At 44.8% G+C, this 144,179-nt stretch overlaps 1 protein-coding gene across 11 annotated transcripts; it reads right to left on the reverse strand.

The window, feature by feature from the left end:
* Positions 1 to 6,548: 6,548 nt before the first annotated feature.
* HPCAL1 (hippocalcin like 1) lies at positions 6,549 to 79,451 on the reverse strand. Of its 11 annotated transcripts, none has more exons than XM_068937193.1 (6): positions 79,080 to 79,399; positions 62,621 to 62,690; positions 62,084 to 62,250; positions 13,023 to 13,425; positions 11,607 to 11,712; positions 6,549 to 7,716 (listed from the first exon to the last, which is right to left on the reverse strand). In XM_068937193.1, exons 4-6 carry the CDS (start codon positions 13,398 to 13,400, stop codon positions 7,619 to 7,621), a joined length of 582 nt encoding a protein of 193 aa, XP_068793294.1. In that variant the 5' UTR covers positions 13,401 to 13,425; positions 62,084 to 62,250; positions 62,621 to 62,690; positions 79,080 to 79,399; the 3' UTR covers positions 6,549 to 7,618. The 11 variants fall into 11 exon arrangements, with proteins under 11 accessions (XP_068793294.1, XP_068793289.1, XP_068793288.1 ...); XM_068937188.1 differs by having other exon boundaries at positions 62,204 to 62,250; positions 79,080 to 79,375; XM_068937187.1 differs by lacking the exon at positions 62,621 to 62,690 and having other exon boundaries at positions 62,204 to 62,250; positions 79,080 to 79,435.
* Between the last annotated feature and the right edge of the window lie 64,728 nt (positions 79,452 to 144,179).

Raw genomic sequence — 144,179 nt, forward strand, 5'->3', positions numbered from 1 at the left:
TCTTGTTTTTTCCCTAGTTCTCAGCAGTAGTGCTGGCAGTTATTGAAGAGCCAAGCAGCCGTAGGGTTGGCAAGCTGTATTGATTAAGCCGTCCCTGCACGTTTTGCTGGTACGGTTGTAGTTGCCTCGATCCTGGAAGAAGCTTGCAGCATCTCCCAAGAGCTGCAGTGTTGTCGAGGCACTTGCATGGGTACGGGGGGAAGGTGAAGAGCTGCAGGCGGAGGGCTTGCCACGGCACATGACATGTATTTCCGCAATACCTGTGCTGTCCCCCGGCCGGAGTAGGGCTGGGGGCAGCTTTGCGCGTGGTTGGGCCTGTGTGGTGGGGAAGGACGCGGTGCTGCTGCCAGCCTAGTGCCGTACCCTGGCGATATGTCATGCTTCAGTCGGCATCAGGGCCAACTGTGTTCACTGTGAGCCTCGCCGGTATTAATAATTCAGAATAAAAGCAACATCATGGCTGTGCAACACTTAAACACCTAAACTAGCTGAGTTTATTTTATTTTCTCCGACGAAAGCACCTGCAGTGTTTGTGCTCATGGTTATTAACGACATATTAATGAACATTCACTGCACTTATCTTTCCCTCAGGAACGAGCTATCAGTGTTGTGCCTGCTACCTATGACATCTCCTGAAAAGCAGGATCAATTATTTATCCTGAAAGGGGCCCAGAAAAGTATTGAAAAAAAGAATACAGAGAAGGAGGCAAACCATAAGGAAAATAACACTGGATACTGAGAGACACTGTCCAGTAGCACTTCTCTGTTTAAAAAAAGTGTAATCCTCCTCCAGAGGCAGCATTGCAGGTGGGAGGTTTCTGCTGTTCCCTTGGGGGTGGCTTTGCCCTTTTTTCCTAATTGTCCTCAAATATTTTTTAGAACACTTGCAAAGAAATTTTGCTGCTGGAGTAGCCACAGAGGAGTGCCAAACCCGGCACTGGGCAGCCAGCCCAGGAGCTGGGATGCAGGGACTGGATATACTGTTCTGTCTTTTTTCCATAGGAGACAATGGGTAAATATTCTAATTATCTGTGCTAGTTGGTAGTATCCTCTGAATTTGAGCACCTAAAAGTATTTCTCCAAAGAACCCCCTTGAATTCTCTTGTTTGATTTTTGCCCTGCTTTATTCCCGCATTAGGTTGAACACCCACCCGCTGCACCATCTCAGTGAGGAGCAATGGAGCATGTCTGCATTGGCTGACCCATCTGCAATTTGCACTGCTACAACAAAGTGGTCATGAGCTGGCCCTGAAGCTACCACCACATTAAAGATGCAAGAGAAAAGTTCTCAGAAGCAACATAGGGTCCTGCAGAGGTGAAAGTAAGCTCACCTTGGAGATACTGAGTGTCGTTTACTTACTTTGGACTTCTCTCTTATATTTAAAAGCCCTCAGTATATTATAGGATACAATCCTAACAGCACTTGGAAAAAAGAGGATGACTCCTCTTGCAGTCACCCACACCTAAGACATCAGCTAGACAAGGAAGTTGTTTGTATTTTTCTCCTAGGTGAACAAGTCAAAGACTGTATTAGAGAGGTGCTTTAACAAATGTGTAAAAGAAACTCATGGTGGTTTTCCCTCATGAAGACTGGTTTGAGCAGAGCTGTGCACAGCCACATGACTGGGCTTTAATGAGAGCAAGCCTGGGCAACCTCTGCTGCCAGATTCAACCAGGATAACATCTGGATTGGGATGTCTAAGCCTTCCCGGACCCTAACCAGCAGCAAGCTCTAGCCCATGGACCTAGGTAGAAATGGAGCTGACTGAATCTGTACCCAAGGGCACAGCTGGTGTCTCAGAAGAGCTGGACTTTATGGATTTCTTTTTTTTTTTAGTTTGAAACCAAAGGGCAACATGCAAACAGTGACTTGGAAGAGGCCTTTGTCCCGTCCCAGGAAAGGCAATAGAAATTTTCTCTGCAGCTATCTTTAACAGGACGGGACAGCCTATGAAGCAACCACAGCCACAGCACCAGTGGGGAAGACACGCTCAGTTGCATTCACCTCAGACGCGGGAGCGTGCGTGGAGGCCAGGAGTGGGCCTCTGTCCTGCCGTCAGGCAAGAGACCTTTCCTGCCTGCTATAACCCAACTGAGGATGAGTTTGGTTGGGGTAAGTTGGTCCTCTCGCAGGGAAACCACTAGCTGCTGTCATAGGATCCCAGAGGGAAAGTCGTCCTTGGAGGGTCTGAGGGGGCTGGTGTTGGGCCTCAGGGGCTATAACCAGGATCCTGCTGGTAAAACGGGCAAAATAGAGCACTTCTCCATGTGTGGCAAGACCCAAAAGTGGAGCTTTGGAAGGGTTAGCTAATGACACCTGTGGGAAAGGGCGGCACTGCTCCCCTGAAAGTGTGACCGTGCCACTGTGCATGGGTATTTCACATACAACTGATCAGTGTCTCCGTTTATTGGAGCAGAAAAAAAAAAAAAGTCATTTCCGAGTATCCTGTGAAGGTAGGAGTTGGAATTAGGTGCAACATTTGGGAAACTCCCTTTGAAACAACACAGAGGCCAGGAGAGCCTGAGGTGAGCGGAGGCAGCGGATGCTCTGCCCCCATCCCTGCACCAAGCCCCGTGCATGCCCTCAGTGCCGGCCCCTCGTGGCCACTGAACTGCCCCGAGACAGGTCCCTGGGCACGTGCCGCCCCAGAGACGGAGCAGCTCCAGCCTCCGTTGGGGACTGAGGAAATTCATTGCACCAGCACAGTCAGCCCTAGGAAAGACCGAGGGATCTGGGTCAGGGAAGGACCATGGAGAAGATGGCACTGGCACCACCCCCTGTACCAGCCTGTTAAAATAACCTATATGTTTTTGGAAGAATACGCAAAACACATCACGTTTGGCTGCAGACACAGTTACCCCAACGTGGGCAGAGCGCCAAAGCTTTTACATAGACATATGTTCTGCTCCTTTTTTTTTTTTCTTTTTCCCAGTGAGACACCTTCCCTTCTCAAAGCGGCAACAGCAGTTACCAGGTTCATCAGGAATATATGTGACTTCATACAGTCTAGGGATCTCAAAATGCCAGTCTACCCACTGGACCATTAAAATGAATATCTGCTCCTAACCTTTAAATATGAATAAAGGGTGCCCTGCGTAATGAATTGAGGACTATTTGATAGAGACCATCTGCCGAAGAGCTCCAGAAATGTTCACGTTGCTCTTCAACAGAGTTCATTACTCAGAGGCTAAGGCCATAAAAACGGTGCAAGGGGCCTTATTGAAAAACAAATGGCTAATGCCAACCTGACAACACAGAAACACAGGACTGACTCCAAGCACCTCTGCCACCCAGGCTGCAGTTACGCTGCAACCAGACAGATACTAAGTTAATTTGAAAGGCAATGACGTAATCCTGAATTAGCTTAATAGGACCTCCAATTCATATAGAAAAGCCCAAATTTATGTAGTAATTACCTAAAGCTTTTAGAGTTTGACATATCTCAGTGGTGAGAAAATAATTACGCAGCTTACAAAAGGTTGGTAAAAATGGACCTGTTGATGACTTTTTTTTTTTTTAACTGAACTCCACTTTTGCTAAGTTCGACTGTTTTTGATTAAACCTACAGTTTGCCAAGACACCTAAGCCACTTAACAAGTTGAAGCTTTCTATTATTCCCTTGGTTGCTATTTCACAAGTGATTTATGCATTTATATTTACCCCCCCCCCCCGCCCCAAACACTCCCTCCCCGAAAGGACCCACCAGCAGACTGCTCAGCAGTAAAGCTCTGCTTCCCTCAAGAGTTTCTCCCTGATTTCTCCAGGCTTCACCCCTGTTTTTGAACTTCACTTAGATCAGTGCGCAAATGAAACATTCTGGAGGACAAGCCTGTAAATTACCCTCTCATTCCTCGTCACCTGTCAGGAAAGCAGATACATTCTCACAGGAGCTTTTCAAAGCGGAGCCAAGATTTTCAAAGTTAGCGAGTGATTGAAGATGCACAACTTCAGCCTCTGAAGCAGGTTTGCTTTCCTTAAAGACAGCTGCTTGGCATACATGGCTGAGCTGCTTTCCAGGACTTCACTGGAAACCTTTAATCAAGAGGTTTCCGTGCCGGCAGCCTCTCTGGGGCAGCCCAGCCTTCCCCAGCACCTGGGGTGCTGCATGCGACTGCCTCTCCCACACATCTTCCTCAATGACGCTCCAGAAGTGGAGCTGGGCTGGAGCCTGACACGTGCACCCAGCGCAGCTTGCTGTGGAAATCGTCCCAGCACTCTCTGCCCTACACACAAATTACAGATTCACAGAACGGTTGAGGTTGGAAGGGACCGCTAGAGATCAGCTAGTCCAACCCCTCTGCTCAAGCATGCTCACCTAGAGCACATTGCCCAGGACCCTGTCCAGACAGCTTTTGAGCATCTCCAAGGAAGGAGACTTCACAACCTCTCTGGGCAACCTGTGCCAGTGCCCAGTCACCCTCACAGGAAAGAAGCTTTTTCTCATGTTCAGGTGGAACTTCCTGTGTTTCAGGTTGTGCCTGTTGCCTCTTGTCCTGTCACTGGGCACCACTGAGAAGAGTCTGGCCACATCCTCTTGACACCTCCCCCCCCCCCCCCCCCCCCTTCAGATACTTATACACAATGATCAGATTTCCCCCTCAGTCTTCTCTGCTCCAGGCTGAACAGGCCCAGCTCTCTCACCCTTTCTTCAGAGGAGAGATGCTCCAGTCCCCTCATCATCTTTGGAGCCCTCCGCTGGACTCGCTTCAGGAGCTCCATGTCTCTCTTGTACTGGGGAGTCCAGAACTGGACACAGTACTCCAGGGGAGGCCTCACCAGGGCTGAACGGAAAAGGAGGATCACCTCCCTCCACCTGCTGGCCGCCTTTGCTAGAAGGGCAAAATTGGTGAACTAGTGGGTGACAGCAGGTCGAAGCTCAGAATATCGAACCCAAGACCAGAAAGTTTGAGGAAGCAGCGAGAAAGGCAGAAAAGAGGAGACGTGCAACTAGGCAGTCAGGACCTAGCCCCAGTCTGAATGTCACTGGCTGGCAGCTTGCCAGCCTGCTGGACTACCTCCATGGAGGACAGTGAGCTTTCTGGCCAGGGAACATTGGCCCACTTCAAAGTAAAAAATCTGAAGTCCAAGAAATGGGAACTTTTGGCCAAGAAAACTCAAATGTTTGTCATTTTGATTTCCCAAAAGAAAGTCAAAATGAGCTTTTTGCAATTAGTTTGCTGTTGTTTTTTTTTAAGAAGGAGAGTTGCCATTCACCAAAGACAGAAGCATGGAAAGCAGTAGAGGAGAAATGTCACGAAAAGGTGAAAAAAGGATGACTCTTATAAAAGCAGACAAACGATGAGGGGAGAATCGATGGCATTTTAGAATGCTAAATGAAAACAATTTTTAGATCCTTGGTACCCAAAAAAAGGATATTGTGCAACGTTTGACTAAAAAAATAACTGACTCATTTTAAGATCCCAGAAACAGGCCATGCGTTTGAACACTGCGGTCACTCTTGGAGGCACTGTCCTTCCTCAAGGTGAGAGACGTTTTTGCACATTCCTCTAAGTACAGACACATGCCCGAGTCCACTGAGGCTGATTTACTGCTGCTGTAAGGACAAGTGACCTCGTGCCTCTAAATAACCAACTACCTAGACCATGCAAAAAGTACCATCAGTGTAAGTGCATCTGCAGCAATTTTAATAGTGCAGCATTTTTCTGCAGACAGGATTACCATAAATAGGCTAGAGACAGACTATAAACAAACAACCATGAAACTTTTTTTGCATTACTTCTGGGTTTTTTGCTTGGCTTGCCCAGGGAAAGCAGATAGATAGATTTCTGATTAACTTCACTTTCAGGGCTTTGCTCCTCAGTGAGGTGTTGCAGCTGAAAGGAATGTTGGTTTAATAGCTCAAATTTGAATTTCTAGGAAAAAAATAATGAAAAAAACTCTTTTGCTTGGCAGCGCTGACATGAGTCTGTATTTTAGCCTGAGTTTGACCTAACAAGGCATCTGTACTTGGACGCTACATCATACATCATCTCTTTTTTTTTTTGAAGCAGTAAAAGTATTGACACTTTTACCTAGCAAAAATCCCTTAATTACCTGCTTAAAATGAAGTTCATGCCTAAGCATTTGTTGATACTTCACTATTCTGCAAAAGGCAGCAGCTACTTGCAGGCTGGATGAACATGGGGAAAACTGCTTTCTGTGCCAGCGGGGTCAAACATTATTCCAAAAACACATGCCTAGGGACGAGAGGTTTATTTATACAGGCAGGAACAAGGTGCGTTTCTCTTTGAATAAAAAGGCCGCGGTACTCAAGGGTTGTTGGGGGAGAGGTGGGAAATGTGGTGTCGAGCCAAAGGAGAGCAAGGAGGACCAAAGGAGGATCAAATCGCTCCAGAGAAGGGCTCCCCAATGCCATGCATCCTAATACCTCTAAATTTTCTGTTTTTAGCACAGCGGGATCCTCAGGAAGAAGTTAAGTTACAAGGAAACATGTCTTGGACAAAATGGGGACATGTGAGCCGTTCTTATCCCTCAGTCAGATATGGGATTATACAGACTTGTTGCATGGCTTAAAACAAGACAGGAATTGACAAGAAAAGTAGTCTTTTATTTCAATTATTATTTCTTGGCATTAGGCAGATATTAAATAACACTGGAATGCACAAGACTATTAACATTTTGACAGCAAAAGGTAGAAGGTGTAGCAAAGTTGAGGACAGCAGTGCGAGTCACGTCACCTCATTTCACTCAAAAGCCATTTAATGCAGCAACCACCAGAAAGTAGGACTCCACTGAGAAATACAAAATTAGGATTACTCCTTTCAGATCTTTTGTTAATATAGTAATGCTGGAACAATCAACAGTAAAAATGAACAAATATTTGCATTCAGTAATTAAACAGAGTGAAATATCCACAAACTGCTAGTCATGCATTTCTTTTTGAACAGCAATTTGCTAATGCATAAATATCACAAAAAACAATCTCCAAGATTTGAATAAATCACAGACAACTAGAAGAAACAAAGCTTGGATTCTATTTTATGCCTTAAATAGATGACCTAAATATTTAAAATTTTACTTCACCATATATATATAATTTATATATATATTAAAAGAAAGTAAAGACCATTAGATAAGTGCAAGCAATTTTCCTCAAAAAGAAAATTGGAACCATGCCCAGGAAAGCTGTTTTTTTTCTTTTTTTTTTTCTTTTTTTTGAACTTTCTACTCCATTCAGTCCACACTTTTTACATAGTCATTTCTGAAGCAAAATAAATTATCGACCATCCGCTATGTTGGATAAAAGTCCTACCTAGCATCTCCTTGGGACCACGAGAACGTCATCTTTCTTACAGACTAAGTGAAGTGGTATCTCATCAGCGATTTGAACTCTTTGTATCTGCATGTAAACATACCGTTCAATTAACGTTACATGTGTAGAGTGAATCATAACATTATGGGGAAGCAGAAATGGAGCTGCCAAAGGAGAGCTGCACTGGTGTTAGTGAGAGGAGCGAGGGCCATTTCACTCAGACACACACAATCTGGCAATGGGATCCTATCCGCTAACTGTTGAGGAATGATTGAGAAGGCATCCATTTGCGAGCAAAGCTTGAACGACAAGCCGGTATTCTCTTTGCAAACTGTCCAGTTTAATCAGAATTGACTTGCGCTGCTCGGATCACATTGTAACAATCGCACAATAGAAGGATCGCTCTTGGCACCTTTAATAAACTCTTCCAGGGACAGTTTACCTTGAAGGGAGGAAAAACAAAAGAGAGAGAAAAAAAAGTCATTTGTGCTGCCAAGCGCTGTAGCTTAAAAAAAACCCTTCCTCACGAAAGATCTAGCAATATATGTATATTTAATCTACTGCAAATGCATCGGAGGGAATTTATAGAGCAATGCACCACAGTCAAATCCCTCTCAAGCCCTTAAGCCCAGATGCATTCTTTTTCCGTAAAACAATCTAGCATAATAGACGCTATTTTTATTTCAAAAGACATTACCAAATAAAAATAACAATTGCTCTAATACAGTTTGTCAGTTTTTGCCTTGAACTAGATTACACAAACTGCAGTAAAACATTAATATGAGGTATGGTACCTGAACATGTGCATACTCTGAAAATGATGTCCATATTATATGACACTTTAGACCTAAATATCACAAATCTCTCTGCTTCGCACCATTATGGCTTGTTGCAGCATTTAAGGTTGAACAGTGGCGGTTTCTCCTACACTTACAAACCACTTGCAGGACCTGCTGGGTGTACAGGAAGGGGACGCTGCCCGGCAGATCGAAAAGCCAACCTTGGACAAGCCACACATTCCCACGCTTCACCCAGGCGTGTTCCTGGTTTATAAATATTTGTTTTCGGCTGGATTCACTGGCTGGGACTGACTGGATAGAAATCCGTGGCTCTGACACGTGAGTCTCTGGAGGAATGAAGGTGAGGAACAACTACTCCCAAGCGCGGCTGCGACGGTCCCGCAAGGCATGGCATGGCAGAAAGGCCCTGGTTGTCTCCTGGACCCACCCCCTTCGGTGGTCCGGCCTCCTGGCAAGTTTTCCACGGAGTGCAGAACCAGTCTCCTGCCCAAAAGCCGCCCAGAGCCCATAGCTGAACTCTGCTTTGACTAACATCACTAATACTCTTCTGTTCAGTACCCTGAACTGAACGGCACCGCTAGCATTTCCCCTCAAGATACACTACACATACACAGAGATAAGCCATAATAACATGCAGGAGAAATGAAACAACTTTCTTGAATGATTTGCAAAGATTTCCCTTGCTGCAGGTACGAAGTGTGGCCTCCCTGGCAGAGGTCAAGGGAAAGGCAAGCTCCCCTGAGGTGAGAAGCTGGCACAAGGCTGCATTCCCACAGCCTCCCGGCTTTGTAACAGCCCTAGGCGATTTTTCCTTGGGGACTTTGCTTAAATCAGTGTGCATGCAATGAGACTATGCAAGCCCAAAGTGTGAGTAAGGCTTTGCAGGGCTGGGAGTAGTTGTTACCAGTGCTTGCTAGCTTCCTAGTCATACCATTTACTCCTAGAAACGCAGGTCCTCACTCCCAAAAATGTTCCTGTGTTTCAGATGAAATGGAGGAGACATGTACTGCTGCCTCTCTGACAGGGCAGTCTGGTGGTCTCCCGTCTGCTCACGCTCCCAGCTTCTTTTGGCCAGGTGCCCTAGGATGCAGGGAGGCACAAATTCATGGCACTGGTTTTTCCTAGCAGGTTTTTAAGGTATCCATACTGAGATGGTCTCAGCCTCCTCCCGCAGGAACAGAGGAAAGGATTGGACTCAGCGTCCAGCACCTAAATTGGGTTGTGTGTGGAAAAATGAGTAAATGTCCATCTTGTTGAAACACAAAGAAGCTTAAAAACAGATGGTACGCTTCTATCCAGTTTCGGGTTTTTCAGCTAATGCTTCCAAGTAAAGTGTTTTCCTAAGTTTTTGTTGGTCTGGAAAGAGTAACTGTAACACTTAGGAAGTCTATTAGTTTTCCTCTTTCCTGGTAATATTTCAAAGAAAAGCACAAATCAAAATTTGCTAGCAATGGCCAACAGTTAAAGAGGGAACAAGAAACATTTCAAGCCATCAAGAGCATGTGTATCCTTCTCCATCTCACCGGACACTGGACCTGCCCAGCTCACGGGGGAGCCTTTCCAAGCCTCAGTCTATCACACATCTCAGCGTGCGCCTTCTGGTACTTAGCAATGCGCGGCCTACAGGGGTGATATTTTACTGGGAACAGGATGACTTTATTTCAGTTATGAAGTGCAACAGATGGAGGGTGCATTTGGCAGGATTTGCAATCACTACTCCGTCGCACATCTGCATGTGCCACTTTCCGCAGAAAAAATTTCTTTCATCACATTACCTTATGGCTCTCCACATATAAAGTCAGGGGACGAAGTGCTGGTTTTGCTGAAGTCAAAGGTAAAACACTCAAGGACATCAGCACAGCTAGGAATTTACCCTCTGACTGTAGTAGCAGATGCCAAAATGCAGCCATAAAATTATCCTAAATAAAAAATAGCCTTTCTATACAAAAGGTCATATTTTTACAAGTCTCCATGTCTCAGCACTAGAACTAAATCCTCACTCTCACTGAAAATATCTCCCTTTTTGGTAGGAAAGAGCTCGAAATTTCTACTCCGGTTGCTCCCCGCATTACTAAACATTCAGGCTGCCAAGCGAAGTCCCCGTGCTGTCACCGGGCCATCAGGGGCACTCCTGCCTTGGGCCATCAAGCGGGGTAATTCCAAGGGAAAAATCTACCTCTCATAGGACATGAGTAAACATCTTGGCAGGCTGATGGCAAGAGGAAATTGCTCAATTTTGCCTGTCTGTTTCAATCCTAAGGAAATGAGCCAGCTCAGGTGGAGGGGTAGCTATGGGTACACTGCCAGACAACATATCAAGTGGCTCCACAACGGGCTCAGGAGCTATTAGCTCCCCGTGAAGCACAGACTGCAAGGGAGTAAACACTGCAAGACCGGATGCAACCGTTGGCCTATGTACGCGCTCTGGGTACATGCACACAAGACTGATGGCAGCCAGCTGGTATTACGGACCCTGAGGATTTGTTTTTGGAGGTCGGCTCTGCGTGAGGCTTCGGCAGACGCCCAGCGCAAGCCGAAGGGCTGCCCTGCCCCTGCATGGCGCTGCCCTGAGCTGCGATCCCAGCCAGGGCAGAGAGGAGCGAGACTTTGCTCATGGTTTGTCGCCCTGCTGGAGAAAACAACCTGAGGAACATTGCACCCGCGGGGATTTCTGAGGAGCCTTTCCAGAAGATGGTTCACCAGCGAAACAGCGGGTGGACGTGAACAGCAGCCGCAGGAAAATCCAGACGTATTGCAGAGGCTGAGGGCTGGGAGAGCACGAGAGGAGCCAGGATGCCTGCTAGCCGCCCCGTGCACCTCCCGAGTGGCTTCGCATGGCCAGCTGCCTCAAGATGACGGCCACACGCCATGTGCTCAACCCGCCAAGGCAAGAGGCGTGCTGTGCCGGCCCAGCAGCCCGTGGGGACAGGGCACAAGGTGCCACCAGCTGCTCAAGGCGCTGTCACGGGGCAGCACAGCCCCCGGCACAAGCCAGGGGCTTTCCTGCGGAGGAACCAGGTGCAGCGTCCTGGGAGCGCAGGGCCACGGCAAGGAGGAGGAGAGGGACAGGAGCATCGTTCCCCTGCTCCTGCCTGGCCGAGTCCCTCCACTCCCTGCTCAATCCCCTTTGAAGCCCGAGGGCCCAAGGTCTGACATGAAGAGCTGCAAGGGGAACGGGTGCCTTCCTCCCAGCACCTCCTCATCCTTGCCTACAACCCTACGCTCATGTGTTTTTTCTTCCTTTCCCCATGGCTTCCTTGCTCCCCTGACAACCTAACTGTGCCTTGGATCTCCCTTCCCCTTGCCACCCTCTTTTTGTCTTTACCACCTAAAAACCTCTCTCAGCCAGTGCCTCTTCACTCTGTTCTGCTATGGCCTGGAGGAGCTCGATGAGAACACATCGAGCCCAGAGATGCTGGCCAGGAAAGCCTGTCCCCTGCCCCAAAATACCCCCAGCAGCTTCTGCTCATGTCAGGCTGGAAAACCTTTATTCCGAAGGCCTACAAAGGGCTTTATGCTAGTGGGGTCATACCATCATTGTTTGTGTCCATCTGTCTGAAGATCTTGTCTGTTCGCTTTTCTGGAGTGGATTCATCTTCTGGCATTTTCATTACCGACGAAACCATTTTGTAGATTGCCTGAGTATTAAAAAAAGAGATAAAGCAAAAACACAATCCAAGCAATAAAGCATCGGGACTCAGAAAAGGAATTTAAGCCTGTAGCAATAAAAAAGGCAGCTGACCCCGGCAGGCAGCTGTAGGACTTTATAAACCAAAACAAACAGGGATTTCAGGCTCCAGCTTTTTTTAGTTTTCTTTTCTATATTCATTTGCACTTCAGAGAAACACTCCCACCACTGGGGCAATTTAATAGAAAGTCAGGGCTTAGATTAATGTACGAGTGGGACTGAGCTGAAATACAGAAGTAAAAGCACCTGCGTGTAAGTCTGTGTTCTGCAAATGGGTTAAGTAACCATCTCTTTGGTAGGCTGTTAACATACGCACAGGTACACATATGTGCGTGGATACATGCACTCCATGCAAATATGAATATATATGAATGAGGGGTTTCTTTGTGGAGGGGTAAAGAAACACATTTCCAGGCTTCCAAGGATATGAACAGAGACAACACCTTTTTACCCACTTGGGAGGACCCACACCTGCAATCCTAACTCTCCCATTAAATTATCGCTGCTCCACTCTGAGGATGGACAACCAGTCCGTTCTCTAGGTGTGCTCTGTTTTTCACAATGTCTACCAAAATGCACTGGAGACACCGAAAGTAGCTGTGCTTCGGCTATACATCAGCTATGGCCAGGATGGCAAGCAGTCCACGCTGGAGGCCAAACCACCAGCAGGTATGTTCAGCAGGGCCAGGACCCCATGCGGCCAATGGCCTGCTTCGGTGGGCCTCCCCCGTTTCTCGACGCAGCTCGAGTGACACGAGCCAAAGGGCTACGTCCCCCCGGCATCTATGAGATGCAGGGACTGTCTTTCACTTTTTGTGTTCTGAGCTGCTGTTGACTCAGATTTGAAATTTTTAAGTTTGTGGTATTAATTTTGAGATTAATCAGGTCAGTAAAATTTGCATGCACATCTTCTTGATACTGTCAAAACCACATGAGAAAAAAAAACCACAGGGAGAGCCGTAAGATTTTGGTTTAGGATCATTTCTACTGAGGTGTGCTTATCTCTTGGACCCTTTGTTCATTTGTGCCTTGCAGGTCAAGTCACCTTTCCGAACCACCCATTTGGGATGGTGCCCTCAGGAGCCACCTGGGGAACCCGTTGCCGGGAGCGTTCCTTCTGCCCGGCAACAGCAGCTGTTCTCCAGCGCCAGCTGTTAGCAGGAGGGACCCAGCTATTCATGGCAGGCGTCTCCAGCTCCAGATGTCTCTAGGGTAAGAGGTCACAGTAACCCGAATTTGAAGATAAAGACCACGCCTCACCTGCACTATTTCTAGCATTTCGCCACGGCTGATGTACCCGTTGCCATCTAGGTCGTACATACTAAAGGCCCACTTCAGCTTCTGCTCCAGCTTGCCCCGGGAGGTGACGCTCAGAGCGATGATAAATTCCCTAAAGTCAATCGTCCCGTCGCCGTTGGTGTCGAACGTGCGGAACACGTGCTCTGCGAACTTCGAGGCGTCGCCGTAGGGGAAAAAATTGGCGTATATTTTTTTGAACTCTTCCACAGTCAAGTGTCCTGTGGGGCAATCTTTGAGGAAGCCCTTGTACCACTCCTGCAGCTCGTGGTCCGTGAACTCGGTGTTCTCCCGCAGGTCCTGCAGCACCTCAGGGCGCAGCTTGCTGTTCTGCTTGCCCATTCTCCTCGGGTTTCAGGTCTCGCTGCTGGGGAGCAAGAGAGCAGGGACATTAGCCCCAGTGCCGAGGTGGAGCACCCGCCAACGGCAAGAGGAGGCCAGCAGCATGCTAGACACCCAGCGCCGCTCCCACCCCCACGAAGAGCGAGCGTGTAAAATATAGACCACCTGGGTACGGGGCAAAGGGCACACCACCAGCAAAAGAAAGGACGCTGCTTTCTGATTAACCTTTCCACTGAAAAAATACCTGATTTCATTTAACCTCTTTTGCTTTCGTCAAGGTCCTCTCAGTTACTGATATGCCTTGGCAGGTGGAGGGAAAAGGGAAGGCTGTTTGGGCAGCACCCATATCTTCTTCATTACTTTATTTCTAGGCCATAGTCCCGTGCTCCTTCTCTACCATACACTTTGCGATGCCCAGCCTTGGATTCCAGTTCACTCGTTCCTCCACCCACCCCATGATGTGCTATTGCCAAGCAGGAGCCAGTACAGACAGCAATGGTGACAAAAAGGGTAGCCCACATGGCAAAGTGAGAGTGACCTTGGGAGAAACCAGAGGCACTACAGGCCGGCAGCTCCCTCATTAACAAGGGTCAGACACTCTTCGAAACCTCATTTCCACCCTCCTCATGTTGCCTCCCTGCACCTCTGGCCCAATCACACCAGCATCCAAAAGACTCCCCCGCACAAGTGCACATTTGAATTCTCTGCCTCCCTAGATAAGCAGAAAAATAAGCTTTTTAAAACAAAATGTTTGGCGAAGCAGCCAGGGAAGCATTGTATAGCCCTCACATGGGCATTTATTAGGAAAACTGAAAACTTCTGTTCAGGCTTATCAGGTTCTGTATTTTCATATAAGCTTATTCAGTAACGGTTTAATATTCCCCATCGTGGTAAAAGACACTTTAACCTCCTGATTTTTTCAGGATTTCAGGAGGGAGCTGGGTACAGTTAACACCCCAGCCCGCTGGAAAGGCCGCTTACAGCTGGGCTGGGTTTGTCCCCTTGCTTGGCAGCGCCCGCAAGTGGAGACGGTCCCGCAGCAGCAAAGCCTTTGGCAAAATGAAAGATGGGCAATGCGTACTTAAAAAAAAAAGTGACGCTTTTTTGGCTGAGTGAGAGGCAGGGGCATGGCTATGTGCCAACGTGCCGATACGCAGAGCAGTGCTGCTGGCTCCTAACCCCAAGTCCAGAGGTTCTTCATGTACAGCTGCATTTTCTTTTCCAAACTGAAGAGGTCTAACAAAACACAAAATTACAATCTGTAAGAACCTTACTAGAAGGTCCTCACAGCTCCAGTACTGCAGTTTGCACAAAGTTAAATCCAAGTTCCCATAGCTGAAAGGACCAAGTCCTTCACAAATAACGTTGCTTTGCGTGGTCTTTTATGGCACTGTTACGCTAGCTTAAAGTCAGTGGAGAAGACATGTTAGACATAGACCAAAGCACACGGGCAGCTATACAGTCCTGTTCCTTAATAGTGGGAAACAGGAAGAGCTGAGCAACAAAATATGCAGATACAAATGTAGGGAAAAGATAATATAACAGGGACTAAACACTTCCCAGACAGTAACAATCCCACTCATGTATCAAAACCTGAAAAATGTTAAAGGTCAGCAAAAAAATTGCTGTACAGCAGAGAGATTAGCAATAGCTGAATTTAACCTCATTTTATTTGTATTCCAGTTATTCTCTCCATTGCTTCAGCAATGCAAAAAATTCACATCCTGTTCTGTGGCTTAATGCTCAGAGAAAAAAAACTGCCAGCCACTCCTTAATACAATGCATCAGACTTAACGGAAAACTGTGTTATCATTAGCACTTCTGCTTTCTACAAAAGCTGCAAATACTTCAACTCAAAGCTTCATTTTTGTCCACTTCATTGCACAGTTCTTCCAGGCCCCTGACATAACCCTGCCTGCTCCCAACCCGCAGGGAAACTAAAGCTCCCAGTTCCTGCCAGCATCAGTCTTCAGGGCAGCCCTGCAGCTAACCACCAGCTCCCACCTGCATCTGCTTCCTTTCCACCTTTGAATCTTCCATGCTCCAGATATTCATCCTTGCTGTGCTGAGAGCAGAAAATGCAATATTCTACTCTGTTGCAGTCAATTTGCAGAAAACAGTGCCTTGGAGCAAATAACTGATCGACCGTGGTTCTGTTTTAAAAGTAAAAATTGTAACATTATGTTTCTGTCCTTTAGGGAAGAGGCTCCTTTAGTTTCTGTCCTCTGGTGAACGGCCTCACTTTAAGATGCTTGAGTGCATCCTAGGAGCTCAGTTCAAAAGCAGCCTGCCTCGCCGGCAGCTTTCTCCCAGGCTTCACGGCGTCATGGTGCGATCCTGGTGCAGGGGCACCAGGACCAGAATGACCGAGAGCAACAGAGCCCCCTTAACGCAGGAGTAGGACTTTCAGCAGAAATAAACTCAGCTTTAATCATGGCGTGCGCCCGGCTGGGGAACGCACAATAAGCCTTAAAACTGGTAGTTAAAAGAGGTCTGAAAACGATTAATATCACTTCTCCCTTTTCCTGCAATATCTTTATCAATCCCACTAAAGATGCTAGACAATGGAAAAAGGTAAAAAAGGTAAAAGGTACAAAAAGGTAAAAGGTAAAACAAGCTAACTTCATTTACTAGATTTCACTACTTCCAATAGCAATAATATACATCCTATTATTAGGATGGATACTCATTCAACATCAGCGTCAAAAGCTTTACATTTGAGTAGACTTTGCATTTAACCAATTTACAGGTCATTTCAACCCTTTCTCCTCTTTTAGCTCGTATTATATCAGAAAAGTAATGTGCAAAGCTCTAAACCCAATCCTTCTTAGCATATGAGCTTCTTAAACGGCTTTGTAATGTGTTCAACCCAAATATAACCCTGCAGTTGTTGTAACCGATTTGTTGAGAATAATTAAATAACCACCATTAGCATTAATTTTTTTAAGTACATCTGAAAAACAGCTCTTAGATGTGAACTGTGCTTCAGGTAGCTCCTACAAAATGAAATACCTAAATATCTCATTAATCATGACAGAAACCCCTGCCGCTGGCCTCCAACTGGCCTCCAATTTCATTCGATTGCTATAAAACGCTTTCATCATATCAGCTTCCAGGGGTTCCCCGCCTGGCTTCACCATGAGGAGCCCAGGGAGCCGGGACAAGGCTGGTAACGGCCATCGCAGGAGGAGGACAGGAGAGCTCAGGGCAGCCTTGCGGGTAGGGCTGTGCTTGCGAGTCGGTGCATGCCAAATCCCGCCCTGGTCTGGCCAGCGATGGTCAGAAAGGTTATTAGACACGAGCTGGGAAAAGTGGGTGACGCGTGCCATGCCTGAGGTCCTTCCCCGACGAGGTGCACTGCCGCTTGCGCGCCTCGGGAAAGGATCCTGCTGGTTTTCCCGTCTGCACCCCTAGTCTTTAGTGCAGCGGGCTATTTGGCCAGCAGAAGAAGAGGTCATGTTTGCACCGCCCGCACAGCCTGAGCACGAAGGTCAGCTGTGAAGGGCAATTCGTCCCCCACAGGAGGTTTCTCTGGGATCAAAACCGACCGCTTGGAAGACAGTCCAAGAGCGAGGGATTCAGGAGGGCACGGACAGCCACAGCCTGCTTCCCACAAAGGGCCTGAGACAAAACCGAAGCCACAGCGAAGCAAGTGCCAGGTGGCTGTAACAGGCCCACGATGCTGTCGAGCGAAGCGCGACATGGGAAAGGCTCAGCGTCTGGTGGAGGTTTAAGTCAGAAGCAAGGGAAAATAAACAGGCAGTTCCCAAAAGGACTTTGCATTTCCCAAAGGAGACTTCCTGAGGGGGCATTTCTCACCCGAGGCGAGAGGGAGACCAGCAAGGGAGGAGGGACGTCCCTACAGCGGATACCTTCCCTGGCAGTCGGCAGATGTGTCCCCAGTGCAGCCCGCCCTCATTCCCCACGCCAGAAGTGAATCGCAGCGACGGGTGACATCCGGGCAAGCAACGCCGCACACTGCACTAAGCCAGCCCCTACCCAGCTCGATGAACAAAAGCTGTCAGAATTTCTGGCGCTATCATCAAGGCTGAGTTCCCCACAGAAGCAAAAAAATAACCACAGAAATGCTCTTGAAGCCATTAGAGAAGAAAAAGCTTGGAAATACCACGGCAGACCAACAGACTTCACAAGTACGTTGCTGCTCATGGAAGTGTTCAGTCATGTAAAGCTCAAACAGGGGAAAAGGTCGATGCACTTTTGCTCCAATTTCATGCCAAAATCTTGATTAAAATTCTGCTGTGCTGCTGCTTGCCTGTGTAACCTACATGAGCAGTCAGAGGTACCAGCATACAGCCAGGTGAGAAACTAAGATGCTAACAGAATTTCCATCCAAACTTTTATATCCTCTGCTCTTCTAGGATCACCAAAAATAAGCAACAATCCAACAGCAAAAGCCTAGCAAGGAGTAAAAAGTCTTTTTACTCACTGATGCAAGTTATGAATCAGGCAGCACAGCAGTGAATAACCACAGCTAACTCCAAAACAGCTAAACTGGCAATTCTGTAATTTCAGCAATAAATAGACTGGTTGCCAGCATCCGGAAACTCAAGTATTTCAAATACTTATGGCAAAGTTTAGTTCATCCTACTTTTTAAATAAACTCTCAGTTGACCACTGCTTATTGCAAGAAGCAGCCTTCTTGCACATACCACAGAACGGCAGGAGACCAAACCTGCTTTTATTTCAAATCTTCTGAAGGCAAAAACTCCTTGAACTGAACTCCTGATGGGATTCTGTGAGCGAATCAGTTAAGGGTGCGAAAGGAGAAATGTCTCCTTAGAGATACACTGCCTTGTGCAAACCTCCTTGGATACTGATTTAGTGTTAATAGAAAGAGGAAAATTTATGAAATGCCTGTCTGTAGCATTGCGGTGCACTTCAGCAGAGAAAGACAGCACACAGAGAAATACCATACATAATCTTTATATAATCTGAGCTCTTTGCTTTGCAGGGGGAAATCTAGCACCATTTCACTTGCAATGCTCAGTTACAAAACACGAAGAGCATGTCCAACATCCGTGATGGTCCTGAAGCTGCAGCATAGCTGCAATCCTGCACCTCCGGGATTGCAAGAGCCCAAAGCAAATGAACTGCATAAGCCAGGCACTCAACATCATTTTAAGACGGTCCGAAATACAAGAGCTGTTTCCATACTGATGGAAAACGTCTTATGAAAACAGCTGGAGTGTCAGTTTAACCACTGATCCCTTCCTCCTTGGGGTGAGGAAAAAGAGATGAAGGGACTTAGCCAGCCATGGCCTTGTGAGCATTACATTAAGAAAGACTTTGCTTGCAAATAGCCTCAAGACTCCTTTTTCTATGGCCAGGTGAAGATGAGAGCCATGGGAAGGTCCTACCTCCCAGAGCAATTCAGCCGCCACCATGTCGCATCTGCTCACAGCAGGGCACCTGCCTGTAGCGGGGCAGCTTCCCCGCGCCCGGGGGGCTTCCCTGCGCTCCTGGCGAGGTCCCATGGACAAGAGGGGAGACGGGAACAGGGATCTCAGGGCTGGAACGCGATTGGGAAAAAAAAAAATCAGCTAGTTCTGACAGTTTTTCGCTTGATCCTTGTATTAAATAATAAAAAAAAGCTATCCCAAATAAAAGCTAAAGATCTGTGCTGTCACACTTGTGGAATATACCCTTGGGACAAACACTTTCTGCACTGCTGTTATTAGAAAGTCAACTTTTAGCAGCTCAGTTAATGCAAAAACTTATTTCAGGTGGTTGAGGCTCCTGTGGATCAAGCCACAAGAGGGAGTCAGGTTCTCATGCTCCGTGCCTGGTGCATCCCTCCGGGTACTCCAGCTAGTCACAAACCCGTAATAGTATAAAAGGCCAAACTCGGTCTTCTTAAGACTGCTCACCAGGACCCACAGCTCATTGCACGTGACTTTATTACATAAACTTAGTTTTTGCTGCAAAAAATATGGGAGAAAGCAGCTCTCGACCTAGCTCCACACTCCCATCCTCCCCTTGGAGGCCCTGCAATATTGCCTGCACGCTGCGGCTTGCGGGGCTGCAGCACCAGGCAAGAGCTCGCAAAGCGGTGGGATTGCCTTGCCGCGTCCTGGGACTGAAAGAAGAGCAACGACCACACCACCAAACACTTTCAATAAATCCCATTCGCTAAGATCACATAGCAAACACGCTGCAAAACGGAATTTTAAAGATATTTTCTAGATCCCTTTTTGTCCAGGGACAGTCAACAAGCCTAATCTAAACACCAAGGGGAAATGTCTGGTTACACGGGCCTGGGACAGATAACGAACTCTCAAGTAAAGGGCAGATTTTGTTATACATTTTAATGCCAGTATCCTAAGCAACAAGGGCTGCAATAGACAGCTACAGGATATACAAATACGTTGCTATAGATATCTGGTGCTTTCTGGTAAATTCATGTGAACCTCTTTCCTGCCCTATGGCAAAAGTAGCACAAATCATTACGTAAAAGCTACTGTGGCACCGGCTTCATATTTACAAGCTACACGTTTGGGGCTAAAAGTAACACCTTTGGATAAAGTTGAAATGCAACAAGAAATGTTTTCACATCTTTAGAAGACAATAATAGAAACAGACAAAAGAAAAATTGCAATACAAAATAACACCAAAAATTCCCCTGCAGACTTCAGAGCACAAATGCTGCAGGGTTAAAAATCTGAGAGATTCGCTTCAGTAAGAGCCAGAGTTACTTCCTCTACTGTCTTTGTTGAAACAGAAAGAAAAACAAAGCTGATCAGAAGGCAAGCAAAGGACGAACAATACTAAAAAAACGGGATTTCCAACTTCTTCATTTTTAACAATCAATCAGATTTTTATTTAAATAAGAAATTTTGCCTACTTGTAACTTACTTTCAAGCTAGATCCTCTTCAAAGGCTTACTAGAAAAAAGTGGCTGAAGGGGAATGACCACCACCTGTATCACCACATTTTCACATTTGGAGAACTCTGCCAAAATTTGGGTATCTCAGTTCAACAACCTGCAGAAAGGCACAGCGAACTGGTCACATACTTAGCGCTATATTCTTCTGAAAGTTTAACCATTAACATGTACACGGGAACTACTCAGCGATCTTGAAAACCTGATCGCATGTCTGGGAGCACAAATGAAAAATGATTATGGGTAACCGGCTATTCCCCCAGCTCTCCCAAGAAAGGTGCGGCTCCAAAGGCGCCAATCCTCCAAGCAGCTGTGGGAGAAGGGTATTTTTAGGATGGTTCACTGATTTCATGGAGTCAGCTGCAACTGCTAGAACAGAAGAAATCCACTTACAACGCTCTGGATTCCTCATGTATATTTAAGTCGCTATACTCAGGATTATATTCCTGATTTACACAGAAAATCTATTACTCCATGACATGAAGCACTGGTGCGTTAACCCGAGAACCATTTTACCTTCATACCACCCGTACACCGTGCGGAGACAAAGCATTTACAGGTTACAGCTGCAGCATTTTCCCAGCTGTTGCAGTTATTACAAGCGCGTGGGGGTAGGTAGCGGCTGCAGGTAGCTGCTGTACACTGGTACTGACATCCCTCACCTGGGGAAGAGGCTGCCATTGAGTGTATGGTAACAAATTCACCACCACACTACAAAGCACTGCAGCGTCAAAGAAACGAACCACAAAACACACCCAGCATTCACGAGTTCTTGCTAATGAAGGAAACCAGGCAGCGGGGAAAAACCGAGACCTACGTTAGGACCAGAACACTGAATGTTCCTCAGGGGGCTCTCTAAAATGTTTTCCAGCTCAGAGAGGACAGCTTATTAGTGTAAAGGGTAAGTATTCCCAAAGCAATAAAAAAAGCACAGAAATGTTTTGAGCAAATTAGGAAAATGGGTCAATTTGGGTGGGAGCAGATTAGGCAGGGATGCAGCTCGTTATTTGAAAAAGGAAAAGAAAATAAAGAGTGGATTTTCCTTGTTTCCTCCCTCCGTTTTTTTTTTTTTTGGTTGTTTTTTTTTTTAATGAAAATGAGGGAGAAGCAGCCGACCTTATTCTGCCTCTGGATGCGGTGCGAAGTTGGCAAGGCTTAAAAAAAAATTAAAGTTTGTTTACACAGTATTACACAGCACGGAAAACATGTCAGCACAATGCCTTAATACACAAGGTCCTTTTCAGAGGAGGTTAGGTTGCATGAGGAAAAATCCACGTCATGTTAATTTAAGATACTATTGTGATATATAATATAAGATAAACCTCTGTGATTGCAGGCCTACAGCATTGGGAAAAGTGCCCAATATGAATCAGGAAACTAGAGAGAATATTCCATCCCCGGAGTCTGCAAAGGTCAAAGGAAAGAAAAGTGAAAAGTCAGTATGGGGCAGGGCTGATAGAATGATAAAATTAAAAACACAGAAATAGCAGGGATGAGCTGTCTTGTCCTTTGATTTTAAAAGTTTTGTATGATGAATTTATTTAATTGACTAATGTAAATTACATTCAGTTTCATATCCTTCACTTGCTGGACATCCCTTGACAGCTTCTTTTAACACTGAGCGCTTTTGTGTACAGTGTCAATGCAATCGGCAACAATACATCAAATACGCTGCCCAGTGACACGAGATACTCATAGAATCCCAGAACAGTGGGAGGTTGGAAGGGTCCTCTGGAGATCATCTAGTCCAACCCCCCTGCTCAACCAGGGTCACCTAGAGCACACTGCCTGGGATGGTGTCCAGACGGCTTTTGAATATCTCCAGGGAAGGAGGCTCCACAACCTCTGTGGGCAACCTGTGCCAGTGCTCAGTCACCCTCACAGGAAAGAAGTGTTTTCTGATGTTCAGGTGGAATTTACGGTATTTCAATTTCTGCCCGTGGCCTCTCGTCCTGTCACTAGGCTCTACTGAGAAGAGTCTGACTCTAACTTCTTTACATCCTCCCTTCAGGTATTCATACACACTGATAAGATCCCCCTGAGCCTTCTCTTCTCCAGGCTGAGCACTCCCAGCTCCCACAGCTCCTCCTCCTATTTGAGATGCTCCAGTCCCTTCATCATTTTGTGCTAGATCTCACGTTGAGTACTCTGATGCACTAAGGAAGAAGCAATATCTTGGTCTCTTTTCCACTTCTGGGGTACAAAACTAGCTTCATAAAGTCCTTAAAGCATTAAAGGATTTTCAATAGCGCAGTGACTTCTTAAAAGTTTTGTTTCCTATGCATTCAGGGATGCATACGTACTGATTTTAGTAACAAATACAGTCATCTTCCCGCTTTTTATGTACCTGTCTTCTCTACAGAATAATCTCAGCCTTGGGAGAAAGGAAGCTGCATTTAAATTTCTTCTTCTGCATCGGAAGAATTAGCCAAAAAATTCCAGTATTGGGAGCCAACCAACTGCATCTGAGCAAACCCTCCAGCATCAGAGCCATGCAGCCACAGAAGACGGACAGTTTGGGACAATGACACTTGCAAAAGATAGTGGCAGATGATAAGCAGCCCTCAGAGCCCTCAGAAGCTGGTTTGCCAGACCAGCATCACTGCTAATGATGCTAAAATGAAAAACAAACAAACAGAGAGAGAGAGAGATCTGACACCCCTCCTTTCCCCAGCTGCAGGTACTGCGCTGAGACGTGAGATTTTGAGGTGCCAAGAGGATTTCAGCATAGCTAATGGGGGTTTTCTTTAAATTAGGGAAGAGGGGGAGAGTTGGGCTTGTTTTCAAGGAGTGGAAAGAAACGTTTTTAAAAATTGAAAATATTATTTAACAGAGGAATGTTTAGTGAAAAAGATGATGAAAACTGACTTTGGAGTTATGCTCACTAACCACCTTTAACAAAAATTCAATAGACATTTACTCAGATGCTTAATTTAAAATACTGAAACATCAGGAAAAAAAATCAAAAGAGAAAGACCATTTGTCACTACCATTTTCATCTACCAAGTACATAGCTATTGCTAACAGTTTTTACTATTACTCTATTTTTTATTCCAAAAGAATTTTTATTCTTCAAGAATTATTTTATTTATCTAGCTTTCTAAACAAACTTGTCTCCAATGCTATGTTTGACACAGGCCACCACTTTAACAATAGGACAACAGCCACTGGTTAACTTGCAGGTAAAAATGCACTGTACTAAACAATCAAACAAAACTCTTTTCGAAACACTGTGCATTCTCCCTCCCCTTCAGTGGCAACCTGTAACGACAGTAATCTAAATGTTTCATATCTTTATTCTCCTGTTTGTTGAACGTAGAAATGCTTAAGTTAAAAATCTAAAAAATAAACTTAGAGGTTTTTTTTTTTTTTCTTGCACAGGTGTAATGACCCTGTAAAATAACTATGTGAGAACAGCATCTCACCAGTAAGGAAAAAACCTGGTTCCACCAGATGCTGCAACTTAGGCAGCAGGAGACCAAATCTACTAGTAGAAATCAGTTCAAGCTCTACAGCAGCCGAGGCTATTGCTCACGTCTTGATGCAGGTGACTGAATCAGCCTTAGAGGTTTTTTTTTTTTTTTTAATCAAGGAGACCAAAAGCCCAGAGACTGCCATGTACCCAGCACACAGCTTGGAGAAAACATCCACATCAGGTATGGCAGTACCGCGCTGTGAGGTTTGTGCTCAGGTTGATATCAGGACAACGCCCAAGCCTCTTTGCCTTGAGAACACAACGTGACACACCTTGTATTGAATTACAGCAAGAGTGACATTGATATAGGGAGAGACAGACACATGACTGAAGCATACTCACCATGTCCTCCCAGAAGCTTGTGGTGTGCTCACTACATGGAGGAAATGCCCAGGTAGACGGCTCTCCATGCAAAAAGTGTGTACGAAGGTGACCAAGGGGGGCTGCCAGCACACTTAGGGCAGTGCCTTGGTGTGAAGCCTGGACCTCGCAGGCACAGGGGATGGGGGTGCTGCTGTTCTCGTTAGGTGGATCCTGACTCCGGAGTGCTATTTGTCGTACCTGTTTCAGACACGGGAAGGACATCTTGGCTTGGCTAGCAGCGATGTGACAGACTCTCTCTCTGGCCATGCACAAGGCATGGTGATATGCACAATAGCCCCTGCCACCTCTCGCTTAAGTTCCCATTACTAAAAATGGGAGAAGTTCTCCAGAAGATAGAAGAGGTGCTGCATTACTTTGTGACTAGTTTCTGCAAAAGCAGTACAAAGATGGGTAGTAATATCCCTTTGCTGACCCGTCAGTAACTGCACTTGTGGGACTCTCTCAGCAGCTGAGTCCTCGGCAGCAGAGGCTGATGCAATAGCATGGCCTGCTCCCACAGGGAGCTGCATCTGCAACCCAGTTGATGCACTAAGCAGTTACAGCAACTTTCAATAATCCTGAACACTCTACAGTATGATTTGCTCCTGAGAGCACTCACTATAAATTATGCAGAAGAGCAGATAGTGTCTATCTAGGAAAGAGGGAGCACTCCATAACAGAGGAGACAGCTAAAGACTGCCTCAGCCAGACACACAATGGCATTCCTAGCGGGACAAAGAACACCCACATGAAAATCTTTTCTCTTCTCTGACATTTCTGTGTAGCATTCAACACTTGAATGCAAATCATCTCGGAAGCAAGTCATGCTATCAGCAATCAAGATATCACTTTTCCCCGTTAACCTTCACCACTGGGCTCCATCCCCAGCCAATATCCCCAGCAAAGCGCTGAATGTGCTTTCCTGAGTGCTGCAGGCAAGGGCTGCCTGGAGCTGATTCTTTGTCAGCAGGCTGGGCAAGGCAGCGGGTGGAAAATCAAGTCAAACTGAATTTTACATTTATATCTAAGTGGTAGCAATAATCACCAAATGGCTGTATTTTCTTTTCCAAACAGGTAAGGTAACAGGAAGATGAAATGGGTTTGAAGCAGGAAGTATCCCACTAGGCATGAAATTAGAAGTGCTAACCTCCACCTGAGACCACACACTCAGCACATCCTGCCCCAGTCTGATTCTTGGTGTCGTATCAGTGAAGATCTCTACTGGAAAAACAGGAAATGAGTGTCTTATCTGAAAATGGATGTTGAGGGTGGACATTCATGGGGGGGGAGGATGAAGAAGGAGGAAAAAAACATTTCTCATACCACCTCAGGGTCTCTCTTTCAGATTGCACTGTCCCCATGGACTTATTTTAGCAAAGGAAAAAATATATGTTGTTCGTAATATTTTAACATCTCAGACCATGAGATAAGCTTTCTTGGGTCCAGCCATGCCAGTGGAAGGGCTACTGCCCTCTGCGGTGCTTCAATTTTGTCATTTATTACTCTGGTCTGTGAAGACACCATAAGCTCTACCTGATATCAACTGTAAGTTAGTTCCAGTTCTAAAAGGGCGAAAGAAAATCCTGCTAAATCCAGTATTTTTATTCAACTTCTGTATCAGTCACAAGCCAAGATCCATGCTAGCCACCAGGGCGATTTTTTTTTAATACCCCCTTTCCCAGGGATGACAAATCTATTTGACTGTACCTTGAAATTTTCAGCAACTTTTCTGCATGGGGAAGGTATCCCGTGTGAGAAGGCATGTCAGCAAAAACCTTCCATAAGTACAACAGTTGCATAACATCAACACCACAATTTATCATGTATTTTTTCCTCTTTAGAGGAACAGGAAAAAATGCTCAAAGGACGTGGTGGTGGTTAAAAGGAGGGGTAAAATCATGAAGGACAGTGTACTAGTTAACAGTTTGTGAAGTGATGCGTTTTTCCATGGTGTACAAATGTGCAAATGTCTTCTTTCAGCGTTCAATATCAAGGCTGCTTCCCTTAGCCTTGAAGTCTGTTAACAGTATTTTGTTTGCAGTACTGATGTTAAAAAGGGAAGGCCAGGGGACATGCAACCTTCAGTGTCAAGGGAGTCAGCTCTGACACTGATGTAAATATTTGGAATTACACTGGCATCAAGGAAGGGGCTGGAAGCTGGGGTTCCTGCAAGAGGAAGGAAACGAAGCTTCATCTGCTCAGTTCAAAGCAGTCAGGCCCATGGAGGGACCAGGTAGATCCTCCAGCAGACGCTCATCCCTGGCTGAAGCCTCCCGTTCAATCTTTGCTCCTCCATCTCTGCCAATACAGCCAGACTCCTGCTGCTGGTCTCTCCTGAGATATATTCAGGATAATAGAAATACTCCCATATTTTCCCTCCATGCTCTGAAGACAATGTGCAGTACCTTAAAAACATTTCAGGTTCTCTTCCTTGTGTTCAAGACACTTTTTGAGCTTCTTGACTCAATACGCCAGATCAAGAGAAGTTTATTTTGAGACCTCCCTGTCCCCCTCAAAGATTCACAAATAAACCTAAAGAAAATGTCAATGGCATTCTCAAAGGAAGGTCAACCTCTGTATTTCCTCTTTTCCAACTCTCCCAACTGCCCAGGCAGCGGCAAGGCAGAGCAGACAATTAGACATTTATTCTGATATCATTTTCCCAGACACTGCTCTTCAGCTGGCATTTTGGTTCAGAAACGCTGTCTGAGAAAAGGAAAGGACACACATATAAGGATGACCCTTTCAAACAATAGCATGCTGCCTCCGGTGTGCTTGATTTTGGAGCAACTCCAAGCAGGGTGGGGATTGCAAGGAAGCAGACAAAAGAGTTGATGGGATGTGGATAGGGATCTACAGCAGGGAGGAAGCACTTCCTACTTCCTAGAGCCCATAGAAAGGATGAAGGCTTTAAATAAACCTTCTCCAGAATGCTACTAAACACCAAAAACGTTGGTGCTGGAAATAAGTCCAATATGGTTGAGCCAGCTGAGCACTGGGGGCTGCACGGGGTCTCCCTGGTGGGCTGCACTTCCTGTGTCGGGGAAGCAGGAAGGCTGCCCACAGTCCTGGTATGAGCAGCCCCTTGCCAACAATGAAACCTCTCTGCCCCTGGGGAAAGACCGGGACAGCCAGCTGAACTCCCAAAGGTGAAGACTTGCGCTTGCCCCTGCAAACATTCTTTTCCAAGGAAGAAGAATCAAAGATTAAGCCAGAAGCTGATAAAAACCCTGCTTTTTCCCTTTGCAATACCACCTGTTCATCGCACCAAACCCACTTCTCAGCCCCATTTACCTTTGAACCCTTTCTCGTAAGACCTTCCCAGCTGCAACAGCCTGTTTATTCCAACCTGCGAAGACACTAACCTTGCTCTATTCATATCTCTCAAAAGCTCCCTTCTTTCCACACGTCCACTCCGTTCTTTTAAATTTTATACTTTAAAAAGTATACTTTTTAATACTTTTAAAGTTTTTTTTACTTTTACTCTTTTTTATACTGCACCTTTTTCCCTTTCAAGCTCCCACACTGATAGCAGTCTCCAGTATTTTTTTTTTTTTTTTTTTTTTTACCTCCTCAGATAGATCTGCAACACCAGAGCAAGGACAACTGGTATGCCGGGCAGCACAGGGCACAATACTGACAAGCGGGCAACAGGGGTTGAGCCAAAAACCGCCCTAATGAATACTGATGGAGCATTTACTTTGCTTGGACATAATGGAATCAGACCCTAAATACAATTATCCATATTTGATGCAGACATCCAGATCTTTTCTCTGTACAGGATTACATCAGCTTTCTTATCTGCCTGAGCCACTTTTAATGCACCTATCATGCAGTTGTTGCACCTTTCACCTGCCCTATTCTCAGTGCCTTAAGAGTAGGCACACGGGAAGGTAGCCTGTTCAGTCATTTTCCAACATACGCTTAGTGTGCTGGAGCACACATTGCCTATTAACCCAATAGAGGAAGACCTGGGCTGTGCCTAAGTTGTTTAAATCTACATCTCAGATGTTTTCAGTAGGCTGGAAGATTTAATAACGGAAAATAAGGGAGAGTAGAAAGGAAATCACAGGTTTGGAAAACATCAGGCTAGCCAAATTAAGAAGTAATGTGGAAAAAATATATATTCTAAATTATATTCTAAAAGCAAAAACAAAGATATAAGCAGATTAGAAAGAACTCAGTTGTGCACACTTTCATGCTATGTTCACTGGTAAGAAAGGGCATTGCTTTGAAATGCTATTGAAAAAAACAAACGCAGCTTCCTGGAGGAAAAAATTAGTTCATAAACGGCTTCGCGTAAAGCAATTGTCCACAGTTTGGAACAGCTGTCTGTGGTTTTGACCTGCAGAGATAGCCATCGAAACTGTACATGTTCCAAAACTGTAAGAGATAAAAGTTTCCAACTCCTTCCCACTTTTACAAGGGAGTAAAAGAGTCAAAACTATTTGTCATAGCAGTTATCAAGCAGGTTCTGGGTTCACTAGCCAACAAAATGCTCTTAGTAAATGCACTATTATTATAAAACTCCTCCGTTATCTCTGCTAATTCATATCATGGTAATACTTTGAGCACTCAATTGAGAAGGTAGCTTCCTTGTGCTGAAATTATACTCGGTGCAGTAAGAAACAGCCCGTGGCAACACCAAATTTTTAACCGTGGGTGCAAGGTGAAGAGCGACCTGCCTGAGGGCCAGCCCAGCGCAGCCGAGGCCGAGCTCGGCACCTTCCCACCGAAGCCCCGCTCCCCGGGATGGTCGGGCGAAGAAGGGATGTCCTACGCGAGCACCATATGCACAGAGCTGAAGACTACCAAATTCACTGAAAAATACCCCTACGAAGAGATTGCGAGGTGACTTTTTTCCATTCACAGCCTTTTGTCAGACAGTCACCCCAAATGCCATGGGTTTCAGGGCTGCCGTTACAACAGTTCGCCTTGGCTTGGTTTATTGGGAAATCAGGGTAGGAAGCAGCCCGATGTGCTGCGGTGCTACATCTCATGCCAGCCTCCCCTGTGCATGTGCCTCGGCCCCCCTGCCTACCAGCCTCAGCACGTGGTCTCCTGCAGTACGGAGCTAGGCAGGGCAGAAAAACCTTCTCAGGCACCTTCTCGCTGGGCAACAAGAGAAATGATGGCTTTGCCTGGTTGTCTGTTGTGAGCTGGCATGCATCAGGGCTGTAGCTTTCACAAACGCAGCCCTAAAACAAAGGGAAAGGGCTCAGAAGCTAACAGATCTAATATTCATGATGTGTGTTCATGGACACAGAGCAGCTAAGTGCTTGCAGTCCCAGGAAATTCATCTGAGAGAACGACTATAGATTATTGCTCTCCTTTTTCTTGTTGGTTTCAAACCGTCTCAGTGTCCTATAAACTCCCTTTACTCCACTCATACGTCAGGGCGAACGTATTTCAATATACTTACACTTTCATGTTACAGTCAACGCCCAGTATTTTCAGTATTCTTGAAGATGAGCTGTTTCTCCCAGAAATACTGTCATGCTGAGGACCTTAAAGGGGCACATAGATGTGGCACCAACATTTAGATAAAAATAAATGTTAGGGGAAGCTCACACCAAGTGAGAAGTTCAGCATGACGTTCTTTCGCCATGTGCTGGGAGAAGAGGCACGGGAAAGCCCTGGCTGTCCCCCTGCCGCATGTGGGACCATAATGCTGCACAGGGGGAGGGCAGGAACAACGAAACCCAACGACAGCCAAGACGGACATGTGCTGCACTGATTTTCCTGCCTCTTGCTGAGACACAACTGCCACTCATGCGTAAACCTGCGCAAGCCTTACCCCCTTCTGGCTTGTCTAGCAAGACCCAACTATTGGTGTCAGTGATTCTTCTTTACTATTGCCCAGGTTCATCTGGTTGCACTAACTCAGCTGCAGCACTCGGGCTGGAAATGCAGTTGTGCCTCCATGCCTGTGCCGTACTTTCCAGCACAGCTGGGAACTCCTCTTGGTGCACTTTGCAGGTGGGACAGTAATAAACAAGAATCGGGATAAAAGAATAACACATTCTGCGTGGAGAGCAAACAGGCGTGGGTTGTTCGCAGTGCAAGCGTTGGGATGCCACAGCGGAAGGGATCCTCCAGCTCACTGGGTTCGTGCCCTGATACGGTGGACATACTGTCATTTCTTGCCTTCTTCTTGAGCTCCATCTTAACAACCAGACAAGCTTTGCTCCCACCACCTCAGTTAGCGCCTCTCACAGGACCTCAAAGGCATCTTTTAACTTCTAGACCAAATTTACTCAGTGCTGGTTACAGCATTTGCTTGGTCCCAAAATAGTCTTTGCTAGAACTTACTGTCTGCTGTATATGTACATATATATGTGTGTGTGTATATATACAGAGAGAGAGAGTAACCACTCCCCCAGCCAGCCTTTGTTGTTAAGCTATGAAGCTTAACCCCTCAGACTCTTCTCACCTGCTCTCAAACACAGCTCTGTTCCCTGTGCCCTCTCAATCCTCCCTGGCACTTAATGCAGCAACCCGCTCTCACAGCGGGCTGGATGAGGTCTCCGCCGTGCCTGCACAGAGGCACTGAGCTTCGTTTCCTGCACGGGAGTGCATGGGTTTGCCTTCTCAGGGCTGCCTCACCTTAGCGACTTGGGCCAGCTCTTCTCCGTGTTTCCAAAAGAGCAGTTTCTCCTCCCTTTATGAGCAGGGATGTTTGATGTTAGCCCCTAGGTGCATCACCTGGATAGCACATCTTTCCCCTGAATTTCTCTCCTTTTCCCTTCCTGGGGTTAACCACCTTTTCAGAACAGTCTCCTGAGCTTCTTTCACGTCAAGGATAAATTGCAATTTTATAGCATCAGATATTTAATCTGTGCATTCCTAAACGTGGAGCTCCTAAAACTGATCTGCTGATAAGGCCTAATGGAAGAGATGGGAAATTCAGTGGAAAAACAATGTAAGAAATAAGTGTTCCAACATGTTTTTGGAACATCTCCACGTGAAAAATCTTATTTTTTCAGTGCAAGTCACACATGGATTTTCCAGTTTCTTCTCCAGCTCTCAGTGCCCTGCGACAGGGGAGGACCACTCCTCTGGTTCATCCAGCGGGAGAGCAGGCAATAAGGGTGGTATTTATTTTATAAACAAAACATGCAGGCTTGTACAAGGAACAAACAAACAAAGTAATCTAACCACAACCTTAACTGTGGGAGACCACAATCACTCTCTATTTGTTATTCAATAAGGTTTGTGTACAAGAAAACATAATCAGCAAGTGCAGCTTCTCACATATCTATATTCGTATTTTATACATAATCCAGCTATTGTGTTTTTTTTTTCTTTGAAAGGGAGCGATTCAGATTTGGCAGTATCAGAGGAACAGCTGTAACAAACAGAAAGGCTATTAGGCAGTTTGCTACAAAAATAAAAATTCCCCTTTACCAGGGCAGTTCAAAAAAAAAAAAAGCAAGCTTACAGAAAATGTCATTGAATGCTGCTTGCAGACCCCTTAGGGTGCGACAGGTCTCAGAATTTGCATTTACTGGCACGGGAAACAGCTCAGCACACAAGCATTTATGCACCCTGACAGACACATAGCACTTGCTGTCAGTAAGCGAGCCGCTGAGAAAAGCCCTTTTTTTTTTTTTTTTTTTCCCGTTGCTGCTCCCAGACCTGCTCTGCTCCGCAAAGGTGACGGCCGCACGGGCACGAGCCCTCGCCAGCTGCGTTTCACCCCTTCCCTGGGAGGCCGCGGAGGCGGAGAAACGCGGGGACGGACCCCGGCAAAACAGACCGGCGTCCTGGGGAAGGTCGCTGCCCAAGCAAACGCATGGAGAGAAACCACACGAACTGCAAAAAAACCCCTCTCGGCTTGATCGCTTGCAAAAAACCCACCACGTACCGCAACAGCTTTACGGAGGTACGTTACCGAGAGCGCAGGGCAAACAGACCTGGGTAAGCCAGACCTCGCTCTGCTGGCTGATCTTTCTGAAAACACACGCCTTGAAGAGCCTTCAAAACTTAACGCGTTTCAGCACGCTGCTTAATAAAACTTCTCTGTGTATACACACCCCAAATCTATCGGTCTCCCTTGCCTAAAACAAGCTCCTTTTCTCCTGACAGAAGCTGCTCTTCTGTCACGGCACATTTCCCCCGGCTGCATGACGAAGCCCCAGGGCCTCCCTGAAGCAGCGCAGGCAAAGATCACAGAGCTCGCCGGCAACACCACAGCCTTTGCTCAGAAATAACCACGCTGAAATATACCCAGTTGCTTCACATCGCCGTTCGGGTCAGTGTTTCCAAGCCTGCACCTTCCCCTAGAAAACCGACGAAGGCCCGCGCACCACACTCCTGCCATCACCTCATCTAAAGTAAGTAGTAGCGCAATAAGCCTGGTTTCGCGCCTCTGCGCGGCTGGAGTTACTGTTCCTCTGCTAAAAGAGCACATCTGAGACGGCGTTACATAAACTTAACAAGCTGCCGAGTTCGCCGTCCCAGCGCCGGGCTGGGAATCGCATCAGCCGGCTGCCGCCGGGGCCCACGAGCGGGACGCCGGGGACGCGCTCCCGCCGCGAGGAAAAAGGTCATCGCCGCAATCCGGCCTCCGCCGTGCCAGCCACCATGCACGGGGCTAAAAAGAGCCTGTTGCCCTGCCAAAAAGCTTATAATTTCAGTAGAAAGACAGCTGAAGGGACTTCCCCGCTTTGCAGGGCGGCGGAGCGGGGCAGCCTTCCCCGGCGCTGGCCGGCGCTTCGCCGCGCGGGGCGAGCGCAGCGGCGGCGCTGAGCCCGGCAGGCGGTCTGCGACCCCCGCCGCCAGCCACGGGAAAGCCCACATCGACGCCTCCTGTTATCACGCAGAACATAGGGAAATACCACCTTTACACCGAGGGGATGGAGGAGCCTTGTAAATCAGGATGGAGGAACCTTGCAAATCAAAACCCGGCAGGTTCAAGGGCGGGAAGGGAGGATAAAGAGGGGATGCCTGATAAATGGCAGCACTTGGCAAGCCTAAATAAAATATGTGCTTCCTCTCATTCTGCAGGTTATGGACCTCTTTCCCACCGCTCCTTCCCAGCCCATAAAACACCATAAAATTCACCCTGACTGTAAATATTGGATGCCTCCTGTCTTAAACTTGAAGAACGTTTTTTCCCCATTAGACACAGGGATTTTGCCAACCTGCACCTAGTAGTAGTGCTGTAAGTTGTTCAAGTACAGTATGAATATCAGCTAAGAAGCTTCACAGACTTTGGCAGTAAGCAACTGCACATTTTGGCACTAGAACTCACAGGAATAAGTTAAAATAATACATGACAACAGTTCGCAAGAGAAAAAACAATCTGTCTGGTACTTTCACTAACAGAGTTTTCACTTGTATGAAAATGAAGAAGGTCGTGAACATAGCTGACAGCTAATCCACACCATTTTGGGGGGGGGCTTTATCAATGTTGTTTTCCATAATAACAAACTAAACCCCTAAATGCCAAATTCAAGGATCAGTCACAAATCTTATTCTAAACAGATTTGCTCCTCAGGTCACTAAAACTCGTGCGAGTTACCTTGCTTCCCTCTGCATATGCTCTAATTTCTACATTTCTCAGTTTGACAAATTAAAAAAAAAAGCCATTCTACTTTCAGTTTCTGATTGGAACAGGAGTTCAAAAGCTACCTTTTTTTGTTTTTTTTTTGTTTAATACATAGAAAATTTTTTTTCCACATAGCTTTGCTATGTGGAAAACCCACTGAGTCGAGGCATCAGGCGGATCTGCAAAAGCGGGTGTGCAACAACATAAACTTACAGTCTCTCTTTCCAAACCCTCACTGAAGCTAACAAGCAGTTTTCCTGCAAAGTTATTAATTGCAACGAAGAGGCCAAATAACGCAGGAGCATTAAAGGCACGCCAAGGAGAGCAGGGCGAGGTAACGCTTAAGCCAGTTATGCAACGAGGGGCGGCGGGGCGAAAGGGCAGGCGGCGCCGGCCGCGGCTCAGGCACCAGCCTGGCAAAGCTCGTAAAGAAGCTTTCGCTGGAACCGGCGGCGTCTTGCAAGACGAAGCGAGCAAGCGAAGCCGGGCCGGCGGGGCGGCCGCCGGCGCGAGGGCTGCGGGAAGGCCGAGCGGCGTCAAAAGGTGAGAGCGCGAAGCTCTCCCCTGCTTGGCACCGCTCACCCGCCGCCCGAGGCGGTTCACATCCGAGCTCTGCGCCGGCTGGCCCCAGCTGCAGGGCTCCCTGGGTACGGGCTCGGACACTTTCTCTGCCATCTATTTCATAATCTCTGCGACCGGTTTTTGAACTGATTTTTTTTTTGTTCCCTCCCCCTCAGTTTGCTGTTGAAGCGCCCACGGACAATGAGACCATTGAGCGTTTATTATAGCGTGAGATTAGTTTGGATTTCGATTTCTGCTGAGCCAGCTCGTTTCCTTCAACGCTCTTACGCTAAAATACAAACCAGCGGGCATAACTGGAAAAGGAAAAAAGAAAGATTCTTCATACAACAGCAGAGTTAAAATTGTTCTTTGGACAGCTTTAGCCAGAGCTACTCAATACCTTGCTTCTCAGTCTAATTATAATACACCAAAGAGACAAAGAGCCATTATTGAGTCATCTTTAAAAACAAAAGACGACCCAACCCTCCCCCGCCCACCCCCAAATAAAACACCCCACCAGCCTCCAACAAAGCTGGCCAAACTGGCCAGATGAAAAAAAGTCTTCAGAGAAGCTAAATTAGAAGATTACTTCAGCCAATTCCAGTCACGCACTGGTTTCATACGCTGAATTTCACCGCTGAAGCAATTAGTCACCAAGTTCAACGCGAGTTAAAACTACTAGATCCATAAAAGAACATTCCTATACCATAGCCAGTTCTTCAGCACACATAGAGAAAACACTAGGGGATTCATAACCTACTTATGTGGAGGTTAAGTGGAGAGCCACGTCTTGGCTGAGACACCATCCTGCCTCTGGAGATGACGGCAGACGCCATTAAATAGCCGTCCCGCCCTGCGCACCCTCCCGTACCCACTAGCCTTAGCACAGAGCGTCTCCGCTAACGCACACATCGCCTGCTTTGGAGGAAAAAAGACAGGAAGAAACCCTGATCATTCGTGAGCAATAAAGGTCCTGTGCAGAGAAGTGGTTTTCAAGCGCACGGTAACATGACTCCGAAGCCTGCAGTCACTGTAAAGCACTTTCTCCTTTCACGTGACTAATAATGAATGCTCTCGCTGACCATGCAGAGCATATGCATTTGACATAGAAATTTTTAAATTTCCAACACTGCAAAAAACAGCTGGCAGTCAGTAAGAGCTGGCCGATTCCTCATGACGACAGCCAGTCAAACAGCGGCCTGAAGAGCGGGGACCTCAAAACTCTGGGGCAAGAAGCTGTCACGACACCTCGCAGTTTCCCTGCCTTGCCGAGTTCCTTCTTACATGGATTAATGAACATATAAGCACAGGGCCAGAACTAAAGGATTGAAAGACCTTATCTATTAACCCCTCGCTATGGTAAAAACAGATTTTCACCAAACACCACCACAGTTCTGCTCCACGAGACTGGCCAAGTTTTCCTTTTCACCTATGATTATCTACTTAAAATTAGTCCCTTGTGCAAAACTGTCTGCAGTCTTTCAGAAATTAAATTATATCTGTCAACTCCTCACTTGGCTGCCACATTCAAAAACACCACAAATACAGAAAGATGCGACTGCTGCTGCGTTCCCCCATACACAAGCTTTCTCAAGTTTTGCTGTTCTGCTTCTCCGCTTGACCCTTCAAGCAGCTTGTCAGGTAATTGTGCAATCTGCAGTCCTTCCGGGTACTTTTCAAAGGACCTTTTAAATGTAGTTAGAACAACCGCTGTCCACCAACACTCTTAAAACAGCGGTTGCTCCTGGTTAGAGACGCCGCTTGTGCTCGCTGCTCGGCCACCTGGTATTTAAGCTACCCCGGCAGTGCTAAGTACCAGCTGGCCAAGGTTGGCAACCCACCACGCTGCAAGTTATTCTGCTGCGTCAGCCTTTCACAACGCGGTAGTCCTCCTGCCCTGCAAGCCCACGGCTGAAACGACAAGCAAAATCTCTTCCGTGCTAGGGAAACAAGTAAATACCCTTGAGAAAACTGAGGTTGCAATGACCAAACTAAGGCACTCATTCACCTCATAGGTACTTTCTTTCACCAGCGTAAATTTTACATAACGAAACGGACTAGTGGGAAACCCCGCAGGAGGTAGCTAACCCTCAAAGAACTAATAATCCGTGAAGTACAAATACGCAACAGAATTATACAGATGATATATAGGCTAGCAGGAATCAGACTATTATGAGAAAACACAGATAAAACTTAGGAGGGTTTTCAAAGAAATCCACCCATATCACTGGCTTCTGGATTTGAGAAAAGCAAGGCAAAGCAATTCCTGAAATAAAACGAATTTAGTTCACGTGGTTAGAGAGAAACGGTCCCCGCTGGCAGCTAAAGGCCAGAACTACATACTGTATGAATCGTTACGAGATATCTGTAACTGACCACAAGTACCTAACGAGCTAGGGAAGTTTCAGCCCTGTATGTATTGAAGAGATGAAACTATGCAACTTCCTATCACATTGGAAGGCTTATTTGCAAACACTTTATTACTGTGAACTTTTTAATGATCTGTGCGCACACTGTGCACCTATGTTTTCTTCAGAAAAATAAGCAACATGTCAGGAAATGCTGTAGTATCATTAATGAAAAAACATCCCAATTCCCCCTTTCTACGAACGCAACGGCCTTAGCCGTCCCCCAGCTGTATTCTGTAGTTGCTTGCTGCCTGCCTTCGATTTCCCTTAGAGTTTCAATTAGGCACCGCATTTTTCGCTTCCTGTCTGAAACAGCCCTGTAGCATCTGTATCACACGGGCAGACTTGCAAAACCACACAAGAGCAGCACCGCTCCCCTGAGAAGCTGCATTACCACAAGAGCACAGTTATTCACGTGCCTGAATGTCTGCAATTTAAAACAACGCCTTTGCCATTCTAGAGCGGCAATTGAATTTTAGTGCCGGTTAAAACACTGTAACGCTGCGCTGCTGCACTTGCATGACGGGCTGCGTATTTAATACGTTTTCGTTTGCTTCACCAGCGCTCTGCCTACTGTCCCCTTTCATCCAGAGTTGCTTCTTCCCCTCCGAATCTCTAAACCACTCGCTGGGTTTTAGAGTTTAACGCCGACCACCTGACTAACGCCTCCTGTCATGCGCGAGTCCGCACACGCGTAGGACCAACGCAAGCAGCGCCCCATGCTATTACAAACACTTCACGCCGCCGAAGCGTGTTCACGGGCGCGCACCCGTTCTACGCAGCCATCACGCGTGCGGCACACGCACGGCGTCCGCGTACCAAGCAATGGAAACACGAGGCCCAGAAAAGAACAGGGAAGTCCAGAAAAGGTGGCGGTGGCAGTCTGCCGAGACCGCGGTCCCCCCGCTGCTGCACGCACGCACGTCCTGCCCCGCGGCCGCCTGGCGCAGACGCGCGCCGTCTTTCACGCGCACGTGAGGGAAGCACCCCGCGCCACGGGGACACCAGCATCCCTCCACCCTAAAGCCCTCGCCGCAGCTGCACGCCGCCACCGGCCGGCCGAGCAAGAAGGAGGCTCTTCCCTAGGCTGATCCTCGCCACGGCGCGGGGGACCCCGCAGCGCGCGAGGGGCCCCTCTCACCTCCGCTGCCCCCGGCTGCAGGCCCGCGGAGTCAGGAGGGAGCTTTTCTGAGCGGGGACAGTCTCATCACGGCTCCAGCTGCTCTGCCCTCTGCTACAGCCCCTGCACTAACCAGGAAGTGGAGGCTACTGAGGAGTTTATTTTTAGATTTTTTTTTTTTAAATACAAAGCAAAAAGACATGCATAAACCACTCATTCACGCTCACTCCGCCCCGTAGTGGGTTTTGCACTTAACGTTCTTCCAATACACAGAAATTCTTGGGAAGACGGTGAAGTGGAGAACAGATGTCATTGTACCACTCTGTGTATTTATATTATATCCCTCAGCATCCTGGTTCCTAGAGCGGCAAAATAAGAGTCTCTCAAGTAAAGAAATGCACAAAGCATTACATGCTGCAGCGCTGTGAAAACTGATCATCTGGCTCCCACCCAGGGGGGAGGAGAAAAAAAAAAAAAGCCAAGTATACCACACTGAAAAAGGAAAAGCAGCTCCTTCCCTTCGGCTGAGCCATTCCCTTTGCTCCAGCAGAAGCAGCACAAAACAAAGCCTGAAGAGTGAGCGTGGCAAGGAACACACCGTGCCGTGCTGGCACGGCACGAAACCAGGTAGGTACCTGTGCTTAAACCATGACGTCGGCTCATCTTTCCCTTCCCTGCCTCCCTGGAAAACGTCCCCAGCCAGCATTCGCTACAACCACCAGCAAAAGGCACTGCTCACATCTCCAAAGCTTCACCTCCCGCGTGCTGCAGGTCGTTTTGCCGCGCGAGTGCCCCGGGGCCGGCAGCCCCTGCGGCCGTGCTTGCAAACGCGCCTGAGACGACCCTGCGGCCCGGCCGCTGGCGCGGCACAAGCCCCGGGGTGGCCGGCTCCCTGCGGCAGGCTGTGGCTCCACGCTGCCGCTGCAACCCAGCCCGGGCACAAGCAGCCTGAAACGCTGCAGGGACAGGAGGGAGGGGCTGGAGAGAGGAAGAGAAAATCCCCCCCGGTGCAGGAGCAGCTCTCGAATGGATATTCTGCTCCCAAGGCGCTCAGAAAAGGGAAGACTGGAGATCCCCTTTAGAGCAGGGCAAAGCACCTGAAGGTGCCAGACGCAGACCTGGAAACCACCTCAGTAACTCCCTAACTTCAGTAACCCCAGGCTCATCCCGGCGCAGGAGCTCCCCTGCGGGCCAGCTCACACGGGAGCAAGCGGCTGCAGCGGCGGCTACGGAGGGAGGCGCTGACCCCAGCCCTCGGGGCTCCTGTCCCCAGCCCCGCTGCGTCCCGGGGATCCAGCCCCACACGCTCCCCAGCAGCCTGTCCAACCCCCTGCAAAGTACAGCAGGGCTCAGACTGGAGATGCTCGGCGGGAGCGCAGCAAAGGTGCGCAGGGTGCCACACGTGAGCCATCATCTGCACGAGGCCCACGCCAGTCAGGCAGTGCCCAGAAAGAGGTGACTGAGGGTAAGAACAGCAAATTATTTGCCCTTCCCACCTATTTAAATATAATTTTGACTCCTAATAGCTAGACCTTAGCTGAGACCATGAAGGCTCTTCTTTTGCAACTTTCCTGACGCTGTTACTTGTAAGTTCTTTGGGTATCTGTGCTAGCAAATACTGGATCTCAGAAGCAGCTGCAGAAAGGCCCCAAACTTTATTTTGAGAGGCACTAGCAGACATAAAGGGCTGAACGTTCTCAGTGACACTGCCACTTTGGCAGTCTACTGCTCTTAAGGCCAGATTTAAGAGCCAGGAGGAGACCATCCAGCTACTCACACATCTACCATGGAAATTTCTGGTATGACATTTAGTTTCCCTCAAAGGTAAAATAAAGGTGAAAAGTTAAACGATCCCTCAGAGTTTTTTTTTTTAAAAAAAAGGGCAATCAGAAATTCACAGATCTTTCTTAAAAAATAAGGGGAGAAGGGTGCACATTAACATGCCTAAAGCAGCAAGACTTCTGCATTAAGGAGAACAGAACCCAGCACCCCCAAGAAGCAAATAAATTTACAGAAATACCTACTTTGTGTCAACAGATTGACGTGGCTACGCATACAGGCTATGGTGGCTAGAGAATTTCTTGTCTGCCGCTTGCTGCACAAGGAAAACAAATTTCTCCGTTTTACAAACTGTTTCCGTTTCAGTTCAAAGAGAACAGCCAAGCCAGAGTAGGGTCACTTAGACATGGACGTTGTTAAAATAGAAATGACTGCTTCAGAAATCTGAAAACCCTAATTAATCATGGTACTGTTTTTATGACTGATTATTAGCAAATGCTATGCCAGTTCTTTAGCAGTCAGCCAAGCAACAGACACGGCCCTGACGGGAACTGTGATGCCTACTTCTAGCCAGGGAACTGCATTCGCTACTCTCCGCATTAACATACTACTTTTTCACAACAGGTGCAAACTGTCATTTGGATGAAAATAAACTTAAAATTTAAAACTGAGCCACTTGAAACTGTAAGAAGGCGTTTGTCTTGTGTTTAGTATCTCACTACTGATTTTTGCTTCCAAGAAAAGAAAAATTCATGTAGGCATGCCATTACACAGTTGCTCAAGAAAGGACTGTACAGCTTCAAATATCACAAGCAGGCTGTCAAACACAGACATTTTGCTTCCAGACTCCTGATAATATTAGGAAGATGAATATAAGAACGGGAAACTAAGGTTGCTGTGCCACTCTAACCAAAGGTCCTCCAAATTAGGATTAAAAGTACATTCATGCAAGCCAATGGAGCCTTCTGGATATCTTAAATAAGTAATTTTGCAAAGGCAAAATAGTTCTATGGGAAATGCTTTATGACATTAGATTACATTAGCTAACAAACACCCTTCGCATTAGTCTAAGCAAACTGTCTTGGCCAGTCTAAACCAGCTGGACTGGGTTTTCTGAACAGGTCAGTGTACTCAGCACCTGGACGGACATGGGGCAGGCTGCATTTTGACATACTGTGTAGTCCTGCTGCAACCTAGATTCACCTTGATCAAGTAGCTGAAAATGTCCTGTCAAAACAGTGGTTAAAAACATACCTTTATCCTGCCCTGGACAGGACTGCAGCCTCTTCTGCAAATGCCAGGATGGGCAATCGAACAGTACAGTCCTGCTGCCCCTCTCCTTCCGTGCTTCGCTGTGCCACACTGACAGCTGAGCATCCTGCAGGCACTACCACAGAGCACAAAGCTTGCCAGAATCTTTGCTTGTCTTATTTCCAAAGGTTTTCCCTAAATTATTAACAATAAATTAAATTTTTAACTGTAATTAAAAGAAAAATGAGGATACTGGCTAGCACAGCCTTGGGCTTTCACTATAGTAGAGACATTTACAAAAATATCACTGTAAGGTTGCAGTTCTCATTAGTCACCTTATCTGTATTTTATCAGCTTTTGTTCAATACCCATTCAACATCCGCTGGAAACGTGCCCGTGGTGCTCAATGCCAGGGTCAGCTGAGAGGCCAAATATCACCTTGCCTTGCCAGCCCCTAAGGCAAGGCCTTGCAGATGCCCCACGCCAAGCACAGGGGAGCACCTGAGGGAAAGCAAAATTTAAGTGTCAAGACCTGTGCTTTCCAACCTCCAAAGAAGCCTACAGGCCGCCTTAGCAGCCTAATGGACTGTGTTTATTGCTGCATCCTTCACTTTACAGGTCAACATATACCAGAGAGCTAGCAATTCTCAGCTAATCAGATTTCCGTGCAGACTGACAAATGGCTCTCAATAAGAATATAAAAAAACCCCATAAAATAAACAATCCTTATAATCAAGTAGCTTGGTGTAATGCAGTAAGTGTGCAGAAAGCTCGTATGTTTTATTAACACATTTGTTTCCAATTTGCAGCAGCATCCCGCGGGGGGCTGGCTGCGCTGGCAAGGACCATCTCGGGCTCTTTCTAGGAAGGAGATCACTCCGCTCAAGCTGTCTCCGCAGTCCTGGCGTTTGACACACATTTTCACTGTTCTTTGCAGTGCTGCGAGTTTGTGCTCCAATAACATTGTGACATTTTTAAATAAAATTTGCGGCAATTCCTTAACACGCCATTAGTGTGGTCACAAAATGCCAAAGCCTGAGCTAAAAACAGACTACGGACACGCGCTCACAAAGAAGGTCCTTGGTCCATGGCTGGATTTCCACAGGCTTGCAACTGCTTATAGGAGAGTCCTTTCTCAGTGCCCAGCATACACCCCAAAACTGGCAACGGCGTCGCCTTTAGCGTCACAGGCTGATTGCAAATCGACGCATAAATCGACCTTCCCATGAAGACACAGCACCTCTCCTTGCTTCAGCTTCTCCTCATTACCCTGCCCCTGCAGGTCTAGCGCATTTGGTCCCTTTGAACCCGTTTCTACACACACTACATTTTTGATGCTTTGCCTCAAAATATTTTGGAAAACTCACTCGTTGCAAAGAATGAAGAGCCTGAGAAGTTGAATGAGATTAGGGAATATCACACCTCTCTTCCTTCTCCCTGGTGTGCTCGGGGTGACCGAAGGGCACATGGCATGCCGAGAGTTACATTACCGAGCCCAGCACGCGACTCCAAGAGAGGAGGAGGTGCTGTAAAAGAGGCAAACAGAAAATCCTGAACCTTTATCCCATGCTGGCCCTCAGATTACTTTAAAAGATACCAAGGATTTCAAGCTAAAACCGCATTAGCATCACAGCGCTTGGAGGTCTGGCACCTGAGCTGCCGAGCAGGTAAAGGGGACTGCAAATCTGCCAAGGTCCTAGATGAGGTGTGAAAGAAAGGCATGTGTATACAATACTCTTAATGTAGCTATAAATAGACTCCTCTGACCACAAGTTTCATGCACTGTATTGACACTCCTGTCTTAATAGGATTTGCTGGGTAGCCCAAACCAGTTGTAGTGGCTGCAGGGGGAAGGGAAGCCTGGCAGCTCTGCTGGCCGTTTTAGTCCCCTCCGAGAAGGGCGGGCTGAGCAGAGCAACTGCGTTTTCACAGCACATGCCCGCTTTAACTTTCTGGGAGCAGGGGCGGGGACACACACACACACTCAATCACAGGTTTTCAGGGTCCTCTTCTAACTAAGGCAAAAGAGGACTGCGAGAAAGTCTCAGCAGGTCTTAGCAAGTTGCATGCACATACACAGCATGACAGGGAGAAAATTTCTAGGTTGACAATTTCAAAGCAACAAGTTTCTCTCATGGCTAAGTTAGAGAAACTTGAGCTCCATGTTCTTTTTCTAAAACAAATGCTATTTCTCTTTTACTTTCATCTTTTTCTATACTTGTAGAGTAAGAAGGAAAATGATGTTCTAATAAAATATGCATTATAGTACCATTTAGATAATTTTAAATAATTTTAAATATTAGATTGTTTTCCTACTCAAATTTATTATGTCATCTCACCTCCTGTAAGGAAACAAAACTAATTCTCCCACTAATGAGTCCGCATGGTATTCAAACAAATAAGTAAGACAAGATTTACACACCTCTTATATTACTTGTATTCCAATAAAGAAATCATGCCCTTAATGTCTGGGTTACCGTCTGTTAACCTGACGCACTGGCCTGAGTACTGTTAACCAAATACTGTTAGCTCTGCCTTCCTGGACATCAGCCTCACGAGTACCTATTTTGCAGTTTAAAAACTGCTACATGACCATAAGTAATAGAGGAACCATGGAGGCCCAGGACTGCAAGTGCTCATCCCCGTGCTAAGTGGCCCAGGTCTCTGCCCGACGCTGCTCAGCGTGGCTTCCCAGGCGCCAGGCACACTCACCTCCCAGGCGCAGGAGCTCGGGTCCAGGCTCTCCGTGCCCAACTCCTGTGTTTTCCGGGGATGAGGTTTGGCTGTTGGGAGCACTGGGAATTCATGATACAGAAGAAACAATAAAGTTGACCTCGAGCTGGCTCAATGCACTCATTCTGAAACTTAAGCAGCAAAAACGTGATGCGTCATTTTTTCCTACCACAATGAAAAAAGGGGCTGGTTTGTGAGCTAACCCTACCTGCCTGCACTGTATCTCCTTGTTCAGTATTTACTGCATGCAACGGAAATTATATGCATACAGTGTTTGCACAGGTATCTAAGAACCCCAGGCAGAAATGATTGTAAAGAAGCATGTAGTTTAAAATTTCATTAAAGAAACAGCTATAATATAATCACTCTCTTCACCGGCGGCTGCATGTTGCTAAGGAAAATTATGAGGCTCCCCTGCAAATATCCTTATCTTCCTGCAACAGAGGAAAAGCCAGTAGTTTAACAACATCATTATTCAGCACAAGCACTAGACCAGAACAAGAAGGCAATCGTTAAGTAGTTTAAAACAAACGATCTAGCAAAATTTATTCAGCCTCGACAAACCAAGTGAAACAGTGCTAAGAGGCCCCATCAGCTTTGCCTTGCACTTAGTCCTTTCTTAGAAAACTTTCTTTAAAAGGTGCAAAGGCCACCTGCTCCTTAAGAGCTTCCAGTGAGGATGAATGAACCACCACCAGACAGGTGGTTCCTTCTGCAAAACTCATTTTCTTTTATTCTGCACAAGGACATAATTCAGCTCAGGGGAAGAAAAAAAAAAAAAGGAAGGAGAAGGAAGGAAAATGCTTGAATGTTAGAATAGGCCAACCACCGAGCTAGAAAATCTAGATTAAGTTAAGTATTCCTGCGAACTTGTAATAGAGAAACGAATAGCTTCCATCTGGAAGCTCAGCAAATTAACTTGGATCCTGCTTAAGAAGACAGCACCAGAGCTCGCCTCCAGAAATGTAAATATCCAGCGTGCATCTGCAATCCAATCACAGGCTAAAAATATAAGACAACTCAGAGTGGAAATCTGATTTTGTGTCTACCCTCTTAATGGGAAATAAAACAATCACTCTCTGTAAACACAGCAATCTGGACTCATTCTTCTTCCTCTGAGAGATACTCTGCAAGATGTTTCTGTACCATGAAAGTCTTTCAGTTGTATTTGCAAGGCCACAGCTCACATGTTGGAGGCCTCACTTTTCTCCCTCGTACTCTGCTTCTCCACCACCTTTTCCATCCCACGCCTCAGTCTTCTCCTCTGTGCTGTTCTCGGCTCCCTGTTTACTTATGCCACTTTATGTGGTCTTTTTTATTATTGTAGTATCCAAGTTCCTCATTCCCTGATAGATTTATCTTTTGCCTTCTGGGTAAGACAGGAAGGGCTACTGCTCTCTATTTGCAGAGGGAGAACTCAACCACATGCATGAATAAGGCCTGTGAATAGGACTAAGTTTAGCCCCAGAGAGGATGCTCTCACTGCCAATGGGGAGAAGTAGCCCAGGAAAGCAATTCAGAGCAGCAGCCTATTTTAGATGCTCCCTGGAGGTGCCTACCTCTCTCTAAGCTATAGAAGAAGCCTTGGGGCACGAGGCCTAGCCTCTGAGCATAATCTCCAAGAGCGTTCTTTTGACCTCCAAAAAAGAAGGAAAACTCATTATAAGGTAATGTCATCCATATGCCTGAAGAACCGATACCGCAAGTGAAGTTTCAGGATGTTCAGCCACTAGAAGGCATTCATGGAAAGAGGACGTTTCTCAGTGGATGAGATATGCCTGCTCAGAGCAGACATGGCTGACAAGAGTTTTAAACAAAAAACAACAACAACAAATCCCCTAGAGACAGAATAATCAGGAAAATTGGCTAATTCCCATATCTGGTTTTAATAAACAGACAGGAGGATGGGTAAATGTGGACAGAAAAAGCACAAAGCATCATCTAAAGTTGGGAGAACAAAGAGTGTATCAGCACTGATAGCAGCAGTCACATAGGATGATATCTAATTAGCTAGAAATTCACAGATGATGAGGAAGAAATAAGATCAAGCGTTAACACATTGCTACTGGGAGCTAGGGCAATACAATGGAAAAGTCAGACATGAAAAAGTCAGGAAAGAGAGGTGGATATGAGAAGGATAAGAAATTTGGGAGCACAGCAGTCGCGGCCGGCCTGTGGGTGCGGACGGGTACGGGATGCTCGGGACATGGGCACGGCGCCAGCAGCCATGCAGCTGCCCTGCAGTGTCACTGCAACAGCCTGTTGTGGATGGCAAGGTCCTCAGATCGATCCCTTTAGCCTTTCTATTCATCTTACTGTAACTCCCCAATATATTAAATGAAGAGCCTAATATTAATTATAAGAGCCCACCGCAGATATTCTTGGAGGCAGCAGACAACAGATTTAATCCTCCAGTTGCCGAACCAGGAAAAGGTAATACTAATTTAGAAGTTGGAAGTAGCAGTCACAGCGTTACCAGTCACAGCGAGTAACTTCGGACGTGATCATCATCACGCAACAATGCGTTATGTAGAAGAACGCTCTGGAATGAAGCGGAGAAGCTAGTATTTCCAACCTCCCATGAGCTTTGAGGAATGAAAGGCACTAGACAGCAAAGTCAACTGGCCTGAAGTGCTCAAGGACAAACGTGCAAGAAGCTTTATGTCAAAGATGCAAACAAAAAAGTTGGAACTTCTAATCCCAAGCAACGTGGGGAGAAGCCTGGGGGAACGATTCCCAATCTAATCGGCTAAACAACCACCTCGAAGGACGAAGCAGAACGCCTACAAGGAAGGGAAAGGCAGGGCTGCTCAGCAAAGACGGTTGTGTCACAGAGGTCAGCAAGCAAAGAGTAAAGTGGAATTGCCAAAGTCAAGTAGAATTAGCTCACGCACATAAAAACAAAGAACAAAGATTAAAATGTTCTTCAGTCATACAAACAAAAAAAAGAAGAGTAAGGAAAGTAGCAGACTAGCAGGACTTGGCTTATTCATCTTAACAAAATTAAGGCACAAGGAGGGAGAGGAGTATTTGCTGTAAATGCATCAGGACAGTGGCACAGTAGAAGGGAGGAAAAGAAAAAAATGCTGACCCAAAAGCAAAATATCCAGCTGCCTGTGAATATGTTAAAACTAAAAGTGGAGCAGTTTCTAATCAGGGAGGGAGGTGAACAGCCTTTCAGCGGGGGCAAACACCCAAGAGGGGATTTGTTTCTTTCTTCGAGTTAGAGGTCGATTAGCCCCTCTCTGCAACAGCAGCAGACTGGACTTGGCAGCTAATGCAGCCTCCTAAAATGTGGTATCCTTAAACATGGTGACCACCATCAGCTCAAAGAGAAACTTAAATGACAGGATGCCGAAAGAGTCTCACGATGCATGGAGAAAACTATCTTAGAAATAAGATTAAATGAAATTAATTGCCCCCTGTCATTTCATTCCTCAGCACCCACGGACAAAATTGCTGTTGGTCCTCTCCTTCAGTACGCTTAAATCCACTTTCCGATCTCCCCAGAACATCACTGCTGTTTTATCTCATTTGATAGGAGCCACAGCACAGGCTCCCACACCTGGAGGTTTGGAGAAGGGAAGGGTGGTTATTTTTAAAGGGGTAATTCAATCCATTTGGAACGGGCACCAAAGCGATACCGAAACGATCCTATCTGCTGCAGGGTGGGAGCTGTCTGCCTCATGTTTCTCTCTTAAAATTTGGTAGCAAACATATTAAGACCAGAAAAAAGCATTGTTCTGCATACCCTTAATGCAGCACAGATGTCTGTCTAGAGTGCATTCCCGAACTTCAGCATCCTGAGTAAAAGCAACCTGCATCATTTATAAGACCTGTCATGACTGCTCCTTCCACCACATGCAATTAAGAAAAGAAGGTGATTCATTCAGCTGAGAGCGCTGCCTTTTGTTAGGATTAAAAAGAAGTGTGTAGTATGAGCCAGCTTTTAAACCTTTTTCTCCACCAAAAGTGTTACTAACAGAGTACAGGGTTGCCTTCAGGGGGAGAGAAAATTTTCTCTACAAACAGACCTCGTTCTTTCATAGACTAACACCAATCTCTATTTAATGAGCCCAACCACCTCAGATAGCATGGGTATGAGTGGGTTTGTCGCTACATCGGGCCACTATTCAACTATACCGGCAGTAATTGGCTTTGCTTCTACAGCTTGTTGAGAGTTAAAGTCTGCACAACAACAGAATTCCCATCACATAAGTCAACACAACAAATCTATTATTGTCCAGCTTACCAATAAAAAGATGGGTGTTGCTGGAATAACTGTAACCGGAATAACGCAAGCGTAATAAGTGACACGAGTTACTCCCTCACTTGTGCCCACTTCCACTGCTACTCATGAGCTGAGAGCCTGCTCAGCCGGGCGTGCAACCTAATGTATCGCTGCTATGCAAAATAACGAAGGCCAGCTTAACCTCTAACCTGAGGAAATACTCTGAGGATGTCTCCTCAAAGAGAAAGACAATTAAAAACAGAACTAGCACATACAAAAATCCACGGCACCAACAGACCCTAGAGGATTTTTCTGAATCAGTTGCGTCAATGCAATGTTGTACGCAGCACTATGACTTGTAGCTGCAAAAATGTTACAAATGTACAAGTTTACAAAATGCATAAGAAACCAAAATGAAGTCTTTTCTGAAGTCTTTCATATCTGTCTTGCTTTTTCTCTCCCAAATCATTGCATCTTAAAGTGTTTAGTCATCTTCCTAAACTCATCTTCAAATCAAAAAGCTGCTTAACTAAGTCCTGGGAAGTTCTCCCTCTTCAGCATGTAGGCAAAACTAGAGGCAGCTTCTGAAAATAGTCAGGGCTTAAGCAGGTATGCCCATTATGAGGACCACCCCAGGCAGTAAAAAGATGATCGATTAATATTTTCAGATGCTCTGCATGATGCTGTCAGCACTTGTGACCTCAGACCAACAAAAGCTCTCAAGCATCTTTATTCATCCAGATTTACCATGTATCTAAATGCATGAACAAATCCAGCTGACCCGATGATAATCTAAGCGCACATCCAAAATGAAACAGAAGACTGAATGTTCTTCTGGCTCAGGGCAGACTTTATGTCCAAGGTCTAAGACTTCCCTTTCATTATATGCCTTTCAATGCAAGGTAGAATCACAACACTGAAGGAAAGGAGTAGACTGAAAGAGGGCTAGGCTACAAATGACAACTTATTTGATTGTCAGTGTCTTATCTTTAAACCACTCTTGCAGGGAAGGAATAGCAGGGAAGAGGCTCAAAAATTATTTCAAAGACACTACTGTATTAGCTGTCTTCTAGCAGATTAATCATTTACTGCCTACTTTGCAATGAATGTAATTGTCTTGAAATATATGCATATTGCAAAATTATGAGAAGAGCATAAAGTGAGTGAGTCAAGTTGAATCTAAGTCTCATTTTACATTTGCTTTGGACATGTTATTTTCACTACAGAAAGAACCAACTTCAATGAAAAAAAAAATGTCACGTAGATCAAAGTTTATTGATTACGCAGACAGCAATTCCAGCCCAGCAACTTGAGATCTCTCCAAGGGAAAGAAAAGAGATGGTATTTACAGAAACTGCTTCTAATGAGAAAACCTTAAGGCAAGGAAGGGAAACCTGAGGGCAATGACTATCAATTTTTATAGATTATAAACAACTGTTTGCTCTTTTTCCTTTTATAATTGCATTTCCTTTCATATCTACAGTCCCTATGCTCCACATTCTTCCATAAAAACCCGCTGCTAGGCTATGTTAGCCAATGTTGTTTCATATTGCAGAAACTATTTGTAAAGCATGCTAGCTTTTCCACAGCCCACTTCAGCAAGGGCAGCCTTAAATTTATCACTTAAAAAAAAAAAAAATCCCTACAGCAACCCATGTCATTGAGGCATTCCTCCTTATTCCCCTGTGATTTCAGAAGGACGAACAGAACAGCTTTGCACAGAGCTCCGCTATGAAGAAGTGTTTAACTTACTATGGAAAGAAACATTCTGCTGAGAGTATAAAACAAAAATCACAGGGCAACACAGAGGTAAAATTTGCTTCAGAGAAGGCAGCCAGCCCAAGGAAATCACTTTTCTTCAAACAAAGTTAAGCCTACCAAGTCCTTCTGGCCAACCACTCTTGCTCAGTATCTGGTGCCAGCAGCGCTTAGGGACTCAACGTGGGTCACTGCTCCTTAATAGAGCCTAGCACGGTTTTCTGCAGATAAAAGAAACTTTCCCCTGCAAATCTAATCCCCGTTATACTCTCTCTGTTATAGCCACGTAATGCCAAGAGCGTGAAAAGCTCAAACTCCTGGGGTAAGCAAGGAAACTTGCCTATGCCGCTGTTCCAGCTCCTCATAGCTACTGGCTTTCTACGTATTGGAGTTGCCTTCCTCAGATATGCAGTGTTTGCAGTTCCTCCATTATGAGAGAAAAGGAGCTTAAAAAAAAGTAGAAAGCAACTATGATTTAAAGAATTCTCTGATCGGAGCTACAGCTAAACTTGCATGCAGACAGATTTGCATTTCATGGAGAAGAAACAGTGATAGGAGAGGAATGAAGTAAACAGCCATTTGCCAAATATATCTTTCTAAAACAGTCTGTCAGAAAATGGCAAGTTTGGCAGAGTGAAGCAATAGGAAAGAACAGACATTCTCACAGCATCAAGTTTTTATTTACAGAAGATGAACAAGACAAAAAATCTTGCAGATGGCCTGTCTCGGAGTGGCTCTGATAAAAGCCTCTTCACTGTCTCTGGGCCAGCTACACTCCATTTCAGCAACTGCACAGTCTGCAGAAGCATTAACAGTAATTAACAAAAGCCAACTGTAGTGATAAACTAGACTACCGTAAAACAGATACGTGCTGCACTAAGACAGATTTCTTTTCTTTCGTTCATTTTCGGATTGACTAATGCGATGCGCGCTGTACACAGCCAGTTTCAGAGCATTTCACAAACATCCCCCCTCCCGACTCATGTCGCCGACTCCCAGAAGGGACCATCAGCATCATTCATCCCAGTGGCTCTCCTGAATGGTGCCAAGGACCTCCTGTGAGGCCACCACGCAGAAACCCGCTCTTCCAAGTCACCAGCCAGCTGGCAAAAGTGCAGCCTTGGGAATTGGCTGTGATCTCACACGCAGACACAAAAAGAGTTAAATTTGAGAATAACCAATCTAGTCTGATAGCTCACAACTCAAAGAACTTCTACAAGAATTTCTGCACCAGTACTCCCATTTGGCCTACCACATATATTTTTAAATGATATGTAACCTTGATTTAAAAGCCTCCAGATGACAGAGAATCTGCCACAGCCTGAAACAATTTGCTCCAAAAAGTACTTTTCCTTTCCCATTAATCAGGCACACACTGTATAGCTTTTTGGGGAAAGGTGGAACAGGGGAATTTGAGTGGTTTGTCATCTCTCTCTTCACACCGTATATAGCTCAGAACCCACTTGTGCAGCTCCCCTGAAGATTAGTTGGCTCATTCAGGCAGACAAGGGTCGACCCTTAAGACGGTTAAGTGATTTGGGGCAAGATGATCATCTGTCTCCTCTCTGTCCACAGTTAACTGTTCCCTGTCCCCTTCCTATGCTGAGGCTGAGCTCTCTCAGAGGATTAAAAGAAACTGAGGATGAGGGTCTTCTGAAAGAGCATAAGGGACTCTGCTTTCTGCAGGAACAGCCTCCTTTCAGCATGACCGGGAGCATCGCCACCGACCTGCTCCCTCAGCTTCCAAGTGTGTTAAGAAAGTTTTCACAAATGGAGTTGATCTCATCAGTGTTCCTGCAACATGCATATGCCGTTTTTTTCGTTTGGAATATTCCACCAAAAGCTCAGGAATTCAAACAGCAGGGAAATTAACCAACAAAGCCTCATGGTAAGCTAATAAATCGTATCATGTGTCTACGTTCAGATGGTTGTAGAGAACGTAACAAACTTAAAAAACCGCCTGCAAATTTCTAAAATGAAATGGTTCTTGGTGTTACAAAGGTCAGCCATCTGTTCAAATGTTCATGTTATATTTAACTTAACCTCTCTTCTTGCATTTCCTCTCTAGACTCAAATGTACTCCCCAGGAATGAGAAAATATTGCGTAAATCACAATAGTTAGACAGCTCCCTTCTTCCACAGAAGATTACCCGCCGGAAACCCATGTTTGGTTATGACAGACTAAGGAAGCAAAGGACAATTTCAAAGTGATGAAACTACCAGTACGTTGTCCAAGTCTCACAAGACAGCCAAAACGTGAAGAGAGCTAGGATTTCAGATGAAATTAGGAAGACAACTCATCAGATTCTGCAATTTGCATTCAGTGCCCCAGATTTCATAGAAGATCCCCAGCACGCTCATTTCCTATCCTTGCCAACTTTTGCTAAGGCTAGGAGCCTTGCTACGCTCCTGCAAAAACGAGAGAGCATTACAACATTCAACTTCAAACTGTCATTTCATGACATGGAGAGCTTCAAAATGAAATACAACTGGTCTTAATGGCATTCACATACATTTCAATGGAATTGTTTGCTTAAAAAAAAAAAAAAAAGTCAATCTGGAATTACTCAGCAAGCAAGGCTAAGGTGAGGAAGCTATAAACCCAGGCTTACAGGAGACCAAGGCTGAATTAAGACAGCAGTTCCTCCATTCCTAAAGGTTTAAATTACTTTCTTCTTCGCACCATCTGACATTATTATTTCCATGGCAAACTCTCATTGGCTCCACTTCCACCTTCTACCATAACAAAGTCCAAGCTCAGTTGGGCATATCTAGACATGATGGCATCAAAAATGGCATTTATGGCAATACCACAAGAACACTGTAGTTCACTTCAGGAGTTTATGGGAGACCTCCTGCCCATTCCCAGTCAGCATTATGGAAGAAGTAATGAATGCAGCAGGACCTGTCCTGAACTGTTTGGTAGCCAGTTGAGATGAGTAGCCCCCTCCCCTTTTTTTTTTTTTTCCCTCTTCTTCTTCTTCTTCCTTTAAGCAGCATCCTGAAGACTGGCTGTACTAGACATACTTTGCTATTTCTGCGAGGCCATCACTTGGTCAATTCAAAGCCAATTTCCACTGAGGTGCTCTGCATCCTTCTCTGATGGGTGATGTCCGGGGGTCTAGAAGGCACCATGTGCCATCATGTGTGTAGGCCTAGGAAGGTAACGTGGCTTCCCACTGTTCCACCTGTTCCCCTCTGGGAAATAAGCACTTTCTTATCTTGCAATATGTGTGCCAAGAATCCCAGCTGAGACGCTGTAATGGCAGGACCAGGATAAAGAGCTACCACCATGCCGAATTTCACTTAGACGCATTGAAAATGAAAACGATCTCTGCTGTTCAGAATCCTTTCACACTTGGGGTTATTCTGCCCGCTCCTCTGTTCCTTGTAACAAAAGGAAAAAATAAAAGGATGAAGTGTTCTCAAAAAACTTTGGGGAGCGGAGAGGGCAGAGAGACAGAGACAAAACACTATTTTCAAGACGAGCCCAAGCCTGGGCAGGTGAGAAAAAACAAGTTAGTGAAAGATGTGAATGTGGGCAGCTGATAAAAGGTTATGTGAACAAACAGCCCTCTGCAACCTGCAAATTGTCTTGAAATGCCTCTTCCAGGAATTGCCCAATGCACTTCAGAGCACGGGTAGCCTGTGCTCATCAGGACTTCTCTGGCACTAAGGAAGAGGCAGTTCATTCATCCTGACACCTCCCATTTTGGGTTGTGAGCGATGGCTTCAAAGGAGACAAGGCAACATGCTGTTTTACTGTGTATCATTTTAAAACAGCAGGAGCTGGAACATCCAAGAGATTCTGATGGAGATCTTTGGGTACGATTCTGTGCAACAGAGACTCGGCACAGAACTCCCAACTGGTTTAAGCACATACAAGTTGGGAAGGAGAAAAGTACGCCCCTGCTGGCTTGAAAATTCGTATAGGAACAAGGAATGAATACTTGATATTGCAGGGGGCTTAATTCAGGGGAATTATGACAAATGAATTATCTACAAATGTTGCCAGCCATCATTGCCTAACACCTCCAACTTAAAGCCTAGCAAAAGCTTAATAGTCTGACCTTTGGAATGAATATAAAAGCATGGCTAGAGCACCAAACTAAAATACTTCCCTGTTTTTAAAAGTCAATAGGACCTGTATAATTTGAAGAACGGTAGCCTAAGGGAATCTGTTTCACTGCAAAACTGTTTAGGCAGCTGCCATTAGTTTAAAAGCCCGTTTTTGTTTAATGACTGCAGCTTCACATTCTTCCAGTGCCATACATCGTAACTGTCATCCCTAAACCTTAGATTTATCAGAGCATCCAGTAGCATCATCGTACTCAAGGGTGGGTTGGCATTTCTATTATTAAATCACTTCTTGCAGGTTTTGACTTGCACGTATCCCACCGTGACATGGAGGGCTTGACCGTTCACAGAGGTGGACATTGCACTGGAGGGCTTGACTGTTTGCAGAGGTGGACATTGCACTGGAGGGCTTGACCGTTCGCAGAGGTGGACATTGCCCTGCTCACGCCATGGTGCAGGGCGCCAGGGACCCCGGGCAGAGCCACCGCAGCCACCAACCGAGGGGGTCATGTTGAAACAGCGAAGAACCTGGCAGCCTAGAAAACTGAACTCTTTTCTTTAGAGACTAAACATATGGTTTTTAAAAGCACACTGATTCAAGAGGACAGTCTGAAGTAACTTCTTAGGCACTTGACAAAATTTAGTATTCAGCAGCTTCCTGCTTTGAAGCACCTTCTGTATTTTCCATCATATCTCAGTCCTTAATTTGGGTGCCATTTTGCAGGTAAATTATCTCCTGACTATAGTGGTAAACAGGGATAATCCAGTCCTCTTACCTGTGAATCCAAGTAAGGAGCAGACCTTGTCAAATCTATCTGGTCAAATTAAGAAAAAAAAAAAAAATCTAAACCCCAAACCCAAGGAAAACAAAAGGAAAAAGCTCTTTTCCTCAAAATCAATATATTTAAAAATATATATGCAAGCCTCAGTGAGGGTACTCACAGTACACTCTGAAATTAATCTGCTCAAAGTTTTGAATCCTGAAGTTCCATATTTTCACACCCACATATTAACATATTAATCTGCTTGCTGCAGAGTCAGAATATTTCCTCATAAATCAGAGAGAAGATTTTTTTGACCTAGAAAAAGACCTAAAAACAAATAAGCTTAATGATTCCAATATAAATAATTAAAACACAATAATTCTATCATTCTGACATGTAGGTAGTAATGGTACATAACAAAAAATGAAACATGATACATACCACTTCATACATGCCTTAATACTGACTTACCATTGATAGATTACTTCATGACAAATCCCCTAAAATGAAAATATCCCCACAAATTATAAAAATTCTCATTTTTCTACATTGTTGATATTTTATTGAAGAAAATGTCAAGTTATTTTCTCCCCACCAATTAGACGAGGATCAAATTCAATTTTTTTGTGAAATGAAAATTCCACGTTTTAATCCACTTCAGATTCACTGCATTTTGTGATAATGCTCCATTTGCTCAGGAAATCAGGATAAAGGCAATTAATTCTCACACTTCAGGGTGCAAGACAGCCACCCAGCAAGTATCCCGAAATGAAAATTTCTCCCACCTCTTCTGTAACAAAGCAGAAACACAGATATTGTCTAGGAACTATATTTTAGTTGTCTTCCAACTCTCTAATCTTGGTGTTTCATCCGAGAGAACAACAAGATCTAGACAAGGAGACGGACAACCATATTTGCTTTCCCAGAAAAGCTAGAGTAGTTCCCTGAAATGGAGGAAGTGTAAGGTATCGACACACTGGTACAGCTACGTCCGCGGTAGGAAGAGTACCAGGGTTGACAGCTAGCTCGGAAAAAGCCAAAGCCAATCCCACGGCTGAAGTAGTTAAAGCCAAGAAAACTTTCAAAAATAGCTGACGATTTTGACTGCTAAGAAACAAGATTGCTTGGTAACCCATCGACAGTGTTTATAAAGCCCAAATGCGTAGGAAAAAGGAAACAAAGCTGTCCAGCTTAACCCACACTTTTATCTCATGCAAAGAAATGCAGTCCGTATAAAGGCACGGCCAACTCGCACCCGATGAACGACGAGCTGGATTTCGGCAGAACCTCCTGCAGGAAAACAGAGATGCTTGGACCCAACTGCAAATGTAGATGAAACGCTTGGTGTTCAGAAAACAAAACAAAAAACAAAGCAAACCGTTTACGAAGCAACCGAGTCCAAGCCCCCGGCTGTAGCAGGAATGCAGCAAGGAGGCTGCAGCAAAACGCTGAGACCTGTAATTCTGTGCACAGTTAGTCGGTTACATGGCTAACTTTGCTACTGAAACATTTAAAAGCAGTTAAAATACACATTAAACGTAAGCACAAAAAAGGGATGCAATTAAGGGGGTTATGTTGCTCTTTTTAAAGACACAAATGCATTAGAAGGGTCAAAATCTCAGAATAGGATAATCTTTTTCAGCCTTTACTTCAAAAAGGCTTTCAATTAATGGTTAGAACTCAGGCAAGTTTTTTTTCTCGCCTTCAAGCCTGCCACTTCCGAAGCCCAGCACGCATCCCAAGTCAAAATCATTCCTGGGTTTTATTACAGCAAAATTGTCAATCTACGTTCCTCTACCCTGAAGTGCGTAAGGAAGATCAGATTTCATCAAATGATTCCTGCATCTGATTTCAACAGCTTGTGGTCAGCAGGGAACAGGACTGAAAGGCTTTAGAAAAAGCCAGCTGCAGCGCTACGCTGGGCGACCTGCAGCATCTTCACAAGCTTCAACTCCTAAACTCACCTGATAGTGGAAGTGCTGCATGGCCCACGCTTAACTTTGGAGTCGTGCAGCCACTAGGCCTGAATTTTTTTTTTTTTTCCTTGTGTAAAGCAGACCACAAAAGGTAAATGAAAAGACAGACACTTCTGTATACCTGGTAATTAAAGGGAAAGCTGTAGTGTTCATTATTAGACGCAAGGAGCTGGAAATGCTTATTTAGATTTTTTTTTTTCAACAGGCTGAGGTCCCGTATACATTTATGTGGTTCTATACTCACAGACGTTGGGATCGGACTAGAGACAGCAGTGGCTGCTTAGAGTAGCGTTTCCTAATTCTTTGCTGCCATCCCGCCCCGTTCAGGAGCACAGCGGCTTTGGGTGCACTCAGGGCTGCAACAAAAGCAGCCTGATTTTCAGCGGTGACTTCTCAGGGGTTCTCCAAACTCCGAGAGCCTTTACAGAGCAGACTAATTTTAATCCACTTCAGCGTGTAAACATTAGCCACATTTCAGGAAAACTTTGCCCGACCTACTGCCTTCTCCTTATAGTAAAAGCTGAGCTTTTTCCCCCCGCTTCTGAAAACGCAGCAGTTCCCGCGTGTTGTGCGCGACGCTGGGGGCACCCAGCAGCCAGGCTCACCAGCAGCTTCCCCCGCCGCGATCCCGCGCAGCGCCCGGCGGACCGATGTGCTATTTGCAGGTAGCTCTTACTGCACTTCTCGGGCTGTCCTCAGCGCCAGGGCACACACCTATTTTTGCTCCATCGGGGCTACAAGCCATTATAGGGTGATCAACAAGAGAGGGGCAAATCCTTACAAAATACTGGCATTTCTCACCAAGAGGAGCAGGGCTGATCTGACAGCCGCAGAGGGCCTGGGAAAAGCTCCAGAGGCCACCGGCACCGATGAGATTCGGGGGAGCTCACGTTTGTTGGAACTAGACGGACCCACGAGCCCGTTAGCGCTCAGACTCATAACCCCACGCTACGCCCGGTGTGGAAAGCCTCGCGAGGGGTTGCCCAGCAAACCCAAAAGGCCAAAAACCCTCGTGCTGTCTCATCCCTGTAGAGCCCCCTCTTCTGCCACCCACCCCTCACCAGCAACGGGCACCTCCTCAGGCAAGAAAAAAACTCATCAAGGCTCTCACTGATTGCTCCTGTAATTAATGCACTGCCGCCTGCGGGAGCTACCCGCAGACCCGCTCTCACGCGAGGTGCCTTCACGCGCAGACGTGACCGGGGTGCAACCAGCAGGAGCTCCCTGCTTAACCTGAAGCATTTCCCACCAAGCAGAAAGTTCCCGACCATAAGCCAAAACACGCTCGTATTTTACTCCAAGCCTGGCCAATGTAATCGAGGTGGCGCAGAAGTTAAAAGTCTGACGACTCACTGTAGAGGAAGAAAGAAAGAAGCGTGGAGCTCACGACTAATATTTACAGCTCTTGATATGGACAGGATTTGTACAGCCATGTTGATTTTTTTTTTTTTTTTATAAAAATAGTAAATCGTATTACCCCCATGCTGCAAGAGCAAAGATTCGCAATGATACCTTAATACAGATTAAATAAAAATAGCACTACCTGAGTCAATCTGAGGATGATAATGCTTTGTAATCCCACACTATTAAAGGATGAACATTTGTATAGCAGTGAATCAACATGAGATACTTGCACTAGCTTACACTTCTTTTATTATGGTGTATAACAACATTTCTACAAGATGTAGAAGACAGGTGGTGTTTGTAGGAGGTACAGTACATAAAGGGGAAAACAACACTGTCTGTTACAGGATAAGCCAAACCCTGGACCCCACTATCCTACAGTTCTGTAATCTTGGCTAATAAGTGATATTTTTTAAGACAAGCCTGCATTTACATTTTCACAAACAAGGTAAAGTACTGACTCTAAAAAGTCTGAAATTTTCAAAGTCCTTGTATACTAGGCAATCACAAAGCCTGTGAGCTTTCAGACAGAAGATTCATTCATAAAAACAAAAACAGATGAACAGCAGTGTTGCTCATCCGTTCTGCTTTTTTCTTAATAGCCTTGAATGAGCAAACAGCATATATGGAAAATAAATCAACACAACATAAAAACACCTCAACAGTGAAAATCCTAATAGAATCTATTTCGAACAGTAATGAAGAAGAAAGGAAAGGATCAAATACGAATTTAATCAGTGCAACGGAGGTCTGATGCGCCGAGAGCAGAGGGGGAAACCTCGCAAGCGTGCGGCAAGCTGTGACGCACAGCCAGCTGCTGAGGCAGCGCAGGGAGGTGCAAACACGGCATCCGACGCCACTGCATGTGCAGAGTATTTCTGAAAACCCCCAAGCATCAACTATAACAGAATTTACTAATTTCTGTTACAAGCCACAGGTAGTCCTGAGGCATCTTTGCAAGTTATACTTCATATGACCTCCTCCTCCTTAAAGCTGTCTTCCCTTGAAAATGAACGTTGAAAAGGTTTCAGCTCAGTTTTCAGCTAAAAAAAAGAAGTCTCTCAAAGTAAGTGTGATAGGACAAGTCTTTCAGGTGTCGGTTGCGTAAACTTTTAATTTTCTATTTCACAATTCAAGGATTCGGTGTTCTAGCTTTACGTTCCACTGCTGAATCAGAAGTCTTCATACAATCCAGAGCGCAAACAGCCCGGTAGCCAGAGCCCCACTTACATGCAAACAATAGGCAGTTTCTGCTATTGCTCATTACATGTTTACAGCCACCTGTCCTTCACCTCTCAGCGCAGATCTGCTTGCTCTCAGCTACGCTATACAGCCACCTCCTCGGACACCTATCCCTGCGTGCACCTTGTGGAAATCTCCAAAGCCACTTTCTTCAGTGTTCCAGAGCTGAATACGAACTCCCAAAACCAACCTCTGCTGATGGGATATGAGACAGGCCTAAGCCATATGCAGGCTTTTCACACTATCGCTAAAAGGTTTTGGTGCCCCTCCTTGTTCCCCATCCATCCCTGTTCCCCATTCACTGTAACATTTTGTGGCAGTGTGTAACTTTTGTTATTGACTCTGTGCCCCTGTGTTGAAAGATACTTGCATAAAGGCTACACCAACATCACTGTGGTAACACCACTGCCCTGAAATCTAAAGCACCACCTATCTTCTGCGCGTGCAGAAGGCTTCAAGGCTAAGGCAGAAAACCCTAGGACCAAAATTACAGTCATGCCCGCTACGCACAAGACATCGCTCCGCAGCCTTCTGACACAAAGCTGCCACTCTAGCTGACACTAGAGTCGAGCTGTGCTCAAGGCAGCAGAAAGAGTCCGGAGACGACGAAAAGAAGATCCCAACGCTGATGCCGATTTGGCCATCCTGTTCACGGAGGCCCCAACTCAGGCGAATATCTGGTCCGTGCCTGGTCCTTCGGCCTCTACTGGTGGGATAAAGACAAGTATGCCTGTGCCCAGAGCAACTTATGTGCTTACAGGCAGAAATATAGCTAAATAGCTTGCTCAGTCAGAGCCTGCGGTACCTTTCGAGAAAAGCCCTTAATATGTCTTCCCACAACCCCCAGGCTGGGACCACTGCCTTTTCCAACTGAGCATACAGCTGAATACGATGATGCACTTCAAGCTTCATAAAGCACACCAGTGTGTGCAGAGCGCCAAGTTACTGCTGTCAGACACCATCAATTCCAAGTATGCTCGATTTGAGTAAAATTCAACATACTTTCAAGCACTTCTATATTTTTTATGGTGCCATACTTTGTTCTGAGGCTACCCCAAGCGCCATCAGCCACACACTGCATTTTGAAAAATGCTCAAGCAACTCAGCCCTGGTCTACTTTCAGGTCCTTCTTTTACAGAATGCCAAATAGAAACCAACACAGCAAGACCACCATAAGCCTCCATATGGAAACCATACGCATTGCACAAGTACCTTCATACTAGTATGGATCATTTAAATTCCCAAATTGGAATAAGCCATCTGTATTTGAAAGACAAGGAGAAATAGAGAGCATTAGAGTAGCAAAAACATGATGTAGAAACACCTCTAAATCCTGTTTGCAAAAGTACCTCAGGAGCCCAAGTCTCACTGAAAGACCATAGGACTTTTGTGGTTTTCCAAACACCACCTGAGGGCACCATGCAAAAGAAAAAAAAAAAAAAAAACCCGGTAATTCTAGCAAGTGCATATATTTTGGAGTATTAATAAGTTTTCCACTTATAGCATATTCAGACATTACCTGAAACAACAAGAAAAGAAAATTCGATCGTATGTACAATTTAAACTGACAGGTTTAAATTGCCTGGCCTTCAAACAAACAACATTACAGTCACCAATCCCATACTCCACTCTGCCCTAAGGAACAGCAAGTTTGATTCATCTTTCAACATGTCAAAAAGATCAACTGATGTTTCAAGTCTCAGTATAGCAATTATCAGTACAAATAGCATTCAGGTTTATTACAAAGATTCGTGGTAGCTGCAGGGGTGGGGAGAGAACAGAGGTTCATAAGCTATTACTCACAGGAACAGTTGCAAAAGGAACAAGGGATTCATAATTTGGCCCTGTAAGATACATGTTGTAGGGATACAGCCCTCAGTCAGAAGGACTGGCTGCCTACATCTATTGCAACTATCAGTGCAAATCCTAGCAGGGTTGATTTAGTTCCCCTTATACAGAAAACAAACAACACAGTTTATCAGGTAAGAGAATTCTGTTGATGAAAAAAAAATGTAATCGATAACAAATATACTTAAGAGGCGTTAAATAAAAGTAACCTTTTTTGACCAAGGTGAACATGTACTTTAAGTGGACACAAGCACAATGCAACATACCAACCCCAAACTTGTTCCCCAAAGAGGAACAAGTAAATGTCGGTACATTTTAGCTGTGCACAGTATGGATATTTTGCATGAACCTGGGATCATTTGTATCAAAAGGCACTCTATGGGAAAGATATTATTTGAAGATGGAAAAGTCCATTAAAGGCTTTGGGCATCCAACTGTAGTTCATTAGTCAGTCTGAACACACAAGAGCTCTAATAGCTTGTATCCTGTGCACTAGGAAAATGCAACTAAAGAATAAACTTCCTGAGCAATTAATGCGTAATGATATAATTCTGTTAATCTCATTGGAAAGAATCTAGAATTGAAAGAGGAAACAGAGTACATATTTATCTAGAAACAGCAAAAACAAACTGCAAAGGGTACCACAGAGCAGATTCCTAGTTGGTACACCCTGGAAGAGGCCAACTCCACCAGAGGAAGAGAAACAATATGGATTCACATCTTTTTAAGAGGTGAGTCTCTGGCTATAACACAGTAACATTAGCATTTTTGTATAAATCTTATTTTTCTGCAACTCTTCACTGATTTAGTGTTTAATCTACTTACAAATAAGAAACTGGTAAAGCACATATATATGAAATAAATGAAAGTTTGGGGCATAGGCAGGAGCCAAATCAGCCGCGCACAGCAGAGATTAGTGTGAGTTATCCAGGTCATGTAAACCTTTATAAGTTCCATTCCATTAGATTAAAACAGAAGGTCAGGTTTTTCCCTAGGAAAGTTGTTCTCTGAAATGGAAAAAGCTTTGCCCCACTGGACGGTGTAGGCTTTCAGTACAAAAGATAGCATAATCTGTACAGATTTTCCCTACCAAAGTCAAATGTTTAAAAATATATATTTAATATTTATTTAACTAATCAAGTCTCAGGAAATTCATTCTGGTGCAAAGGTAAAGCTTAACATTTTGGTGTCAAACCCCTATTCAAAGATCAATCTGCTAGCTCTAAAACTAAAACGTACCAAAAGCTCAGCAAATGGTGAACTTCTACACCAGCGGCAGAACAAACGTCGACGTTTATATTTTCTACTATACCAATTTAAAGAGCACCTTGAATGGAGTAGGATTTGGAAAGAACTCACCACCTATCTTGGAACCTCCTTAGAGAAAGTCCAAAGGGCTCAATTACCTGAAGGAGAAAACACAGAACAAACATGCTTTACAGTACAGTTTTCTTTGAAGTGACTACCTTCCCACTCCTCAGCTTCCCCACTACCCAACAACTTTCCCGCTTGGAAAAGAAATTAGAATTTGTCTCAATATGCAAAAACTCTGGTTCTTACCCTAAGCTAAGCAACAATTGCAACTTTGTTGCCTATTTTTGCATTTTATTATTTTTCCTGAAATAGAAAACAGCTCACCTGTTGAAAAATGCACAGACTGCTCTTGTGTTTGGATACCAAATTCTTATGGCATTCAAAAACCCACCAAAAATCATCCTTCCTGCCTAACATCTCCCTTTAAAACTCATCTCTCAAAATAGGCAAGAACCAACTTACAGGTTACACCAAAATGTCACAGTGGAAAGGTCTGTTTGGCTTACACCTCAAGTTATTAGTATGCCAAGATCTAAAAACAGAAGAAAAGAAAGGAACTGAAATAGGAACAAGCCAGTTTGAAGATTTCTGCAGCTATTAAACACTGCTCTGAAAGAGTAGAAATCACTTCTCTTTCAGACTGAGTACTCTCCTTCAATAAGCAGAGTACAATAATTCATATCCCTTCAGCATCTGCCAGCTACGAATCCTGACGGTTTGTCAGCACTTATGGAATGAGAGACAAGAGCACTAGAAGTAGCTCACCTGCTCCTGCAATTCATAATCTCTGAAAGTCTGTGCCTTAGAAAATAGAAAACAAATGACTCGCTCCTACTCCCACCTCCCGCAGAGCCGCAGAGCAGGCAGAGCTATGTGTAATTTCTCCAACTGCTGCACTACGGCATAGATACAGAAGCCCCAGGAAGCACCAGTCCAGCGCATCCGGCTGCCTCTCGATCTGCTACACCCAAATCCCTCCTGACAACTCTGTCTGATCCAGTAACTCCATAACTGCTACAAACAAAATCCCAGTGGGCCTGTGACCCCAACACACAAGAACCTCTCTAGTCCACCACAGGATGCTACCCCAGACACATGAACCATTTGGTCTGTCCAACATAAAGCCTCAACCACAAACACACCAGATATCACCAAAACCTCCCAGCGATCTCCTCAATGCTTAACCATCCTTAACAAGCAGGAACTTCTTCCTTTTTTGATACCATTCATAGTCCTTGCCCCTTGTCCTAACCCCTACAGACACGGAGAAGAGGTTTTGTATTTTTCCCCTCATTGCCATCTTCCACGTATTTCAAGCCCATTATGCCATCCCTTACTCTTCTTTCTAGACTAAATAACCTCACTCTTTTCCATCTTTCATTTCCAGCTTTTCAGATCCCTGTTCTAGATTGCCTCTAGCTTCTCTGATTTTCTCCATATCTTCCCTCACATGCAGTGCCCCAAAGTGGACTCAGTACTCCAGCAAAGGATTCACAGTGCCAAAGCACAAAGAGACCTAACGTGAGACACATTAAGTCAATGTTCCTGTTTATGGAGGGCAGAAAGTTTTGTTGTTCTCAGGGCCAGATGACACCGACTAAGTAGTGGCAGTGTGCGACCCACCACAATCCCAAAATGTTTTTTTTCAGTGGAACTACTTCCTAGTCTGTACAGCCAACTCGCTCAACAGGGATTTATGAATAGCACTGACACCTGCAGGTGTCAACACCCAGACCTCCAAGTTCATTTTCTGGTTTGCAAAAGTTATTTGAAAAGCTAATCCCTCCTTCCAAGTGCTTAGAACCTCCACTAATTTAGTGCCATCTGTTGAGTCTGAACACATATTTTATCAAAAGCATTAATTATAATGGTGATAGCTTACAGACCCAAGCCATGAGGTCCACTTCTGCAAATCCTCACCAAAAACCTGTTTTGAGTTTGATCACTTACTAGAACCAATCCTGGAGCATGGTTGGCAAACTTACCCTGCACCACACACAAAACAGAGGTTTCGTCAAGATTTCTTTTCTCTAGCTTCCTCCTGAGCAACTAAGATTGGAGTACATCATATCATCTGTTCTTTCACTATCCACAGGAGCTGTTACCCTGCCGCAGAAGGAAATTAGTATGTTTGACATGATTCATTCCAGACTACTACATGCTGACTGTAACTTATAAACACTTAAAAGACACTTACGTGGGAAATAATTTATTAGCTTCCAGGAAAATACTGTAATAAAAAGTCAGAATGACTGTACTATAATTCCATCTCCCTCCCCTTAAAAAAATTCAGCATTATATTATTGTTTTTTCATTCTTATGGAAATTCACAGATTCTTCACAGGTTTTCAAATATAATCATCAATAAGAAAATATCCAAAGTTAAGCAGTGAGCTTAAATTGCGCTTCTTGCATAAATAACATGGAAAAGACAGGTATTGCAGAAGTGAGGTCAGGTCATGCTGCTGCAGTGTGGAACCATCAGTCACTCCTGGAGGTGCCTTCTCCCCAACCACATACGGTGCTAGGCCACTAGTTTTTCCTAAAGACCTAACCCTGCAGCGCACATCCTCCCAAAAGCTGCAGGATAGGTTCAACAAACAGCTCTCTAAGGTCAAGGGAACCTGGGGGCAAAAAGGCTCTTTTCCTATTTTATCCTGATGTCTTTCTCCTTCAGTGCATGTCTTCTGCACACAGGAAGGAAGGGGGAGACTCCGTGAAATTCTCCATTACTCTCACTGGATAGGCATTCACAAATGTTGCAAACTGACAGCAGTACAAGCATTTAAACAAATCATTTTAGGTTTAACATCTTTTTTTTTTTTTTTTTAGGAAGAAAACCTGCTATCTTCATTTTACAAAGAAATGACTGTTAATCTGTCCAAGCTTTCAACACAATGAAACCCAGTGGAAAGGCTCCACAAGAGTTGAATCAGGTCAGCGGCAGAATAGGAAACAACCCAGAAGCTCTTCTGATGCCTCCTCTGTGCTGGGGATTCAGAACTGTTGTGCCTTCCTTGTGCATGCCACATTCAACAAGCCTGCACCAAGATTATTTGGCCACTGTTTTAAAATATACACGCCATTTCTCTGGCTCAGCTAGATTTTGTAGCTCCAAAAGACTTTTGGGGGAAAAAATGTCTATTTAAATTCTTATAATCTTACAAAACCTTTGCTCCAACCCTACGCAGTAGAGGGTAACTGGACAGCAGAAGTTAATCTCTACTAACAGAGCATGAAGAACCTAAATCCAGTGCCAATTAAAAGTAAGGTATAATTGAATTAGCAGAAGCAACCTATGGCATAAATTCAATTACAAGGCAGAACTAAAGGAAGGGATGTCAGTAACTTTTGGAGGCTGGGCAGGAAGAGGTGTGTACATCAATCTACTATTTTCAGGGCTGTCAGCAAAAAGCTTAAGGAGACCGGTCCAAAGAATAGCTTGTAAAGCTCATCCTTGCAAAAAGAGCTTCCTTGACAGACCAGAGAAACCCAAGGGGACAAATGCTTTCATTTTGTGTCCCTTCTTCCTCCCTCCCTTCATGGGTAACTGATACCTTTCAGCCCCAAATCACGGAGACTTCCCTTCCAATGCACAACTGACTTTTTTGCTTAGACCAAAAAGCCCTCTATCTTGTACTCAGAGCCTTTTGCCTCCCTGACAGGTAATGCACATTCAGCTGGGAGCATCTGCCTGCACGCTGGGGTTGGCGCTGCCAGCCCACGGCGTGGCCTGTGCCCGCAGCACCCAGGCGCGGGACCCACCATGCAGGAGCGGTCACGCTCGGCACGGCTAATTGCCCGGTAAAAATCGATCACTTGCTAGCTGCTACCTGCAAACAGAGCCCTGAATGCCAGTGCTGGGATTAAATTCTCACTTCAGACCACAGTTGAATCTATTTGGCAGGTGCAAAAATCCTGCACAACGGTCACAGATGATCCACCACCTCCCTCCACCCCGACGTGCTTTTGCACTGTGCCACATTCACAGTCAGACCAGGTAACGCTCTGTAGTAGGCTTTGGACCTGCATTAGTTTTCACCAAAGCTGCTGCAGGCACCATTTTTTTTTGTTTTGCTCTCCAAAGCGATTTTAACTCTTTTCCTTTGCTTTGTGTTGTAGACATTACTTATTAAGTAGATTTCTTTCTACTTCATGGAGGGGCCTGGAGCGTTGTAGGCACTTTTCTTCCCTTAATGGCCACTATTTTACCCTGTCCTATTCTAGCCTCCATTTGTTTCCTTTGGCTAGTACTATTCTTAATTAGTCTCAGTGCCGACTAACGACAAGGCCCTCCCACACCTCCAAAGTTCAGCTTTCATAACTGCATTAAGACAAATCGATACTGTTATTAGTGCTGCTAACCTTTGTGAACGGTGTGACTTGCCTGCAAGCGGTGTGTGCAGCAGCAACCTTTGTGCTCGTATGGAGATAACCTCCAGCACTATGCAAAATCTATGCTCTCAATTAGCAATGCTCCCTCATCTACAATTTCTTTTTCAGCTGGAACCTGCTGTTTTATAAAAAGTGGCTTTTTTTTCCCCTTTTTCTTTTAAATGTAAACTGGTGAGGGCTTGTCAGACATAATATTCTGCAGTCTCCTTTATATGTGGGTTGCAACAGTCAAGGACAACCAAGAAACAGCTGTGCAACCACTTGCTGGCCTCTTGCACTGGACACCTACAGCTATCGAGTTCATAACCCACCACTGCATCCCACCTTTGACTATCACTCTGCTGTAGGGGTTTGGGGATGCACTGGGACTGCACATGAGGCCATGCCAGAAGATATGCCAGGTGTCAGACTGCTCAAGAGGGGTCCTCCACCCATTCCCTTCTCCCTTGGGCACCTTCCCTTCCCCTTCCCCTCTCATCTACCTTTCTCCCCCCGGCCTTTCAGAACAGGGCACTTGAAAGACAGCGCTCAGAGCCTCCCAGCAGGTCTAGGCGGTCCAACCTAGCTATGCAGCTCAAATCAGAGTGCAAGCAAACTCATATTACTCCTTGCAGACAGAGCACTATATCCTCCTTTACAAGCCAATCTTATGGATGTTCAGAAACCAAACCCGTTACAGGTTTCTTTGTTTTCTTTAACGCCCCCAAATTACAGAAGAGGCGTCAGCCAGTCCACCCTGTCCATCAAAGGATTTTCATTACCCAAGCTTATTTCCAACCTGCTTAAATCCTCGGGATCACTTACACTGTTCAGTGTGGCTCAGGGTGATCCAAGCTAGCCCAAATACTGTTGCAATCCAGTACAGCCTAATTTACTTTGGTTCCTGGGAAGGTTTTACAGCCCACGTTGAGCTCCAGGGTGCCACAACTAAGGATCTAGACATTGGCTAATTTAAAAACTAACTCAAGTATTCTCTGTAATACCCTACAATGACTAAGGTGCAGATATATCTCAGGTTGTACGTCTCCTCAGGGGCTGGGTACTGCTGAGATTTCCTTTCTCGGCTTTGAATACTGCTAGTAGTAGCACAGACCCTTTCCCATTACCATTTCACCTAGGCAACATCCTCGCAGCATCCCCAGAAAGGTATTATAACCCAACTGCTCCAACGGGAAACTGATGTACAGAGAACCTGCAACTTTCCCAGGAATACTACAGGAAGCACATGGTTAAGATGGAGATGGAATTTGGCTCCCTTGCGCCCCAGGCTATCCACAAGTCCATCTGCCTTGGCCCTGTACCTACTCCTAGCTGTCCACATGATTTTCTGACGACCGTAACAGCAATGCACCTCAACTGTACACAAAGTGGGTAAATGTAGCAAGACAAACACGGTCACAGAAACCCAAAAATCCTTGGAGAAAGCTCCTGGCAGTCACCATCATTAAGCACCACCTTTCACAATGAAGAATTTTAGCCAGATGAGCTAAGAAAGGAGCACAAAGGAACCACCAAGTACTGGTCTCATCAGAAACCAGCAGCAGGGAGGTGGTCAAATTGTTCCTCAGCGACTGCGTTTGCCTGTTTGGAGCATCACTTGCACCTACTGACTGAACAGGCTTGGGTTCCCAGGCTACTTTGATTCTCATGCTTTAAAACAGCTTGTGTGTCCAAAAGATGTCCATCTCCTGCCAGCTCTCTGTCTTCAGGCTCTCTGCCTCTGCTGTTTATTTGAAGACGTTTCCAACACAAATTTTTGCAACCTGAAGTGTGTTGCAGCATCACTGGTACCTGGTGATTTTAACCTGTAAGAGTGAAGTGAAATGGCCAAGGTCCACTTCTCAGGCAGACAGGACACAGAAAGGACTGAGTAGTGTATCATTTAAACAACAAAAAAAAAAAAGCGCAGGGCGAGTGGGGCTGCTGGGTTTGGACAGGGGGGTGGTGGGGTATTGTAACCTCCCCCAGCCCCCTAGAAAGGGGTTTTGCTTTGGTTTCCTTCAGCACTCAGGTATATTAAGTAAGTTAGCAAGCCCTGAGACTATGATGAGACCGTTTACCTGGGTGCTTAAATATAAACTCTCCTTCCCTATGGAAGTAAGCATGTTGCATCTCTGATAGGAAGACTAGATTCAGTGTTTGCTCTCCTACACAAGCAGAAACGTCACGCTTTAGCTCTGAAACATCAGAGTTGGGATCACAGTAGTCAGAGAAATCCTTAATGATGATTCAGGCTACCCCCTTAATTTTTACTGGGGAATTTTAAAGAAATACTCCAAGCGACACTGCCACAGTCCATTATGTGTTTGCTGTATGCAGGAGCTCTCTCTTCTCAGCACAGAAAACACAATTTAGCTTGGCCTTAAATTGGTAGAAGATTAGGTCCAGAGTCAGTAACTGTTGTTCCAGCTCCAAAAACCCACACACTCTCAGCATCCCTGAAGGCTTTTTCATTGAATACAGCCATAATGCAGTGGTTAAACCACTGACTGAAGAATGGCCTGAAGTGTGCAGTACGAGAAACTTATCTCTGACTGATGCTGTCATGACACAGTTATCCGTGCCAGACTCAGGAGAACAACGGGGAAACTAATAGAAACAGAAAGAAACTCGTGCAAAGGAAGAAAAACCTGCAAGCCAACAAGGCCTATAATGACATAAATCACAGGCGATACCAGGATAGGTTAACCTCGGTGGAGACAGAGGCAATTCCACTGGCTTCAGAGGAGTTTTGCTCACTTCGACCAAAAGCTGAAGACTGCATTTTCATGTTACGTGACACCTTTGGCTTGAATACTTACTACTAACAGACTCCTAAAGTCTACTAACAGACTTTCTCACGAGTTGGTCGATAACGTTTGGCCCCGGCAGAGCGGTGAGGAAGCTGCGCACATATCTCTTCTGTCCAATTCAACAAATAATCAACACTTGCAATTCTTAGCCCAGATTCACATAAGCAAAACTATTTGGCGCGTTAAACACATCCCAGACTTAGGTTCCACAAAAATAGCTAAAAGGAAATCACAATGGCATAAAGAGTCCTTACAAATTCAAGGTTAAGCAAATTTTGGCGACGAGGGCTTTTTCAGGACAGCAGCAGCGCTAAAATGAGAAGCCAAGTTCGATCAACTTGATGTTATCATGTAACCGATTCCAAAAGTACGCTGCATAAGATCATATACTGCACAAAACTCCTCTGGAACCTGCGAGTTTATCACAGGCAGACAGGAAGGCATGGCAATTCCAATACTCTACTATGACTAAACACATTACATTCTATTAAATCTAATTTAAAGTGTCAGAACAAGATGAATTATTTTTACTTAAACGTTTTTCCCTTACTGATTTGCAGTTTTTTGTGTTTTGTTTTTTCTTAAATAGGCAGTTGACAAATGCCGCCGCATACTGCCTCGTCGGACCCGGACGCAAACGATTAGCCTGCAATTAAAAGAATATAGGCAGTTAGGGATTGAACCGTGCCAGTTATTTACTTCATTTCCCCTTGCAAACTTTTTCCCAATCCGATTAACAAAACCGTGTCATTATGCATTCATTGCTCAGGAAGTTTATCTCTCTCTTCCCTTTTTCAGTTGCGTTTCCCTGATTCACAGGATGCTCTAAACTAAACATTGCATTGAAGTTATATGATAAAACTTTGGGAGGAATGGAGTGAATAATGAAGGTCATGGGAAGGGGGGGGGGGGTATCTGCTAAAATAAGAGCTGCTAAGTAGCTGCATGGGGGACAACAGTGTCCACTGCCTTTTATTAAAAGGGGTTGCAAATTTCTATCAGCTAAGATATTAGGTGGAGGGATATAACGGAGCAGTAGCCTGAAGAGTACAAAAGACTTCCAAGAACTGAAAGAAACTTGAATTTGCTCATAAACTAAATTATAGTCATAAACTGCAGCAGAGATAAGGTGCCTCATATAACCTTAACCCTGTCTGAATATTCAAGCCCTTTTACACTACATAAAAAGCAGATTCTCTGCACTCTCTAGTTATGTGCAGCTGGAAAGAATTTGCAACTAGGTTAATCACAGGACAAACTACAGCTCTAGGATAGATCATTCATTCAAAGAAGTGTATGTTCTTACCTCTATAATTTCAGGCAGGGAAAAAAATCCCTTGAAAATAAAACCAAACAGATGCACTGGGGTCTCGCTGACCCTCCAGAGAGCTGGAAAAGCAACTCTGAGGGCAACTTCCTACACACTTCCATCACTGCTTTGCAGACTGCACAATATCAGCCTCCAGGAACGACTGACATATCAAAAAACATTGCCACCGAGCTCCGCTTTAAACCAAGCCTAATAACACAAAGTAGGAGCCTGCTTAGCTGACTCCATGGCTTGGCTCGGGGAGCCTGGGCATACACCGAGGGGCTGGCAGCCAGGACGCGAGGCGGGTGGGAACTGCAGGGGAAGAGGCGATGCGAGGATCAGCTTGCTCAGCCACCAGCCTCTGACCAACAGCGATGGCAGCAGACGTGCTTGCTCCTCCTCTACCAGCTACAAAAACCAGCTCCTCCAGCTGGTGGAGGAGGAAGGGTGGAAAGCGGTAGAAAACTGTAACTTAGCCCCACAAATCCTGCACTGGGGCAGCCTGGCTGCTGACAGCAAAGCACATACACAAGCAAACTGAGAGGTGTAATGTTATACTGCTTGTAATATTTAAAAGCCACGACTGGTTTGCCTTTTCATACTATTATACCTAGGACTATTATACCAGGATGCATATTTGTTTTAAGCTCCTGAGTAGCGATTAATATTAAATAGTTAGTATTAATATTAAATAGTTAGCCTAGCCTTTCATATGGGTACAGCTTGATCTGCAGGAAAAAAAGAATATTAAGTTTCCCCAAAAATATTTTTTTCAATTTCATGAAACTTTCCTTGAGCAAGCAATATAGAGCACTTCTGTTAGAAACGTGCCTCCCCACCAAGCGTCAGAAGCCAGACGGGCCTTTCATGAGGCATATACGACCCCAGTGCCAGCCAAGGGCACCAACCGACTGCAAACAAAGCCTGGCCGCAAGAAGCAGCCAACTCAGTCTCCCAACACCGACCGACCTCATGTCTGGCTGTGAAACGCCCAGTCTCAGAAAGGTGATGGCTAAGCCACGTGACAAGGAAGAAGATGCTTGAATATGTCCTGCAACAGGCCAGAGTTGTAGAAATGGCAAGCAAGGACATGGTCGCTTCCAAGGCAATCTCTTGAAATTATTCCTCTTGAGTTACACTCATGAAAATCAGCATTCGGCACATTCACTTGTTTCTGGTACTATCAGTTCACATCAGCTTGCCTCATTTAAGGCACAGGACTTGTGGAAAGTTGCAGAATGCACCTTGCTGACAGCTTGCTAACAACACGTATCGGAAGCGATGAGAGAGACAGGCAAACGCCAGGAGATCTGAGAGAGGAGAAATCAGTCAGTGCTGCTGAGAAACTCAGATCCAGCAAAACCTGTGTACGGCATACCATTTTGTCAGAAGAGAGACACCCTCCTGTGACTGGCACAGCGATCTCTTCAGTTCCCTGTTCTTGAGAATCCAGTAGTAACTTGGCAGGCTTGAGTGATGGGCAATTTTCTTCAGCAAAGACTTTTCTTCTCCTCCTGGCTGGGCTCCGAAAAATCATCTGAATCACACAATCCACTCTCTATAACAGACGAAGCGCTCTGCAACGAAAGATTACTTTGCAGAGTCCCTCTACTGCTGTTTTCAATCTGAACGGAATAAAAACGCACCCTTTGCTCTTTTGCAAAGTCCCACTGAGGTCAAGAGGGCTTCACAAGAGCTAGTTGTGCAATTCAGTTTGCAGGTCCAGGACATGCTCAGGGAGACTGGAGGGGAAGACTAGAGGATGAATTTAAAATCAAGAATGGCCTTCCCCCACTTTGTATAGCCTGAAAAAAAATACAGCTCTCAGTAACAGAGCTTTCGGGCCAGATTTAGGAAAGAATGTCGTTTTAAGAAGTATGACATGAGCAGTTGTGACTGGAGTCTAAAAAGCTTGTTCTCATTTGCTCTCAGACCGTTACCACAACTCCAATTACCCTCAGCTGGAATGAAATCCAATTTCCATTAAAAAAAAAAATCTTCTGATACATCTTCTGACAATCACAAAAGCGCTCTTTACTCGCTTAGGCAGAACTGCTGCTTCTGAAATGAGTCTGGCCTGGAAGAACGCAGCGTTCTTCGAGCTTGCGCTGTATTTCTCAGGGGAGCACAGACATGCGTGAAGTGACCAAATTCCTTCCACAACAACTGAAAAGAGTCCACAGCCATTACCGAAGTCACTCAGCAAACTTCCACAAGCTCCACTGCCAAGGAAGTAGCAGCAACAGAGACAACTTAAATTAAAAGGTCTTCCATAACTCCTCAACTGATTTCAGTGGCTTATTCCACATTTAAACCTAAGCCCAGGGGAACTAGGTTCCCTACATTTGCCATGGCATTTTCAGTCCCACCAGTGACAGGCTTGGCCTGTCACCCCTCCTCGCTGTGGTTCGCTACTGGACATCAGCCTCAAAGCTTTACTGCACGAAGGTAAGAGAGGCTTGAAACAGGCACCTACTCATTTTCATTTAAACGGTTCTGGCTTTCAGAAACCGGTCACAAAAAGGTGTCTGTAAAGTATAAGCGCTTCAAACACCTTTTTTTAATCAAAAGAAACACTTAAGCAAAATAATCTTTTACACAAAAGAATATCAGTTTTCTGGAAAGCCCCCCAGAATCCCTCTGAGGCAAAACTGGCATGCATTACCTCAAGCGCAATAAATTCAGCCCAATAAAAACTGAAGTAGTGTCTAATAACTGAGTGCCTTTTGCACTGACTCTGCCTTCTTCTTCCATCGCCTTTACAGAAACCGGGGCTTTGTCTTTTTCAGAACATTAATAGGGCAAAGACCAGTGAGAGGAAAGACAGCGGGGACATAAAAACCCAGGGATATTAGCCATTTAAAAACAAACTCGAATTGGAAACTGGAATATTTCTAACAGTCACAAAAGCAAGGATGTTGATCACACTGCCAACAGCAACAGTGGGAGCAAAAACCCCCAGCCTGATCTGGGATGGTGCTTTGACCAGTTTGCAAGGAAGATTACAAAATCCAATTGCCTGCAATACTCACTGGCCAGGAAGCTCCCTCCAGTTGTACGTTCCTAAGCCAAAGCTTTAAGCTGCTGAGTTCCTCTCACCTCTGGTGAAGAGGATGAAGGGTTTTCCAGTGTCTTCTAATGTATTTAACAGATGTTGCTTCTAGGCCCTTTCCAAAGCGCAGCAAAGTATGCTTGCTTTTTCCCCTGTATTCTTTTGAGCACACATTTAATAATTAAGCTTGGAGCTAATGGTTATGTACACATAGTGTCCTCCCATCTAATCCCCTCACACATGCAGTTCTCATCAATCAACCCCAAATTGTTCCCCATCCTTTAAAGGGCAAGTTGGTTCCACTGTCCCTGGAAAACTTTTGTTCTAAGAAACACCAAGCGATACCTTTTGAGAAACACCATTCACCTACTAAAACAGCTCCAGTAAGGAGAAAAAGCAAATGAGGCCCCACAACCACTAACTCGCTTTGACATTATTTGCGGTAGAACCCAAAGCAGCAACTTCTCTCCCTTTGCGCAACAGGAGAACTGCCCAGAAGAGTGAATCCTGTTCACAATGCCCTTAATTTAATAAAAAAAAAAAAAAAAAAAGAAAGAAAAATTCCTGCTCCCTCAGAGTGGCGAAAAGCATCCGTTCTGTACCGACACATGAGCCTGTGCGGAGTAGAGGTAAATCAAACACGCGGAAAGCCAGCCTCGCACGACACCCACGCGCCACAGCTCCCGGAGGCATTTTTTTCCTCCCGCCTCCCACTGCCGCCACCTCTGCCTATGCTAAAATGACTTTGCAGCAGCCACGTGCCAACTTTCAAGCATCAGCAAGATGTATTTCCTTATCCCATGCCCGAGCTACGCCATCAATCATAGTCAACAGCCATGCGTGCATTTTCAAGAAGTTACAGGAGTTTGGCATTTGCACACCAACTCCTCTGCCCACAGCATTCACGGTGAAACGCTTCCTGTACTTCCACTTGTGGAAAGCAGGGGCCTGCTGCTGGCTCGCTGTGTGGTCAGGGAATCAAAACCAAACACCTTCGCCATGCCAGACCACCTTCGCCATGCCGTCTGGTATGCTGATTAATTCATTACAATAAACCCACTGTCCAAAACAAGAACACACTCTTAACTCCTAAGCAAGCTGCCCAAGTTTACCTGTTGGTCCTGGTAAATATGCCAGGACCTCAGGAGGCCTACTTGTCACCGGGCATCTCTGCAGGTTCAAATCAGGGTTTTGATATTCAGCCTCCCATCCTCAAAGTCTCCAGATGTCCCTGTCACCCACTTCAAGTGTTTCCTAAGGCAACTGGAGATTTAAAGGGAGACCGTCAGCTTACAACACCTCTCTGAAGAGGGTAAGGTTGTAGCTACCGAAATACTAGCAAGCATTCTTTTCTCCCGGTTGTTTAACACAGATTTATCTGGCTGCACCACTTCCCACTTAGTCAGCCTCGTCTCCCATCTACAGAAAGGAGAGCCTTCTAAAAGCACAACCGTAGAAATCACCCCCAAAGTTGGCAGAAGCTCTCAGAAGCTGGTGGTGCGTTAGCTGTGTGTAACTATAGCTACGTATAATAAGTTTTGTTGCTGTTTTTTTTCCCCAGCCACATTTCAAGTGGATTGCCTTGCCTCACGCAGGTAGTTCAATCATCGGAAAAAATGTGGCATGCAAGAAAAGAGAAAAGCTGACTGGTTTGCAGCAGGCATCTTTTGCACAGAACATCGCCAGTGCAGAAGCAGTATCTCAACTAACATAAATCACCAGGCAGAATTCATTAAACAATGTGGTTCTTTCTTTGACTTAAAAAAAAAACACACACATACAGGACAAGAAACACTTGGAATAGTCATGAAGTACCATTTGAGATCTCTTCCACACTGGTTAGCCAAAAGTGCCCATAAACCCACTATGCTGTTTTTAAATTACAAGCAGCATTTCCTAATAATAATGGCATATTTCATGCAGTGCAATCCAGAAGAACGACAGTATTTCTTAGATCATGAGATGGATGATTTGCCCTCCAAACTCATGCCTCCTAATTCCAGCACAGACCATCAATCACTGCAGAATGCATAATTCAGCATGCAGTTGATCCCACAGGTCTCCCAGTCATTAAGCAAAAAAAAAAAAAAAAAAAGACATTGAACTTTCAGAGAGGTAACAGGATTTCAAGATTCAGTTGGAGAGAGAACTCTCCTGTTAGAAGCAGCATAGAGTAAGGAGTTCCTTCATCATTTGACCCCATTGTTTTGTTTAAGGATTCACAATTACTTTGCTATTGGACCGTGACAATAGGCAGAAGATATTTATCTGCAAGAGGCAAGCAATGCAGAAATCAATGGGTTAATTAGCAGGTTAGCAAAACATTACTGACCCATGAAAGCTTTTATTCAGCAAAAGGCTGATAAAGTGACAATAATTGTTTGCATTTGTTATTATCTCAGGGTGGTAGAGGATTACTGGAAAACTGAAATTTCAGGCACTGATTTTCAGACATTTTCTGCTCTTTAAAGTTAAAATCTAATAATTTTGCAAGAGCAAATCCTTCCACAATCCATGGTATAGGTTCCCACACGAGACAGTAATATAGTCAACATAGGCTGAAGAAAAATCACCTCTTGCCTCAGAAATTAACTTCAGTAGGAGTTAAGCGCTATGTAGATATTGAAGTCGGGCACCAAAATTATTTTCTAATACAGACAACGAGCAAAAGAAACTGATCCCATATACAAACATTATGTGGAACACACAAGGAATAAGAGGAAAAGCACACTGAAAAAAAATGTTTTTCTTCCGTTCACTGGAAAACATATTGTATTTGTTATTGAATCTGACCCAGAAGTCATGCTTGAAAGAAAGATCAGTAGCTCTTTGCAAAAGCAAGATTCTCTTCCCACAAGCATCAATGCATTTTGCACAAACAGAGAACACAACCTCATTCCTTAAAGTCATCACACTCATGCCACTACCAGCAAGAAAACATCTACAGTACAGAATTTTAATCAAAATAGCCCACTTTGTCTATCAGCATTGTGGTCTCACTCAAGTCAAAGTAATCAACACTCAAAAGAAGACTGTCCTGTTTGAAAAAATAATACACCATGATGCATAAGTATTTTTAATTGCAATCATTTCTAATCAGAGATCACATGCCTTTTTTTTTTTTTTTTTTTTTTTGCAGAGTCATAATCCAAGTTTAATGTTGCTTAGGCTACAAGTAATCTCCCTCATTAGCTCACAGCAACTGAGCCATGTTTAGCAGGAGACATGTCACTGCAATGCCTGTGAACTCCAGTGGCAGAAGGAGACACTAGCATGCCAGGTTGCAGCACAGACTGAGCAAAAAAATAATGCCGGCATCTAAACAACTATACGCTAATTTTGAAAGTTTGTCTACACTTAAAAGTTACTGTCAGTACAGCCATCCAGCTGCAGCAGCAAATCCCACCGATTGCAGCTGGCAGAACTCCTCTCACCACTTCTTCAATTCATTCCCTGAACAGACTAAGCTATGCCAACAAAAAACACTTTTTTCGCCAGTATAGCTGACTCTACAACAGTTTCTGCCAGCATTGCGACATCCATTCTATAGCGACGTGCAGTTTTCTTCCATAGTTTTCTACCCTCCAACTTCTAAGCACAGATAAATCCTAAATTTAAGGTGAGAAACAAAGAACGCAAGAAATAGGTGGTACAAAGAAGCAGCCTGTGCCCTGCTGGTCAGTATTGCTCCATCTAATGTAAGTGAAGATGCGGGCAGATTATCTGCCTTTTCTCCAGTGTCCCACCACTCTAGAGGAAACTAAACACACGCAGTTGTTGTAAGAGCCTTTTGCATCAACATAAGGGCACCTGATGCAAGCCAAGAGCAAGCGAAAGGCCGGGTGCATGGGGCGATCCTGTGCAGGACCAGGCACTGCTGCAGCTGTCTAAGCAGGGCCGGGCCCGCCGAGCCGCCCCCCATCACCTCGTCCCCCGGCTCTGCTCCCCACCATGGCAGGAAGCGCCCCGGTGATGCTGACAAGAGCCCGTGAAGGACAGTTTTACTATGCTAACGGTCTGCCAAAACGCTCTTGTGGTCTTTGCTGGCGTTTCATGTTAGGCAAGAAGAGCCTTTGAACCTGAAGCCATGAAAAACGGCTCCTATTCAGAAAGCTGCAGAATACTTTGCAGAGGAAATAATTCATTCCTCCATTCTTTTCCCTATGGAGGAAACTCAGTCTCTCCACCAGATACGCATTCATGAATGGGACTACAATATAATACTCAGCTCTGGTGCTTGCCTGTAGTATTCCTGGGAAAAAAAATCAGGGTTTTGTCATAAAGTTACAAATTATCTTGCTGCAAGTAAGAGACAGACTTGCTGAACGCCCAGCTGTTTTCCTCAACAAACCTCTCATTTCAGATGATGCATTACGCGACCTTCTCCCAAACTGAGCAGAAACTTATCTGCATGGAAACAGAGTTGTAAACACACTAGCCCTGTTTTATTCACTATTTTTTGCGATCCTGGGTATTACAGCACTCACCCTGTGTTGGAGCTCGCCACTTCAGCAGGTTCCCAAGCCGCTGGCTGCAAACCCAGGCCAGCAGGTGCCTCCCTGGCCATGGACCCGGGAAGCGAGGTGCCCCCCGCACTCCAGCGGTCCAGGGTGGCCTGGCCACAGCCGTTTCCCAGGGAAGGCGGCAGCAACTCCCCCCCGCCCCAAGTCACCAGAGGCAAGGAGCAGCGTTTTTTAAAGGCCATTTCAGAAGGTGGCAAGTAGGAAGTCCGGATTTCAAGGAGCTGACTCAAAACACCCTGCAATATTCATGCGGCGGGAACTTTGCCGGGTAAACGATTAACCACCATAAAGCAGAGCCGCTAAGCCCGTATCATCAGACGAGACTCACACGCTAAACATACACAGAGTGTGTGTGTGTATACACCCATACACACACACACACATACATATGTATACATACACATATATGTATATATACACACAGATATATATAGATGCTCCCCCACCCGAATACCCGGGCAGGGGAAAACGCTGCCGTCTCCCATGGCTCGGGGCGCGGCAGGCGGCTGCGCAGGGCCGGGGCCCCGCTCCGCGCCCCCCGACGGCGCAGGGGGCTCCGCGCCGCGCCCCGCTGCGCGCCCGCGCCGGGGGCGGCAGGAGAGGCGCGCAGCCCCCGCGCCTGCAATCCAGCGGGGTCTTCCCACTCCCCTCCAAAAGCCCCAAAGCCCCCTTTCTCCGGCAGCTCCTGCCGGCAGGTGCCCGCGGCGGGGGGCAGAAGGAAGCGCGGCGCCCCTCGCCGCAGCCGCCCAAGTTTGCCCCCTCCGCGCCCCTCCGCGACGGGCGGCGCAGGGCGGCGGGCGGCTGCCGAGGCGGGGAGCGGGCTGCGGGGCAGCCCCGAGCCCCTTACCCGGCTGGCGGAGCGGGCTCCCGCGGCGGCCTCGCTGGTGCTGCGCGGCGCTGCGCGGGGGCGCAGTGGCTGGCTGCGCGGCGGCTTCCTGGGAGCTACAACTCCGCCGCGGCGCTCAGGCGAGCCGCGGGCGAGCGGAGCCGCGGCGAGCGGGGAGGAAAAGAGGAAATGAGCTGGAGGCGCATTGGAGGGAGGGGGAGGAAGACGCCGTCGCCGAGGGACCGGAGCACAGCGAGAGACGGAGCTCAACTTCCCCGGCTGGGCAGCGTGCGCCGGGGAGGGCGGAGCGCGCAGCGCGCCGCCGCCGCTGCCCCGCGGCGTGCGCAGCGCCGAGCCCCGCGCGGGGGCCGGGCGGAGGCGGCGGCGGGTCCCGCCCGCGGCGGGGCCGGGCGGCGCCACGGGCCGCTCCCGCGGAGCCGGGCACTTGGTATCGCCCTGCCCGCCCCCCCCCGCCCCGGCGGCCGCCGCCGCCGCCCCCGCCGGGCAGGAAGTGCGGAGCAGCCCGCGCGGCTCCGCGGCTCTCGGCCCGGCCGAGCGGGTCTCCGCCGCGGTGATACTGGCTTTGGCAGGCGGGGTGGGGAAAAAAGTTTTTATTTATTTATTTTTATATATATACACATATATATGTAATATTTCTTTTTTTTTTTTTTTTTTTTTACCCCAAAGCAAACTGAAGTCTTTGAACAGCACTTCCGCGCTCACTTCGCAGCAGCGCGGCGGGAGGTGATAAGTTTTCTCCGCGCCCGCTGCGCTGCCCGCCCTGGGGGAGCGTGCCAGCTGGTAGCCGGTCCTCCGACACCCCCCCCCCAGCACACGCCTCGCCCCCCAGCCAGCCCGACAGCCCCCGAGCCAGGCTGCGCGCCCGCGCAGGGCTCGTCCCGCCGCCCGGGCGGCCGGCCTGCGCTGCTGGGTGCCAGGCGCTGACCTGCGCAGCCCGCCGCGCACCCCCTAGCAGGGCGGAGGGGATTTAGGGATTGATGCTAATCTGCTTCCGCACAGAGGCAACTGGACCTGTTGCTCAGAAGTAAGGCCTGCAGGACAGACAAATCAAAGAAATGTGTCCTCGCAACAGGGGGGATAACAAGTCTTTTCCCAGCTCCAGCCCCGAACATTTTCAAGTGAAAAAACGTACAGAGAGTTTAATGCAGTTGGCGCTCTGCTTTATCGGCAGCTTTCACTCTGCCTCCCGGTACAGAAGACTAAGTGAGCACAGGCAGTGCAGTTGCAAGATAAGAACTCAACAGAGCTGAAATCAAGGCCGCACCGCGTAAAAGATATTTACAGATTTTAGAGACAAACCTTGGGAGGCAAGGGGGGAAACAAACAAAAAAAAAACTACTGCCACCAACAAAACAGCAGTTTTCCAAAGCTTATCTCTGTACTAAGTCCAACAGATTTTTATGAGGACAGCAAAATAAAAAACAAAAAAAACCTCTAAAGCTTGAATACACTGAAACTGTTGATGCAAAGAGATGAAAATGTTACTCAACAATAACTGTTTTCTCCACCTCTTTCAGGAACAGTTCAACTATTTTGCCAGCTTAAAAAAAAAAAAGCCCAAGGCAAAGAACAAGCATGGGAACTAAAGAACCTGAACAGTTAAAACTAGAGGCAACTCGAACGGGAACATATAATGGAAAACTGTATGCAAGCAGCGTCGCTGCCAACTTTACATGCTTGAAGCCTGGTTCTCCTCGCAGAAGATTGTTATATGTAATTCCCTTGATTTCACTGCAAACTGTCACGTGAGGCCTGTGCAGGCGCGCACGGCTGGACGCGTTGCAGGGGCTCAGGTCCATGCCAGGCCTCTCCAGCCACCCAGCGAGGGGGACAGTGGCACTGCTGCTGACACCACCCTCCAGCCCAAGAGGAGGTGTCAGCAAAGCAAGTGCTTACTTGAGGCCTCTTCCGTGATTTACAGCCCTCAGGATTACGTCTGGCGAGAGAGAGCCTGATGGGAGGCAGCTTCTGGCTCCCACGCATGAGCCCTGGGTGTTGTAGGCATCAGCCGGTGGCCTCGATAGCTGCTTTACCTCTGCGTTTCGCTGTCCTGCAGCCGGCGGTGCAAGGCTGCGATGGGGGACTGCAAGCCCTGATGGAGGCTGCGGTGTTTTCCCGCGGGGCTCCCCGGTTTGGTGAGGCTCTGTGGCCACGAGCGGCCTGCCCTTGCTTTGGGCTGGTGACCGCACCGATGCCTATGCACTGTGCTGCGGCCGGCACCGGAGAGCATCCAAAAGTTTCTGCAGGGAGCACTGGGAGGCTTGGATGCATTTACAGTCGGTGGGTAATTACCTTGAGAAAGGACTTTGAGAAGTGCCTATGACTACTCAGTCCGATAAAAAAACTCTTTTCCTCTCTTTGAGCCTCCTAGTATTCTGCATATTATTTACAAAATTATTTACAATAATTTTGGATTAAACCATTATTTGGGAATGCACAGCAAAAAAACAAAAAAGGTAGTGCTATCAGCATTTATACCCAACCTCTTTCTTCCTTCCTTCCTTTCTTTTTTTTAAGAGTTGCACCCTTCCAGTTGTGACCAGCAACCAAATTGTGCAATCCATATAGCCAGTAAACACAGTCAAAATTTCAGATGATTTTAATTATTAATTCTTGATAATGAGCAATTCTTGAGTTACAGAAATTACATGGCAGACAACTCTGAATGAAGGATAACATTAGAAAGTTGTTGGCTGCTCACAATTTGTGATATGAAAAGATGTTATTAATTTGTTATTAATTAATGGATTAATTTCAGAACTAAGTTTGTGACCGTTACATCTTTCTGCAGCGTCATTGTCTGCCTGCTCTGTAACATTTGAATACAGGAAGCTCATTTTCGGAAAAGGTACCATATGAAGACAATCAAATCCCGCGTTTGGAAGTTAAAATCAATATGTAGGCAGTTACTTTCTCATATTATGCACTTAAGTGCATATTTGAGCATCCTAATACATAATTTCCTGTTAAAGTACTCACATGTGCAAAACTGGGCCTCATGGGTGTATGTGGCTTATCCAAAGATCTTTTTTAATGGTATATGTTCACTAAGCCTATATGTAATATTCATGTGATGACATAGTGTGAGACGGCACAAACTGAAGTGCCATAGCTGCTTTGGTATCTCACTGTGTGTTTGATATCTTTTTGCTCTTCATTCTGTTTTTATAGTCAGAAGAAAGAAACGGGGATTAAATTATATTGACCTGGATCATTGTAAATATGCTGAATTTGAAAATACTGTGTCAAATTCCTTCTGCTGTCTGAGGTTTTATTGCCAAAGGATTGAACAGAAACTTAAGTATTTGAGATGCATGGTACACTGCTATTCTTTAAATACCTGCCATAGCATTGTGAACTTGTTATATAAAAGGCAGCAGGATGGTAGCAGTGTTAAGGCTACTGCTAATGCTGGATTGTTACCTGCCGTCCTATGGTTTGGCATGATTAACTATATAAAGATTATAGTGATATTCACCTTTCTGAGCAGTTCATCGAAGCCACCCACGTGCTACAGATTCACCTGGGCCATCCAGCACTAGGAGCTTCCAGAGATGCCAACTCCTGTTAGTGCCACCAAAAAGCTGAAGGAGGGACTGTGAGCAAGAATTAAAGATTTGGACCGCTCTTGCCCTGTCCGTCTCCTGATGCCGATCACGACTGTTGGGATTGAAAGAGCTGGTGAGTCAGGCAGGGCTGGTCAGCATCAGCTTCCTTGAAGACAGCCAATTTACTCCAGCCACTTTGGGGCCAGGTGTCTTCAGCAGAAAGCTGCCTTGACAAGGCAGGTGGAGTTTGAGCTAGTTCTCCTGGAAGAGCTACCCGAGCCTGACTTTGCTTCTGCTGCAGATGAGTGACTGCAGAATCGAGCCTTTTGGCTTTGAACTGGGGACGTGTTCATGCTGGGAGAGTGTGGTCCTCACCTAGACACTGGCCCCTGGGGTGCTGCTGGCACCAGGGCTGCCTTCCTCTGCGGGAGACCAGCCTGATGAGCTCTGCTAGCGGGTGGTGTTGCAGGGGACGGGGGTCCGCTTGGCTGGAGCATTGGCAGGGCAGGAGCCGCAGGGGAGCGTTGTCCGAGCAGCACCCCTTCCGCTCACTAACCTTGATCACAGCTTGTGTTTCACGGAACAAAGCAACATTTCAAAGGACATTGTAATTGTTTTTTTCATCCTGTTGTAATCTTGCTTTTGGAAATCCCTCATGGAGGAATCACTTTAGAGAAATTCAAATGAAAACACTAATGGAGAAGTGCAGCCATCATTATTTCACTGTGATAAAGCCAAGCTGGATGGCAGGTATTTGGGGAAATGAGAGGCAAATTTCTGTATGAGAACTTTTTCCTCAGTAAGTTTTGTCTTCTGGTACTAAAAACCTGGATGCTCATCTACCACGCCCGACATTTTTTGCTACCAGATGCTGAGGCTTAACTCATTGACTGCATCAGTTTAACCCATCTTTGTGCTCCTTTCCTCCGCATTTCCGGCTTGGACTTAACATGCAAACATACTTGCGAAATGCCAGCTGCACACATTGCTGTCATCCACACTATGGGCAAGCAGCATCACTTTAACAGGCAGATCCAGTATTTAATGTACTACCGAAGCAAATATGTGAAGAGGTTTTGTCAGTTGTCTAGATCACAGAAACCAGAGGTGGAAAACAGCAGGTAAGTCTTCGTAGTGTGCTTTCCTGCTAAAGCAGGATTGCTCCCTGCAGTGTTTTGTAGTGTACTTCCTTGCCCTGTTTTATATGACCTTGGAGGGTGGGGAGAGCAGGGAGGTGGACTCTGCTGGTACCCTTGAGAGTCTCTGCTGGTTTGGACAATGTAATGTGTAGCAAGGAAAAAAAGTACAGAGAATTGTTGCCAACACAATATTTAATGTAGTTTTTGCGTACTCTTTCCTCTCCAGCCTGCTTGCTATGCCTGCCGCTGTGCCAGTAATATCAGATAGAAGTAAAAGGAAAGGAAAAAAAAGGTAACAAAAAATAGTGGCAATACTCCATCATTGCGTGATTGCTCTTTCTCTTAGCAGGAGATTGTCTTGGGTGCTTTCTTCCCCTGCGAGAAGAAATGTATAGTAAGAGCTGTGATGATTGGCAGTAAGCCTGAGAACAGCAGATGTGAGCCTGCACAGCTGGACAAAGAAAAAAATGCACTTTGCTACCTACATTTGTGTTAAGGTTGCCCCAGGGATACCACAGTGCCTACGTGTGACTTAGCATATGAACAGCAAAAGCCATCAGGCACATTTACATGTATAAGAACACTTGGTGTCCTTTTCAAAGTCAAAGACAGCAATGATTAAAGCAACATACAGGAAATTTGGCTGCCTGGTTGTTCTCTCAGCTAATAGAATGACTGACTGAGGAAATAAAAAAAAAATTAGGACTGACAGAGATGAAGAATTTATGAATTAAACCAGCACATTTTCATTTCATTTACTGTTTTCTAGTAGCTTATTACTAGTCTAAAAGGGACTTGATTTTGCCCCCCAGGCTGCAGTTGCTATGCTAGACACTAAGGGTAGGTGTTTTAGATAAGATTTTAGTATTAAAGCTTCTTATGCAAAAAGGGAGAAACCTTGCTAAAGAGGGAGAATTAAAAAGCCTCCTTTTTCTCCTCGGTGCTTTACTGTGCTTTTGCACCGCGCTGCTTTGCCACACCGTTTGCTGGAATTTGTCCTAACAAAACCAAGTGGGGGTGTGCGTGGGGGCTATTTTAACTACACCTGTTAAGAAAAAAAGAAATTGAATTTTCTACGCTGCATCACCTGCATGTGTTTAAATTGCATGCGTTAGGAATTAGCTGGGTCTGTGCTCAAGGCTTCCCGCGTCAGCGCAGAGCAGCAGGGCTCTTGAGTGTCTCCCCCAGGCCCAGGGGCAAGGTGAGAGCCTCGGGATCTCAGGTCGTGCCTTTCCCACCACGCTGTTTCCCCACGCTGGTGGCAGCAGACATTTCAAAACAGAGCAGTGACGTGTCTAACATGCCAGACCAGAAAATAACAGGGAGCCTTCAAAATGGAAGAGGTCCCACCGAGCTTAATAGCCGTGTAAAGACAACTGTTGTGTCTGTGGATGCAACAGACCTACCTCTTTATGTGGCGCAGAATTGCAGATTTTTTTGGCTGAGAAAGGTGGAGGTAGAATAAGAAAAAGCAAATGTTTCTGTGCAGCAGCAAATGTCAACGCTGTTACTTGCTTCTATTCTGAACCACAACAGAAAACTGAGAAAGCCAGAAATTAAGTGTGAAAAATACCGATGTCTCCAAGTGAAAAGCAGCATTTCCGCCCGGCATTACAAAAGCTTTAAAAAGCAAAGCAAAAAGCATATTGGTTCAAGCAAGGCAATAAAAATAATATAGTAAAACTGATATTTCCCCACAGCAACTCTTGGCTTTGATAAGACTTTTTTTTATTATTTTTCAATTTTTATTATTTTTCATATGGCCCTCCCCCTCAAAAAGTGGACAAGAAAGAAATTTGAAAGCTCTTTCTGGGATGTTTGCTCCGATAAGATGCTCATTTACCACTCTGTGATCCTGTGTGCTCCAGGATGCCTTGCAGAGCCCTGCGAGAGGCAGGGAAGCTGCCTCAGTAGGTGACACGACCATGTCAGGCCTCTGCCCAGCTCTCAGGCAGTAGGAGGCTCTGCCAGACGCCGGCTCACGCTGGGCCGTATCTGCCACCCCTCATCCAGGGCTCGCAGGGAACTGCTGAATTTGGAAACCTTTCTACTGGGACATCTGGGCACTCACACCCCTCCTGTCTGCATAAATCCACACTGAAATCGGAGAACCTGTAAAAGTGAGATTTCTCCCGGGATCAGGGTTTACCACTCAGTTCTACATTTTGATACCCGAAGGCAAAGGCATGTGGGTGTAATTTTGAGGAAGTCAGATTAATGTTGGCACAGGCTATGGAGCACTCTTGTAGTGCTCCTGTTGGTAATTAAGAGAAAGAAAATCACAGGGGAGGACAATAAAAATATTAATTAACAACATTTTAAATAAGAAAAATGTTAGCAGTTTTTAAAAGGGAGGTTTAGGCCTGGAGAAAATACTTCAATAGGACAAGCACATTGTTGGTCATTTGACAAATGCATACTAGTAATTAAATGGTGGTATTGATTACACATTTAGATAACTGCCAGATCCTCCGTGCTGTTGCATGAATTCCCCAATTCTGCAACATCTCAAGCTTCTCTGCTTTGGTCTAAACTAGTGAAAAATATGTTTAATTTCAAGCACGCAGACAACCACATTTCACTCACTGGCCTTTGCTTGAAATATTCATGCGCGTTTACCATCTGCTGGAGAGCACCACATCAAATCCGGAAAGGCAACAGCAATGCGCAGGTTGAGCACAAGGCTGCGTGGAAGCCTCCCATGAGCCTGGCGCTGGCGCGTTAGCTGCAGTGGGGGGAGGCGCACGCTCAGGGCTTGGCTGGATAGGTGCAGGGGGAGGAGAAGAGAACAGAGAGACCCACAAAGCTGGCGAGCCTGGAGGACCCGCACACATGAGCAATCCCCCCCGTCAGCAGCTCGCGCTGCTCCCCTGCCTGGGCTGCCACGCCGAAACGTGAAGAAGCCCTCCTGCGGATGGGCAGGCTTTGCCCAAGGGCAAGCTACTCTCTGGCTTCACCGAAGACTTTGTCCTGACTTTGCCAATAAAAGCAATCGCAGGTTTCAGGGATGTGTAATCACCTTTTATCAGAACACAAACCACGAGCGGATTTGGTACAGGCAGAGAATATTTTTTCCCCCTCCAAACAGACAATAATCCAATGAAATAACCCGACAACAGGCCTGGCCGAAGCCCAACAGCATGCCCGCGTCCGCATCCCGCTGGCATCGTGGCGAGGCCCCGGCCAGTGGGGCTGGGCTGAGCCAGCGTGCCCTGCGCCGCTCAGAGGCAAACGGTAGCACGGCCACGGCGGATCCTTCCGTGCTCGGCTTGCCATGCAGTTACTGCTAGGTTTTTCATAATATCACAGTATCAAGTGTCCTGTTTTATACAGAATGAAACCCAAGCAAATAAGAGGAGTTAAGTTACTTACCCCGTGCTGGGTGTACCTGAGCTGCGTGCATGCTGACGGAGACTCTCAGCTCCTTTGGACGCAGGCTGCCACTGCCCTTCTGTCCCTTCGTGCTGCCAGAGATTAAGGAGTAATAAAAGGCACCAGATGAGTTTCTGAGTGTGGAGTATTTAAGGGAGTATTTAAAAGTGCTGGACAGGCTTATCTTTTACATAAACTGGTGGATCCTGAGCATTTGGCACTGGCCTATTAACTTACTAGTCTCAAACACACAAAGAGCACATTACTGCCCTTGCACACGTGAACTCCCGAGAGCGATACAACTGAATAACATTTTCCTTTGGGCTCATGTTGGGAAGAGCTAGCTTTTACTGGCAAATAAGTTTTAGTTTTTAGTGAAGGAACTGTAGGTGAATGAGTTGCACCAGCAGGGAAAGAAAATACTGAAGTGCAAAGCAGGGAGTTCAGAGTCTTTGGGATCTCCTACTGCCTTTCTTTCCTGGCTAGTCCTTTTTACAGTTTTCTTTCATATTGGCAATGCGTTTTTCCGTGGGAAATTTTTCCATTTCTTCTGAGTCATCTTTGCAGGAAATCTCCAATTCTGGCTGGGTTCTCTGCAAGACAATTGTCTACTCTGGCTAGAGCAGCCTTCCCAATGGTGATCTAATGTTTGTGTGTCGTGTTGAAATAAAAATATAGACGTCCTATTAAAATCCTAATTGTAGAGCATTCCAGATGTGGAATTTGGTTTCTTTAATTACATAGACCCAAACAAGCAAGGCTTGACCCAGGAAAATTCTGCTGTTTCTTCTGACTCATAACTGTTTTTTCAGAGATGTTTTCAGGGAAATTTCTTCAGCAATTCCTGTGTTGTTGCCTGACTCATATTGAGACACTAAAATCATTATTAAAGCGAAATTGTAGCAAAGAGGACCTGAATACATGGTATTTACCATATTAAAATATGTTCTAAGCCATATTTTACGATGTAGTGTGCATTACCCCAAAAATAAATACTATATTATTTAAAAAGCAAACAAAAATGTCATGTAGGGAACACAGTAAGTCAATCACTTCAGAATCAACAGTTCTGAGGTGCAAGATTCATTTATCACAGAATCACAGAACGGTTGAGGTTGGAAGGGACCTCTGGAGATCATCTAGTCCAACCCCCCTGCTCAAGCAGGGTCCTCTAGAGCATGTTACCCAGGACCCTATCCAGACTGCTTTTGAACATCTCCAAGGAAGGAGACTTCACAACCTCTCTGGGCAACTTGTGCCAGTGCTCAGTCACCTTAAAGGAAATAAGTTTTTATTAGATTCAGCTGGAACTTCCTGTGGTTCAGTTTCTGCCCATTGCCTCTCATCCTATTGCTGGGCACCACTGAGAAGAGTCTAGCCACATCCTCTCGACATCCTCCCTTCACATACTTATACACAGCGATCAGATTCCCCCTCAGTCTTCTCTTGTCCAGACTAAACAGGCCCAGCTCACCCTTTCTTCAGAGGAGAGATGCTCCCGTGCCTTCATCATCTTTGGAGGTCTCCGCTGGACTCGCTTCAGGAGCTCCATGTCTCTCTTGTACTGGGGAGCCCAGGACTGGACACAGTACTCCAGGGGAGGCCTCCCCAGGGCTGAGGAGAGGGGCAGGATCACCTCCCTCCACCTGCTGGCAACACTCTGCCTCATGCACCCCAGCATACCAGTGGCCTTCTTGGCCACAAGGGCACACTGCTGGCTTATGGCCAACTAGTTGTCCACCGGGACTCCCAGGTCCTTCTCTGCAGAGCTGCTTTCCAGCAGGTCAGCCCCCAGCCTGTCCTGGTGCCTGGGGTTCTTCCTCCCCAGGTGCAGGACCCTGCATTTCCCTTTGTTGAACTTCAGGAGGTTCCTCTCTGCCCATCTCTCCAGCTCGTCGAGGTCCCTCTGAATGGCAGCACAGTCTTCTGGTGTGTCAGGCGCTCCTCCCCGTTTAGTCTCCTCAGCAAACTTGCTGAGGGTGCACTCTGTCCCTTCATCCAGGTCACTGATGAATAAGTCGAACAAGCCTGGACCCAGTACTGACCCCGGGGGACACCGCTAGCTACAGGCTTCCAACTAGACTCCTCGCCACTGACCACAACCCTTGGAGCTTTGCCACTGAGCCAGTTCTCAATCCACCTCACTGTCCACTCATCCAACCCGCACTTCCTGAGCTTGCCTGTGAAGATGTTGTGGGAGACAGTGTCAAAAGCCTTGCTGAAGTCCAGGGAGACAACATCCACTGCTCTCCCCTCATCTACTCAGCCAGTTGTCCCATCAGAGAAGGCTATCAATCAGGTTAGTTAAGCACGATTTCCCCTTAGTGAATCCATGCTGACTACTCCTGATCACCTTCTTATCCTTCATGTGCTTAGAGACAGCATCCAGAATGAGCTGCTCCATCAATAATAAACATTCATTTCTCCTCCCAGTGCATTTTGAATCTGTTCAGCATTCTTGAACTGATTCAGCACAAGGGAGGTGTGCGCGGTATTCAGACACCCTGGGGATGGGCAGCAGAGCCAAATGCAAGGGTGTGCAGCAAGATCATTCACACACCAAAGCTCTGGGGTATTTTCATGTCAGCAGAAAACCTGAGGTCTGTTAGCGTCTCCATTTGAGGAAAAAAACCCCGACTCTATACTGTTTGTGCCATGCAGGCATCAAACTATGCGTCCTCGCAGTCCCTTTTGGTTTTTGGCTCAGGAGCAGCAGCCTTTTGCCAAACACACCAGTGTCCTGCTCGTCTGCACCTGGGCCAATGTGCTGGACGCAAACTGGCCCCGGGTCACAGTGGGAGCTGAGCTGGGCCCAAATTAATGCTGCCCAGGCTTTATATCAGTATATAGCACAGCGTGCTGTTTTTTGCAGTGCACTGATGGAAGATGGACCTCGAAAGTGACAGGCTTGGAACAAAAAATGCTGCAGCAGTGATTTCTTCACTTTTTAAATTAAAACTCAAACTGTTGCTGTGGAAAAAGGGACTTAAAGAAAAATCCCCCACCTCTAGAATCTCATATTTACCTTCTCACCAGCTTTGCAGTTACTTAATTTGAACATTGCTTCATCTCCTGTCTCCCTCATGCATCATCGCTAATTAAAGTACACACTCTCTGCACTTACCCAAACGAGGATGTGGGAGGCAGAATAGGATCAATCTCATTTTCTGCTGCTGTATTGCCTCTGCAGAATCAACGTACGTCCTGCTCGCCACAACACCTACGCAAGGCCTGGAGGCTTTGACGCAGCACCCTGGCTTTGCTGCGGCTCCGTGCCACAGGCGGCTTGAGCTTTTGAGTGGCAACCTTCAAAAACAACAAAAAAAAAAACAAACAAAAAAAGGCAGTGAAATAAGCTGCCATGACTCACCAGGCAAACAGAGCAAGCATGTTATGGAGGGAGCAACACTCTTTACAAAGGTATTGCTCTCAGCACAGCAGCACTTGCAAACATGCCCATTCCTTGCTGAGGAGGCCGAAGGAGCATAGAGATCTCCTAGGTTCGTGGTATGGTGCCTCCACGTCCTCCAAACCTGCCTCGTAGCTTCAAACCAAAATGAAATTCAAATAAAGCCTTAGGACTGTAAGGAGCAAGGACATATCTTCCACAGCCTGTACTGAGGCACCTCAGATAACTTCCCCCTACTTCTCCCCCCACTTTTCTCCCTGATCTTCCCTGCCTGGGTCAGCAAGGTGAGGTTTCCCCCTGTCCCCAGCTTTCTGCTTGCATGCTGGAAGTGCGGTATGTCTCCCCCAGCCACCCCACCACATCCTTGCCCGATGTCCTCTCCGTCCCAGCGGAAAGAGTGATGCGTTGATGTGTCCCAGCAGTCACTAGCTCTCCAGACTGCGCTGGCAGGAGGATGAAGGCAGAGGACAGCAAGCACCGCTGGGAATCGCTGTCCTGCAAAGACAGCCAGGCCCACATCGAGAGTTGAACACGTCCTCTCACCCTCTCCCCTTTGCTATGGCTTCTTAAAGGTGGGGGGTGCTATGGCTCTCTAGCAAGCTGGGGTTTAAATAAAATAGATTTGCTTCTGTTTTACTTTGATAGGCTTGTTTACCAGAAGTGCTCCTGTGCATTGTTGCCTCAGGTGGCTGTTGTGCTGGGCGTTGCAACCCTGCCAGTGCAGGAAAAACATGTCACTATGAGGCCAGCTGGGATGCCAGGTAAGTCAGTCATTGCCAAGCTCCCTGCGGCTCCCTGCTGCATTGCTTCAGGAAAAGCTAGCTCAGGCTTCCCCATGCTATGCCACCGCCTATAGTGCAGCTACAATTCATGGAAAACTTAAGACGCAGACACAGACAATGGCATAAAACCATTGTCTCTGTAGTCTCAGTGGTGCTCCTGTGGTTCAAACCTACAAAAGAATCTTCTTTACAGCTCACGCTGGCCCTGCAAAGCATCGCACTTAAAAAGCAGCTCTAGTCTGCGTGGAGCTGGTGCCCCCAACCGCGCTCCTGCCCCCCAGCTGCCACAGCCCTTCCTGCCCCATGCACCAGCACGAGAGCAGCTGCTAGTGCAGGAAGGGTGACCCCAAAGCATGTGAAAATGGGGAGGGAATATCGACATTATTAGCCTCAAAGATTATCAGCACCTTGCAGAGATTTGCGGAGACATGGTCAGAGAAAAAAATGCTGAACACGGTGTGTTTAATAGTTGGCAAAAGCCATTCCATTTTCCCTATCTGAAGCAAGCGCCAGTGCACACTCCACTTTATGTTAGTCTAATGCATTAGTGTCCGTAAAAGCTGAAAAGAGCTGCTGAGAACTTCCATAGCTCTGAATAATTAATTCCCAGAACTATAAAAAGCTACAAGAGAATGAAACTTAGAAAAATCTAGTTTTAGGATAATTATAGTACGAATGGGGAGAACACTTGGACCCAAGACAGATATATTAGTAGGACAAGTGAGCACAGTGGGTCAAATTCATACCCAACAGAACTGCAGTCTTGTATAGAGCTCCTCCGGGATGGATTTAACCCAGGGAGAGACAGCAGACCCTGCGGTTAGATTGATGAAGTGAGTAGAAATCTAAAATAGCACTTCTTAATATGGAAAGCATAAAAGAAATGAGTGAAATTATTCCAGGTTTGCATTCATGCCTCAGGTGTAAACAGGGAGTGCTATTTTCTGAAATACTTTGTTGCAATACTAGTTTAACCCTCCCCCAGCCTCTATATATCACATCTGCTGTATTACTACTGGTCCTATAAAATTTCAGTTTGTTTGCAGGCCTTATCACATTTGAGGTTTCTTAAAGCTCCAGATGCTGCAATTCAGGTGTTACTTGAAAAAGCAGACCTTTGCTCTTCAAAGCAATAATCTTGTCCATATTTTTCATGGAAAGTTTGAAAACCTTAACCTTGAGCATTTAGTCAACAACGGGCAAACACAGATGTTTTCTTCCAGTTTCCCAATTTTTAAGCCAGTTATTACTGTGCAGTGTCTGATTCGTTTTTGTTTTGTTTGGTTTAGTTTTTGAATCCTTTGGCCAGGCAGACTGCTTGTTGAACTGAAACTGCACTCTCAGGTAGGGATGGAGGATGTTTATTGCTTGCGGAACAACATATACAGTCAAGTTGTATACTAGGCATGTGCTATATGTGCATGTGCTCTATACCTGCAAGCACATAGGGAGCTTGGAGCAGCAGAAAGAAAAAAGTATATTATAACGGAATTCTGGAAGAGCCAACATTTCGTCCCTGTTTTGCGGTTAACCCCATGCACTCCCATGCCCTCAGAGTCTTAGCGGGCCCCCCAAGGCTCTGTAGAGGCTTCCTAGGACAGATCCACTTGACTTTTGTGCGCTGCTCTCTGAAGGAAGACCATATCATAGAGAGGCAGCAGTTTATTGCCTTTTTTCCAACAACAGCAGCAGATCATCTGAGAACTCAGTTTCATGCAAGCCAGAAAGTCACACGTTGTTCACAGACTAATAAACAGGGAGAGGATCACTGCCAAAGAAAAGCCCTATTGGTGGCCCTTCGCACGGTGCCCTGTGCTACAATTCAGTGTGATTCCCTGCGACACAGGACTGGGCACTTCCAGTCGCACCTCCTGGGCAAAGGCCCATGCAGAAAGGCAGAAGGGACCTGCCTTACCCCTAAGAGCCCTTAGACAGTGCAGAGACCTGTTACCACTCACTGATGCTTCCCAGAAGTGCATAGCCTTGTACGGCAAGTCCAACACATTAAGGAAGCATCCGACATACGCGCTCCTGCTCTGTGAAGGCAGTTTCTGGGTGCCCAGCTATTGCTATGTTTCCATCAAAGGCAGATAATATAAAAAGTCCCTACCTCCCAAGCAGCAAGAGAGGATACGCCCAAGGATAGGCAGGCAGGAGCAAGAGCCTCAGTACCAATCCTCTCCAAGCTGGATGATCTGCTGGTCTTTTTTGGGTTTCATGGACTGACAGTTTCAAGGCAAACTGGAAGTCCTAATCTCTTGTGCTTATTAAAGAACCGGTGACAATTTTATGCGTGCTAGTGTTCATTAACCCCGCTGCCCTGGTAAAAATCCATGTCAGCTCATGTTTCCGTGAATTCCGCTGTATGGCGTTACTCATTCCCGGTACTAAGTTACTGGGTACAGTCACAGTGCACTATTAAACAAATACTATTTTATTCGTGATGAGCAATGATTTTCCTGTATACTCCATTTATCAAGAGCATGGGCATCCTTTAAGGTGAAAGGCTTTCCTATAAGTCCATGTCATACCTTGAACGCCCATGTGCTTAAAAGGAGACACGCTTAATAAAGAGGTATCCTTTCACTCATTCGTAAGTGCAGCAGCTGTTTGACAGTACACAAAAAAAAATGATGAGAGGAAGCAAGGATTACTGTATTAGTCAAAACTGCATTCGACTTCTCTGTGAGGTTCTTGCTATAAGAGGAACAAAAAGCTATTTCTACAGGACTCAGCTCTTAAGGCTGGCATTACAGGTGAGTGGCAGGTGAAATATCACATTCTTCCCATGTGTCCAAAAACATTACAGTCAATTCAAGAGAAGAATATGCAATAAGGGTACAGATGATAGAGAAAGGGAGAATATGCTTATTAGCTTATAGGCAGTGCAAGGCAAGCAGGAGCTGCAGGCGCAGCGGAGGGCAGAATGACAATTCAAAGCAATGGTGACAAGCTGGGGAAACGATCTGAAAAAAAGGATGCAGTTCAGCAGAGACACATGTAAGGTAGGCAGGAACAATCAGCTGTGCAAACACAGACCGGGTTCAGCAGCAGCAGTTCCGCCAGAAAAGGTCTGAGAGGGTGGCTGTGGATTGCACACTGCTCATGAATCAACAGTGACATGTTGTTGTGGAAAAGACAGATGTTGTCGGGTAGATAAACAGGAGCAGAGCCCATAAAATACGAAATTACCCTTCCACACCAGTCAGAGTATTGCACCCTGGCTTGGGGAGTGGCACTGCCACAGAGCCCAGCTGCAGAGGGAGGAGGAGCAGAGATGTCTCAACAACCTGTACAGAGAGACTGACTGAACTGGGGTTTAGCCTAAATACATGAAGCCTAAAGGGAAACATAGTCTTCCAGCTATGTAAAATGTTGTCTTACAGTGGAGGGAGATGTCCATGGTGAATACAAGCAATGAGCTTAAGTTAAAGCAAGTAAGATTCAGAGCATGCGTGCGAAAAAATTCTACAGGTAAGGGCAGCTGACTGGGTTGCTGGGGGGGACTGAAATTTCCATCACACTAAGAACAGGTCAGACAAGTGGTGGTTAGAGATGATAAAGTGATAGAACCTGCCTTGAGGCAGGAGAGAAGATTAAATGAGCCCTTGTGAATCTTTTTAGTCCTGTTTCTCTACGATTTATCGGAGGACTCACAGCTGCAGTTTTTCACATTTTCAGGGTGTAAAATGCAGCTCTACTAGCCAACATGGCAGTGGAGATGTTGGCATAAAGTGGAGGCTCTCTTGTCTCAGCCCAGTGACACCAAGTCATATTTGGAGCGAGACCAACAGAAGCCACCTACAGTCACCAGCAACCTGTGCTTGGAGCTCCTCACGAGCTGAGAAAATAACACTTAAATCTCTTTTCCTCCGTTTATGCAGAACCAAAATATCATTAAAAATTTTGGACAGATCAAAAAAAGAATAATATTTCAGTTCATCTTTCAGGTTGCTTAACCCTTTTCTCACCCAGCATCCCCTGTCCACATCTAAGCCTCTTCAAAGTGAAACAAAAAACTCAAATTCCTGTCCTGGAAGTGCTAAAGCCAAGATGATGCCTTTTCTGACTTCCTTCTTGTTTTGCAGCAGAAGTGATCCACAAATTGAGATTCACACAGTCTTTCAGTCTTCAAATATATTGGCTCAGTTCTACTTCAGTTCTTCTAGTTCTTAACAGTCACAAGTTGAATCAAGGGAAAGTCTGATTAGAAATGAAGAAAAAAATTTCACTGTGAGGGTGGGTGGTCAAGCACTGGAGCAGGTTGCCCAGAGGAACTGTGGCATCTCCATCCTGGAGATTCAACACTCAACTGGACAAAGCCCTGGGCAACCCTACCCGACTTTGAAGTTGGCCTTACTCAGAGCAGGGGTGAGAATAGACACCTCCAGTATGCCCTTCTACAATGCCAACAGAAGTAAAGCAGAAGTTTCCCAAATCAGAGCAGAATTTCCCATACTTCTTAATATGTAGGACACACTTTTTCTCTGTAATTACGTTGGCAGCAAATGACATGTGTCCCCAAGCTGCCCCAATCCTACCCAGTGCCACCAAGCTGCAGAACCAGGACTTGTTGCTGGTCCATCACGCAGCGCTTTCAACGCCTCAGCTCTCCTCAGTTTATCACTCCTGTAGGGCTCTGGAGACTCACTGGTAAGGACAGACATCTCATTTACCTGCCTTGTTTCATTCTGGCAGAATACAAATGAGGTACAGATACCAATACGATCTTGTTTAGAAAAAAAGATATATGAACATGCTCACTTTTGTTGCTGTCCCACTACAGCGTGGGAGAAAATTTATTCTAACTCTTCACCCTTCCTCATAATGTCTGTTGATTTTTCATGGCCTTAGTAAGTCCACCAAATGATAGCTAGAGAAGAAAGACCGGAGCAGTAATATGTTTAATCACTACAGTCTCAAAAATCACTTCATAAAGGTTGCAAAGCATTATCCCTGTCTGGAAAGAACAGGGAAGAACATCAAAACAAGACTAATATGTTACTGCAAATCACAATGAGCAATTTAAAGCCCTGAACACAACCCAGACCTCCTGAGTCTCACACATACTTTAACACAGGCTTTGCCCACAGATGCACTGAAAAATTTTTGCCTTCATTTTGCCTGCTGGATGTTTAGTGGTGGTTATAGGTGACTAGGCAGGGCAAAAGGCATTATGATTTTCAGAGCCAGGTGATACAGCAAAGCAGGACTGTTCAGAGATGACTTTCTCACTTGCAATCAAGCCAATTTGGTATAACTCAGGGAGCCCTATGCTAATGCAACTATGACAGCATATTTAAGGTGCTACCCTATGTTCTTTCAATACTTTTCTGTCTATTAGCTAGACAATAAATGTGTAGCAGTGCCTTTTTCTTCGAGTTGAGGTCAGGTAATGTTTAAAAACAGCACCGAAACTGCTTGGTTAAAATATTTAAAAGCTGAACATATCTTTATATCTGTCTCATAAAAGGATGCACAAGGCTGACAGGCCTCTCATCACCTCCACGGTGTGGCAGGGTGCTTAGTCATAGGTGGTGCTAACAGATTCTTTCTGGGTGCTTGCATAGCGAAAGGATGGACAAGGCAGTCAATTTTCTTGAAGTTAAAAAGACAGATTTATGAAGAACAATTGCCTTCTAACTTGGCAGAGAACGTGTTCTGCCTTTAAGGGATTCACAGACGTGTGCTGTTCTCACAGAGTTAACTGAGCTTACAAAAAAAACCATTTGATCTGTTCTTCCTTCCTTAATTCAACATAGTTGAGAATCTACCAGGATATTTCTATCAGAATTGCAGCAGGCTTTCCAATTCAATGTGTTGTCAGTGAATATCTGTCACACTGATGGCATTTTCTACATGGAAAGTATCACCAACACTTACAGGAGACAGCAGCACATACATCATCCAAATGGCTGACGGTCTGTTGTAAGAAAAGTAAGACGGGCTACCTTTTTCTCTGACTATGAACGCAGGTTGCCTTGAGCAACGTGAATTCAGCAGCCAGATTCCCAGATTTTGTACCATTTCTGTGCTAAATTGACAGTTCTGGCATTTAGCTTCATTTAAAAATAAAACAAAATTAAATACAAAAGATTTGATCAGGCAGCAGAATCACTCATGTCTTCATAACAGGCTTCCAGACTTTACCTATCATTTCCTGTAACTCTGTGCAAAGATGTCTGGCTCTCACCTTTTTAAAAAGATGAATTTTTTTAAAGTTCATATTTGCACAGCACTCAAGCACAGCTGGAAAATCCCTGTATAACCCTTTTCCCAGCGAAGAAGAGGAGACATAAAAGCCTCTGCAGGAGATCCTGAGCAGTTAGCAGAGAATTAAATGAGTGATTTAAAAAATTATGAACCTGAAGGAAGGACATAAAGTCAGTAATAGCTTTAAGCAGATGCTTTTTTTCTTTTTTTTTTTTTTTTGCTGGATACACAGTGCTGCTGCTATAGGCCTATATGATATTGGTGTTACCAGCACTGAAACCAGCTTTTATAGAAATGCAGCACAGCCACCAGCAGAAACGGTTTGCAAGCCTTCTCAGATGTTACCCACTTGCACTGACGCAGATGCTGAAGCTCCTAATTTATTTTCTTTTATTCAAATTAAGAACTTGAGTAGAGCTATAGAATCATATTTCCAAGGTAAGTCATTAACAATGACAGAAAAAGCTGTCCTATTAAAATTATGTTTCCAGGAAAGTTCTATGCACGAACCTAATTTCTTTATCTACGTTAAGCACATCATTTCTCTGCTGGAAATATGTCTCAAAGCTAATTTCTTTCATCTGAAACTTTGAAAGGCAAGAAAAAGCCTGCTATGATATATGCAAGGTCTATTAGGGTCCGTTTGATGTAGAGGGGCCCGGACATTGCCCAAGTCCGTGTTAGGACCCAGGTGTTTGCCAGCTCATCTCTTCAGCCTGCAAAAGGCAAATCATAAGCTTGGTCCCAGTCTGAGGACTGGGAAACCAAGGCTACGTGGGACAGCGTCACAGACCCGGGTGGCATTTCAGACTCAGTTTAAGTATGGCTGATTCAGCACTCAGTGTGAAATTTATGTGAAGATATAATTTACAGTAAATTATTAAATTATATAATTAAGTTAAATCTATTATTTGAGAGTATTGAATTCTATCATGTTTTAAAAGCAAGACTGAAACACTTTTTCATGTGGATATGGTGATCAAACTGGCCATTTAGGCCATCTCTCTGCCAGTGGGACCCAGCTCGAGCTGTTACTTTGCTGTACTGTTATTTAAATACATAATTAAATTCACTGTTAGACGCACGTGAGACTCTGCTCCTAGGAAACCTAGGGTCGAACTATTTCCATAACAGTTGTGCTGCCCCAGAGGTAATGTTTCATGACCTGCATGCTGAATTTCTCCTAGCACTTTTTGGATTTGCGCATGCTAAAGGCATGCAGAAGTCCAAATAGGCTTCAGGAACAATTTCCAAATGAGTAAATACAATTATTCGAGTTCACTCTTGCAAATTCATTACTATTTTTTGGCAGCTCTACAAATGATCACTCAGTGACCGTGGGATCGTTCGTATTGCACCCCACTGAGGTGGTCAAACCTGAGACCAGGCTGTGTGTGCAGAGAATGTTCCCTACCCAGCACTAACTTCATGACTCCTCTCTGACAGCTCTGAGCACTGCCAGCCACCTCTCACCCTGCCTCAGGGCTCCCCCAACAGGCAGCTCATCACGGTGCCCCGGCCCCATGTGCCACAGCGGGCCCCCTGCCAGACACACCCAAAGCCTCCTCCGTTGGATTAGAGGGGATTAATCTCGTACTGGAAACATACACCTCTTGCAAATGTCACATCCAGCAAAAGTTTTGCAGGGACACAACAGTGCTTTTTCAAAACACACCTGCATCAGTCGTTCGCAATGGAAGTATGGTTGCTTGCACATCCCTTGTTCTCAAAGGGAGAGCAAAGAACGTGCCCACCCTCCTCCTGCCACGGCTCAGCTGCATCCCCGCTTCCCTGGCTCTCGAGGCTCTTGCTTTGTACTCCTGGCCAAGTTATCGCGCCCAGCCTGTGTCCGATCCACAGCCCTACTGCTTGCAGGCAGCTGGCCCACTCAGGCTACCTACTAAGGTTAATGCCTGCCTGGTCCTAGGCTTTCCTTTGCATGTCCACATTGACTCTGTTCAAATGCTCCCAGCCTTTCCTAGCCCTTTTTCATCGCGACCCATATTATGCCTCCTGCCTGGGATAAGCATGCCAGATGTTAGTACTGCATGCCAGATGTTAGTACCTCGCACTGCAAGGTGAACAGATCATTTCATGTTTTGCATAAATATGTGCAGAGCTCTGTTTTCTGCAGCCTGCACTGATCCAAAAGATATCAAGTTTAATATCTCCTCTCCATGTCCCCTTTCTTCCTTGAAGTATCATGTTTCCTAAAGTATGATGTACTCTGCCAGTCTGTCCCAGTTGTGTTGATGAAGCTTGGCAAAGCAACCAGTAGGCTGATATTATATAAGATATTAGAGTGCTCTGAAACGTGACTGCCAGCCTTTTGGTTGTATTACTCAAATCCCATCACTAGAGATTTGTCTGCTTAATTTCACAGCCATATTGCTTCAGAGGTGGCCGTGCTCCACAGCGGTGTCTGCTAAATACTTGCCTTTCTACCCAGTCACCTACTTCTTGGTTTGCTTTTTGAAATTAGTAGACTGCTGGTTGCTTTTTTTAAGAATTAAATCTATGTTAAATGGCACGAAAATCACAAAGGTTGGTATTTGAAAGACAGAAAAAACAGAATTTCATCCCTGTACATATTCATTAGGTGCTTTTCACGTCACCTATTGCATGGGTTGCCTGTGTCCTTCAACGTGCAGGACAGACAGAGCTCAAAGAGCAAACTGGTCTCTCAATTCTTCAAAAGTGTACATTCAGCATGCAAAAGTCACTAAATTCTCTTGCAGGCTTCTCTGTGATATCTGACTGCTTCACAACAACACGACATTTCTAATGTCACTGTCCTGCAAGGTGAGCTGGCTAGATAATGACAGAATTTCCCATTTCCAGATGAACAGCTGAGACACCACAGTTAAGAGTGAATGATAAAATAGCTGCCCTTCAAGCAATGCTGGGACAGCATGTGGCCTTGAGCAGGGGGCAGCTTTGCAGCAGCCCGCAGACCTTTATGACTGAGCTCTCTGGGTCATTGAACAGGAGACACCCGGTCCGTGAACCTGAGGGCAGGAGGCAGTGCCTGGGTGCTCCTTGCAGGGTGTGTGAGGTTGGCATGATTGAGGAAGCTTACCACAGAAATGCCACAACACTCTTTTTTCTGCCTCCTCTGATTCACTGGCCTGTACGATGTGCTTATGGGGCATTTCAGGTGCCTCTGCAGTCCATCCCAAGGCTTTCATCAGCCCTTACCCAGGGCTGATTGGAGCTGATTGGATACCAAGCTGTTTGGATCTGTGGATCTACTAAGCTAGTGGAGTAGAGACAGCAGGCTCCTACCTTTCACATTTCACTTGTTACTGCTCGCAATCCATTTGCTGAGGAGGATGCTGAAGAAACCCATTCATCCTTCATCCAGTTTTAGGAAGATCATACACTTTATTGGTTACAGACCCATCCACCTCCCCCCGCATCTTCTCTTGCCTCATACCCCAGCTCCTTCCTATGGCTTTTTTACCCTGCTCTTTTTCCTACCCCTGTCTGTCCTTGCATCTGTTCCACGCTCACTAGTCTGTCTCATCTTCATCTCCTCTTCACAGCTCTGCCTTATGAACCCATATGCTTCTGCTACAGCTGTAATGCTTATTTGCTCTTGGTGCCAATGCTCAATTACAAAGGAAGAGTTCTAGAGACTATGCCGGGCTGCACAGGGAATGCATAGGGGTTTGGGGATGAAATCTTCCAGGGACTTACCCACACTAGCGGATATCTCAAGAGTATGTGAAATGGTGATTTTTTTTCATCAGTCTTGGCTAGATTTGGGTGAGAGGGAAAACTGATCCAGTTCCAAACCAAATCCTCCTACTGAATTTCAGTTCCTGCTCAAAAATGAGACACTGCAGTTTTGACTGAAGAGCTCTGCGAATTCTGACTTTGGGAAATTTGACTTGTTTGTGTCAGACTTTTTTCAAGTTTGTTGGATCAGATTTGCTGAAGCTCTGCAAAGCCACCTAAGCCTGAGAGAGGCAATATTATACATCATCCACTTGGATTATGTCTTTTCTGACAAAGGTATAAGCAACCGAAAACAGGACTTAGGAATGGAAATTATTCAGTAACGGCAAGTCCATACATCCATGCAACATCTTCCAGTTTTTAAATGTGTTTCTTATCAAGAGTCTGGAGGCACAGAAAAAAGGTAAGCCTTGTTGAAATATAAGTTCTTTGTAACGGTCTTCAGAGTAGCAACATTAGAAACCAAGGAGTATCTTCACTAAGTTCCAAAAAACCATCAAGTGTTTGTTGCCAGGGGATATTCTGAGTCCCTTCCTAAAAACCCAGTTCAAACTTCTGAAAGACAGAAAATGCAGGATTTCACTTTGATTTACAAAGTGAAATAAGACCTTTCCTGGTCAGAAGATAGCTCAGGAATCCCTTGCTTAATTACCCCCAAAGTAGGTCTCTGTATTACCCTGCAACATGCTGCACAGCATGACATTTCCAAGTAATTTGGGCCTGTCATGGGTTTTAGTTTGCCCTGAATTAGAAAGGGGCTCTCACCTCGTAGCAAAGCTGACATTTGCTATCATTTACTCAGGGCTGTTGTGTATTTACACAGCACTGAACACAGCAGAGCCCCAAGCTTTGCCCTCTGGGTGTCAAAATAACATGAATCAACACTATTATGACTCTATTGTCAGCACAGCTTTCCGCCATCTCGTCCGTCATCTCCACGCTCTGCAGAAGAAGGCACATAACCTCACTCCAGCAAGAGCAGTAGTTCGTCCTTCCCAGGGGCTCTGGCTTCTATCTGAGAGAGGGTCTACCAAACCACCCTCAAACTAATACACTCCAGTTGGCTCTGAACCTGCCTAGGCACAGCACAACATGGGTCCCCTAGGCCTCTTCTGCACTCCTCCCTCATCCTCAACCACACATGTCTTCTCCAGTCGCTGTCACAGCTGTCACAGCCCTAGGGGAGGACTCTGGTGCAGAGGTCCCTTTGCTAGTCCACCTTCACAACTTCATCTTTACAGCAGCTGTAAGTTCAGGTGTTGTTCTGTGTGACAGCAGTCCCCCACAAGCACCTAAGAATTTTAGCATCAGCTTCCAAATTCCATTCATAGACCCTCATGGGTTGTACAACTTGCACAGAGTGATTGTAATAACTACCCTTCAGATCTAGACAGATCTTCCACTGCACAGAAAATTAACGCATATGGCAGGATAACATCATTAGCCATTTACCACAAAGAATGACACAAACTTCAAAAAGAAAACAGAGCTACTCTTACTCAATAACTTCGAAGAAGATATGCTCTTTCAAGACTCCATAAATATATCTTCTCCCATCATGTAAAATTAATTTCCATATCAGACTGAGCTAAAGAATTACTATGAATTTTAGCACAAGATGAAAGGTTGTTTAAAGTGTTCTATGTTGCTGATTTTATCAGTTACTACTTTCAGCTTTAAAAAAGTCAATGCCATCTAATAGTGCACATATTTTATCCGTTGAGGAATCTAGTACTCTCAGAAAAGAAGCAATATCAGACTGCATGGTCAGTCTTATTTGGAAGAGAAAACACAGCTCTAAGAAATTTGACCTTCAACAGTAAGAGAAAGAAAATAGTGAAATCCAGCCAATATGTTGCATATGCACATGGGAAAAGAGAAGAAATAAAATTATTGTGATGAATAAGGACAATATTTTACAAATAATACAAATACCAGCATAAAGTAGTCTTTTTTTCTGGCATTTGAAATGAAAGATAAGAAGAACACTGCAATATCGCACCACTGCTATGAGTACATTGTATTTAACATACAAATTAAAATTATGACAATGATCCCAGGTGCAGAGTGGCATGCGCATGCAGAAGGTATTAGTTTCTGAAATTCAGGAGTGCAATGGTGAATGTCTCATAAACATATTAATATGTCTTTCTCCTATAGTTTATGTAACGTACTATCCCCTATATGCCGTTGTTTACGGTAGCACCCAGAGGCCCTAACTTGGGGTCCCACTGTGCGAGAAGCTGCAATTTTAGTTGACAAGAATTGTGGCTACTCACGCAGGTTACCTCTGGTGGATGGACGAAGGGCAGGGAAGGGGAAGCACTGCCAAAGTAACAAGTGAATCCTAAGCTAAAAAAAAAGAAGCATGTCTTTTCTTCACTTGAATATACTCACAACCCCCTGGCACAAGTAAGCCTAACTAGCTTAATCTAGTAGCAGTGAAAAACTCTCTCCAATGGATAATCTTCTTCCCCATTACACAGTAATTGTGTCAGAGCTTCCTTACTCACTCATCTCATCCAAGGCAAGCCCACGCACACCTCCATCCACAGTGTCAAGTTGCACTAAAAAGAATAATTAAAGAAGCTTTATTATCTCCTTTCAGAATGAAGGCAATTATCACACTTTGGTGTTTTACAGAGGGAAAGATAAAACCTATTTTTGCACTTAAATGGCTGAGCTTATTATTGGACACCAAGTCCTGTTAGTTACTGGCCCCAAGCTGTTGGTCCAAACTACCTCCTCCTCAGTGTGGACCAGGACGTCTGAGGTCCCCACATGCCCCTGTGAAGCACTGCACTCACAAATGCTGCCACATCCCGAGTGTGGCTCGCCTTGCCTGCACGATGCCTGCTGTCCCCTCCTGCCACACATTACCAACATATGCTTTGTTTCAAAGCTTATAAATCTGTTCTAGACATTTTGTTCAGACGAGCTTAGTACTTGAGACTTCAGCTTCTAACAACCTTCCTTTCCAGTATAGTTCTCTTCATATTTTCTTTACAAGAAAGGGATTTTATTTTTAAATCTTAACCTGCTTTTTGAGACTAGCTCTGTCTCCTCGATCTGGTCCATCCACAAAAATACCACAGTCAAAAGAAATTTGCCAGGTTGTACTAGATCTCTGATTTGGAGTGAGAGCACCTACTCTAAAATTCTGCCTCAGATCAGCAACGGAGGTCTCCCTAATCAGGTGATCTTTTATAGTTAGCTTTAAAAAGCTACTTATGATAAAAGCAAGTCAGCTGGCTCCCTGAAACTTAAATGTCATTATCTACCTATGCATCTTATGATTGAATCTAACATCTATGATGTCTAAATACTTAGTGCAGTGCTTTGTTATCCTAACTTAAATCTAGCTAGGACTGTTATTCACAGTGGTTATTTTAATAGTAGTCCACTCCTGAATTACTCTTGCTGAGTGAGTGAATTTTTCGGTCTTGCAGAATTAGGCCTTGCGTTATTACAATTATGTGCATCAGGCAGAAATTACATGACCTTGTTTTGTATTTCCCTGACACAAAATTGTGTGTTTCCTATTAATTCCTGATATTTTGTCTGATAGCACAGCGATAATTTCTTCCTGAACACCGAGTTTAATGTACTCAGCAATTACAGCCTCAGAAAAGAAGCAATTATTTTGCTTACAACGCTTGGTGAATTAAGCTCACAAAGGTCTAGACGGAGGTGTCAGCTATTCTCTATACAATCAGATATTTGCATGTTAATTGAATCCATGTCTGAGAAGGCCACCCTGTTTAGCTCATCAAAGAAGAAGCAAGAAAGCTAATTCATACCTCAGTGGGGGGAGATGAAGAAGGGAGGCCATTATTAACGTGAACAATCTCTACATTTCTTTCGTATTAGAGTTAAAATGCGCACACATGCACAACCAAGGCTGGATCTACGGCTCCTATTAATATTGGTCTCCTTTGCAGTCAAGGGGGCTACACAGATTTTTCCCTGGCTGAGCATCTACTCCATGCTGAAGAGTCAAGGAGGAGGTCCATCCGAGTTACTGAGGTTTTCATGATGGGTTTAGGAGCAGCGCATCTGCCTCCTGCCCTTCTAAAGTTGAAGAGTTGGGTCACCGTGAGTGCGTGGCCCTCGGGGAGGTGGGAGAAAGGCTGTGGCACTTCTTGCTTCCTCGGTGGCAAGCACTACGCACTTGCCAAGGGCTACCAAGCTCCTGAAAATGAAAACTGGCAGAGACTCTGGCTGTGAGAGGCCTTGTCAAGAAAGGAATGCCTGTTTCCTCTCTACCCAGGAAATCTCTATTATAAATGATAAGATTTACCTAGAAGACCTGCTGAATTGCATTAAAGCTTTAGCCAGAATATATGACCCGAGTCTCCCAGCCGTAAGCATTCCACTCAGTTTTAACCTATTGCCATTGACAGATACTGTGCATGACTATCTAATTGTGATAGCCTGCGTACAGGTTTGGAAGGAAGATTATGAGATTATTTTTATTGCATTGACCAGGCAGAAGAGTGCACTGAACTGCCAGCTGACCAGAGGATCCTGAAGCAGAAAGTATTTTTTCAAAATATATATTCAGCAGATGGCTTGCTCCTACAGAGCTGGCTCTGGTCACTTGCCATTTCCATCAGTTTCAACAAGTTCTGCAAACTACAGAAAGAAAGAAAATTTTAATCATATCCCAAATTTTTTACTTAAACTAAAAAAAAATTATTCTTACTGTTTGGCATCCACTGGAATAAGTCATTTTGCAATTAATTAAGAGATAGAGGCCCATGTGCTGCTTTCTGCTGACGAGGGGAATCTACTGTATTTGTACATATTCATCCAGATCATCAACTTTTATTACAGTTCATAATTTCCTATTATAAAACTGAAGTCACAGTTTTGTTATTTGCTTGTGACTTTCTTTCTAGGTAACTTCAGTCAAGCTGCATTTGGCTAAAAATAAAGACGCAAAGCACAAAGAAAATGTTAAAAATGTATTTACTGTAGTTACGTACTCTTTAAATCTTTACTGAAATATGATTGATGTTGAAAAACTCTCTCATTTACTAACATACACAGTTTCTATGGCTAGTGAATTGAACTGGCTGTAACTAACCACCAGCTCCTTCAAGATATTAAAACTAGTAGAGTTAGCATTCTCACACCTCACTTCTACTTCTGCATTAGTGCAGGAAAATCACACTTTTGCTTTTTCTGTTTCCCAACAGTTTTTCTACTTTCACATAACTCATCACTGAGCTGAACTAGTTGAACATGCTGAAACGAGAAATCCCACTGTATTCCTGCTGAGATTAAATAACTGTAAAACTGTCTTATTATTTCAACAAAAATCTTGGTTAAGATGTTTGTCTCATGACTTTTATGAGCTTAATGTTTTTCTTTTTCAAACTTTAGAAATAAGCATGTTCCTCTTGAACACTATATTTCATTTACATTGCCTTAAGTTCTTGGTTCATTATAGCAATTTCTGGGCTTAATATACCTGTCATGATTTCATATCCTAAAATAAATCATCAGTTTTATCACCACAGCTTAACTTTAAGTTTGTTTCTTAAAAGAAATGTTTTAAATGAATATCTCCTTTTTTTTTTTTTTTTAAAAAAAAGCAAGATTATCTTCTATAATTGCGTAAATCACTATGGAAAAATAAACCTGAGAAAAAGAGTTCTTGCTTTGCTTTCGTGATAGTGGTGCCTGAATAAACCATTACCATTCATGAAAAAGATCCTGAGGTGATGATAGGCGTAATAAGCTGGAAAGAGTTTGAATAATAACATCTTAAACAAAATAAGTCGAGAGATGGGAAAGACGTAGAGAAGGGCAACAAGCTGCGAGGGATGACCCAACAGCCATCATCAGGCTGGAAGGGACAATGAAGCATGGGTATGACAAAGAGTCAGGACAGCTCAGTGGAATACGAAAGGCAAGCGGAGAACAACTGTTTCCAATCCCAGCACCTACAGGCTTTGTTTAATCCTCTCCAACTCTTGTACTGGGCAAAACGATGAACATGCAGAATATATCCTGTCATGCAACACCTCCCTAAGGTCTGGAATTCCTTGGCACTGAATGCCATGGATAGAACAAGCTTATGGGTCCAAAAATGGAGTTAGAAAAAGCGGCGGGAGGATGGGAACCCACTGAAGAGTATCAGTGTGGAGAATCACAGAATGGTTGAGGTGGGAAGGGACCTCTGGAGACCATCTAGTCCAACCTCCCTGCTCAAGCAGGGTCACCTAGAGCATATTCTAGCCGAGAAACACCACCTCTGGCTCACAAAGGCTTGGAGAGATGCAGGCGGGTAAAGGTGTGAACATGCAGCTACATGCTCACACTGTTCTTTCACCCTTCTATAACCGTGATCTCTGCAAATCACAATATTTCTACAAAGGGCTGCATCATCATCCAGGCAGGAATATGCACTTGAACAATTTCTTGTGCCTAAATCCATAATCCTTTTACATGGTAGCAGCTGTTGTTGTGATCTGTCAGGTAGAACCATTCAGAAAAGTACATGCTCCAATCAGTTGCCATGCAGATATTGGTAGCGTCTCAGATATCAAACAGGAAATACTTTTCATGGAGAAGTAAACAAGATTTACATTGATTTCTGTTGAAGGCGTTTAATTCTGATATTGCAGGCAACAGGACTTGTAAAGGTGCTTGGGAATTCAGAATTGCTAGATGATATCATAAAGCAATCAGAAAGCTCAGTCTATTATTCTAATTGCTACAATAGCAAAGAAAGATTAATGCATCAAATAAATCATGAAAGATTCAAGTATCCCTGACCACTGACTGACTCCAGCTAACAAAAGGCATTCCAGCATCTCTAAAGATCATCATATAACCCTAACAGGCAGCATCAGGATGGGACCTCTGCAGCTTGACTAGGAATCTACCCACATAGATAATTTATCAGTTGAATCTGGAAGAGCTTAGAAGGAATGTAAAACAACAGATAACCAAACACTACGCTGTAACTTTCATCTACAGAGGCGTTCCTATTAACTGAATGAGCAAATGTGCCTAAGAAGAGAATTCAGCCTTATGAACATAACTCAGCAAGCTTATCACTATTTTGCATCTAGAAATAAGCATGCTGTTTCTCTACAGGTTAGCAGAGCATTTGGCTAAAAATAAAGACGCAAAGCACAAAGAAAATGTTAAAAATGTATTTACTGTAGTTACGTACTCTTTAAATCTTTACTGAAATATGATTGATGTTGAAAAACTCTCTCATTTACTAACATACACAGTTTCTATGGCTAGTGAATTGAACTGGCTGTAACTAACCACCAGCTCCTTCAAGATATTAAAACTAGCAGAGTTAGCATTCTCACACCTCACTTCTACTTCTGCATTAGTGCAGGAAAATCACATTTTTGTTTTTTCTGTTTCCCAACAGTTTTTCTACTTTCAAAAGCTGGGACACTTCAGCACATGCAAACACTGAGAGGAGCAAGCGTGGCCGGAGGCACGATAAAAACTTTGTGAATGCTATGACCCTCCCCGCCCATCATTTTTAAAGAATAACATAACTTGGTCCCAGGCTGAGGAAAGCACCTCTCCACCTGCTCTGTGAGGATGATGTAGCCAACGATAGAGCCTGCTGTACCCAGCCGTGGCAGCAGGACCAGGAGGAGGGCCGAGGACCTGAGTGAGGAAACTTGCCCTGCCCTCCTCTTCACTGTCATTGGAGGGGATCCCAGCTTGCTATACTACAGTATTTTTAATATGAGGAATGAGGCTCTGTCATAAAGTCAGTTTTCACCACCGGCCCGCTGGAAATTGAGAATTCAGCAGCCACTTACTAAAGCACGTGGCTCGTTGCTGGATGTGAAAGAAAGACACGAGGAAGAGAGGTAAGCTAAAGGTGGCAAGTAGAGGGCAGGGGACAGAAAGGAATGACTCAGTCTCTCAATTTTTGTGGTTTAGCAGCTCATCTATAACATTAACAATAATGCCAGGCTCATATGCCCTCTGTTTCTTTAGTTCTCAAGCACTTTGCAAAGAAAGACAAAGAATCATCTCTCCTCTAGCCCATTTCACAGTGAGGAAACCGCAGCCCAGAAGGCAGCACTTTGTCCTGTGCAGCCTCCATGCTTGGTGCCTGTCCTGATAGCCAGTCCAGGCAGGACAGGCATTGGCAGGCCTGCCAGGCTGATGGGTATTTATGATTTCTTCAGTGCTTGAGCTTCACACATCAGGCTCCTGAAGTGCATATGCACATTTTCCTCTCTGTTTCCCCATCTTCAAAATTATGCAAGAAGAAAATCTGCCAAAGTCATCAACAATGGAATTAAAAGAAGCCTTTCTGCAGCCATCACATAAACCAGGAGATGGATGAGCTCTGTAAAAGGAAATACCTCTAGTAATTCCACATTTGTGAAAGGGAAATCAAAGAGAAGTTAGGGGGTCTAAAACACCGCCGACAACCACCTTCTCTTCTCCAGCTGGTTCAGTCTATGTTATGTTGGTGGGCCTAAGAATGACAAAATCCCTTCTGTTTTCCAGCTTCTACACTACTTGCTATCCGGTGAATTAAGACTGGGTTGCGTTAGACCAGCTAGCAATACCAGTGCACAGGATGGCCGTGAGATTATTCATCATGCAAGATTATTTCTGGGATTCAAGAGGTCGAGATGCCACTAGGTTTTTATATATCTGTTGCATAGGAGGGTGACACACACTGACACTTTGGCTTAGAGATCAAAAGTGTATCCCAAATCAGAGAAAATGAGGAACAGATTGATAGTTTCCCAGGACCACTGATGAAATATCTGCAAAAAAAATTGGAGCTGGTCACAAAGAAATGTGTGCTTTGCTGGGGAAATCAGTGGGAGACAGCTATAGGGCCTACGAGCCAAAGAAGTCAGGATGCAAAAGTGAAGGTTACACATAAGCTCTGTATCGCGTCTTGTAAAATATACGCAAAGACAAAACTCTTTTGGATCCTCTGCCAACTACAGCATGTGCAAGGGTGGCTGACGCCCCCAGCTCAGGGCTTTCCCTCAGAGCACCCTGCAGGCTGGGGGGGATCAGCGCTGGCACTCACCTGTGCGGGGCACCTAGCTGAGCCTGCACTCCGCACAGTCTGCCACTGGCCCAAACTCTGCTGGCAAAGTCAGGGGCTGCCACAGCTGCTCATGTGTGTTCACAGCTTTATCAGTTACGGATTTTGTGTCTTTCATAAAACCAGGTTTTCCAAAAGAGCTAGCAAAACTGTTCAGATCAGGTCACAGCCTAGCTTCAGATACTACTTTCTTTAACGGTAGCGCTAAGAACATCTGCCAGAAGCAAAACAAGTGTTTATCCACCAGGTTTCAGCAGTCAAAAGGTTCACGATTTAAATCTCCCTTAGTGCTCCCCTCCCCACAAAATTAGTGCTTTGCTGTCATGGAGACAGACGGCTGAGTGCTGATCTCCATGCTTTGATCTGAAAAACACAAAACACTTGCCTGAAACCAATTCCGATGAAGTCGCCTGCCCATCGGAAATAGTTCAGCTGTTAATAATTTAGTGGTTGAGAGAATGGAGACGTAAGAAAAGAAAACATTTCCACCCTCTGCTTTGCCATGGCCTTGCCTTCCTGGTGGCTTGAGAGGTTTTTTCCTAATGTGGAACCCAAATCCCTCTGCAGAGTTAAGCTCCTCATTTCTTATTCTATCTTCCAAGGGGATGAAGAACTGATTTCTCCTTTCTTCTTTGCACAGCCCCCTATATGGCTGAAAATCTGCTAGGTCTCTCCCCAATCCTTCCCCTACTACCTTGTCATCTCCTCGCTTTCATGCTAGGGACATCCATTCTCTGAAACTTTTTTCATGCTTTCCACACTCCTGAGCTGTGGCAGTTGCTCTCTGGACCCCCAGCGGCTGGTCTGCGCCCTGGGCAGCGCCCAAGGCGGGCACCCAGCCCTTGTGCCCCAGCTGAAGCCCAGCCAGTGACACCTATGAGCGTGCAGTCACTGCAAGCCTTCCCTCCAACTCCTTTCCTGGAGGCTGCTATCTAACCACATCCAGGACTGACCCTGTAATGCCCGACTGCCGCCTTATTTCCTGTTGAAGCGAACCATTCATATGCTGCTATCAACTGCCTTTGCACCCAGCTGGTGGCAGTTTCAGCCAGGCTTGTTTCTCACCCTTGGCTGATGTGGCATTTGCTTAGACTGTCAAGAGCCTCAGTGTGATGTTTCTGATACCTCTTTCTCCCTGAGCACACTGCCTGTTACCCCCATTATAAAGCGCAGATACATGGGAATTGTTAAGAATACACTGTAGTCACTGCTACTTGTCTTATGTAGCCCTTCCAGGTGTTTTGCAACAGTTCATCAGTTTAACAGTTCCACTTTCTTTTGGGGCAGACGATGCTACGTTAAGCCGGCTCATCTATAAATCTTTGGATTTTCTCGCACTTTCTCCTCACTGCATCTGCACCCTCCTAGACCTCCCAGCACCTCACACAGCCACGTTTCTCACACTGTTTCATCCTAAAATATGAAAGAACCTGCTGAAGTTTGTCACTCCCAGGTAATCTGAATAAATTTTAACTTCAAAAAATACCCTTTAGGCTGTTCTTTCCCTACTCTGGGCTGAAACCATAACCTTTAGCAATTTATGCGAATTGTACTTGCAATGAAAGCACGAGCAGAGAGACAGGGAACCCTGGGACAGGGGTTAAGTACACATGAGATGAAGCCTGTGGGCACATGAGGAGGGCAGGAAGGGGATGCTTGTGGCCTGTCTGACACCAGAAGAGAAGCCTGAGCATCTGAGGGACTTCTCTACAAGCTGCAGACTATCCAAAATGAGGAGGAAGCTCTGAGGCAACCCAAGATGGAGCAGCCAGCAGTTCTGGCTATCCATCGCACATGACAGCAGAATGGTGGCAGTCACAGCGGCTTTGCCAGATGCCTCTCGAGAGTGTCCCCCGCTGGCAGGGCCATGCCAAGACAGCAGAAGCAGTTGTGCTGGCAGATAATGCCACTCACCCCAGCCATGAGAAACTGCTGCCTGGCTGCAAACCACACCAATACATCCCTTTAATTTCTTAATCAAATAAAAGCTGAGTTGGATGGAAGAAACTAACGAATCTAACAGGGATATTTCTCCCCCAAAAATGCTGTGCATATATTGCTAATGAAAACAGATGCCATTCACATCATTATTAAAAACTGCCAACAAGCCTGGAGAGCTTAAAAAAAAAGAAACAAACATGCAACAGAATCGTAACAGGTAAAGGTAACGTTTTTCTGAGGATCTTTTTGATTAAAATGCTGATGATGTTTCAGCAAGGCCCTGGTCCAGGAAGCTTCAGGGGCTATCACGCTGCTGGGGGGAAACGCTCCCACCTTGGAGAGAGTTTCAGGCAGCCACGATCAACCCAGGCACCAGCTGCGGCCCAGAACGGATGTTTAGTAACCCATCTTGAGACGTGACTGAAAACCAGTGTAGGGTAAGGCAGGGCCATCAGACTCCACATGTCTTTATCTTGCTGAATCGGGCTCCCACTGACAGCATATTTGATAGATTGCCAACAGAAGTGGAATCAGCCCCATGAATGATGCTCTCTGCATCTCATTTGAATTCAAAAGGCCTGCTTCTTCCCCGTAATGACAGCCAGGAATAGCAGGGTAGCTTTGAAGTATTGAATGATTGCAAATAACATTCACAAAAATACCTTTCATTTGAAAGGACCTTTATAAACAAAATTATCTGGAGACTGCAGTCTAGCTTGTACCACCATATTCTCACTCAGCTGCCCACTTGAAAGTCCCAATGAAGTGATATAAGCAGATAGTGGTTCTCAACTCCCATTTACTACCTCTAAGTCAGAACTTTACTATAAATTAATACTGTTACTGCTGCTCCTAGCAACGTCCTATATTGCACAAAGTATTTAATATGCACAGAGTTGGCTCTTTGGGGAAAAGACTTACCAGATTCGGCAAATTAGAGGCAAAAGGAAAAGTTCCTATCCACATCTCATAAGCAGAGAAACCCAAGTACCCAGGTCACACTGAAACAAGTCAGATCTAAATAACATCCCATTGGAGTTAGGCTCCTAAAAATGTCTTTATTGACATGGATCTACCTGACTTGGAAAAAAAAATACAGCAAAGGTAAGAGCTAATATCTCTGGTGCAAGATCTACTTGGTACTTATTCAGTCTGAAAAGTCCACCCTTTCCTTCAGAGGCCAGGACAGGTGCTCCCTCGGGCCCCAGTCCTCAAGAGTCCTAGTGCTGCAGGCAATGCTGGGGTCCCCGGCTGCAGCACGGGGGCAGAGGGGACATTGACAATACGTTCCACCTCACCCACCAGGACACCTGCTCCAGCAGTGGTGCCTGGACCACGCTAACACACCCAGGTGTCCTCAATCTGACAGAGATTGACAGCACCTGTCAATGACAGGGATTACTGTGGATAGCACAGGCTTCAGTGATGCTCGTCAGTAGCTGAGGGACTACATGGATGAGATTAGGTGATGAAATCACACAGTAGATTCAAAGTAACATAAAGCAATTACCACTGACCACCGCTCTTGAAGACATTATGCCTCTTTCAGGTGCTGTTGATACAAGGAAATCTCACTTGCTGGCTTGGTGTCTGGGCCCATTAGTCCAGCATATAAGCCTGAAGGTGCCTGTTCTTACCGATGATTTGATAATTCTCTGGTCATGGATACAGAGCTATCATCTTCCCCTCTAAACTGTTACAAAATTCTCACGGTTCAGTTTTACAGCAGAACTGCAGTCAGTAAAAAAAATCAACTGTTTCCCAAAGCGAGAAAAGCTCAAGTAAGGTAGAAACTTCAATCAAGATACTCAAAAATATTAGTTTAAATTAATAGACATGACGACTAATTGGATTGCAAGTTAATGCATCCGAGTACTTCTCTAATCCAAAAGCCACTGTGTTTGTTTGCATTATTTAAAAGAGTAAAAAAAAAGCCTTTGAACGTCTGTCCTCAGACCCATTAAATTTCAGGTACAACCATCCACCCTCTGCTTTGCCATTTTATTATTTGTGTTCCTATCAATGTTGTTTTGATAAGCGCATTTAGTGCTCGTGAGAAGGGCTGCTTCACCAAGACAGGAGGCTGTTGGAGACAGGAGACAGGAGGCAACAGGAAGCTGTTGCTTATTCACAGGGCACAAAAAAGCCTCCTCCAATATTATTCCAGGCCTGGCCTGAAGAGAAACCCTGTGCCTTGGAGGGATGCAGAGCTGGCAGCAAAGTGGGGGAGCAGCTGCCGGCAACGTTGGTGAGGAATATGGGCAAGGGCACAAAGAGAAATGATCAAAGGGGGAGGGAAGCCGCCAGGAGGAAGGAAGAACCACAAAAGGGCAGGGGGTACCCGATGGAGCCTGCCAAAACTGTGGCCTTCCTCAGAGCTGCTAGCCCATGGGCTGGTGCTGACGACCGCTGCCACGCGGGGAGCGAGCCCATCAGCGCACTGACCCTCGGCGACCAGGAATCAGAAACAACCTCCTGCAACTCTGCCTAGGAAGACGCTGTCCTTCAGCGGGAACACTGTATATGTGAATAGACGTGCCCAGCCCTTAATTGTGATGGGAAGAATCGAGGCGGAATCTGGGTCATTCCCATCAGTTTAAGGATCTTCTGTCATTATACAAATGCGTACTGTATTAAACTGTTCACTGCAAAGGAAAATGTTTCATCCAAATTAAAAAGAGAAAAATGCCGAAAACTTTAAATAGTCTGCTGTACGGGAGCTCGCCCATTTTGTAATCCAGGCTTTATTTTGCCAAGTGCTGAAACCAACAATTATGCTGACGTAGAAACCATAACCAGTTTAATCGTGCTGTCAGTCTGAAGATCTTTGATACAGCATGCCTACATTAAATATACTGTTATTATATTTTGCCTCTCGACTTAATTAAAGTCTCTTTTATGAGATGCTGTATTTGTAACTACTTCCACCTTCCTAAAATGAACCATCTTGTCTGGTACAGTAATTATAACAACATCATTGAATCTGCATTCATAGCCTGTTTTCAAATACTTCCCATTTTTAAGCAAAGACTAAAGATGTTTGTGGGCAGAAATGCTAATAAGACATGTCTCCCTGGCTTTATTAAGCCAGAAATGCGTGGATCACACAGCACACCCCTCAAAAGGAAAACTATTTTATCTCACCAATAAAGGATGGCCCCCAAACTCTGCATTAAAGTAACATTGCCCCTCAGCCCTGCCAAGCTGTCACTACCTCAAGACTCGTGCCAGGACACAAACTACCTTTTTTTTCAGCTGGAAAATTCAGGTAAAGTCAATTAAAGCTAGGAATAGGATTCAGCTGTCTTGACTGGACCCTCAAGACCTGAATGTCAGTCCCAGCTCTGCAGCTGACCTACTGCACAACCTCAGCCAAGTCACCTCATTGCATCGTGCAAGAATTTCCTCCCTGCTATTTGTCCTGTGTTTCATTACATTAGCAATGTATGAAGCAAACAACCCTCTTTTCAGTAGGTGTCTACAACGCGCTTAGCCCAAGCTAGAACCGAATCCGTAGGTAGTTTTTCGAAGTACTACTAGATGATAAAATGTCAAAAGCTACACAGCTTTTGTGCTATACCCAAACTATCTGCCCTAACTTTGGTACTGTGACCAGCAGCTCACAACTTCTGTTTCTTCATAGGACCTCTACCTTCACTCTACTCCTTAGTTGCTATTGTTACTCTACTGAGATGAGGAGAAGGAGGAGGAAGGCATAACTTCCCAGCTTTTGTAACTCACCAGCACTTATGGGAACACAAGACCAAAGGGACTGTTTGGCTTATCAGCTTCGGCTTTGGCCATGTCCTTCGTATTCAGCTTTGACATGACCATTGGATAGCTATTCCCTGTAACCCAGCACTTCCCATCAGCTGCTCACACCACAGGCCAAGAAACCCTTTTCTATGATTAAACTACAGAAATTGAGGTACAAAAAATATAACAGAAATATAATGCAAACAGGAAAAGAGGGAGGAAAGTTCAGTGCCTGTGCTTACATCTCAGAACACCAGGGACTTCATTAGGTAAAAGTGCCAAGGAGGCAGGCTATATTTTTTCACAGCAGCTTTCTTCTTGCTTTGTAGCAACTGAAATCCTTGTTCTTTAAAGCTCTCTAGACCTCAGATGTTTCTATCCAGTTTCCTCCCTTGCATCCATCCTAATATCACCGGTGCCTGACCATTACCATGATGCCGAAGCCTAATTTAAACTTTTTGCTGTATTCCAAGGCACAGCAGTTGCTTGATGAATAAGAGTGTATACATTACTTTAATTCATTCGTCTGCTTCTTGTTCCCATTGTCCCCAGCCTCTTCACTTATGTTGGCTACTTTAATAACCAAAGATTTATTTCACATGAGAAACAGAAGACAGATGAAGGTGCAATAATGCCACTGTAATCACAAGAGATTAATTATCTGGGATTCATATACCTGTTCCTGATACATGACTCATATTAAGAGCTCCAGAGAAAGGATAAAAAAGTTCAAGTCCTGGGCGATGTGCTGTGCTGGGAAATTTTTTTTGCTCAGTGAGTGCTTGGTGGTAAATTTTTACCACACATATATGAAATAAAATTCGTAAATCTCCCATCCCATGGGCAGACCTAAACCAGCACTTGTGATTTCAACAGATAATAAATTCAATATTTATTCTCGCCTCTTTCCCCCCTCTTTGCACTCCAGTTCTTTGTAAGCTGTAAAATTTTGCAAATTCTCTCTTAATTCAAGTTATTTACAGAAGAAAAACAGATACCCCAAATACAAAATCCTTCAGGATTACACTTAGAGGGAAAAAAAAAAAACCAAAGCTACTGCTTTTTTCGTTTGATTTGCCATAACTGTGTTACCACCATGTCTTCCTGCTCTCGATTGTCCCAGGCAGTTGTTATGAGAGCTTTACTAATCATTCTGCAGTAACTGGCTATGGGCAGAGAGAGCGTTTCCATCTGGGTTGAGAGCTGCCACCGTCCCATTCTTCATCCTACATATTGTGCCCTGCTCTCTTCATCACTGACGTGTTTTGGGAAGAATTTCCATTAAGCACAAAACAAAACAAAACAGAAAACCTTGACTCTGTAATAGAAATGAACTAAAATTAGAACTTTAAATTTAGGTCTTTGTTAGTTCTCAGTAGTGAGGAGGCGTCCAGATTAAATCCCTGAAATCGGAAAAGATGAAACTGATTTTCTGGAACTGTATGAAATGACAGTAAAATAAGAACTACTGATTGGGTTAGATTCTGTATTGTCAAAAACTCAGCCTAAGCCCTAAATGTCCCTCTTTTTACAGAGGTTCTGTAACAATACTCTCTGAATTCCTGCCAGCCATTCTGGGGACGTTTTACGGATTGGAAACTGAGGGCAGAAACTAATTAATTTGCCTAAGCTTGAAAAAGTCTGTGACAGAGCCAAGAACTGACTTCAGATTGGAGTCTCCACCTGCTGCCTAGTTGCAGGTCTATCTTCCCCCTTTAGGCCCCTATTTGCTACAGTTTTCTACTGTAGTACCCCTCACTAACCCACCTCCAAGATGTTTTTCTTCCCTTATCCCCATCAGAAAACTTATGAGGTTTTCAAAGTTTTACTGCTGGAAGTCAGGGAACGCTATGCCTGGAACTCACAAATTCAGTGTCTGAATTTGTTGCAGGAATAATAATAACACAGTGTTATATGCATCTGCAGAACTAAGATATTTCTACCATCTATTTCTCTGAAGCTTTTATTGCTCTTTTCTTCTGAATTTATTCACTGTGGTAGCAATGGGGGAAAGTGCTTTCCCTTTTACTCCACTTCATGTAAAAAAGTGAGAAACTGAACAATTACAGTACGGTAAGTAGACCCTGAGATATACTGGTCAAGCACCTACAGTCTAACAGATATAGGGGCTAATTAAAGCAACCTCAGTTTTCTGAGGCTATTCTGTGCCTTTGGAAATGCTTCATTTGTTATGAAGAGAAAAAAGAAAATGGAAATGGAAAAGAACAGGAAAACCTGTCCTAAAGCAAACTAAAATTTCTTCTAACAAAAAAGAATAATTATGGCTTTTACACCCTATTGTTATTTCTACAGGAGCAAGATTTTGGGGTAGACAGAGCGTAATGGTTTTGGCAATGGTACCTTGAAACTTTCCAGTGGTTAAAAGGTGATTGGTAAAATGGGGGATTTCCATTAAAACTGAAGTAGCAGTTTGTGAAGAGAGGAGATTTATTTCTCACGAGCTCTTTAAGGACGTAAAAGTATTTAAAACTTATTTGCAGTGACCTTGCTTTTAAAATCAGTATTTTTAAGTAAGTCTTCATTTTTTCTACAGAAGGTATATCAACAGCATTTTCAAGTTTCCAGTGCTAATTTCATACAGCCCAAAATTTCACTGCTCACCTTTGGGCCAGTTCTCCAGAATCTGCTGTGGAAGCTGTGTGGCTTCTCTGAAACACTGGTACTGTGGAGCTAAGGACATTTTATCTGTGCCTGGTTTTAACAGGGATAACATTGTCAGCGTAACATGGTCTTTGTGAATGGGGACGGTTGTTCATGAAGCTTTGCACTTTATTAAATTACCATTCAGAGGCAATTCCAATGTTCACATGTAAATGAAGTGCAAGGAGGTGTTAGTCCAAGTCCTTCATTTCTTGCTATTGCATGTTTATTAGGTTGTGTATGAGTCCAGAGTAGAGGAGGGACGCATGGAGGGATTTGGTACTAAAGCTGCAGCTTACTGGGCATGCTTAGAGGAAACCTGAGGTCCATACTCCTGCAACATGAAGTTCAGCCTCTAGCAGAAGCACAGATCAATAACCAGAAGCTCTTGGATTTCTGCATCGAAGATGGCCTCACCCTTTGTTTTGCCTTCAAGCCCTTCTCCTTTGGCAGTTGCCTTGAGACCCTGCTTTGGAGCAGTGCAAACTGGCCAGCAGCACTGCACGGCTCCAGGTGCCCACAGCACCCCACTTTGATCTCTGAGGCAGAAATAAAAACCCACCGAGCAAGAGACGGGTCCACAGACTGACTCCTGAAGGACCTGGTATACACCTACACCAGGAGGCACGAATCACAGCACTGAGGGAGGTTGCGAGATCTGAAGTAAATGAGGGAAGAAAGCTGTGATGTCGTGTGTTGGTTAAGGATGCAATCAGGAGATTGGCACTGTTTTATAAAGTCAGTTTAGACAGACCTTTCCTACATTAATTAAAAAATCATCTTTAAAAGGGATCTTCAGTTGCAAAGCTACTTGTTCGGGTAGCTAAAATACATACCAGGTGAAGTGCACTGTGTTGAGCACAGAATACTTATATGACGGAAAAAAAAGAGACATACAAAAAAAAAGTGTGAGGTCTGTAAAATGGCTACGTATATATATAATTTCAGAAACATAGAAGAGAAGATAAATTTGACGAAAGAGGAATAACCAACTTTTGTGCAGAACGGTACTTGGATACAACCTAGCAAAGATCTCACATCAGCCTACGTTATCTCGGAAGGTAAAATTTACTGAATTCAACATATGTGATATTAAAGATGTTTTCTGATGGAAGAGAGGGAGATAGTTTTCCACATACTGTGAGATACACCCACAAACAACTGTTGATGTTAAAAACACGGTTTGCATACAAAATGCCATCTTGAAAGCCTGAAGATTTCCATTCCAATCTTTTCGAGGGCATAACAAAGGGAAAATAATTAAAAAAGAGAAGCAGCACACTTTAGGCCAAAACTTTTGACCCAGTCCTTCTCTAAGCACATGTAAATCAATTGTCTTCATCAATCCCTCGAGTTTAGGTTGATTACAAAAAACCTCAGGATTTCAAAGAAGCCAACAGAAAAAAAAGTTAAAAGAACTTCAATGTAAAAAAGAAATAATTGCCCTTAGCTAGTCTTATCCAAGTAAATGTGCAAGCTAGTCTTATCCAAGTAAATGTGCAGTTACCAGATTCAAGTGACATGGAGAAAAAAAAGATCAACGCTTGAGAAAGTTACCTTAAAAATAAAACAAAATTCTCCAACAACTCTAAATAATTGAGGAGCAGAGTGTGTTTATTTTCCCTAAAGAAAGTTCTCAGCCTGCAATTACTGAATGATATCCTTTACCCTCTGAATTATCTTTACTTGGCTCAGCATTACAGGCTTTTTCTGGAAAGCTAATTCCTAACCTTAGCCACATCTCCACCTGTGTATAGAGAATACTTTGTCGTCGTCTTGGATGCGTTTTTGCAAGAAGGGTGAAAATGGCTGGTCTTTCAACCCTGCCAGCTTTGATCATCACCACAATGCAATAGTCCCAATGGGACAAAAATGGAATATTTCTAGTAGAATCATACTCAAAATCTGAACAGGAATCAGTCCAAACCACGAACTGGCTCCATATGATTTCCTATTATTGATTTAGTTACTTTTCTGCATCTCTTTTCCATATTTCCAAGGCTTCAGTTTCTCTGCTCTTTAAGAACAATGACTGATTTCAAAAGGAGCCAAAACGACCACAGTATACGGGAATGTCAGCTTAGATTTATACAGGAATGCCAATTTATATTAAGTGCAGTCTGCTTAAGGACTGAAATTCTGCTGAAGATGTCAAAAAAGGATGTCTAGTGAGAAGGATGTGGTCCCAGCAGGGTTTAGTAACTGCTTTGAAAGAGACATTCAGCAAAAGCAATGAAGCTAGCCTAAGATGTGGTATTCCTTTAGGTGATTTTGTCTGGTTTTTGTTTCCCTTTCTTTCCCACTCCCACAACCCATGCTTTATTATAAAATCACACTGGCCCGGGCAAAACAAGTATTCCAAAAAGCACTTTTCTCGCAGACCCAGTAGGGTCTTCTTGGCTAAATCAAAGACCTGTCCCCAAAAGAGCTCATCATCAAGTCCCCTCTCTACTCAGTGGCCCAGTGCATGCAGATGGGCCGTAGTTCAGAGGACACCTGTGGTACAAGGAATAAGCAAAGATGCTTTAGGGTGCATTGTTGTTGGCACGGTAAAATAATTCGGGAGGAGTATGGATGCATAATTTTCAGCATGACACAGCTGGCTAAGCCAGCACAATTCCTTACCCCTGCTAACACCTTTCCCCAAACCCAGTCAGTGGTGCCCTGAGCGGAAGTGATGCCAAGAAGGTGCCTCCATATGGTGGTAACTGGTCCCTTCCTCCCTGGGTGCCTCAGTAGCTCCTCACAGGCCTGTAAAGCACCCTGCAGCAGCAACCCAGGGGCCATAGCTGGCAGCAATGTCATGCTGTGGCGTACTGCCTTCTCCAGTGCGATGACTCGGCCACCGTGATATCACTTTCAACAAAATGCTTGGAGGAAATATGCAACTTTGACTCAAGTTTCCACAAAGCATATTTATTTTTGCAAGTTTCTACTTAGTATTCCTCAACAGTTTATGAGAAAAATCCCTTAAAGCCAAGTGACAGGAGGTAAGGCCTATGAGACACCCATGCAGAATGTGTGTGCCTGGAACAGAGCGCCCCTGTCTTGGAGAAACAATGAAATCATTCCCTTTCTCAGCTCAAAGCAGCCTAAGGTGGCAAAGCTGTATGCTATAGTGAAACCCCACAATGGCAAGCACTGCATCTGTGACTGTTGCTTCATCGCAAACCAGTGTGAGCTAAGTCTTCCTCTGCTGGGACCTTAAACAAGCCAGAGCTTTGAGGTGGATCAAACACGAACTCCTGCCAAAACGCTGAAGGATCTCAACTTCCTAAGGCTACGTTTTACCTGAATAATAAACTTTTTAGGTAGAGGATCTCAACTCTCTCAGATAAGACAGAATAAAAAAGATGTAAACAAATCTCCGTCTTGTCCCCCTGTGGCCTTGCAGGGCAGATCCTATCTTTCCCACTGAGTCAACTCATTGGGGCTCCTAGTTTGCAGCAAGCCCTTTGCAGGTCTTTTGGGCCCTTTAAGGAAAGTCTGCCTTTCTCTCCTTTCTGAAATCTGGCCTGGAGTCTGCTTTTCTCAGGAGTTTCCTTGCCTCTTTGCCCACCCGCCCTGCTCCCTAGGAGGCTCTGCTGAACACGTGTCTTCCCCAGGTGCACGCAAGGGAAGACTGCAGGTGCAGTCCCTCTTCCAGAATGGAGAAACCGGGGAGTCTCCCTCCCTGGTGCCCTGCTACGCCTGCCAATAAAGTAGACAATTAGACACACGAAGAGGCAAACCAAACAGTTCCTGCGTGTCGCCCTGCCAGCAGCCAGGCTTTCAGGGAAGGGGCCGCTATCCCCTGCAAGCTCTCAGCTCCTGTCATTTGAAGATGAATGCAGTTTTCAGACATGTTTCTATGGGAACAAGGCTTAACGTAGTTACACTGCCTTCTTGTTTTCTCCTAATAACTTCTGAAGCCTTTGGCTCATTCCGGCCAACAGTTGACAGAAGAAGAGCGTGTAGTCAAAGACGATCGGGTTCCTCCAGCTTCCTGAGGGTGAGGGCTGAGTGAGTAACAGGGACAAAAAGCATGCTGTAAGTGCCTTGACAAATGGAAAAGCTGTAGCTCACATGCTAAACACCAGCTATATGTAAGCCATTTTATAAGGTCCACACATCCATTGGTGCTAATGGTTAACCAACAGACAAATCTGTAGGAACACAGGCTTCATTAGTACCTGTACACACAGAACTACTTATGTTTTCTTCTCTTCCTGTAGGTAGAAATATGAATGGCACTTGATCCTGGAAAACTCGTGGGGTGAAATAGCAGGCTGACTCTCTTCAGCTCCTGGTGGACGGTGGGTGTTTCTCCTCTTGTTTAACACCTTGGTTTCCTCCACACTTGAAGTTAAATTTCGTAATTTTATTATATTTTCTATATCAATATAAACATTTACAAGCGAACTTGCATAGCTATATGCTATATTTAGGTCCTTTCTTTTCCTTTAGTGTTGTTCCCAGAGGGTTAAAACTGGGAATATCTGGAAGAAAATCTGTATACTGTTCCTCTTCCAGTGTTGCAACTCTGGCTCCACAGGAGTCCTTGGAACTTGCACCATAGCCTGTAACGGGGTCAGAATTTCAGTTCTGCTGCATACGTTCACCTGCGTTCATAGTGCTCTGCTGTGGAGACTGCAGAGTTTTGATCCCAGATGAAATGAGTGAGGCATAGTTACAAGCTGCTGTAGAAATGATTTTAACCTCACAAAAAGGTTTATAATTTTACCAATAGATAAGGTCTTATTTTCAGGTGAATGACCCATGACATAAAGAAGAAAGGAAGTAATATTGGCTGTATTTTAAAAACAACGTTCATCTGGAGATGCTACAAAGGTAAGGGCAGGGTATAAGTGGTGTTTTCCCCTACGGTAAGTTCTCAGCTGAAGGAACAACTGGAGCGTAACTGAACGAAGGCACGAAAGCTGTTCGAAGTCCTCTGGATGTTCTGCCTCTCACCAATTTAGTGGAGAATCCTTTCTACATGAGGAAAGAAGGTTGGCAGCTTGCTGAGTGAAAAGATTTGAAGCTTGTCTCTGTTGTGGGCTCCCCATGGCACAGCTACCGATAAAGGATTGGCCTTTGGTCTAGCCCAAAGGAAGAACTGCTGCTCTCATTCATTTAGACAGACTTGCCTTTGGCTAATGAGAGTCTGAATGAGTGGCTTACATCTTACAGGGCTTTATTTGCTGCTGCTTCGACTGCTATTTGCACCACGTGAGATCCTGCCCCAGACCCTGCTGCTGAGCCCTGAGTATAGTGCTCACAGCAACCTGGGCAAGAGCATTTCTCAGCCCAGAGAGATTTCCTGTCTCTTGCCACAATTCAGCCATGTCCTTCACTGTCCCAAGTAACTGTGTTAACTCCTGTTGTCTGTCTAGCTAGAAAGCGGCTTCCCATCTAGGGTAGATTTTTATTCTTGCTTACTAACAGCAACAGTTTAGCAGCAATACACACCTTGCAGAATACAGAAATGAAGACCCCCAAATGTTCCTCTGTGTTTACCCATGGAAAAGAAAATCCAGTCTTCCCTCATGAATTTTGATATAACATTATTATGCCAGACCACAAATGTTAGTCCCCTGCTGGAATCCTCTCTTCCTGCAGAGTTTATGTATAGACAATTTATCAAGGAGTTAAAGAAATCAGCAGAACACGTAACAATATGAGACACAATTCTATTTTTTTCTCCTTGAATCCATTGCTGCAATATTAACAGAGAGGAATGTCTTACAACAGTCCCAGATCGGTTTTTCCTTGCTAGCTCATTTAAATTTTCTCTTGGGTATCCTAACCTACTTTCTGAGACTATACAGCTGCCTTTTCCTATGACACGTTCACTTTGGCAGTTTTCCTTTTATAAAAACTTTGAGTAGTTTGCTTTCAGCTACTTTAGCTTTTGTTAGCTCTTTAAATACTATACTTATTGAAATACCCAATCGGTATCCTGCCGTATGTCACAAGGTAAGCAAGACGAGACTGATAGAGAAATACAGGAGTATTAGAGTGTAAAATTGTTATTAGAGGGCAAGGAACTCCGACTTTTCCTGCAGCAACGTAGTAATGTTTTCTCCTTCCTAAAGCTCCACAATGTCTTTGCTGAAGGAAAAATATAACAGCACATTTTGACTTGAAAGTATAAGTTTTTATTTATTTTTCCAGCCTTGGAAAATGGATGAAATCATATAAAGAGCCGCAATACGGAAACACTCTTTTTTTAGCAATAAAGGGTTTTGCTGTGTTGGTTATCTTCCCTAAACTTTCATGACCTACTATCCAAATACTTATTCTGTTTACTCTCTAGGAATCCCTCTTTATTAAGCTTCACTTTACCCTCAGCTGTCTTCTGCCCAGATCTTTTACCCTTGTCGGCTATACATTTTGCTTCACCTAGCGAACAAAATCACTGCCCAGTGTAATGCAACTATAAACAAAGATCAGGTAGAATGAGTTTCCCCTCCTGTAGCTCTCATTCCTTTTGAGCCAGGTTAGGGGCAAATCGTCAGTACTTCTATAAAGTAAATAAAAAGCGATTTTACTTAGTGAGGTGTTGAACAACAAGCACTTTACTTAATCAATATACCCCACTACAGGAATGAGAACTAGTGTTAAGCAGCCAATGACACATGAAACAACATTGCCTTTTCAGCAAACTGTGCTTTAAATAGCAATGTGCTAATAATACGACCAGTGGTAGATTTTGTCCTGTTACCTTTTTTTGTGCACAGTGCAGACATTCACAAGCAGTTAACAAACTAAGAACAAACTTTGCCTTGCCAAGGCAAAGCTACCAAGGTAGCTAAGTAAAACAAGCTTATTGCCAGGCAGCTAAAATTTGCCTTTGGGGGTCCACTCATTGACCAAAAGTTTGAAAGCTATTGCTAACAGAGGGAAGGTCAGGCAAATACCCTCCGAATTTCAGCTTCTCGGTGAGGTGGCGTGAATCTGGGCTTGAGCGATCTATCTAGCACAGATAAGAAGTGGGGATCTGAGGGGACAGTAGAGGAGAGGAGGGACGTGGCCTTGAGAGCCCGCAGCGGGATGAAAAGGTGTGATGGGATGGGAAGCAATTACAGTTCGGATAGCAGGCGTGTTCTCAGAGTGCTCTCAGGTCGCAGGGGCACTTGTGTATTCACATCCTGTGAGGCAACAGAAATCAGAAGTATTTAAGGAACTGTAGGGTAGTCAGTTATTTTGCAACAAGTTCAACCAGCTGTTCATAATTGTATACCATCTTGCTCTGTGGCCCCAGCACCCGCAATCAGGGCTTACAGGTCTGTTTTGCAGTGAAGCTGTGTATTTTGGCATAGACACACCAGATCTGCACCTGCTGGCAATTTCCTGCTGCAATTCACACTCACAGAGCTATTCCAGAGGCTTGTCTGAAGAAATTACGGCATCAGGACTGAGGGAGCATCCAAATCTTCCATTCGCACAGGGTACGTGCTCCGCATCCTGTGGGACCCGCTCCCAGGAGCTGGTGATGACCCTCTTCAGCTGGCTTGTTGGCCCTAGGACCTCTGCAAGAAATACCCACCTGCCTCTGGCTGTTTTATCTCCAGGTGACTCACAGTGTGATTTCTTTGTTCTGGGACAGGGCAATTCTCTCCTTTCAGCAACTCCTACGTGTCTGTTCTCTCACTGTGACCTCACAAATCTCTTGGGACTCCGGCTGACCTTTGCATTTAGCAGCTATCTAAGCAACAGAATTATTTTTCCTTTACTGTCATCTGTAAGGAGATCCTACTCAAATTTGTGAGCCAGAGGATCCCAGAAGCAGGATGTACCTTAGAAACAAGAGAAGAAAATGGATACCATCTTTGAGGAAAAAATAGCAATTGAAAAGGACGGACAACTGTGCACATACTAACAAAAAGGCAACCCAAGGGGGAGGCATCAGGATCCCCAAATCTCCAATGAATAATGGAATAAAAGGAGGGGCTGAGTGGCCATCAGGGCATTGCAAGCCACAGCTTTGGTAGGACTTGGGTATGGCCTCATCTTTGGTGAGAGTTTTCAGGTCTCTCTCAAATAGCCTTACAGCTCTGGTGAGTTATGGTTCATTTTCCAAATACATGACAAACACAGGCTGCACTGAGAACTAATTGTTAAAATGTGGAGCCAACACCAGGGACCCGCAGTCTCAGACTTTGGGTTCATCTCCACTTACAACTTGAAGTAGCACATTGCTTTTATTGCAGACAGGATTGACCATCTCAGCCAGCAGGTAGAGATGGACTCTTCTTCTCTCATGGCAAAAGGGTCTCTCCTTGTTGGTGGCCCCTAACTTCTTTCCATCTAACTTTGAGTAAAGCACCAGTTTAATCCCTCATGACTTTCTGACTGGAAATCTATTCCGACACTTAAATAAATTTAAAATCACATCAAGCTCTTTAAAATAACCCAGGCCATCATTATCATAAAGTGGGGAGTTAATCAAAGGATGTTTTGCATTTTCCAGTGAAGGAACCTCTGAAGCATTTCCACTTAGCTTGCTGGAATTTAAAGAGCAAGCTAATTAATTTGTGGTCTGTAGAAGAACTCAAGGGCTTACTGTAAATTCTTAAAGACCTTTTAAAATGATTTAAATGTTGCAAAAAGTACTGAGGCATCACCCCTGGAGATGCAAGATGCCCCCTTCTCTACAGAGGGGGGAGAGCTGTCGTATGTTTCTCAGCATCACAAAATCAGCATGCCTCAGACCAGTTAACCGGGGGTGGGATATCAAGTGCTCATCCTACGCTGGTTCATGATTAAATATACACTTGAATCCCTCCTTTCCCACAGTCTACATGCACATACTTGTGTTAAGGGTCTATGAACTTTAGCAAAAGATAAATTTTGGACTTAACTGCTGTACTGAATTAGGTCCTTGTACTTGGCTTCTCTGAAGAAGAGTAAATATTACCAGCTACAGCTGTGATTCTCTGCTTCCTAAACTAGCATGAGACTGGAATTAGACTAGAGTGTCACTCACATGAGGAGGTAGAAAGGTGATAAAAACTTTAGACTACATCTTTGGATGAGATGCAGCTGCTTAACTATTATTGTTTTGAGTGATTAAAGTCTCTGCAAAGGTTTTAAGTGTGAGATTTGGGCATTCACAGTGGCATGATTATTTTAATGTGACTCTCACCAATCATCCAGCTCCAGCTACTTCAGTCCCTTGATCTTAGAGGGCTTCATTCTAGTGCTCCTGAAAATATCTGGCTCTTCTGAATAAATCAAAGGATGTCTCCTTAGTCAGATTAAGCAAAGATAACTAATTACAATAGAGTAGAAATGCAGCAACTTTCTACTGGGTCCTTTCCTTGCCTTTGAAATCCTATGCAATGGCTTACATCCTGGTGAATTTCTAAACCAACTTCCTTGGAATCCTTAAGGGGGAACCTTAATTTTTCTTCTATTGCAACCCTGCTTAGGGATTCATAAACTGCTCATTTTTCACTACCTATTCTGTGGACCATTCTTGACCTTGGTCTCTCCTAGACCTTTCTCTTAGGCCTTTCATAGAGAGCGTCTTACATGTCATGCTTTCTAGTAGCCACTTGGCTATATTGTAGGGGATCTATTTCACTACCTTGCATTTGCTTCAAACCTGGATGCCAAGAAGGTGCCTCTCTGCTCACTTCAGGCATCTCCATCTCTCCTGAGATCAGCAGGCCCAATTTTTCCTGTCTCCAAAGTCTGTCACCTGGAAAAGAAGCTAAGACAGCATTAACATGACTGAGTCTAAGTCTTTTCAAGGATCTTTCCCTCCCTCAGGAAAGGATGCATGGGAATTAAGCACTCAGTTCCCACAGACTGTCTCCAAGAGGTGGGAACTAAGTGCTTCTTTAAAGATCTCCTTAAGTGCTCAGTAAGCACTTTAGTGCATGTGGCCTTCTATTTCCAGCCTTGCATGTAGTGTTTTATTGCCAGCCAGTGCACAAGTATATATAACTTTGAATTGGAGGAACAACAAGGTGATTTTAGGGCAGAGAGGCTGACAGCAGAAATTTGGCTGCTACTGTACCTCAGAGCCTTGAATCACAAGCTTTAAGCCTACTCACTCGGCTGAGTAAATCTGCACTGCACTGAATAATTTATTTCATCTCCTTCCCTTGACTCTGGTACTCACTCAAAGGGGCATCTTATGTGTTATGGACTTGGTATTGTTTCAACACACTGTACGCGAAGGAGTCAGAAAAATATCATTTATCCTGATAATATGGTCTGTGTAAAGAAATTCCAGTCTGCCTTCAACGGGGAAGGAACGGGCATATCACTTTGTCAAATCTTTGCAATTATTTAAGGAACAAAGTTATAGTTGATAGGAAAACAGGTATTGGGTGGGGCTAGCAGGCTAGAAATGGGAGAATCTATTTTAATAAAAAAAAGAAACAAAAGCCAGAAAATGTTTAACACAAAAAGGAGGTGTGTTTTTGTGAAAATTTCTGTGTTCTCTAAATGTGTCCCTCCACGCCATGTCTACGGGACAGCCTGTACTGTACTGGCACGTCAGTTCAGACTACAGCATCACTGCTGTTTGTCAACCGAGCAGGTGATCTGACGCCCCAGCAGCCACGTGAGGCAGAAAAGCCAGTGGCAAAACTCCAGCAGCAGGAACATATTGCAGCCCTTCTCCTCCTGACCCACCAACACAGCTGAACAAGCTAGGCCAGGGGAACATTTGACATTTATTCCACATACAAAAAATCCACTTAGGAACTTTTAGGAGCACAGGGACCTCTGCATCAGACAAGACACCATCGTAGAAGCGCACGTCACAATAATAAAGAGGAACAGCTCTTCAGAGAGACAACCTTGGAGGTTAGTGTCTTCTTATAACAACGTAATACAGTAACACTCCCCAATAAAAGGACACAGCTCCACTGGCTTGAATAATAACATTGTTACCCAGCATCCATGCTTACCGCTTGCCCTGGACTTCATTACAGAGGTAGCAAAAAGATAGTTCAGGCTCTTTTTTCCTTGGCTAGCCCTAGGTTTCCTTTCTGCGTGGTTGCTCACTAAGAAGCATCAGGTCTTTTGCCTAAGCGGATTTTTAGTTTTTAGGGTCTGTTGGAGGTCCCCGTCATGCACAGGCAGTGTGGGGCCAGCCGAAGCTCAGACCCGCCAGCTGACACCTTTCCCATCACAGAAATGGGACGCCAGACGTGTTTCCTCCCCCAGGAAGGAGAACCTTTCCCATTTGCGCCAGTAAAGCATAGATAGGACAGGTATACACATTTTTCTTACTGTTTTATAGAAAGGGGCCTGCCCTGCAAAGGGGTACAGCTGGGCAACCCACGGCAGGGGCGGGGAGCTGCACGAAAGGCAGTCGGCAATGCAGGACTGGGAGAGCTACATCCCACGGCTGAGGGCTGAATTAAGGCTTGGGCTTCCCAATCCTTTCCTGCTCAATGTGTTAGATGGATCATTCACTAACAGCATCTTTCCATGTCTTGGGTGGAGATGAGGAACAGCCCTTAAAATTAAAAGCTATTGAAAGAACTGCTGAACTGCTGCCCTTAATGGAGCATGGTTTTTTTACTGTCACGCATACATCTCTGTCTTCAAATATGCAGTTATATTGAAATATACAATTATCCTAAGCATCCGTTTATTATTTAAAATGGCATTTAGTATATTTAATCAGTGACTAAGCTCTTTAAAAGGATAATTCAAATTAATTTGACACTCAGCATTTGCAGAATCAATATTTGGCAGTTTTCTATAGTATGTCCAAGTCTGTTAACACAAAAAGAAAGTCTCTCCATTGTTGAATTTCAAACAGAAATGAAAGCAGTAAGCTCCGTTAGTTCTAAGAAGTGGAGACAGCTAGGAGTTGAAGATAAAATACCAAAACACTTCTGACCCAAAGATTCCTGAAACATCTGAGCACTGTTGAAATGAAAATGTGAAGTCAGTATTTGAAAGCTCAAATGCCTCATTAAATGAATATTTTCCAATAGCTTTTTATTCAACTAATTTTCATGTTAAATTCCAGCACATATGATCTTTTTTTTTTCTAAATTTAACACGATAGCAGGGACACTCCCTGGAAAATGTGAAAAAGCTAATAGTACTCAGTAACAAAGTGTCTGTCCATCATCCCTATCGTTTTGGATGTTGTTAGGAAAGGGAGACAATCTTTCAAGAACTTAAATGTTGCCGTGAGTAACCTTCACCTAAAACTATACCTGACAGAAAACATTTAACAATCTTTCAGCTGGACATGCCTTAACATTTTTGCATGTTCAAGTACTGACAAAATGAATTCTCTTCAATAATTCCAAGGTTTCTGTCCTGCTGAAATGTATAGCTTAAGCTGTAGTGAATATAGAAAAACATTTAAAATTTACTGTCACAGTCAAGTGATCGGTGCTCTCCTATAAAAACAGTGGAGAATTCTGTGGCATCCTTTTACTTTTTCTGCATCATTAGTTTTTGCACTTTCACATTTCTTAGCAAAAAGATTTAAGAGTGTAGGTTTTAGAAGATAACATACAATTATTATCTGTCCCTTTTGCACAATCTTACATCTGATAGCGCATAATGAGCAAAGGAGTATGTAAAATTTACATAAGCTGTACTATCCATGTTTTTACAGATCTGTACAAGATTTCTCAACTCACTAAAAAGTGGAAAACTCTTCTCCTTTCAGGAGGCGTATCTTGAAATGCCGGGACAACCAGACAGTGTCATGGTCATTATTTAGGTGGGGCTCTAATTTTATTAACTAAGAATATATAAATAATACTTAAATTCAATCCTAGATCATAACTGCTCTCTCTGCTCTGCACCCTCTTCATTCCAGGCCTAGAGATCCTACAGACTTCATCCCATGCAGCCAACATCTAGGACACAAGGTTATGATTTAATAACATCCTCAGATATCAAATGGTCCTGTTGATACAGTCATCCCAGACCTAGCCCTTTAGGCAGATAGATAACGTATCCTGGAAAAGCATTTTAGGTGTCTTTTTGTTAAAATCATCTCTCCATAAAGCTGGCCGTAAACGCGCTGCAGAAATGCAAACTGTTGTTTCATGAAACAAAGCAGCCATGGGCAACAATATTACAGGTTGAGTCATTCAGAAATGAGTATTTCCTCTCCTAGAGGCATATCAGTCATTCCCAGACCTTTACCTCAGTCTGATCACGTTCTTCAGCCTTCTAGTAGCAGTCATGGTGGAAGATTGCCAGAATCGCTTCCCTAGCGTGGCTTGGGATTTATTATGCATGTAAGCCTTTCATCTCACTTCTCCGAAACCAGCACTCATACTGCTCCCAGGCTCCCAGGGAGCTTGAGCCCAAGGCCATGCAGCCCTCCTGCCACAAGCCCTCGGCAGCGGCAGCACAAGTGCTGGCGGCTCAGATAACCCACGTCCACAGGCTGCTCAGGCCAGCAAAAGTTTCTGCAGCTCCATTAATTCTTCTACTGAAAGACTAGGCCCTATGAGGAAGACCTGACCGGCTACCAGTACTCAAAGTGCTGTGTTACATCAAGCACTCACTAAATTTTTGCAATGAAAATGCTATTAACTACTGATAGCAAGCCTTCAGTGTTTACACAGCCGTTAATGGGCATTTCCAGCAGTTTCTGTCCTTCTAATGCTCAGTTCTGCCTGCCACACACATACAAGACAGGGATTAAAACAAGGACAGTAGCAAAGGGAGTTTAACTGGGGTGAGCATGCAACTTGTCTCACAAGAGAAGAGTGAAAAAGCATGGTTTGTTTTGCTAACCACAGGCTGAGAAGGGATATGATTGCACTATCTAAATGTATCACATGATAAGGTATAAAGAAGGGGACAAATATTTCACAGTGTAAAGGTAGCACAGCAATAAATGGTTATCAGCTCGTGAGATGGGTTAAAGGGACTGAGGAGTATGCAGCTCCATTTTAAGAAGCTGATAAATTTAATGGTGAAACATGATTGTCTGCTATAGGGGGGCACCGAATTCGGCACTATTGAAGTTGCCGAAAAGCTTTTGGAAAGCATAAGCCAAAACTGCTAAAATAGCCAAGAGGAGAAACACCATTCGCCCACATTACAAGGAGCATTGTGCCAACTTTTCTGTGACCACCCAGAGCCTCTCCTCTGGAGCAGGGATGCCTGAAGTTTGGGATACTATGACCATCACAGGCCATGTCCAGTGCTGCCCACCTGTGTCCAGCTCCACTGCAAGCACCTGGGGCCCTGATGCTTTCACTTGCTCAGTACCTTCGAATCCAGCTACCAGACTGCTGCATTAGGCAGACTCAACCAGAAACTGTCCCATTTCTGGACTGCTGCAGGCTGTCCACCTGATCTGCTCCATTCTGCTTCCCACAGCCTCCCCTCTTTTCCCTGCTCTGCTGCTGCAGCCCCACAGTTTTGCTCTGTTTGCACTAACATGTTCATTTTGGAGGCCAGGTGCCCCCTAGCTCACCTCAGCAGTCTCAGGTGCTGTGACCAGGTCTTTCTGCAGGTCCAGTCTGCCAGCAAGAGGTGAAAAGCTGGGAAGTTACCTCGTGAATGGAGTCTCTGCTATAAATATATCCTCCTAGATAACAAAGATGGACTACAGAGAGCTCACTGTAAGAGTCTATTTTGCAGCGGTTTGCTGGTAAAAGTCATTCGAACATCACTTGAACAAAAAAGGAGACCTCCTGGCTAAGGTGTTATTTTCATAGTCACCTTTCGAGTCAAGCTGCATGCCAAGCCATTGTTCCTCGTTATATCCTCACTCGTTAATGACGATGGTTGATGCCTGACCCCTTCCCTGCTTCCTGTTGTGTACCCAGTCATCGCATTTCTGCTCAGACACCCTTACTCAAGCCCAGTCTGATCTGAACGGCTCCAGCTCTCTTGGCCTTTCTGCCCAGATCTAGTTTTCAGACATTTCTGTGTGCTTGCCGCATGCTGAATTCCCTCCAACTTTGTCTACCTGAGACAACAGTGCTCTTCATCGAGGTGGACAGGAGTGTAGTGCTTTTATGCACACCTTAATCAATTCAACAGTGTGGGTGACTCAGGCCATTCTTCCCCCCAGACTCTCTCACTCCTTCCCCTGCCTCCTGCTCCCCGGCTCTTTTTCTCTTTATTAGTAGTCTTCCTGTATCAGATTTTCTCATTTTTTTCACATAAGTTGTCTGATGGTTGAAGGCTTGTTTTGAAGGCCAGCCACACGTAACAAGGTCCAGACAAACTGAAGTGTCGGTTGTATAGATGAAAATGCAGCCATTATCGTTGCAGTGGGGAGTTATTAATAACTCAGCAGTAAAGTATAACCGGCCCAACCTAAGTAGGGTTGTGAGTAAAAGCCTTTGCAGAAGGATCAAAGGAAGAGCACTTCTAGGGCTAAATAAAGAGAGTGCCTTAGTTGGAGCACTGAAAGATGAATGCCGGAGGCCTTGTTGCAGCTTGGCTTACCTCCCTCCTGATTGCACCGTAGACAATGTTCCTATTCTGGAAGAGCCTGACCTTCTCTACTGAGCTCTGCTTCTATCCACAGGTATGATCCACTTCCTTTCACAATCCCCCTCCCCCCCCCACCTCACTGATCTATATATAAATTCTTTCAAAGCTGCCTATTTTTCCCCTTCCTCAGACAAGCCAGAACCCAGCCTAAGGTAGAAGAGATGTTCCCCTCAGCATCTCCAAATCACCCCGTGCATCGTGGGGGCCACCTTCCACATCACTGCTGTCCTGGACTTGTTCAAGTAACGTCTGGGAACAGTCCCTTGAACCTGCTGAATACAGTAATGCCCAGGCATAAACATGGCGTGAACAAAGGTGTTGGTAACCCAGGAAGGAGGCACTGGTAAGCACTGGTTCTGTAGCCTTCATTTTTCTTTCAGATCTTCTGCCTGATAAAACTTAAATTTGCCCCATCACATCTAAAATCATCTGTAGCAATACCTGCAACACAGGCATAGCAAGGGCAGTTTAAAAACAAAACCCTGCACACATGCGCAGCAACCTATCCTTAAAAGACAGAGTAAAAAGTCAAACTACCAAGAGAGCACTTCAATGATCTCAAATCATTTATACAAATTTTTAAAGTATGTGTTTGCACTAAATTCTCAACATTTTGGATCACAAAAAGCATTCAAAGGAATGCGATCCTGGTGTAATAAATTACCTGCCTCTATAAGCCAAAACGTTTCAAGCTGTCACACAAAGGATTTCAATCCATAGCTATAATATAACCTCTACAGGTTCTCTCAACAGCCTCAGTTCTCGCTGATGAAGAGTCTGACCTTGTAATTCATCACAGGAAGAGGCTTCTCTCTACTTTCACTGATCACTGCAGGAGACTATAGCTCACTATACAACGTGCAACCCAGTAAGATTTCTCCTTCCCTCTCTCCTATTATTTTTGGTCATTCAGATATGAGCGTGTTTTTCCTAGCCATCTGAGTGCTAAGGTATATATACCCTACGTATTCCAAAGGAAAATAGGTTTCCATAGACATGTGGAGGGGAAACTCCCAGAAAGATGGGGAATTCTCTCCTGAGGAAGCAACCGCATAGCTTTAGAGATGCTGAAGTGCACCATCCATTTCAATGCACTGAGGCAACACACAAAATTTTTGTGGCTCCTAGAGTCCAATGTGAAATCATAGAATTACAGCATGGTTGGGGTTGGAAGCGACCTCTGGAGATCAGCTGGTCCAACTCCCATGCTCAAGCAGAGTCACCTAGAGCATGTTGCCCAGGACTGCATCTAGTCAGGTTTAAAGTATCTTCAGGTATGGAGACTCTACAACCTCTCTGGGCAACCTGTTCTAGCTTCTGATCATCCTCAACGGTAGAAAAGATTTTCTCATGTTTAAGTGGATTTTCCTGTGTTTCAGTTTGTGCCCATTGCCTCTCATCCTGTCACTGGGCACCACTGAGAAGAGTCTTGCTTTGTTGTCTTTACTGTCCTGCCATCAGGTATTTATATACACAGAAGTCCTATAGAGATGCTGGTAATTTTCCCCCCAAATCAAGGATCACGCAACATTTTCCTCTACTGAGAGAGTTTGAGTCCATAAAAGGCTCAAAGAGGAATTTCACAGTGGGTGACAATATCACGACTTTTTGGGCTGGAAGTCTGGAGGAGATTCACCTTTTCTGAGTTACTGAAGGCATATAATTTGGCATAGCAATGGTGCATAATATCAGTCTCAAATACTTCTTTGTGAACACCTGAAAAGGACATTTCTGAAAATGAACTTGACTCTGACTTCTAACCTGTGCTTATTTTTAGCAAGGTGTAGGTGTGACAATAATAAAGATCGCAATGTCCTGAAAGAAATTATGATGCATGACATTTATTTTCACCCCTCTTCAAAATCCCTTTTTATTGATCTGACTTGTACAGTTTATTACCACTGTCGTATAAAGATAAAAAAAGGGACTGGGTATGCTTTGAAGAAGTGGACTGTGAAAATTCTTTAACTGCTACAGAACAGAAAAGTAGCTTTAATCATTGAAGTGAGCTGAAAATATGAGATATATCAGGTGAATTCTTTCCAGCTGATCCCATACTAATAATATCTGTTGATCAGCTACCAGCCAAAGATGGAGTTCATGATAGAAGTCTTCAAGTAAGAAATTTAGAAATATCCACACCATACTATTTAATGCAGTAGCATCATAGTAATGCAGGCAAAAGTCATTTTCATATTGGAATTCTACAGACGTCAAATGGATATTGGGACAGCAGAGAGAGCATTGTCTCATTCAGACTCCTATAATGATGTCCTTCTCAGGGAAATCAAAGGTAGGTGGGTAAATGTTACATTTGATACTAAATAGGAGAATGAGGGTTTTAAGATATTCAGATTATATATTTCTCACTTTGAAGTTTAGCTTATTTTATACGTATTTTCAGCTGATGAAGCCTATGCCTGCATAGAAAGGGAGCACAAATTCTGCAGTCTAGACGCAATCTCAGAATTTGTCCTGTTTGACAAAGCTTCAGTGGTAAGAAGAAACATCTTTACCCAGAACAGTTATGGGTCTAGCCTGGACCCATATTATGACCATTCTTGTATTCACACCAAAATATCCACATGACTTCCCTTTTCTACCTGAGAAAAATTCAGATCTAGACTGGGCTTGCTCTTACTATACTGCCAACATCTTGCTATCACTTCCCAGTACTGTGCTCCACGTTATTTTTTTTGTCAGTGTAAGTTGTCCACAAACACCTTTCCTTGTGAATTTTCACAAAAACGTTGTTAATTTATTCATGGCACTATCTTCCCAGGCACTCCATGGAGTAGCAGTTTATACCGATATATACAACAGCATAGGAAAACTGCAAGATTGTAAAGAACAGGCACAACCCAAACAAAGAGGAATGATGCTGAAGGATAAATGTAACAGAAATCTTTTCCTGAGGCTGCTCAGTATCTCAGTAGATCAACATTGATTTACCCAGTTGATTTATAGTGACCAGACTAAGGCTATAGCAGCAAGGTTAATTTTTGCTGAAGCCAGTGCTCAGACAGACCTTCATTTAATCTGCAATATCTGCTGGAGCAGAAATAAACCCTCATCACTCGTGCCCATCCTGGATACTTGGGATCTTGGGTACTCCAAGGCATCTGACAAGACCCTGTGAAGCTCTCTGCAGCTCTGAATTGAAGACCGCTGAACAGCTTTGTTCCTCCAGTGGGAGAGATTTCAGGAAGGGCAGCCACACCAGCTGAGGAATAGGACATTCCTGGTGCTAACTGAAGACAGCATGAGCCCCTTATCAAATTACCAATGTTACACTCGGTCTGTGAGATGCAATCCATCGGCCTCAGACTATATCTGTAACATGTATATTCAAAACATCCTGTTATCCAAGTATCTTAATGTGGAAAGAGAACAGAAAAAACATTAATGTTCCATTAATGTTGATGTTAACCACATCAATCATACTACTTAATGCAGTCCCAAATAGCACTTGGTTATTAGAGTGAGTTGCAGTGCAGGAACACGTCTAGAACAGAGCGAGAACGTGTGCAATGGATACAGTGAGGGATGCGATACAAACACGTTAGAAAATCCTGTTTAGATAGTGCGAGTTACAACACTTACCATCGCTACCACTACTGCTTTTGAAATTCTTGCAGTCTTTGATAGCAGTTTTGAGAGATGAGGAAGAACTTTTCTGGTTTTCCACCTCCTAACAATTTTCATGGAAAACACTGCACATTTTTCAGTCAGGTTTACTAGTTTCTGCTGTGACTGTTCTCACTAAAGAAGAGGAAGGTAGACAGCCTGTTCCTCATACCTTAATCATTTATTGCGAAATTTTCATAGCTTGGAATCCTCTGACCCCATGCCAACATCTTTTTTTTTCATATTTATGACGGGACACTTCCCCGGTTTCTCATCAATCCCTTTATTGCCTCCTCCCATTTTTGTCCTTCGCTCTCTTCTGCATTGTAGAGATTAAATTATATTTTGTTAAGAAAGCTATTTTTTTTTTCCAATTTCCCGTAAAGAGTTAGTGGAAAGTTATAAAATCCCACAAAGAAGATTTGGAAAAGTGGCTTGATAAAGGAGGTGCCTTGTTCTGTTCCTGACATCTCCAGGCCATCCAATTGGATCAATCATACCAGTTTTTAAACGTAGCTGGAGTTCCCTCCCTATTTCAGGTGAATCGGGTGCATTTTTCCAGAGTTCGTGGTCCTTGCTTGTTGATTGTTCAGATTTCTGAGAACATACAAGCAAATTTGTAGTTAATGGGGTCATGCTAACAGTATCGTCTTAAAACAAACAACACGGTTGGTTGATGTTTGAACAGCAGTCAAGTTCACTGAAGCATGACTCTTTCTTTGCATATGCTTTCAGACACTTATTGCAACCCCTCTGAGTGAAATGCAACAGCCACTGGACAGCGCAGCAATCTACAGAACAGATGTGATGAAAAATTCTAGCCAATATATGAAGAGGATCTGAGCAAAAAATAATATTTCCTAGTTTGCTGAATTTCTCTGGCCAAAAAAAAAAGAAGTGTGAGCGAGCAAGAAATTTCAGTGCATTTTAATCCAACTAATATGAAAAGAAATCAATAAATCCCGCTTTTCAAATAAAATCAGTCATAAAAATGAAGAGGGGCAGTGCAAGAGGATTTAATTTGACTTGCACCATTTGTCCACAAAGGCAAAGAGTTTTTTTCGCAGAGCTTTTCATCGGGTGCCAGGACCTATGCAGACAAATAGTGTGCCAAGGCTTTTGCTCTTTAAGTCATAGGTCAAAGAAGTAAAGCAAACTGCAGGGTAATTTTTCAGCAAGAAGAAAATATTGACCCAACATACAGTCACAATGAGTAACGACTAGAGGGAGGGATCTGGAAACATGCCAGATGGATTTTGCCAGTCTTTTGTTAATTTGCTGTTAGCTTTGGTGCTTGGGAAAAACGATGCATTGTGACAGAAACAAATAATGCACTGTAACGACTCCCTGTACAGTTCCAGCACACGCTCATCCGTACCTGAACTCACTGACCTGTGAGTGAGCGAGTGACTGCAAAAAGCAAGCATTCAGAGGTGCAAGCCAAAGTGAATGTTATTGCTTAATACAATTTGATTTTCCAGAACAAATTTCAGTTTCACCTCTGTTTATTTGGGAGCTGCTAGAGAATTATCCTCAATATCAGTCAAAGAACCCGCCCCACCCAGGTGCGGAGAGCATATAACTCACTATTGATTAAAACACCTACGCCCACCATACTGGCAGCTTTAGTCCCTTCTCATGACATTAGCAATACCATAGTTACTATTTATGTGGCAACTGGCCATTTGCCCTCTTCTGCCTTATTTTTCATGCCTGCCAGCTCTGGTGGTCTTTGACATCATGCAATTAATCTGCACTAGTCACCCCTTCCATCTCGACAAAGGCCAGTCCAAAACTTGCTCCTATTGATATGTTAGCAAGCCATGCTCCTGATTTTTGATAACCTGCATTGCACCAGTCAAATCCCTAACCAGCAAGTTCATGGCAGCAGAAATACCTGCACTGTTTTCAGCACCTGGGCTTAGCCAGCATTCTTGATATTCTTAGGCAGCCTTTTTGACTTCAGCTTTCAGTTCTCAAGAATCCAAATACCACGTGGAAATAGGCAATGATACTATGGCAATTTGACTGCTGCAGTGTAATAGCCACGCTGTGAAGGCGGTTGTGCTTGATGAGCACAAGACCTTCCCTCCAGCCGGAGGCAGAACACAATTAAGCTCTCCCTGTTGTTCCTTTTACTCTGGGCATCCCTTGCTCCCTCCCCGTTACAAGTAACAGGGAAGGGGACACAACCTTATTTCCTATCGTCAGGCTCAATTTATCACTGTTTTATGACACAGAAGAGGTTTGATTTTCTGGACCTATGTGGAATTGCAAAGAATATGAAGCCCATATAGACTGCAGAGGTTTAATGGAGATTCTTCTGATGGCATAGGGTAAAGTGTTCTTGCTTCATAAGCATCTGTTCTGATTGCTTATTCTTCTTATTATTAGTCTTATTACCCTTTTTTCAGTTTCTCAGGAACATATTTTCTTGCTCTCTGCAATTTTATTTCTGTAGGTTAGAATTCAGCAGATTGGAACTAGGTATCACATACCAATTGTCGCCTACCTTCAGGAGCTCTGTGTTCATTCACTTACTGCCAGGCTCGTGTCACAGAAAATATTTTCAAAAGCACAGTGCTCTGCAGCAAAACTTTCAGTATCACCTCCAAGGCCAACATTTATAAACACAGCTGTATCCACATCCACAGTTATCAGTATTCAATTGATTCAGTTCACTGTCAGCAACTTTGGTCTCTCTAAAAAGGTAATTACAGCATATATGATAAGATCCTAGCTGCACTTTAGACTTACTTTGGTCTTATCCATACTAAGCTTACCCTGTTTAGAGTGGCTAACAAGCCAAGACCACTTAATAATTGTAGCAGTGGAGGCTGCGACAACGATATGAGAGCTCGGCATGTTGTCTATATCCTACGCAGAGTTTCTATAGATCACATTCACAGTTTACTGAAGCAATGTCTAGGAAGTCTCCCAATCCAGCTATCTATGGGCAGAAAAATAACTATATTTTACATCTAGAAGAATGTGCAAAGCTCCTTACCTGCACACGCAATACTGCAATCCAGAAATAGCTGACCGGGATGAAAGCAGCACAAAGAACTTGGAGAGAAGTCAGCTAAATAACAGACATGCTAAGATCACATGGAAGCATGAACTCTCATCAAAAAGTCTGGTGCAGCACAAAACACATCAACAGAAGGGCTCGCTGCTCATCCTCACTTAAAAGTACAAAAATAAAGATGAGAGAAATTATAAGGAAAAGAAGAAATGTGGCATAAGAACAAAATTTCTACGGCTCAGTAAATGAAAACAGGAATATCTTACAGCTCATGAAAGTAAAAGCCAATATTAGCTGTTTGTCTTCATGGCTCCACACTCTCCACTGAAAGGCACAATACTCAAGGGATGGAGAAAAACTAAGGGGATGGATGCAGCAAAGTCAGGCAAAGAATCCTCTTTAATAGCACGGGGGGGAAGAGAGGGAACAAAGTAAAACCATGTCTGTCTCCCCAGACTGTAGAGCTTATGACACCGTCTGATACATTGAGCTACAGTGCAAGATGGCACTTTTTCCCACCTGCATCAGTATGGCAACAACATGGATCTCTGAGGATATTTTCAGAGGACTCTGGCCCACAAAATGAGCATCTGGGAATTCTAGAATAACAGACTCCCACCAGCCTTAGTGCTGGCACCTGCTTGATTTCACACTTTATTTCACAACGACCTACGGACCATCCTCTCCAAGTAGCTCATATATGCTGAGCGTATCTGCCCAGATCTCAGACCCCAGACCTCCAGCTCCGTGGGGAGAATCTTAACGTGACTTGACTGTCATACATGATTACTGCAATAAGTGGGACCGAAGCCAAGTATGAGGATACTGTCGATATGCTCCCATTTATATCACACACACAACTAATCTAAGCTTTGCATCTTTTTGAATAGGCACTGATCAGTCACACAAGCCAAAGCAGTATACTTAGAAGTCACACTCTTCCAAATATCTCGCCAGACTCACCAGACTGATTCAGAAGACAATCAGTTAAATACACTAGTAAGGCGCAAAAAGGATGGATCTAGTGAATAAACATGACGCTGTTTGGGGCTTGCTTTTTACTTCTGAAAAAACATACAGTTTAATATGCCACAAGAATGACGACACACTGAAGCCAACAAAATCTTGGTGGTGATGAGCCCTAGCCAACATCTTCCTGGCTCACAGTAGAATGCAGGGAGCATGCCAGGGTACAGTCAACTGAGCATGCTCCCTGTTTGCAGATGTGTAGGGTCTACTTAGCTCTTAAGAGCAGGAGATATCCTACCTAGACTCTGCCATCCACTCTTTACCAGGAGAAACCCATCAGCTCCTTCAAGGAGAATGAGAGAGCTCCCCTATCATAATCAGGGCTTTAACATATTACCGCTGGGCTGAAGAGGCATCTAGCTGGACTCCCACAGCCATCAGCTTGTCTGTCGAAGAAAGTGTAGGACATGCCCCAGAGCAGCTCACCCTTTGTTTTGCTCTGCTTGGTATTAGAGGAGATGCTATATGCTTTCTGGGTTGGCTTATCCTCCCATTCTGGACTCTTTCAAGCTTTTCTCAAGCTAAACAGCACCAAACAAGAGACTCTTGGCAGGCTCAGGGTCATTTAGTTATTAATTTGTGCTTCTAAGCTCTCCTTACTTATTTTTAGGGGTGATATTTAGTTTTCATCTTTCCTACACTGTCTTACCAACAGCTGCAAAATTCTGCCTGTTCTCTTCATTGCTCCAGAGGAAAGAGGGTGCCCTTTCTTTCCCTCCTCCTAGTCTGCCATTATTTCCTTTTTCCTTGAGAACAGCAGATTCTCTCAATTTTTCTGGAATAAGTAATTGAGGAGATAATTACATGAAGCAAAATTCCTGCAACTTGGAAAAAGTTGGTAGGAAGACTAGTTACTTTTCATGAAACAGGAAAGCTGCAGATAAATGTTGATTGTTTCTGCTTATCTTCAGTCAAACACTGTTAACTGATGAGAAAATAGCCTCTCTTCCCCCTGTCCAGCTTGATTTGGAGTGACAGCAGATTGGGGAAGCAATCACTCTTTCCCTCAGAGTAATTGCCACTAAGCCCCAGCTGGCCCTGCTGTGGCTAATTCAAAGGGTCCTAGGAAAAGCATAAACTAGGCAACAGTGACAGAGGCAGGATGGTTCATATCACTGTTTAAGAAGACCTGCAGCAGTAGCTTAACATTCATTCCAGGGAAGAGCAGACACAAAACAGAGCTGGAGAGCGAGGGAAAGCCCTATGAAAGCCCCAGGAGCTGAGATAAACGTGACCAGTCACAAGCTGCTAATTTATATTAATGGAATCTTTCTTGTTCACGTCTCCCCTCATCTTCCTCTGAATCATTTTTGCAGGCCTACCTGAATCAGGAGGCAGGCGGCATGACAAAGTGCGATACATGCCTGGCATCCCTAGAAGAGTTGTTTATTGGTGCTGCAATCCCTCTACCGCACCTGCAGAATTTTTAGCAGAAGTGAATTTCTGCAGCAGGATTTCCAGGCTTGGAGCCATTTGCATATGTTTGTCCTGACGGTTCAAGGCAGGTAGCTCAAGTTGTCATTCTTATCTGACTGACATCACTTTTGTTTTTTTTATATTTTAACTGTGATGTAGAATGTCTCCAGGGGAAGATTTCTTTAAATTTAAAAGAATGTAAATTAAATTAGCTCATCTAAACTCAGTTTTCTTTTGTTACTCTTCTTATTAATTCTCCATTTGCATTTATTTCCTTCTACAACTGTTCTGCGCTATCCATCTCTATCCTGTTCTTTTCTTTACTCATGTCTTTACTCAGGGTTATTTATCAGCTCGCTCCTGTTTTTAAAAAGCAATCTCTCTCTTTTTCTCATTTTAGCATTCACTCCCACACTCTCTCTTCCACCCCCTGACTGTCGCCAAAGTCTCTTCATCATTTTATTAGCTCTCTTCCTTTCCTTACTTGGACTGGTTTCTACAACCCTACCGAGAAAAAGGGGAAATGCTCCCCAGCCCAGCCAGAGAGGTAGGCGTGAGTGGGTAGGGAGAGCTGGTGGCACACTGACAACCCAAGATAGGCAGGGGAAGTTATTTTTCTGCTGTTGGCAGCCATGCTTTCCCTTTTCAACTTCTGATCACTATTGTTCTCCTCTGTCTTTATCTTCTCCTAAAGGACATGCTGCAGAACTAACATGGGAAGACAGCAAAAGCTTTTGTTCCTTAGAGCTGAGATGTTGTAATCAAAAGGAGAATGAAAGTCCAGTCTAAATTCATCCAAAGTGATGTTTAGGTATCTAAGTCAGGGACTGCAGTTGCCGCAGGCTCACATTAGAGACAACAAGAAGATAAGCAATTTCAAGAGAGTTAAGTCTTTTCTTACTCCAGTAACTATGCAGGAAGATT

Source organism: Struthio camelus, chromosome 3 (assembly GCF_040807025.1).
Source record: "Struthio camelus isolate bStrCam1 chromosome 3, bStrCam1.hap1, whole genome shotgun sequence".
NCBI lineage: Eukaryota > Metazoa > Chordata > Aves > Struthioniformes > Struthionidae > Struthio > Struthio camelus.

Coding starts and splice junctions, on each gene's coding strand:
- HPCAL1 (XM_068937191.1), bottom strand. CDS start 13,400: ATGGGCAAGCAGAACAGCAAGCTGCGCCCTGAGGTGCTGCAGGACCTG. Junction 11,713..13,022: donor AAATGCTAGAAATAGTGCAG/GTGAGGCGTGGT, acceptor TTTAATACTCAG/GCAATCTACAAAATGGTTTC. Junction 7,717..11,606: donor GATGGACACAAACAATGATG/GTATGACCCCAC, acceptor CCTCCCTTCAAG/GTAAACTGTCCCTGGAAGAG.